At 36.8% G+C, this 144,179-nt stretch overlaps 8 protein-coding genes and 1 long non-coding RNA gene across 11 annotated transcripts; 6 read left to right on the top strand and 3 right to left on the bottom strand.

Annotated features, from left to right (window-relative positions):
• Positions 1-16,112: 16,112 nt before the first annotated feature.
• On the top strand, positions 16,113-16,715 carry LOC110721943 (diacylglycerol kinase theta-like). Its single transcript, XM_021901179.1, has one exon. The coding sequence runs from the start codon at positions 16,113-16,115 to the stop codon at positions 16,713-16,715; it is 603 nt and encodes a 200-aa protein (XP_021756871.1).
• Positions 16,716-25,938: 9,223 nt separating this feature from the next.
• Positions 25,939-26,864, top strand: LOC110721919 (diacylglycerol kinase theta-like). Its single transcript, XM_021901154.1, has one exon. The coding sequence runs from the start codon at positions 25,973-25,975 to the stop codon at positions 26,573-26,575; it is 603 nt and encodes a 200-aa protein (XP_021756846.1). The 5' UTR covers positions 25,939-25,972; the 3' UTR covers positions 26,576-26,864.
• A 37,592-nt stretch (positions 26,865-64,456) lies between these two features.
• Positions 64,457-69,298, bottom strand: LOC110721918. The gene is made up of 5 exons (XR_002511476.1): positions 68,852-69,298; positions 66,927-67,281; positions 65,921-66,187; positions 65,414-65,571; positions 64,457-64,905 (listed from the first exon to the last, which is right to left on the bottom strand). It is a non-coding gene; the product is annotated as an uncharacterized LOC110721918 (long non-coding RNA).
• A 7,599-nt stretch (positions 69,299-76,897) lies between these two features.
• Positions 76,898-77,875, top strand: LOC110721916. Its single transcript, XM_021901153.1, has one exon. It carries the CDS (start codon positions 77,159-77,161, stop codon positions 77,762-77,764), a length of 606 nt encoding a protein of 201 aa, XP_021756845.1. The 5' UTR covers positions 76,898-77,158; the 3' UTR covers positions 77,765-77,875.
• A 1,515-nt stretch (positions 77,876-79,390) lies between these two features.
• LOC110721915 (HD domain-containing protein 2-like) lies at positions 79,391-84,880 on the bottom strand. The gene is made up of 8 exons (XM_021901152.1): positions 84,601-84,880; positions 84,386-84,510; positions 84,252-84,289; positions 82,317-82,427; positions 82,032-82,111; positions 81,047-81,083; positions 80,754-80,795; positions 79,391-79,762 (listed from the first exon to the last, which is right to left on the bottom strand). The coding sequence occupies exons 1-8, from the start codon at positions 84,796-84,798 to the stop codon at positions 79,695-79,697; spliced, it is 699 nt and encodes a 232-aa protein (XP_021756844.1). The 5' UTR covers positions 84,799-84,880; the 3' UTR covers positions 79,391-79,694.
• A 1,562-nt stretch (positions 84,881-86,442) lies between these two features.
• Positions 86,443-99,139, top strand: LOC110721914 (5'-nucleotidase domain-containing protein DDB_G0275467-like). Its single transcript, XM_021901151.1, has 13 exons — positions 86,443-87,298; positions 87,408-87,575; positions 87,865-88,001; positions 88,100-88,249; positions 89,750-89,851; positions 90,469-90,633; positions 91,162-91,272; positions 93,247-93,344; positions 94,904-95,027; positions 95,223-95,312; positions 96,829-96,873; positions 97,573-97,893; positions 98,495-99,139. Exons 1-13 carry the CDS (start codon positions 87,205-87,207, stop codon positions 98,519-98,521), a joined length of 1,632 nt encoding a protein of 543 aa, XP_021756843.1. The 5' UTR covers positions 86,443-87,204; the 3' UTR covers positions 98,522-99,139.
• A 1,755-nt stretch (positions 99,140-100,894) lies between these two features.
• On the top strand, positions 100,895-109,802 carry LOC110721913 (SWR1 complex subunit 2-like). 2 transcript variants are annotated; one of them, XM_021901150.1, is made up of 12 exons: positions 100,895-101,193; positions 101,394-101,466; positions 101,581-101,650; positions 101,999-102,070; positions 102,293-102,336; positions 102,416-102,716; positions 103,696-103,771; positions 103,871-103,990; positions 104,236-104,304; positions 104,893-104,935; positions 105,275-105,340; positions 109,026-109,802. In XM_021901150.1, exons 2-12 carry the CDS (start codon positions 101,399-101,401, stop codon positions 109,213-109,215), a joined length of 1,119 nt encoding a protein of 372 aa, XP_021756842.1. In that variant the 5' UTR covers positions 100,895-101,193; positions 101,394-101,398; the 3' UTR covers positions 109,216-109,802. The 2 variants fall into 2 exon arrangements, with proteins under 2 accessions (XP_021756842.1, XP_021756841.1); XM_021901149.1 differs by having other exon boundaries at positions 100,898-101,193; positions 101,311-101,466.
• A 1,018-nt stretch (positions 109,803-110,820) lies between these two features.
• On the top strand, positions 110,821-119,054 carry LOC110721912 (tetratricopeptide repeat protein 1-like). Its single transcript, XM_021901148.1, has 5 exons — positions 110,821-111,268; positions 112,035-112,214; positions 117,083-117,209; positions 117,352-117,465; positions 118,549-119,054. The coding sequence occupies exons 1-5, from the start codon at positions 110,960-110,962 to the stop codon at positions 118,662-118,664; spliced, it is 846 nt and encodes a 281-aa protein (XP_021756840.1). The 5' UTR covers positions 110,821-110,959; the 3' UTR covers positions 118,665-119,054.
• Positions 119,055-131,845: 12,791 nt separating this feature from the next.
• On the bottom strand, positions 131,846-137,681 carry LOC110721911 (AFG1-like ATPase). Of its 2 annotated transcripts, XM_021901145.1 has the most exons (15): positions 137,354-137,681; positions 136,565-136,883; positions 136,324-136,403; positions 135,784-135,884; positions 135,559-135,681; positions 135,347-135,416; positions 134,776-134,862; positions 134,605-134,670; positions 134,395-134,487; positions 134,092-134,148; positions 133,845-133,973; positions 133,678-133,768; positions 133,175-133,263; positions 132,773-132,966; positions 131,846-132,307 (listed from the first exon to the last, which is right to left on the bottom strand). In XM_021901145.1, the coding sequence occupies exons 2-15, from the start codon at positions 136,782-136,784 to the stop codon at positions 132,202-132,204; spliced, it is 1,506 nt and encodes a 501-aa protein (XP_021756837.1). In that variant the 5' UTR covers positions 136,785-136,883; positions 137,354-137,681; the 3' UTR covers positions 131,846-132,201. The 2 variants fall into 2 exon arrangements, with proteins under 2 accessions (XP_021756837.1, XP_021756839.1); XM_021901147.1 differs by lacking the exons at positions 136,565-136,883; positions 137,354-137,681 and having other exon boundaries at positions 135,784-135,880; positions 136,324-136,405.
• Positions 137,682-144,179: the final 6,498 nt, after the last annotated feature.

The following is a 144,179-nucleotide window of genomic DNA, read 5'->3' as shown; positions in this document are numbered from 1 at the left end:
GGCTTTCCGGCATTCAGGTTGTGCGAGTTCAGGTCAGGTGTGTTCTCGATGTTTGCTTGGGCGAAATTCAGGGGGTTTCGAGGCGCAATTTCCCTGCGTGTTTCAGGTGGTGTTTCAAGTGGTTTTCCGGCGTGTTTCAGGCAACATTCGGGCATCCTGTGGCAGTGATATTTTCAGGCCTGTAAGTCTTTTTTTTTGGTGGTTTTGCAATACATTCAGCGTTGATCATTTTTCAGTGATCAACTGTCGGTGTCCACCATTTCTGTTGGTGATCATATTTGGTGATCACTATTTCTGTCGGTGGTTACTATTTCTATCGGTGTTCATTTTTTGATGAGATTTTTTTCGGTGTTCATTTTCCAAAGTTTTTTATTTCGGTGTTCAACTGTGCTGCATTTTTGGTGAGCAATTTTGAGTTATGTTTTAGTGCATTTGTGGGTTTGTGGTGTAGTTTTGTGGGTTTGTGGTGTAGCGTCTATTTGTACCTTCTATTTCTAGTGCCATTCTTGGTGGTTTTGTATAGGTTTTTTGTTGGTGTTTCAAGGTGCTTTTGGCTGTGGTTTTTGGTTGTGGTGGTGGTGAAGCTATGTCCGTGAGGTTTCATTGTCCCTTTGTGGGTCTTAGTGGTTGTCAAGATGAGGGTGGGAATGGCCTTACTAGAAGTTCTTTGATCAAGCATCTTTGTGATCGTCATTGTTGCATTGGTGTGCGGGATATGACTCGACATTCTCTTACTTCTAATTTGGCTGTTTATACTGAGGCTGAAGTTACTTTTTCGCGTATGGGAATTTGGCTGTGTGGGGTTCGCTACAAAACTCATACGCTTCATACCAAGTGTCGTCATAGTCCGAGTGAGATTGTGTCACCCCCGGATGAAGAAGATGTTATTGTTCGTCTTATGCTTCATGGTTTCTCCAAGCCGCAAGCTCCCTCTTTCCCGGCTCAGCTTGGGCACATAGGTGGTTTGGTGCAAGATCAACATTGTGTTTTTGATGTGGCTCTTCTTGATTGTTTGTTCTCTAAGGGGTTTTGTACTGTGAAGTCTATACCTCCCAAGTGTCGTCTGGGGTTTTCTCGAGCTCTCAAAGGTGCCCTTGATAAGGTGATCTCTAGGCCTGATGACATTTATAGTTGGGTCTCTTTGTTGGTGTTACCTCTTTACACCCTTTAAACCTTTCGCTTGCGGAGCAGCTCTTCGGTAAAACGTCGGCATCAAGAAGAGTGTTTTTCGCATGCTATTTGTTCTTGGAGTGCACTAGGTGGTAATTTGCAGCCTGTGAGGGATACTTTGGCAGAGGATTCTCTTACTTTTTCAGTGGTTGGTGATGAGGATCTTGATTTGGAGGATCTTAATGTTAGGCAGTGTCGTAGGAAGATTTGTGACGGCCATTACACTGTTGCAGTCCGGGTTCTTTCTTCTTCAAGCGTTGCACCTTATAATGACGCCACTCTCGCGGGTTTACAGTCTAAACACCCTGCTTCTCCAGCTCCATCCTTGCCTGATATACCTATTGATGGTCTTCATCTCGTTACTACTTCTGATGTTGTTTTGGATCGGATTAGGAGTTTTCCTCGTGGCACATCTTGTGTTAGGGACGGTTTACGTGCTCAGCACCTTATGGATTGCTTGAGTGGTGCTGTTGTGGCTGTATCAGATGAGTTAGTAGGCTCTATTTCCGGGGTGGTTAATCTCTTTCTAGATGGAAAGTGTCCTTTGGAACTAGGAGAGTATGTTGCTAGTGCTCCTCTTACCCCACTTGTCAAGCCCGGTGGTGGTATTCGTCCTATACCTGTGGGTACTATTTGGTGGTGTCTAGTTTCGAAGGTGGGTGCTGGTATGGTTGGCCAGTCTTTAGGAAGTTACTTTAATGGTCTTCAATTTTGCGTTGGGGTTTCTTCAGGTGGTGAGGCAGTTCTTCATGCTGTGAATCGGTTGATTGAGGACCGTGGCTCCGATGTGGGTCTTTCTATGTTGTTGGTGGATTTTCAAAACGCCTTCAATCTTGTTGATCGTACAGTCATGTTGCGTGAAGTTCGTCGTCATTGTCCAGGCATTTCGCGTTGGGTTAAATTATGCTATTCTAATCCAGCCAGATTGTATTATGGGGACCAATCCTTATGGTCGTGTCAAGGAGTGCAGCAGAGTGATCCCCTTGGTCCTCTACTTTTTGCTTTAGTTTTACAGCCCCTGGTTTGTAAAATCAGAGATGCTTTTGACTTATGTTTTCAGGCGTGGTATTTGGATGACGGCACTGTTATTGGTGACACTTTGGTGGTGGGGAAGGTTCTGTAGTTGATTATGGAGGAAGGACCTCGTTTAGGGTTACACCTTAATGTGGAAAAAACTAAAGTTTTCTGGCCTACAGAAGACCCTCGAAGCAAGCTTGTGGGTGTTTTTCCGCCTAATATTGCTCGACCTTTGCGTGGTGTTAAGTTTCTTGGTGGTCCTGCTAGTTCCGATTTCGGTTTTAGTGGTGAGCTTGTGATGTAGAGGGTGACCAAGACCATTGTGCTTATGGATAAGGTTGTTATGCTTGATGATCCTCAGTGTGAGCTATTGTTACCTAGGGCATGTACCGGAGTTTCTAAACTCTACTTTGCATTATGTACTTGTCCTCCTAGTACTTTTGAGACGGCTCAGCGCACATTCGACGGGGCTCTTCGATCTTCTTTGGAGCGTATTGTTACTGCTTCGGGGCCTGGGTTTGGTGATTGGCAATGGCGCCTTGCCACCTTACCATTTGCGTTTGGAGGGCTTCGAATATATTCCGCAGGTGATGTTCGTCATTTTGCTTTTCTTGCTTCTCGGTTACAGTCAACTGGGTTGCAGACACAGCTTTTACGACATGCTGGCATTGTTGGTCTGGGACGAGCCTTTACAGATGCTTTGAGTCTGTTTAATGGAATAGTGGAGTATGACATTATGAGTAATCCTAGTGAGATCGTTGCCCCTAAACTCATGAAGAAATTGGCCGATATATATTTCACAAAGGTTACCGCTTCTGCAGAATCCGCCTTTTCTTTGTCTCCTTGGCAATCAGCATTGTGGAAATCGCAGCAGGGAGATCACACCTCTGCCTGGCTTCGGGCAGTTCCTATTTTTGGGTTGGGTCATACGATGAACGCAAAGACCTACCGATGTGTGTTGTTCTACAGGATGTGTGTTCCATTGTTCTCTATCCCGATGTCGTGCTCTGCTTGTTCTCGGGTTTTTACTGGGGATATTTTCGGTGATCACGCGGTATCGTGTGCTGGTATTGTGGGTATTAAACATCGCCATAATGTTGTCCGGGATACCGTTGTTGATATTTGCTACAGATCTGGGATTTCAGCAAGAAAGGAAGTTGACATAGGGTTGTCTGGAGGGAATGACGGGACACTCAGACCTGTTGATGTGTTACTTTATTCCTTGGACCGTGGTCACGATGTTTGTGTGGAATTAACAGGGTCTTCTCCTTTGACACAGACAGGGCTATCTGACTTTGTTCCTGGACGGGTTGTGGTTGATGCGGCTCATCGAAAGTGGGTGAAGTATGAAGCTAGTTGTCAGCTGATTGGATATGGTTTCATTCCCTTCTCCTTTTCTTCGCTTGGGGAATTAGAGAAGGAGGTTGTTGCATTGCTGAAGCAAGTTCAGAGGTTCTCAACGACGCAAGACATTGTGCTCGTGCTGCAGCCCATATCTTCACTAGGGTAGGTTTCGCTATAGCTAGAGGAGTGGGGGCCCAGATTGTATCTCGGCTTCCCACTAATTTAATGTAGGTTGTATGACTTTTTCTGTTTTTGAGATAATAATAATAATAATAATAATAATAATAATAATAATAATAATAATAATAAAAATAAAAATAAATAATAATAATAATAATGATGATGATGATGATGATGATGATGATGATGATGATGATGATGATGATGATGATGATGATGATGAGAGAAGAAAGGTAGAAAACTGAAAGGTGGAGGAAGGGAGGAAGAAGAGGTACGGCAAGGGGGCAACAGCTTGTCGGCACGTGGCTGCTGCCAGCAGAGGGTGGTGGCTGGCGTCAGTGCTGGTGGCAGTCGATTACTGTGGTGCTTTGTGGTGATGGTTGTGCAAGAAATACGTGAGAAAGAGAGGGGATAAATAAAGAGAAATTAGAGAGAAAAAAGAGAGTTTTGGTGTGAGTTTTTAGCTTTGATGCATGGGTATTTATAGGCTAGAGCATGCAAGAATTAAGGTAAGAAATTGTAGGAATATGGCAAATTTAGTTTAAGGAATTACTTGGAAATGAGAGTTTAAGAATTTAGGAAAGATTATTTTATGGTGATTAAGTAATTAATAAACAAGGTAAGTGTTTGATCATGAAATATTAAATGGTAAGTAGACTTTGCTTGGGGAATAATCAAGAAAGATTTAAGGCAAGTAATTGGCATGATCAAATCTTAATGAGATGGAAAATAAGAATTTGTTCTTCAAGTTCATCAATAATTGAGTTTATGAAATGTTTCTGGAGCCAAAATTCAAATATCATTTTGGCTCCAAAATTCAAATAATAGAATAAATTACTAAAATAACCTTTTGAAAATACTAATTGATTAATTAGAAAATATGTTTAAAAAATACGAGGTATTACAAAAGCGGTCGATACGTGAAATTGGTTGGAAAATATATTACAAATTCAGTTCAATATGACCAAATTAATATACAAAGAATATCCAAAATAATGATTTATTATGGGATCAGATCTAAAGAAAAACTAATGAGTAGCTCAGGTATTACACCACATTACTACTTTTGTAGTAGTTCTTTTTTTTTTTTTTTAATTTTTGTTTACGGGAATACTTTTGTAGTTGTGAAACTACTAATTTCGTAAAGTCATTTAATAGTTTGTTTGTGTAGTGTTTCAATACGTTTGTAATATAGTATTAATTTGTATGCAAGATTAGAGTATAATTAACAATACGTTGGTTAATGATATTTCTTTCAAGAGGTTTAGTGTTTGAACCTCTCATCCATATTTTTTTAATCTAGTTGATTGAGTTAGTGACGTAGCATAATGAGGAGTTGAATGTGTGATATGGAGTGATGAAGGGCCTACGTGTCACATAGTCATTTTTTTTTATGTTAGTAGGAGAAGAGCCCTATCGGGCTGGAACCTCACACTGGTCATCCCGCCCTGGGTTAGCGAGATAGGCACTTTGAGAGTGGGGGAAAAGGGTTATAACTTATAAGGGTATCCTCACACTAAAGTGTCTCTAGAGCTTGTGGAATGCAAACTTTCCCACTAAATCAAGCTTTTTTTGGTAGCCCATATACATTCTTACGAATATTTTTTTTTTTTAATATATATTAGTATAGTTTATAGATTAGATTACTTTATTTTGGTAGGAAAACAATACCATTAATCATTAGAAACACGATTTGAATCCTACAATCCAATTTTAGACAACGGATCTAGATCGGATGCAGAATTGCAGAGCAACCAAGAACAATGTGGGATCGGTCAGGATCCTTCCTAATCGTACAAGATCGGGTAGGATCCTACTTAAATTATTAAATTGAGACAAAGCAATCAACCTTTTATTTACGCCTAGAAAATTACTACTAACCATAAATTTAAGCAATTTTATAGCTTCAAAAATGTGTGTAGTAGTCATTATTTGAGAAATAATAATGGATCGGAGAACAACTATGCTTGCCTTTATTCACGCACTTGGCCAAAAATATATAGAGTATTACAAAGGATAATTATGTAAAGATTATTAGCTAAGATCACAACTTAACAAAACTTTATATTTTTCCAACTAACAATCCTAATCATATCAAACCAAATCTTCATCATATCGTAACAACCCCTCCCCCACCCCCCCCCCCCCCCCCCCTCAAGTTGGAGCATGATGAGGATTAAGAATGCCCAACTTGGAAAATAGAAAATCAAACTGTCGTTTGCCAAGTGCCTTGGTAAAAATGTCAGCTAACTGTGAATCTGTAATATAATATGAGCAATAATACCTTCCGTAATAGCATCAAAATGACAATTGATTTCGATGTGCTTAGCCTTTTCATGAAATACAGGATTTTTAACAATATGTAGAGCTGACTGACTATCACAAAAAAATGGAATATCCTTTGGATGATGCACACCCAAACTCAATAGCGAACCTTTCAACCATTTTAGCTCACAAGTTATGGCTGCCATAGAACGGTATTCTACCTCTGTCGACGACTTCGACACTGTATTTTGCCTCTTTATCTTCCAGGAGATTGGAGATGGGAGATTGGCCTAAAAAAAGCTAACCAACCTATCAACGATCTACGAGTAATTGGACAAACCGCCCAATCCGAGTCACACCATCCTTGAAGCGTCAAATCACTGCTGCCCGTAGAAAAATCCCTTGCCCGGGTGTACCCTTCAAGTATCAAACCACATGTAAGGCAGCATCCCAATGCTCCGTTTGTGGTGTCTGCATGAACTGCGATAATATAAGCACCGAATAAGCTAGGTCCGGTCGTGTCACAGCAAGATAGACCAATCGACCAATAAGACGGGATATGCCTCTAGATCATTCGCGTGACCCAATATGTGATTCTGCTCTATCGAAAAGTCACTAGGCTTTGCACCTGTCAAGCCAACCTCAAAAATAATGTCTAGCGTGTATTTGCACTCACACAAAATTAATCCCGTCACACTTCATGGAACCTTAATGCCATGAAAATATTTCGTGGGCCCTAGATCTTTCATTTTAAAACAGTCACCCAAATAAACCTTAAAAGCTAATAACGCAACGGAATCATTGCCAGAAATAATCAAATCGTCAATGTAAACAAAGAATAATCAGAGTAGGATTATAGAAACCCATACCCTTTTAGAGCAGTAACAAGCTTAGCAATCCAACAACGCGGAGCTTGCTTCAAACCATATAATGACTTCCACAACCGACATACCAATTTCGGATTCAGGCTTTTGAACCCCAGGGAAAATTTCATGTACACCTCTTCTTTAAGATCACCATGTAAAAAAGCATTATGCACATCCATCAGATGAAGTTCCCAGTTCTTCGAGTCGGCTATTGCTAAGAAAGCTCGGATATTTGTCATCTTTGTTACCGGAGCAAATGTCTCATTGTAGTTAATGCCCTCCAATTGATGGTTGCCAAAGATCACTAATCTTGACATTAATCATTCTACATCTCTATTAGACAAATATTTGGTCTTATAGACCCATTGACTTCCAAGAGCACGTTTTTGAGGAGGCAACTCCTCTAATGTCCAAGTCCCATTATCTTCAAAGGCGCGGATTTCTTCTTGCATTGATTTTCATCACCCCTCATGTCTCATAGCCTCCTTGAAAGATTTCGAATCATGAACCAAAATTATAGCTGCGAAGAATTTACGGTAATTGACAGAAAAATTATCACAATTAATGTAATGTGCTATAAAATACGGGGTACCTGATTTTTGATGTGGAAGCGGTGTAGGCAAAGATGGACTTTTTGCAATATTTGTATGATTCACATAATCTCGTATAAGAACAAAGGAGTTTTTAATTGAAAACCCCCACCCAAATTATGCTGATTAGATGAGCTAAAAGACTCAGTTTGCTGTGGCACAAGTTGACACTACGAACTGCTGTGTGGTTCGGTGCTGTACGACTCACTGTTGTGCGACATATGCTGCGGAGCATGCTCGAGCTGCTAATGTAGCCCCTGCTGTTGCAGCGAGGCATGCTACTACTGGTGCGATCCAACGTGCGTTGGTCGGCCAGTGGGAGTGGCGTTGCTCTACTGATCGGCCAGGAACCCATCGCCCAATGGATTCCCTCGAACGTCCATTTCCTTGGATGCACTCCCTGGACTGCCATCATCATAGAAATCATCATTGATCACAACATCATCATACATAGGAACTACCCTTTCCGGCTCAATAATGTTTACCATGTTCTTATCAATAAAAGGGGATACGTCATCAAAGAATTTTACATCCCTCGACACAAAAAATTCTTGCTTGTCAAGATCATACAAGTTCCACCCTTTTTTACCAAACGGATACCCCAACAAAACACACTTTCTACTTCGACTTTCAAATTTATCTCCCTTTAACTTTTGATTGTGAGCAAAGCATAAGCAACCAAAGGTTCGGATGACATTTTAAGATGGAGGAGGCCAGATAATATTTCAAAGGGTGTTTTACTGTGTAGCAAAGGAGATGGGGTACAGTTTATTTAATGAGCGATTGTAAGGACACGCTCTCCCCCAAAATAAATTGGCAAGTGAGCTTTAAATCTTAAGGCACGGGTTACATTTAAATTGTGTTTGTGTTTTCGTTCAACTCTACCATTTTGTTGTGATGTCCCAACACATGATGTGTAAAATAATATGCCGGTAGCAGAAAAATAATTATGCAAACAATTAGACTCTGTACCATTATCACTTTGAACAATTTTTATCAATTGTGGGAATTGACGATTAATCATAGCAATAAAACTCATAAAAGTACGAAAAATTTCCGTTTTATCATCCAACAAATAAACTTACACTGCACGGGAAAAATCATTAACATTAGTTAAAAAAACGAGCTCCACAAGACAAAGCATGCCTATAGGAACCCCACAAATCACAATGTATTTTTTCAAAAATACGACTTGCTCTACTATCACTAGACGAAAATTTGTCCCCGGGATGTTTAGTCTGAAAACAAACTTCACAATTTTTATTTAGACTACCCTTAAAATCAACTACAGGAGGAAGTAACTTTACTACATTCTCTAAAGGGTGCCGCATCCTTTTATGCCATAACTCCAAAGATGAAATCGCTCCATTCACTGAAACATGTTGCACCGACTCAGCTTCTCCGAAGTAGTAAAGTCTATCTTGTCTAACTCAATTTATCAATTTTATAGGATTTTACTATCCTACGATCCGATGTTAACGATTCAATCCTACTCGCTTCACCGATCTAAAGTGGAATTGAATCCCGATACCCGACAACCTTATCATTATCCACCAGCGAGAGTGGATAGGGGTGTACAAAAATTGGCCCGGACCTGAACCGACCTGAACCGGACCGGACCTGACCCGGACCTGTTGATTCAGGTCCGGTCCCGGTTCTTAAAAATCCAGGTTCCCGGTCCAAACCCAGGGTTTTCAGGTCCGGACCTGAAACCCGGGAAAATCGTAATTAAAAAAAAAAAAAAAGAAAAAAAGAAAACCAAACTCTGAAAAATTGAAACTGACGTTAAAACTTCTCTTTCATATTTTTAAGTTCTAACCCTAACTCCCTAAGCCCAAACTGATTCTCTCAGCCTCCCTCAATCTCAACTTCTCAACGCGGCTGTCCCAACTCGCTCCGGCCACCGCCCACTGCCGACACCTCCCTCATTCTCTCAGGCGATGCACACCGATAATATCTGGTAAGTATTTGCTTATAATTTTGGTATTTTTAATTCGAAATAATAAATTTAAGTGTGAGAATTTATATGTTTATTCTTGTTTCAAATTTTCAATTGCTTTTAATGATTGTTTATTTGTTTGATGTTTGCATGTTGAATTTCTTATTTTTAGTTCATCTCTTTCGAATTTCTATTTTTTTTTTTGGTTTTTTTGAGTTTAGGGTTCATAAGAATTAAGAAGTTTAGGGTTTAGGGTTCAAGTGCGAAATTTAGTTCGAAATTTTGTGTTTATTATGATTATTAAGATTAATTTAGTGCGAAAATTTGTGTTTATTCCTAAAGTATAAGTTATTCAAGGTAATATATGTCTCCACTTGAATTTGTCTTGATGATGAGAAATACAAAAAAAAATCCATCATTATCTCAATCAATATTTCTGTATAATACAGAAAACTGCTAAGTATGTACTCTATTGTATATTTGTATGCATTATTAGTCTCTGTGTTTGAATGTTATATGTGGCAATTCAATTTCACATTGTATTATGAATAGTTGAATATATACCATAATACCAACCTGCAAATTGATCCAACATAATGCGGCACAACTTAGTAACTTACTACTTCGTAATAAATTTTGATCGTTGAGAAATTTTTTGGATGAGTAGTGAACTAGTGATTCATTATATTAATCATTGTTTGGTTTTCTAATGAATAATGAATGGACTTGCACTTATTAAACTAACTCATACTCCGTATCATATTCTTGCAGGGAGTGAAGGAAGTCAAGGAACCACGGATTCTTATTCTTGCAATGTAAGTTGCTCTTAAATTTTTTTATAAAATGGTATGTGTATATAATTGTTACTTTAAAATTACTTATATTGTATATAATTATATTGTAGATGGAGAGCTCTCAATCCAAACAGTCTGCTTCTTTTTCTGAACAAACGTCACAGCCACTTTCTGAAAAGGATATGGAAGAATTGCAATCTACTTTGCCTCCTGATAAGAAGCTAAAAGCGGGGCGGGAATATATATGGAACAGAAAAAGTAAGAGGAAAGCTGAGTATTGGAAATATTACTTAGAGTACGTCGAGAATGGAAAACTACGAGCTGAATGTAAGTTCTGTCCTAAAACTTTTGCTGCTGATGGTAATCTTAATGGTTCAAAAAATGTTAAAAACCATGCAGAATCATGTCTCGGTAATCCTATTAATATAGAAAAAGAAAAGGGCAAAGAAAAGCAAACTAAATTGTATTTTGATCAAGAACATGAGAGTAGTGAATTAAAGTGTGGGAGTAGGATTATTAACTTGAATGATGTTAGAGAGGCATTGATTCACATGATTATTGTTGATGAGTTACCATTTAAGCATGTGGAAAAACCCGGTTTTAGGCACTTTGTGCAAGTTGCATGTCCACAATTTCACATTCCATCTCGTGTTACCATTGCTCGTGATTGTTTAAAGTTGTATTATAGTGAAAAAGAGAAATTGAGAGAAATGTTTAAGACATGTCAAAGAATTTCTGTGACCACTGATACTTGGACTTCAATACAAAGAATTAATTATATGTGTCTTACAGCTCATTTCATTGATAATGACTGGAAATTGAATAAAAAGATCATAAATTTTTGTCCAATTTCTAGTCATAAAGGAGAGGCTATTGGAAAAGCAGTTGAGGCATGTTTAGAGTATTGGGGTATTGATGATAAACTTTTTACTGTCACTGTTGATAATGCTTCTTCAAATGATGTTGCTTGTGCACACTTGAGTAGAATGGTTAGAAGAACATGATGTATAAATGATGGAAAAAATCTTCATGTTAGATGCATTGCTCATATCATTAATTTAATTGTGTGAGATGGTATTAGAGAACATGGTGTGTGCATTGATAGAGTTAGAAATACTGTGAAATATGTTAAGAATTCCCCTGCAAGAATACTTAGATTCAAAGATCTTGTGCAAAAAGCAAACATAGATTCAAAATCTTCTTTATCCTTTGATGTCCCCACTCGTTGGAACTCCACATACATAATGTTGGAAACGGCTTTGAAGTTTCGACGTGTTTTTAGTGGGTTATCTCTTCCTGATGGAGAGGATTTGAATGACAATGAAAGGCCTCCCGAACCCGAAGATTGGGAAAAAGTGGAGAGGTTGGTTTTGTTTCTAGAGGGGTTTTATCTGTTAACTAAACGAATTTCTGGTTCCCATTATGTGACAGCTAATAAAGGTTTAGGAGAAATTGCTTCTATGTATGATATGTTGAATAATTGGGAACAAAGTGAGGACTTGAATTTTCAAGCTATGGCCATTGCAATGAAAAAAAAGTTTGATAAGTATTGGGGGGATGTGGATAAGATGAATAAGTTCATTTATGTTGCTCTTCTTCTCGACCCTCACTCTAAGATGGTCATTGTTGAATTGACACTAACGGATATGCATGGACCGGAAAAGGGTACAAAACTTGCTAATGATGTGAAGGAGTTCGCTTACTCTTTATTTGAGGAATATAGAAAAATGTATGCTACTTCTAATATTCCAGATTGTGGAGATAATATGTCAATGGATATTGATAATAGTAAAGGAGTGGGTTCCGATTATGTGAGGAAACTAAAAGAAAGACCAAAACGATTGAAGGGGACAAGTGGGTATGCGATAAGTGAGTTGGATAGGTACTTAAATGCTCAATTAGGGCCGGAGGAGGAAGAACAAGATGCATTGACATGGTGGGGTAAGAATGGTCAGCGTTATGTGATTCTTAATCGCATGGCACGTGACATACTAGCCATCCCATTGTCGACCGTTGCATCGGAATCTGCTTTTAGTACGGGAGGTCGTACTCTAGATCCATTTCGGAGTTCTTTAACTCCTAAGGTAATGCATCGTTATCTTTTTATTTTATAAAATCAAGTTTGTTTATATCTTAATATGACTTTGTTTATACATATTTGTGTAATATTTTTGTATTGAAGATGGTTCAAGCGTTACTTTGCACACAAGATTGGCTTAGAGCTAAGGAAGTGCAAATTGTTGATGTGGAAGAAAATTTGAAAGAGTTAGAGGAAATAGAGAAAGGTAGTAATAATTTTATGTATTTGAAATTTTGTTACACCAAATTTATTATTTCATTGTTATCAATCATTAATATATTCTATATTGTATTTTATTTAGAGGTGCAACGTGGTGAATCTAACGATGTAGACGATGAAGTTGTTTTCGTGGACTCATTAGTGTGAATCACGCGATCAAAGGGAAAACAACTCGTTGGAGAATTTATGTATTTCTAGTACTTGAGAGTTGAGACTTAAGAGAATTTATGTAATTTTATGAGTTTTCGTGGACTTATTTGTATTTTCGGTGGACTCATTTGTATTTTTGGTGTTTGAGAATCGGGACTTTATAGACTTTATGTAGTTTTGTAATTGATAATTTTGGTTTGTATGTAATTATTAAATTATGCAACAGGTCTAAAAATCACAAAACAGGTCCATATGCAGGTCCAACAGGTTTTGTATTAAAAAAAAAACGAAAAAGACACAAAACAGGTCCATTCAGGTCCAAACCCGGACCGGACCTGATTTTTCAGGTCTGGCCCGGAACCGGACGTGTTAATTCAGGTCCGGTCCCCGGTCCTCATAATTACCCAATTCAGGTCCCCGGTCCAAACAGGTCCGGTCCAAGTCCGGTCCGATTTTGGACCGGTGTACACCCCTAAGAGTGGATAGAGGTGTCAAAAACTATTCCGATTACGGAGGAATAATTTAGTATGACTAAAATTTAAAATAAATCAGATCCGACCCTACTTAACTAAACCCGGCACAATGACTTGAATTGACTCCGGTAGATGTGGGCCTAATTGTACAAAAATCACTAAGCTTAATCGCCCAACCATCCCACAGGTCCTTTGTACGAGCACACTTTTTTCCTTCACTTTGCGTCTTTTCAATTCGTACTCTAGGAGGCTAGGAGTACTCACGAGTCGCGAAGCATGCGTGTAAATTAGATTAAAAAGTACTACGCGTGTAATTTAGTTTGCACAACTACATTTTTCATAGGCTGTTTTTTTGGTGTGCAGCATTATTTTCCTTGTAAAAATTATAGGATGCTTGATGTAATTAACAATAAGGCATTAGCCATTTAATATGAGTCTTTTATTTTGTGTTAAAAAAAACTACATTTTTTTTAATTACAATTGTCTTACTTCATATTACGAGATGTATTATATATTTATATAAGAGTATCAAATATTAGTTGATTTAATTTTTTATACTAGTGTGTGTTTTGAATGATGTAACGGATTTTACTTTGAATATCAATAAATATTATTTAAGTTATAAAATATAAAATATGTAATTTTTAATAGTGAACAAATAACAATGAAATTAAATAGGTGCTTTAAAATTGATGTTTTTTACAAAATATTTATCATATTATAATTGAATATTAAACATAATTAAAAAGTAACAAAAATACTAATAATATTAATTCATTTCTTATTAGTCTTGTGTTCAAACATAGTTAAATATACAATTTTTTTTTTTAAAAAAAAAAATAAATAAAAAAATTGGTTCCACACAGAAATTGTATCCTTGTTGCTTTATTTAGTTATTGGCTTATCAGTGCAAGTTCACAACGTACCAATGAATTAATGACACAATAGTCTAATTCAAAATTAAAGAAGAAAGTTAGTTGACTACAAGTCTACAACTGTCAATAAAAAAATTAAAAAAAAATGATTAACTGACTACAGTTCAACATATACGTAGTAATATACAACGGAGTACGTATTGATGTTTTTTTTTTTTTTTTTTTTTTTAAATCACAATGTGAGGAATGGATGATTTTTAAGAGGTGAAAGATTCAAGAAATAGTTAAAAAATAAAATGGACTTAATAAAAAGGGAAATTGTTCCATGTACCTTTAAGGTTTTAAAAAATGCACCGTATATTTTTAAAAACTTTTAAATGCACCATGTATTCTCGAGGTTTGTAAAAACTCACACCAATTCCCCTTAGACTCACAATATATGTTGATTTTTGTAAAATTGAGACCCTCTAAGCATCAAATTAAATTCTATTAAACTATTATAGTTTAATGCTACTATAATGCTAAACCATTAATTATAAAGTGAACTTAATTAATAAAGCAAATTCTAACACCCAGATGTTTAGGATTTAGAATGATCGTCGGAGTTCAAATTTTGATATAATTTATGCTTTTAGGTGGTTTTACTGCATAAATATAAAGTACTAAAAGTGAGTCAGTGTGTGGGCATGATATTAATTTGATAAGTCAATGATATGTGCATTTGTTAGAGGATTAGGGTATTTGGTGCATTTATTTACAAATCTCAGGGGTACATGATGCAGTTGAAAGTTTTTAAGGATACACAATGCATTTTTTAAATCTAGATTGGGGGTACACTAAACAACTTTCCTAAAATAAAAGGTGAGAAATTAGAGGAAATCATTGGTTAAAATAATTTTGAAATTATTGTACAACATTCTAATTAAAAGAAATGAAAAATTGGACAAAAATATTATTTAAGTGGTCGACTTTGTGAGAAAATATTTTTTAAATCAAAATTTGTGAAAAATGATATTCTGTAAGCAGTTTTGTGTTGTGAGTCGGAATTTTTTGCCAAAATCCCGAAGAGTGGATGCCATAGTCCTTTAAAAAAACAACCCGTTTTTCAAATTTCTTGATTCTTGATTTACAAATTGAAATAATTGCTTTGTTAAAGTTTTAGGGGTCATTTATTTTGATTTTCAAGAATCAAATTTGAGTCAAAATAAATGTAAAATTAATAGAAATGTTTCGTTTTTCCATGCCGAGAATTGTCTCGATTCATGTGCTCTTAATTTATGTCGTGAAAAATTATTTGATTAAGGTTTTGGGGGTAATTTTGGTCCTTAAGAATTCAATTTAAGATCAAAATTAACAATTTTTTGAGAAATGACTTGGTTTGTGTGCCATGAATGACTCAGTACAAGACTAAGATGTTCGTGATATTTTTTTTTTTTTTTTACCAATTGTAACCTTAAATTTGACTTTTTTGTGTCATAATGAGTAAATAATGACCCATAAAACCTTAATTGATTAATTTTGTCGGCTAAAAATATCAACATGTAAACTGATGAGACAACGTTTAGCACACAAAACGAGAAATTTAAGTAATTTTCTTTGCTAATTTTGACCTCAAATTGGAGCCTTAAGAGCTAATATGAGCCCGGCCAAAACCCTAACTAATGAAGAAATTTTCTCAACATAAATATAAAGCATGCAAACCGATATATTTCTTCTTAAGAAAAATGAGATACTTTTAGTAATTTTTTTACAATTTTGACCTTAAATTGGATCCTTTAAAGCTAAAATAACCCTTAAACTTTATCCGAATAATTTTCTCAGCTTTAAAATAAAGGCATGGAAAAGGAGACAATTTTTTGTGCAAATGGGACTGGTTTCTAAGGTCACATTATGGTCAATGCAGACTCTAGCGTTGACTCCCTAGAGTTTTGAAAAGGTCCTAATTTACAAGTCAAAACCACTTAAAGGTCATTTTTCACAAAATTTGACTTATAAAGTCCTTTATTACAAAGTCGACCACTTAAAACCCTTTTTTAACAAATTTTCAAAAAGAATTACGAAAGTACATTGCAAGTGGAACATGAAGCAATGACATATTATATATATGTTTTAGATGACCAATAGATGTTGGGTATACCACATAAGCAACTATGGATAATCCAAAACAAGTTGCAAATTCTTGCTACCAGAGTAAACACACAAAACATCCATTGAAGGAAGTCTTCAAAAACTCAAAATTTGAGTGCGAATGCTGCAAAATTGAGGGTCAAGGCATGAGATATCGATGCCATGAATGTAATGTCGATATCCATTTGTCGTGTGAGACTTGCCCGAGTTCGCTCCCTTCGTTTACACACCCAAATCACACACTACAATTTATGGACAAACCAAAGTTACCTATCCATAAATGTAACCTTTGTCTACAACGTATCAAAGGTAAGGTTTATAGGTGTAAGGAATGCAGGTTTTTTGTGCATCCTATGTGTAGTCAATTTCCTGAATATTTGGTTGAGCATGACATACACCCTCCTCATACTTTGAAGCTTCAACTAATGGCTTCTAGTAAGTGTGATGTTTGTGACAAATCATGTAAACATTGGAGGTATTTTTGTGAAATTTGTGATGTTCATATTCATGTTGGGTGCTTGCCTGGCAAAGGTACTAGTGATGATGATGATGATGATGAAGGTGGATTTGGAGGAATCATTTTTGACATTTTAAGTACTCTTATTATTAATGCTCCTTCAGGTTAATCTTCATGAGTTATATAGCTACTCACTTCTTGTGATCTATCCCGGTAGTCCTTTTTTCATTCCCGTGTTTGCTGCTACCTTTAGAAGTTTGCTTAAGTCGTCTATTAACCATGAGGTTGGGTGGCGTCAATCCAAAAGTTAAGCATGGTTAATAGAATTAGTGTTTGCGGTCTATAATCCTATTTGGAATTGGATGTATGCTTAATAAATATGTTTATTTTTCATTATTAAAATTCTGAGTTTTTATTGCTTAGAAATTTACAAAAGTAATTAAGTTTGTGTTTGTGTATTCTTGATCTTATTTAGGTTTTAAGCCCGTATAACTTAGTGTTTTTGACCGAGCCTCAGGATTCCAAACCTTGTTTTCAACCGAGATTAAAGATTATATTTCATTAAAATTCACATCAGTTTCAACATATATATCAAAAACACACTTGTAGAACCCCAAAGAACAAAAATGACCCCCCAAAATATCTAAAGAGCATGTTTTTGGCTTGTAACATTTTCAGATCGATAGGTTCCATTCTAATGATCGGGAATGCCACTTGATATCTATACTCTCTCTATTTCATATTAGTTATAAGTCTGAACAATTTGTTGATGTGTCAATGTATAACTTTGATCATTAATATTTGCAATATATTAGCAACAAGTATAAAATTTGTGCAATGAAAAGCATATGTAAAGACTAATTATTTTTGTAAAACCATTGACATTTTAAAAATGTTGTCAAAGTAAATTTATAAATAAATAGAACAAAAGTTCTAATGCTGTAATAAATATGAAACAGTGATAATACGTACTTGTATAATTTCATAGTGACGGTAAACAAAAGACAAGGATTAGGCGCTTCCATTTTTATTTTTTTTTACCTTTTGTTTCTTTACGGTATAAATAGTGTTCCATTTATATTTTGAACTACTATTATTGCTTCAATAAAATGATTGCGGAATCCAACTATATTAAAAGTGAATTTAGGTTTTGCAGAGCAAGTGGTGCTAAAAGTTAGAGAAAATCGGGCCCATTAACTGGCTATTTTTGTTTTAACTTTGTAACTTAGAAATTCAAATAGATTTAATATTTTAATTTTTAACACACTATTTAACCATTAATTATTGCCTACATTAATTAATAATAAAAAAATTATATATTTTGAATTGAGAAATTTTTGTTGACAGGACCTAAGGATGGATTGAATTAAAATAAATAAATATATATATATATATATATATATAAAATACATAAAAACTCAAATTTAAAAGTTTTTACATATCACATTATATTGAGAAATTTACAAGTTTATCTCCTTGATGAACAAATGGAAAAAATGTTAATAAATCAATAACTTTTCGTTAAATATGGGATCCACGGTTGTTGATTTACTAACAAAAAATGTCATGTTGATTGAATATAGTTATTGATTTTTTTACTATTTTGTCATTTGATGAGTTAATTTTGTTTATCAGGAGATAAAGTGGGGCTTTCATTATATTTATACTAGTCCTATATGCAAGCGATCTGCTAAAAAAAATGTTAAAGATAAAATGTTATATGATTTTAATACGAACATCTTAGTCTTGTACTGAGTCATTCATGGCACACAAACCAAGTCATTTCTCAAAAAAATGTTAATTTTGATCTTAAATTGAATTCTTAAGGACCACAATTACCCCCAAAACCTTAATCAAACAATTTTTCACGACATAAATTAAGAGCACATGAATCGAGACAATTCTCGGCATGGAAAAACGAAACATTTCTATTAATTTTACATTTATTTTGACTCAAATTTGATTCTTGAAAATCAAAATAAATGACCCCCAAAACTTTAACAAAGCAATTATTTCAATTTGTAAATCAAGAATCAAGAAATTTTAAAAATGGGTTGTTTTTTTAAAGGACTATGGCATCCACTCTTCGGGATTTTGGCAAAAAATTCCGACTCATAACACAAAACTGCTTACAGAAAATCATTTTTCACAAATTTTGATTTAAAAAATATTTTCTCACAAAGTCGACCACTTAAATAATATTTTTGTCCAATTTTTCATTTCTTTTAATTAGAATGTTGTACAATAATTTCAAAATTATTTTAACCAATGATTTCCTCTACTTTCTCACCTTTTATTTTAGGAAAGTTGTTTAGTGTACCCCCAATCTAGATTTAAAAAATGCATTGTGTATCCTTACAAACTTTCAAATGCACCATGTACCCCTGAGATTTGTAAATAAATGCACCAAATACCCTAATCCTCTAACAAATGCACATATCATTGACTTATCAAATTAATATCATGCCCACACACTGACTCACTTTTAGTACTTTATATTTATGCAGTAAAACCACCTAAAAGCATAAATTATATCAAAATTTGAACTCCGACGATCATTCTAAATCCTAAACATCTGGGTGTTAGAATTTGCTTTATTAATTAAGTTCACTTTATAATTAATGGTTTAGCATTATAGTAGCATTAAACTATAATAGTTTAATAGAATTTAATTTGATGCTTAAAGGGTCTCAATTTTACAAAAATCAACATTTATTGTGAGTCTAAGGGGATTTGGTGTGAGTTTTTACAAACCTCGAGAGTACATGGTGCATTCAAAAGTTTTTTAAGATACACGGTGCATTTTTTAAAACCTTGAAGGTACATGGAACAATTTCCCTTTTTATTAAGTCCATTTTATTTTTTAACTATTTCTTGAATCTTTCACCTCTTAAAAATCATCCATTCCTCACATTGCGATTTAAAAAAAAAAATAAAACATCAATACGTACTCCGTTGTATATTACTACGTATATGTTGAACTGTAGTCAGCTAATCATTCTTTTTTAATTTTTTTTTGACAGTTGTAGACTTGTAGTCAACTAACTTTCTTCTTTAATTTTGAATTAGACTATTGTGTCATTAATTCATTGGTACGTTGTCAACTTGCACTGATAAGCCAATAACTGAATAAAGCAACAAGGAAACAATTTCTGTGTGGAACCAAAAAAAAAAAAAATTGTATCTTTAACTATGTTTGAACACAAGACTAATAAGAAATGAATTAATATTATTAGTATTTTTGTTACTTTTTAATTATGTTTAATATTCAATTATAATATGATAAATATTTTGTAAAAAACATCAATTTTAAAGCACCTATTTAATTTCATTGTTATTTTTTCACTTTTAAAAATTACATATTTATATTTTATAGCTTAAATAATATTTATTGATATTCAAAGTAAAATCCGTTACATCATTCGAAACACACACTAGTATAAAAAATTAAATCAACTAATATTTGATACTCGTATATAAATATATAGTACATCACGTAATATGAAGTAAGACAATTGTAATAAAGAAAAATGTAGTTTTTTTTAACACAAAATAAAAGACTCGTATTAAATGGCTAATGCCTTATTGTTAATTACATCAACCATCCTATAACTTTTACAAGGAAAATAATAATGCACACCAAAAAAACAGCCTATGAAAAATGCAGTTGTGCAAACTAAATTACACGCATAGTACTTTTTAATCTACTTTACACGCTTGCTTCGCGACTCGTGAGTACTCCTAGCCTCCTAGAGTACGAATTGAAAAGACGCAAAGTGAAGGAAAAAACTGTACTCGTACAAAGGACCTGTGGGATGGTTGGGCGATTAAGCTTAGTGATTTTTGTACAATTAGGCCCACATCTACCGGGGTCAATTCAAGTCATTGTGCTGGGTTTAGTTAAGTAGGGTCGGATCCAATTTATTTTAAATTTTAGTTATACTAAATTATTATTCCGTAATCGAATAGTTTTTGACACCTCTATCCACTCTCGATGGTGGATAGTGATAAGGTTTTCGGGTATCGGGATTCAATTCCACTTTAGATCGGTGAAGCGAGTAGGATTGAATCATTAACATCGGATCGTAGGATCGTAAAATCCTGTAAAATTGATAAATTGAGTTAGACAAGATAGACTTTACTACTTCAGAGAAGTTGAGCCGGTGCAACATGTTTTAGTGAATGGAGCGATTTCATCTTTGGAGTTATGGCACAAAAGGATGCGGCACCCTTCAGAGAATGTAGTAAAGTTACTTCCTCCTGTAGTTGATTTTAAGGGTAGTCTTAATAAAAATTGTGAAGTTTGTTTCCGAACTAAACATCCTAGGGACAAATTTTTCGTCTAGTGATAGTAGAGCGAGTCGTATTTTTGAAAAAGTACATTGTGATTTGTGGGATTCCTATAGGCATGCTTCGTCTTGTGGAGCTCGTTCTTTTTAACTAATGTTGATGATTTTTCCCGTGCGGTGTGGGTGCATTTGTTGGATAATAAAACGGAAATTTTTCGTACTTTTATGAGTTTTATTGCTATGATTAATCGTCAATTCCCACAATCGATAAAAATTGTTCAAAGTGATAATGGTACAAAGTCTAATTGTTTGCGTTATTATTTTTCTACTACCGGCATATTATTTTACACGTCATGTGTTGGGAAATCACAAAAAAATGGTAGAGTTGAACGAAAACACAAACACGATTTAAATGTAACCCGTGCCTTAAGATTTCAAGCTCACTTACCAATTTATTTTTGGGGAGAGTGCGTCCTTACAGTCGCCCATTTAATATTATTTGGCTTCCCTCCATCTTAAAATGTCATCCGAACCTTTGGTTGCTTATGCTTTGCTCACAATCAAAAGATAAAGGGAGATAAATTTGAAAGTCGAAGTAGAAAGTGTGTTTTGTTGGGGTATCCGTTTGGTAAAAAAGGGTGAAACTTGTATGATCTTGACAAGCGAGAATTTTTTCTTGTCGAGGGATGTGAAATTCTTTGAGGACGTATTCCCTTTTATTGATACGAACATGGTAAACATTATTGAGCCGGAAAGGGTGGTTCCTATGTATGATGATGTTGTGATCGATGATGATTTCTATGATGATGGCAGTCCAGGGAGTGCATTCGAGGAAATGGACGCTCGAGGGAATCCATCGGGCGATGGGTTCCTGGCCGATCAGCAGCGCAACGCCACTGATCAGCCCACTGGCCGACCAGCGTACGTTGGATCGCACCGGTAGTAGCATGCCTCGTTGCAACAACAGGAGAAACACTAGCGGCTCGAGCATGCTCCGCAACATATGTCGCACAACAGTGAGTCGTTTAACACCGAACCACACAGCAGTTTGCAGTGTCAACTTGTGCCATAGCAAACCGCGTCTTCTAGCTCGTCTAATCAGCATAATTTGGGTGGGGGTTTTCAAGAAAAAACTCCTTTGTTCTTTTACGAGATTATGTGAATCATACAGTTATTGCAAAAAGTCCATCTTTGCCTACACCGCTTCCACATCAAAAATCAGGTACCCCGTATTTTATAGCACATTACATTAATTGTGATAATTTTTTTGTCAATTATCGTAAATTCTTGGCAGCTATAATTTTGGTTCATGATTCGAAATCTTTTAAAGAGGCTATGAGACATGAAAGGTGATTATAATCAATGCAAGAAGAAATTCGTGCCTTTGAAGATAATGGGACTTGGACATTAGAGGAGTTGCCTCCTAGAAAACGTGCTCTTGGAAGTCAATGGGTCTATAAGACCAAATATTTGTCTAATAGAGATGTAGAACGATTGAAGTCAAGATTGGTGATATTTGGAAACCATCAATCGGAGGGCATTAACTACAATGAGACATTTGCTCCGGTAGCAAAGATGACAAATATCCGAGCTTTCTTAGCAATAACCGACTCGAAGAACTGGGAACTCCATCAGATGGATGTGCATAATGCTTTTTTACATGGTGATCTTAAAGAAGAGATGTACATGAAATTTTCCCTGGGATTCAAAAGCTCGACTCCAAAATTGGTGTGCCAGTTGTGGAAGTCATTATATGGTTTGAAGCAAGCTTCGCGTTGTTGGATTGCTAAGCTTGTTACTGCTCTAAAAGGGTATGGGTTTCTATAATCCTACTCTGATTATTCTTTGTTTACATTCACTAAGGGGCATATTCAGATTAATGTGTTAGTCTATATTGACGATTTAATTATTTCTGGCAATGATTCCGCTGCGTTATTAGCTTTTAAAGCTTATTTGGGTGACTGTTTTAAAATCAAAGATTTAGGGCCCATGAAATATTTTCATGGCATTAAGGTTCCATGAAGTATGACGGGATTATTTTTGTGTGAGTGCAAATATACGCTAGACATTATTTCTAAGGTTGGCTTGACAGGTGCTAAGCATTATCCACCAGCGAGAGTGGATAGAGGTGTCAAAAACTATTCCGATTACGGAGGAATAATTTAGTATGACTAAAATTTAAAATAAATCAGATCCGACCCTACTTAACTAAACCCGGCACAATGACTTGAATTGACTCCGGTAGATGTGGGCCTAATTGTACAAAAATCACTAAGCTTAATCGCCCAACCATCCCACAGGTCCTTTGTACGAGCACACTTTTTTCCTTCACTTTGCGTCTTTTCAATTCGTACTCTAGGAGGCTAGGAGTACTCACGAGTCGCGAAGCATGCGTGTAAATTAGATTAAAAAGTACTACGCGTGTAATTTAGTTTGCACAACTACATTTTTCATAGGCTGTTTTTTTGGTGTGCAGCATTATTTTCCTTGTAAAAATTATAGGATGCTTGATGTAATTAACAATAAGGCATTAGCCATTTAATATGAGTCTTTTATTTTGTGTTAAAAAAAACTACATTTTTTTTAATTACAATTGTCTTACTTCATATTACGAGATGTATTATATATTTATATAAGAGTATCAAATATTAGTTGATTTAATTTTTTATACTAGTGTGTGTTTTGAATGATGTAACGGATTTTACTTTGAATATCAATAAATATTATTTAAGTTATAAAATATAAAATATGTAATTTTTAATAGTGAACAAATAACAATGAAATTAAATAGGTGCTTTAAAATTGATGTTTTTTACAAAATATTTATCATATTATAATTGAATATTAAACATAATTAAAAAGTAACAAAAATACTAATAATATTAATTCATTTCTTATTAGTCTTGTGTTCAAACATAGTTAAATATACAATTTTTTTTTTTAAAAAAAAAAATAAATAAAAAAATTGGTTCCACACAGAAATTGTATCCTTGTTGCTTTATTTAGTTATTGGCTTATCAGTGCAAGTTCACAACGTACCAATGAATTAATGACACAATAGTCTAATTCAAAATTAAAGAAGAAAGTTAGTTGACTACAAGTCTACAACTGTCAATAAAAAAATTAAAAAAAAATGATTAACTGACTACAGTTCAACATATACGTAGTAATATACAACGGAGTACGTATTGATGTTTTTTTTTTTTTTTTTTTTTTTAAATCACAATGTGAGGAATGGATGATTTTTAAGAGGTGAAAGATTCAAGAAATAGTTAAAAAATAAAATGGACTTAATAAAAAGGGAAATTGTTCCATGTACCTTTAAGGTTTTAAAAAATGCACCGTATATTTTTAAAAACTTTTAAATGCACCATGTATTCTCGAGGTTTGTAAAAACTCACACCAATTCCCCTTAGACTCACAATATATGTTGATTTTTGTAAAATTGAGACCCTCTAAGCATCAAATTAAATTCTATTAAACTATTATAGTTTAATGCTACTATAATGCTAAACCATTAATTATAAAGTGAACTTAATTAATAAAGCAAATTCTAACACCCAGATGTTTAGGATTTAGAATGATCGTCGGAGTTCAAATTTTGATATAATTTATGCTTTTAGGTGGTTTTACTGCATAAATATAAAGTACTAAAAGTGAGTCAGTGTGTGGGCATGATATTAATTTGATAAGTCAATGATATGTGCATTTGTTAGAGGATTAGGGTATTTGGTGCATTTATTTACAAATCTCAGGGGTACATGATGCAGTTGAAAGTTTTTAAGGATACACAATGCATTTTTTAAATCTAGATTGGGGGTACACTAAACAACTTTCCTAAAATAAAAGGTGAGAAATTAGAGGAAATCATTGGTTAAAATAATTTTGAAATTATTGTACAACATTCTAATTAAAAGAAATGAAAAATTGGACAAAAATATTATTTAAGTGGTCGACTTTGTGAGAAAATATTTTTTAAATCAAAATTTGTGAAAAATGATATTCTGTAAGCAGTTTTGTGTTGTGAGTCGGAATTTTTTGCCAAAATCCCGAAGAGTGGATGCCATAGTCCTTTAAAAAAACAACCCGTTTTTCAAATTTCTTGATTCTTGATTTACAAATTGAAATAATTGCTTTGTTAAAGTTTTAGGGGTCATTTATTTTGATTTTCAAGAATCAAATTTGAGTCAAAATAAATGTAAAATTAATAGAAATGTTTCGTTTTTCCATGCCGAGAATTGTCTCGATTCATGTGCTCTTAATTTATGTCGTGAAAAATTGTTTGATTAAGGTTTTGGGGGTAATTTTGGTCCTTAAGAATTCAATTTAAGATCAAAATTAACAATTTTTTGAGAAATGACTTGGTTTGTGTGCCATGAATGACTCAGTACAAGACTAAGATGTTCGTGATATTTTTTTTTTTTTTTACCAATTGTAACCTTAAATTTGACTTTTTTGTGTCATAATGAGTAAATAATGACCCATAAAACCTTAATTGATTAATTTTGTCGGCTAAAAATATCAACATGTAAACTGATGAGACAACGTTTAGCACACAAAACGAGAAATTTAAGTAATTTTCTTTGCTAATTTTGACCTCAAATTGGAGCCTTAAGAGCTAATATGAGCCCGGCCAAAACCCTAACTAATGAAGAAATTTTCTCAACATAAATATAAAGCATGCAAACCGATATATTTCTTCTTAAGAAAAATGAGATACTTTTAGTAATTTTTTTACAATTTTGACCTTAAATTGGATCCTTTAAAGCTAAAATAACCCTTAAACTTTATCCGAATAATTTTCTCAGCTTTAAAATAAAGGCATGGAAAAGGAGACAATTTTTTGTGCAAATGGGACTGGTTTCTAAGGTCACATTATGGTCAATGCAGACTCTAGCGTTGACTCCCTAGAGTTTTGAAAAGGTCCTAATTTACAAGTCAAAACCACTTAAAGGTCATTTTTCACAAAATTTGACTTATAAAGTCCTTTATTACAAAGTCGACCACTTAAAACCCTTTTTTAACAAATTTTCAAAAAGAATTACGAAAGTACATTGCAAGTGGAACATGAAGCAATGACATATTATATATATGTTTTAGATGACCAATAGATGTTGGGTATACCACATAAGCAACTATGGATAATCCAAAACAAGTTGCAAATTCTTGCTACCAGAGTAAACACACAAAACATCCATTGAAGGAAGTCTTCAAAAACTCAAAATTTGAGTGCGAATGCTGCAAAATTGAGGGTCAAGGCATGAGATATCGATGCCATGAATGTAATGTCGATATCCATTTGTCGTGTGAGACTTGCCCGAGTTCGCTCCCTTCGTTTACACACCCAAATCACACACTACAATTTATGGACAAACCAAAGTTACCTATCCATAAATGTAACCTTTGTCTACAACGTATCAAAGGTAAGGTTTATAGGTGTAAGGAATGCAGGTTTTTTGTGCATCCTATGTGTAGTCAATTTCCTGAATATTTGGTTGAGCATGACATACACCCTCCTCATACTTTGAAGCTTCAACTAATGGCTTCTAGTAAGTGTGATGTTTGTGACAAATCATGTAAACATTGGAGGTATTTTTGTGAAATTTGTGATGTTCATATTCATGTTGGGTGCTTGCCTGGCAAAGGTACTAGTGATGATGATGATGATGATGAAGGTGGATTTGGAGGAATCATTTTTGACATTTTAAGTACTCTTATTATTAATGCTCCTTCAGGTTAATCTTCATGAGTTATATAGCTACTCACTTCTTGTGATCTATCCCGGTAGTCCTTTTTTCATTCCCGTGTTTGCTGCTACTTTTAGAAGTTTGCTTAAGTCGTCTATTAACCATGAGGTTGAGTGGCGTCAATCCAAAAGTTAAGCATGGTTAATAGAATTAGTGTTTGCTGTCTATAATCCTATTTGGAATTGGATGTATGCTTAATAAATATGTTTATTTTTCATTATTAAAATTCTGAGTTTTTATTGCTTAGAAATTTACAAAAGTAATTAAGTTTGTGTTTGTGTATTCTTGATCTTATTTAGGTTTTAAGCCCGTATAACTTAGTGTTTTTGACCGAGCCTCAGGATTCCAAACCTTGTTTTCAACCGAGATTAAAGATTATATTTCATTAAAATTCACATCAGTTTCAACATATATATCAAAAACACACTTGTAGAACCCCAAAGAACAAAAATGACCCCCCTAAATATCTAAAGAGCATGTTTTTGGCTTGTAACATTTTCAGATCGATAGGTTCCATTCTAATGATCGGGAATGCCACTTGATATCTATACTCTCTCTATTTCATATTAGTTATAAGTCTGAACAATTTGTTGATGTGTCAATGTATAACTTTGATCATTAATATTTGCAATATATTAGCAACAAGTATAAAATTTGTGCAATGAAAAGCATATGTAAAGACTAATTATTTTTGTAAAACCATTGACATTTTAAAAATGTTGTCAAAGTAAATTTATAAATAAATAGAACAAAAGTTCTAATGCTGTAATAAATATGAAACAGTGATAATACGTACTTGTATAATTTCATAGTGACGGTAAACAAAAGACAAGGATTAGGCGCTTCCATTTTTATTTTTTTTTACCTTTTGTTTCTTTACGGTATAAATAGTGTTCCATTTATATTTTGAACTACTATTATTGCTTCAATAAAATGATTGCGGAATCCAACTATATTAAAAGTGAATTTAGGTTTTGCAGAGCAAGTGGTGCTAAAAGTTAGAGAAAATCGGGCCCATTAACTGGCTATTTTTGTTTTAACTTTGTAACTTAGAAATTCAAATAGATTTAATATTTTAATTTTTAACACACTATTTAACCATTAATTATTGCCTACATTAATTAATAATAAAAAAATTATATATTTTGAATTGAGAAATTTTTGTTGACAGGACCTAAGGATGGATTGAATTAAAATAAATAAATATATATATATATATATATATATATATAAAATACATAAAAACTCAAATTTAAAAGTTTTTACATATCACATTATATTGAGAAATTTACAAGTTTATCTCCTTGATGAACAAATGGAAAAAATGTTAATAAATCAATAACTTTTCGTTAAATATGGGATCCACGGTTGTTGATTTACTAACAAAAAATGTCATGTTGATTGAATATAGTTATTGATTTTTTTACTATTTTGTCATTTGATGAGTTAATTTTGTTTATCAGGAGATAAAGTGGGGCTTTCATTATATTTATACTAGTCCTATATGCAAGCGATCTGCTAAAAAAAATGTTAAAGATAAAATGTTATATGATTTTAATACGAACATCTTAGTCTTGTACTGAGTCATTCATGGCACACAAACCAAGTCATTTCTCAAAAAAATGTTAATTTTGATCTTAAATTGAATTCTTAAGGACCACAATTACCCCCAAAACCTTAATCAAACAATTTTTCACGACATAAATTAAGAGCACATGAATCGAGACAATTCTCGGCATGGAAAAACGAAACATTTCTATTAATTTTACATTTATTTTGACTCAAATTTGATTCTTGAAAATCAAAATAAATGACCCCCAAAACTTTAACAAAGCAATTATTTCAATTTGTAAATCAAGAATCAAGAAATTTTAAAAATGGGTTGTTTTTTTTAAAGGACTATGGCATCCACTCTTCGGGATTTTGGCAAAAAATTCCGACTCATAACACAAAACTGCTTACAGAAAATCATTTTTCACAAATTTTGATTTAAAAAATATTTTCTCACAAAGTCGACCACTTAAATAATATTTTTGTCCAATTTTTCATTTCTTTTAATTAGAATGTTGTACAATAATTTCAAAATTATTTTAACCAATGATTTCCTCTACTTTCTCACCTTTTATTTTAGGAAAGTTGTTTAGTGTACCCCCAATCTAGATTTAAAAAATGCATTGTGTATCCTTACAAACTTTCAAATGCACCATGTACCCCTGAGATTTGTAAATAAATGCACCAAATACCCTAATCCTCTAACAAATGCACATATCATTGACTTATCAAATTAATATCATGCCCACACACTGACTCACTTTTAGTACTTTATATTTATGCAGTAAAACCACCTAAAAGCATAAATTATATCAAAATTTGAACTCCGACGATCATTCTAAATCCTAAACATCTGGGTGTTAGAATTTGCTTTATTAATTAAGTTCACTTTATAATTAATGGTTTAGCATTATAGTAGCATTAAACTATAATAGTTTAATAGAATTTAATTTGATGCTTAAAGGGTCTCAATTTTACAAAAATCAACATTTATTGTGAGTCTAAGGGGATTTGGTGTGAGTTTTTACAAACCTCGAGAGTACATGGTGCATTCAAAAGTTTTTTAAGATACACGGTGCATTTTTTAAAACCTTGAAGGTACATGGAACAATTTCCCTTTTTATTAAGTCCATTTTATTTTTTAACTATTTCTTGAATCTTTCACCTCTTAAAAATCATCCATTCCTCACATTGCGATTTAAAAAAAAAAAATAAAACATCAATACGTACTCCGTTGTATATTACTACGTATATGTTGAACTGTAGTCAGCTAATCATTCTTTTTTAATTTTTTTTTGACAGTTGTAGACTTGTAGTCAACTAACTTTCTTCTTTAATTTTGAATTAGACTATTGTGTCATTAATTCATTGGTACGTTGTCAACTTGCACTGATAAGCCAATAACTGAATAAAGCAACAAGGAAACAATTTCTGTGTGGAACCAAAAAAAAAAAAAATTGTATCTTTAACTATGTTTGAACACAAGACTAATAAGAAATGAATTAATATTATTAGTATTTTTGTTACTTTTTAATTATGTTTAATATTCAATTATAATATGATAAATATTTTGTAAAAAACATCAATTTTAAAGCACCTATTTAATTTCATTGTTATTTTTTCACTTTTAAAAATTACATATTTATATTTTATAGCTTAAATAATATTTATTGATATTCAAAGTAAAATCCGTTACATCATTCGAAACACACACTAGTATAAAAAATTAAATCAACTAATATTTGATACTCGTATATAAATATATAGTACATCACGTAATATGAAGTAAGACAATTGTAATAAAGAAAAATGTAGTTTTTTTTAACACAAAATAAAAGACTCGTATTAAATGGCTAATGCCTTATTGTTAATTACATCAACCATCCTATAACTTTTACAAGGAAAATAATAATGCACACCAAAAAAACAGCCTATGAAAAATGCAGTTGTGCAAACTAAATTACACGCATAGTACTTTTTAATCTACTTTACACGCTTGCTTCGCGACTCGTGAGTACTCCTAGCCTCCTAGAGTACGAATTGAAAAGACGCAAAGTGAAGGAAAAAACTGTACTCGTACAAAGGACCTGTGGGATGGTTGGGCGATTAAGCTTAGTGATTTTTGTACAATTAGGCCCACATCTACCGGGGTCAATTCAAGTCATTGTGCTGGGTTTAGTTAAGTAGGGTCGGATCCAATTTATTTTAAATTTTAGTTATACTAAATTATTATTCCGTAATCGAATAGTTTTTGACACCTCTATCCACTCTCGATGGTGGATAGTGATAAGGTTTTCGGGTATCGGGATTCAATTCCACTTTAGATCGGTGAAGCGAGTAGGATTGAATCATTAACATCGGATCGTAGGATCGTAAAATCCTGTAAAATTGATAAATTGAGTTAGACAAGATAGACTTTACTACTTCAGAGAAGTTGAGCCGGTGCAACATGTTTTAGTGAATGGAGCGATTTCATCTTTGGAGTTATGGCACAAAAGGATGCGGCACCCTTCAGAGAATGTAGTAAAGTTACTTCCTCCTGTAGTTGATTTTAAGGGTAGTCTTAATAAAAATTGTGAAGTTTGTTTCCGAACTAAACATCCTAGGGACAAATTTTTCGTCTAGTGATAGTAGAGCGAGTCGTATTTTTGAAAAAGTACATTGTGATTTGTGGGATTCCTATAGGCATGCTTCGTCTTGTGGAGCTCGTTCTTTTTAACTAATGTTGATGATTTTTCCCGTGCGGTGTGGGTGCATTTGTTGGATAATAAAACGGAAATTTTTCGTACTTTTATGAGTTTTATTGCTATGATTAATCGTCAATTCCCACAATCGATAAAAATTGTTCAAAGTGATAATGGTACAAAGTCTAATTGTTTGCGTTATTATTTTTCTACTACCGGCATATTATTTTACACGTCATGTGTTGGGAAATCACAAAAAAATGGTAGAGTTGAACGAAAACACAAACACGATTTAAATGTAACCCGTGCCTTAAGATTTCAAGCTCACTTACCAATTTATTTTTGGGGAGAGTGCGTCCTTACAGTCGCCCATTTAATATTATTTGGCTTCCCTCCATCTTAAAATGTCATCCAAACCTTTGGTTGCTTATGCTTTGCTCACAATCAAAAGATAAAGGGAGATAAATTTGAAAGTCGAAGTAGAAAGTGTGTTTTGTTGGGGTATCCGTTTGGTAAAAAAGGGTGAAACTTGTATGATCTTGACAAGCGAGAATTTTTTCTTGTCGAGGGATGTGAAATTCTTTGAGGACGTATTCCCTTTTATTGATACGAACATGGTAAACATTATTGAGCCGGAAAGGGTGGTTCCTATGTATGATGATGTTGTGATCGATGATGATTTCTATGATGATGGCAGTCCAGGGAGTGCATTCGAGGAAATGGACGCTCGAGGGAATCCATCGGGCGATGGGTTCCTGGCCGATCAGCAGCGCAACGCCACTGATCAGCCCACTGGCCGACCAGCGTACGTTGGATCGCACCGGTAGTAGCATGCCTCGTTGCAACAACAGGAGAAACACTAGCGGCTCGAGCATGCTCCGCAACATATGTCGCACAACAGTGAGTCGTTTAACACCGAACCACACAGCAGTTTGCAGTGTCAACTTGTGCCATAGCAAACCGCGTCTTCTAGCTCGTCTAATCAGCATAATTTGGGTGGGGGTTTTCAAGAAAAAACTCCTTTGTTCTTTTACGAGATTATGTGAATCATACAGTTATTGCAAAAAGTCCATCTTTGCCTACACCGCTTCCACATCAAAAATCAGGTACCCCGTATTTTATAGCACATTACATTAATTGTGATAATTTTTTTGTCAATTATCGTAAATTCTTGGCAGCTATAATTTTGGTTCATGATTCGAAATCTTTTAAAGAGGCTATGAGACATGAAAGGTGATTATAATCAATGCAAGAAGAAATTCGTGCCTTTGAAGATAATGGGACTTGGACATTAGAGGAGTTGCCTCCTAGAAAACGTGCTCTTGGAAGTCAATGGGTCTATAAGACCAAATATTTGTCTAATAGAGATGTAGAACGATTGAAGTCAAGATTGGTGATATTTGGAAACCATCAATCGGAGGGCATTAACTACAATGAGACATTTGCTCCGGTAGCAAAGATGACAAATATCCGAGCTTTCTTAGCAATAACCGACTCGAAGAACTGGGAACTCCATCAGATGGATGTGCATAATGCTTTTTTACATGGTGATCTTAAAGAAGAGATGTACATGAAATTTTCCCTGGGATTCAAAAGCTCGACTCCAAAATTGGTGTGCCAGTTGTGGAAGTCATTATATGGTTTGAAGCAAGCTTCGCGTTGTTGGATTGCTAAGCTTGTTACTGCTCTAAAAGGGTATGGGTTTCTATAATCCTACTCTGATTATTCTTTGTTTACATTCACTAAGGGGCATATTCAGATTAATGTGTTAGTCTATATTGACGATTTAATTATTTCTGGCAATGATTCCGCTGCGTTATTAGCTTTTAAAGCTTATTTGGGTGACTGTTTTAAAATCAAAGATTTAGGGCCCATGAAATATTTTCATGGCATTAAGGTTCCATGAAGTATGACGGGATTATTTTTGTGTGAGTGCAAATATACGCTAGACATTATTTCTAAGGTTGGCTTGACAGGTGCTAAGCCTAGTGACTTTTCGATAGAGCAGAATCACATATTGGGTCATGCAAATGGTTATTTACTTGCAGATCCGGAGGCTTATCACCGTCTTATTGGTCGGTTGGTCTATCTTGCTGTGACATGACAAAACCTAGCTTATTCAGTGCTTATATTATCGCAATTCATGCAGACACCACGAACGAAGCATTGGGATGCTGCCTTACGTGTGGTTTGATACTTGAAGGGTACACCCGGGCAAGGGATTTTGCTACAGGCAAACTGTGATTTGACGCTTCAAGGATGGTGTGACTCAGATTGAGCGGTTTGTCCAATTACTCGTAGATCGTTGACAGGTTGGTTAGCTTTTTTTAGGCCAATCTCCCATCTCCAATCTCCTGGAAGATAAAGAGGCAAAATACGGTGTCGAATTCGTCGACAGAGGTAGAATACCGTTCTATGGCAGCCATAACTTGTGAGCTAAAATGGTTGAAAGGTTTGCTATTGAGTTTGGGTGTGCATCATCCAAAGGATATTCCATTGTTTTGTGATAGTCAGTCAGCTCTACATATTGCTAAAAATCCTGTATTTTCATGGAAGGACTAAGCACATCGAAATCGATTGTCATTTTGATGCTATTACGGAAGGTATTATTGCTCCATCTTATGTATCTACAGATTTACAGTTGGCTGACATTTTTACCAAAATTTTAGTGGCACTATATATGTGTGTGTGTGTGTATTAATTGTTTATTTATAATGATACGAAAAAACTTAAGTAGGTTCTTGAAAAAAAAATTAATAACTGAAGTAGGTCATAAGGAAAAAGGAAAAGTAAAAAAAATATAAAAAAATAACTGAAGCTATTGAATCTCAAACCCAAGGCTTGCCCAGAGTGGACTAGTGCAAAGTGTAGGTAATTCAACCACCAGGACACATGACTACATGAGTGAATGTATATAAAATTGCATGCATATTTTATACTTCCTATAAACTTATCATATTGACTTAATAGCTAATAGGTAAGAGGAATTGAGCCCTCTCTATTTGTGGGCCCTGAGTAGGTGCGGGCCTGATGGCCCCAGCTCAGCTATTATTTGAGTTAAGTATAAAAGTAAATATATAACATTATTTATTTTATGTCTATACAATCAATCAATATGTAATTCTAAATTTTCAATCAATCAATTATTTTACACAATTAAACTTATCTTACATAAATTATCAACTTAATTTATGATTATTAAAGAGTAGTAAACTGATGATATTGTTTATACTCCACATTAGTAATGATGTTCATATGTCAATGACAAAATACTATCAATCAAGCTTATACCATCTACATTGTTAGTCGGGTACCAAATACAACAGTATACCTTCATCCTTTCATATTAAAATCATATAACATTTTATCTTTAACATTTTTTAGCACATCGCATGCATATAGGACTAGTATAAATATAATGAAAGCCCCATTTTATCTCCTGATAAACAAAATTAACTCATCAAATGACAAAATAGTAAATAAATCAATAACTATATTCAATCAACATGACATTTTTGTTAGTAAATCAACAACCATGGATCCCATATTTAACGAAAAGTTATTGATTTATTAACATTTTTACCATTTTATTATCAAGTAGATAAACTTGTATTTCTCAATATAACGTGATATGTAAAAACTTTTAAATTTGAGTTTATATATATATATATATATATATATATATATATTTTTATATATATATATTTTAATTTAATCAATCCTTAGATCCTCTCAACAAAAATTTCTCAATTCAAAATATATAATTTTTTTTTATTAATTAATGTAGGCAATAATTAATGGTTAAATAGTGTGTTAAAAATTAAAATATTAAATCTATTTGAATTGCTAAGTTACAAAGTTTAAACAAAAATATATTGGGCCTTTGGGCCCATCATAGCTAGTTAATGGGCCCGATTTTCTCTAACTTTTAGCACCACTTGCTCTGCAAAACCTAAATTCACTTTTAATATAGTTGGATTCCGCAATCATTTTATTGAAGCAATATACGTAGTAGTAGTTCAGAATATAAATGGAACACTATTTATACTGTAAAGAAACAAAAGAAAAAAAAAATGGAAGCGCCTAATCCTTGTCTTTTGTTTACCGTCACTATGAAATTATACAAGTACGCATTATCACTGTTTCATATTTATTACAGCATTATTACTTTTGTTCTATTTATTTATAAATTCTTTCACAACATTTTTAAAATGTCATATCGTTTTAAAAAAATAATTAGTCTTTACATATGCTTTTCATTGCACAAATTTTATACTTGTTGCTAATATATTGCAAATATTAATGATCAAAGTTATACATTGACACATCAGCAAATTGTTACGGACTTATAACTAATATGAAATAAAGAGAGTATAGATATCAAGTGGCATTCCCAATCATTAGAATGGAGCCTATCGATCTGAAAATGTTAAAAAAAATACACAACACTCCATGTGAATTTTATTTTGACCATTCAAGGGGCAACATCATTTAAAATGCAAATGTGTTGTTTAACTAGTTGATGACAGTGAGGAAAATGGATGCTTTGTTTAACCTGTTGATGACTGTTTGGCAATCACTTTCAATGATAATGTCTTCCATGTTGTAGCTAGGGGTGAGAAAGATTCCGGGTACTCGAAATTGGAATCGGAATTGGTTAGGAACCGGCGGGTTAGGAATCAGAATTTGACCCGGTGGTTCCAATTTCGGGTAATAAATTAAGGAACCGGTTGCAATCGGTTTTAATTCCAATTCTCCATTTTTTGGACCCGGAATCGATTGGATACCCAGTTACCCAACATATGTTGCACTAAATAAGTTTTTTAAAATAAAATTATGTTAAATGCATCCAATTAGTAAAATTAATATATATATATATATATACATATATTATTAATACCTAACATAAATAAAATAGCTTAATGCATATATAAATACAAGTGTTAAACGCTAAAACCAAAAATAGACTAAAATAAGTATTATAATTTATATTATATTTTAACAATTATATACATAAGTGAGTATCCGGAACCGGAATCGATACCTGGTGGTTCCAATTTCAAGTCCTAAATTTTAGGACCCGGTTGAACTAATACCAATTCCGGTTTTGAATTTTAGGACCTGGTCCCAAACAACCTAGATTTTTGAGCTTTTGCTCCCAGCACTTCTAGGCACCCCATAAATTAGGAGGTCCGAATATTCCTATTAACTGGCTATTAATTTCGGATTTTCCTAGTGTGAAAAATCTTATTTTCTTAGTTAATTTATATAGTGAATAATTGGTATTCTATTAATTAATTAATTAATTAATTAATTATTTTATACAATGTATATTATTTACACAATTATTTTTAATCCTTAAATCTAGCAAATAACTCCCTAAAATTTACTAATGAGGTCCGAAAATTTGAGCTATGGGAAGCTCAAAATATTCGGCCTTCTTGGTTGTTTTTTGGGGGAATTATTTTGGTAATTTGTATTTTTAATTATCTTCCTCAAAATTATTATTTTCCTTATTTTTTATTTTCCATCTCCTAAATATTTGATCATCTTATTTCCCTACCTTATTTCATCCTTGATTATTCCCCAAGTAAACCTCTTTTGCTATATTATTTTTCATGCCAACACACTTTCCTTAAATTAATTATTCTCAATCACCTAAATATTAAAACTTTCCATAATTCCTTAATTCGATCTCTTCCCCAAGTAATTCATTAATTCTTTTTACCATAATTTTTCCTACATTCTTCTACCATAATTCTTGCATGAGCTAGCCTATATATACCCATTAATTCATGTCTTAACACTCACACCAAATTCTCTAAGTCTCTCTTAATCTCTCTTTAATTTTCTCTTCTCTTTTTTTTCTTCATTTTCTTGTTTTTGTCCCACCACCACCACCAATCACCACGACCACCACCTCCACCGTCAGCTACCACCTATCGTCGACCACAGCCCCGGCAGCCGCCAGCTGCCGCCACCTCTCTTCTTCTTTTCCTTGGTTTTCTACCTCTCTTTTTCTCTTCTCTTATTTAATTAATTAATTATTATTATTATTATTATTATTATTATAGGGGATTTATAAAAACTATTATGAGTAGTTTAATTAAATAAAATCAGATTTTTATTCATGTTTATGAAAAATAATTTATAAGGTTCATGTACATATAATCGGGGGTTTTTAATTTAATTGTGGTGATTATTTGTTAACCTTATATTAATTAAGATTATATTTATTTGTAGGGTGTGTTTGATCCAAGTTCTTGAAGTTACTTTGTGTGTGCTAAGCAAAGATCAAAGGTACGTTTAGGTGGCTAGATACCTTTGAAATTGATTGGATTGAATGAGCATGTTTTACATAGTTTTTATGATGATTGAATTAAATTGAATTGAATTATGACTTATGAAATAAAGCATGTTTAAATAAGTGGTTTTAATAAATAAATTGGAGGATTGATTTTATATCATGTGTTGAATAATAAAATTATTTATTATCATGTTTTAAAGGTTTGATTTTAAAAGCATGTTGAATTTAATTAAAAAGGAGTTTGAGTTATTAATTGGAATTATTGAGTTAAAGAGATTTATTGAATTATTTAAAAAGCTTTACAAGCGTATTATTATATTAATCCCACGACTATGCGGATTCATTAAAGACTATGGACTTTGTATGACCTAGTCTTTCTCAAAGAATAGCCTTGAAATATTAGGATACTAGCTTGGGGGGTGTGCACACTTAGAGAGGAGATTGAGTTTTCGAAAATAATTGATTTTATTAATCATTATTATTGAGTTATTGAGTTATTGGAATTGTCTTGAGAATATTGAGAATTGGTTTTGAATCATGAGTTTTGGAATTTATTGGATTAATTATTAGAATTGGTGTTAAGAGCATGTTTGCAAATAAATTGAATTTGCTTATCTTGCACTTATCGTACTTAGCATATTTTGCTAATCCGTATTCCTTATTTATTTTGGTTCGCCCTGTTTACCGTAATGGTGAGCAGTGTTGACTAATTTCAGGTGGAGTCAAGAATTGAGCATTTGGGAGTCCCGGGAATGTTCTTCACCTAGAATCACTACAAGAAAATAGCTTGATTCCGACGGATTTTTTCCGTCGAAAACATCGGAAATTCTGTCGGAAAATGGTCTTCCGACGGAATCCCTTTAGTATCAGTCTGTCGCAAAACCCTTTGTAGGAAATTCAACCTTTTTCGACGGAATTTTCGTCGGAAGGCTAGTTTCGGACGGATTTATTTCTGTTGGCGCTTTTTTTTACTTTAATTGAAATTCCGTCGCAATTTTCCGACGGAATTTCCATCGGACTTGGAGAGATTTCCGACGAAAATTTCCGTCAGACTTGGAGAGATTTTCGACGGAAATTTCCGCCGGAAGAGGTATATTCCAACGAAAAAGTCAATAAAAAATTAAAAAATTAAAAAAATAACAGCTCTACCCCTAACCCTTACCCCACCTAGATCCACCCCCGCCACCAGCCCACACCACCCACCACCACCACGTCCAACCCCTTTTCCCACACTACTCACCACCACCACGTCCAACCCCTTTTCCCACACCACCCACCACCCTAACCCGTATCCCCTCCCAACCACCCAAATACCACCACCCAAACCACCACCCACCTCGCCAGATCTACAAACCACCACCACCCACCTCGCCATTCCACACACCCTCCCAAACTACCACCGAAACCACCCAAAAAAAAACCACCCAAAAAAAACGAAGTAATTCGAAAAAATTTCAAAAAAAAAACGAAGTAATTCGAAAAAAAATTGAAGAAATTCGACCTAAATCCCAAAAATTTCAAAATACAAAACCTAGAAATTCGGCTACAAAACCCAGATTTTCAAAACAAAACCCATAAAAAATAAGAGAAAGAGAATAGACAACTTACCTTGAATTCAATCAAAACCCCTAAATAGGCTTGAATTTGGGTTTTAAAGGTCAAATTCGATCATGAAAACTGTTTGGGGGTTTTTTTATGTGTCCTACGGGAGAGTTACAGTTTCCTAGTATGCTCCTTCCTTAGCATGTACATGCACCAATAATGGAATACTCCGGCTGGGGCTGGGGTGTTCCGCCTCTGAAGATTAAGTTAGTCTCTTTCTTAATGAGGAAATAAGACAATAAATGCTTCTCGAATTGAGAGCGTTTGCAAGGGGATTTGTGTTTGGTTGGTTGGTGGAAAAATGATTCGATCCCCATTAATGAGGTCTGCCCTTACTATTTATAGTAGGGGAGAGCTGTACCTCAATTAGGGTACAATGACACGTGTCGCAAAGGGATTGGGCCTTTGCTGACCGTTGCAAGCTTGACACGTGGCAAACCTTTATAGGGCCACATGTCTTAGGGTAATTTTACCCTAAACATCTGCCCCTCACAGGTGTGATGTGGCATGTCCACGTGTCACCCGTGACAAGTGTCAGACGCATGGGAGGAGTCGGTTCGTCTTCTTCCCTCCTTTTTTCAAATTTCAAGTTTTTTTAGGGCAGAAGGCATCGTTTTGCCTTCTGCTCCTTCTCTATAAATGAGAGACACCATCTCTCTCTTCCACACTTTGCATAATTTTTCAAAAAAATTTCTGAGAGAGCGCTCTGATACCGGCTGCATAATTTCCTAAGTTTCCTTGCATCCGACATTTTCAAATCAAGCACATCCGGCAACCGGTTGGGTGTTCTTTCTCCAATCTCTAAGATACCGGCTGTCCTTTTCTTTTTACTTTCGTTTTTGAGGATTTTGAATGTTTCACCCTATCCGGGTTGCCCGCCGCATGGGGGGCTTTTAACCCATATCCCAGTGCTGAATTCTCTCCCTCAGCCGGCATAGCTCCGTCTGAGGGGTCTTCAACTTTTAAGAATTATGCATTCTGAACACCCCCATCCGGTTTAACACCGTCTGGGGTGTCTCTGATCCATTTCCAAATAGATTTACCTCTAAAGAAACAGGCATTAAAGTACCCATCTGGTCAAACTCCGCCTGGGATACTTCGGAGCTTTTACCACACAATGATTTCAAAAACCCCAACCGGTTTTAAAGCCGGTTGGGTCATCATCCCTATCTTTTTCATGACCTTTCCAATTTTTAAGGTGCATTTAATGCACCCCCATCCGGTGACACACCGTCTGGGTATTGCCTGAGCAGGCTCTCTTTTTTTTTTTTTAAAACATGGCTTTTTAAAGCATCCCCATCCGGAATTACTCCGCCTGGGTATTTGTTTTGTCAAGTAATGATTTCAAAAACCCCTACCGGTTAAAAAAGCTAGCTGGGTCATCATGCTTGTCCTTTCATGACCTTTCCAAATTTTAAGGTGCATTCAATGCACCCCCATCCGGTGACTCACCGTTTGGGTATCGTTTGAACATGCCTTTTTAATATACCCTCATCCGGATGGGGTACCTTTGACCCAACTTCTTTTTTTACCGGATGAGGTACCTTTGACCCAACTTCTTTGATACCGTCTGGGTTATCATGGAGTGAGCCTTACATTTTTCTATTTTAACCAAAGCTTATCACAACCCCCCCATCCGGTGTCATACCGTTTGGGGGTACTTCTAACCTAGCTCACTGAATACTGTCTGGGGTATTATTCAGTGAACTGTACAATTAATCTAGCTAAGTTTTACAATAATACAAGTCATAACCCCCCATCCGGTCTTTATACCGTCTGGGGTGCTTCTAACCCAGCTCACTGAATACCGTCTGGGGTATCATAGAGAGCTTTACAATATTCTAACTAGTTACTACAAATGTTTGTAAAGAACCCCCATCCGGCCTTATGCCGTCTGGGATACTTCTGACCCACCTCATTGAACACCGTCTGGGGGGTTTTTAGGTGAGTTAATGAATAACCGGCTAAGTACTACTTTGTCTTTTTCAGCTTTAAACATTTTCGCGGAGTTCCCCGTCTGAGGTGACTTCAAGCCAACTCTCAACTCTCATTTCAAAGGTACCGCCTGCATCCCATACTTGTCACTTTCTTTTATTTCCGGTTGCATAGTATTAGGATATGGACTCCACCAATGCACACACGGCACAGCCTATGACTGTGGTCAGCCGGTCACCAGGAACGGCTGAGTCAAGGACTGGGATTGTCGTCTGGGGGTGCTTGGAACAACCTTCACCTACATCGAATTCGACCGTCTCTGTTCATGTGCAGGACAGAATGGCTCGGATCAGAGTGACGGCAATCGACCCCGACTACCAGTCCGATGATGCAGCCGCTGATCCGGCTGACCCTATAAATCAAGAACAAGCCGAGGAACCGGCTGAGATGGGTCCTAATGAGGACGTTCCGCAAAATTCTCCGAGTTCACCTAGCACACCGGGTGATAGTATCTTAGATAGCTCTGGTTCCAACGCTGAGGAATATGGAGAGGAAACCGGAGAGGGATCAGCTGATAATGGGGAGTCCGGCCCTAGCCCTGATGAAGAGTCTTCTAAAGAGGCGGCTCCCATTGAAGAAGAGGCCTACAAATGGCCGGCTAAGGGTGACCCGACTGATATGACCATGTCCGCCAGGGATGTGGTCACTTTGAACGCCACACTCCCTGCTTTTTTACAGAAGAAGCCGGTTGGAGAGGGATGGGAAGTGGTCGTCCCGCCTGTAGAGGCAAGCATCGTTTGGACCGAAGATGTGGACCATGCCGACAACTTCTTCGGCTGCTACGAGGCGGCGTTTATAGCCGGCCTCCGGTTCCCCCTCCATCACTGCATAAAAGCCATACTAAAGGGGTATGACTTAGGTGTTTGGCAGTTGACCCCTAATTCATGGGTCAACATTCTTGGATATATAGCCGCCTGGAGCTGCAGGGTGTCAAGCCAAACTGGCAAGCATTTGCGCATATGCATTATTTAAGCAGAGTGTCGGGTGGATGGAATGCGTGGTACACTCTCACCACGTTTCCGGAGTATATGATGACTTTGGACAAGCCGTCCAAATGGATTAATTGGAAGAGCAAATTTTTTGTCGTCTCTTCCCCCTCCCCCCAACTTAACCGCCGGCTGCGTAGATACAATAAGCACCCGGCCTTGCTAGGAAGAAAATGCGCTCTCCCTAGAGTACCGGGAGAGGCATGGGACCAAATAATGCAGAAGGGTCTCTTTCTGAAGACAACCGCCCCACTAGATGACGGGGGTGAGAGCATAGTTCCACAATTTTGGGTGCCCCATCCAGACTGGTTTAAGGATGAGGGTTTTTTGTCCCTTTGTAACTTGAGCACTATGTTCAACAAGGGTAGGTTTGCTGATTGATCAAGTCTTTCCCGGATGGGTATGCTTTGTTTGATCTCTAACCATTTTTTCTTTTCTTGTTTTGCAGAAGAAGCGAAAAGAATGGTGCCACTAGAGAAGACAGCGGCTACCTCTGCCATCTTCCTGAGGAAGAAGCAGCTAGAAGAAAAGAAGGCGGCGATGGCCGCCAAAAATGCCAGGGTAGCCTTTCCTTAACCATCTTTCTGTAGTTTTTTTTTTTGCCGGATGTACCCTTTACCTTGTTACAAAGATTTTTACCGGATGCATCCTATTTTGACTTTTTTCAGGCCGGGAGCCAAGTCATACCTCGCTCTGTAGCAAGTATGCAAAAACGACCGGCTGGGAATATTCCCAAGCCAGCCGCCAAAGTGCCTAGGGTGGCGGCTCCTGCCCCGGCTGCTGGTCACAAACAGAAGACGCCTGACAAGGACAGGCCAACAACTGCAGGGAAGAGCCTGCAATTCACTCCCCACTTTGAAATGGTGGTGGAGTCTGCAAGACCGGATGCTCGTACTCACACGGGCTCCGGTTCTTTAGCGGCTGGGGGGGCTTTGACCCCACAGTCCGAGAAAGGTAAAACTTCTGCCTTTGATCCCCCTGGCCGCTTGGGCATATGAGAGTAAAAACCCAAGCAAGCCAATCCGGGGATTCTTCTGGACACCGCCTGGATATTGGCAAGGCATATGCCCAATACCTTAAAGATGATTCTATGCTTGCAGATACAACCTCCAGTCGTCCAAACTACCAGCAATATGCTAAGAGGATGGTCAAGACCATCACTCGATCTGAGAGAGAAGCTGTGCCGGCTGTGCACACGGTCAATCTTGACCGAATCACTTATCTCCTTGCTGAGGTACATAAACCGGATGGCCTATGTTTAAGCAATACCCTTTTTTACCGGATGCAAGTACTTTGTTTTGATCTTTCCTAACACTTTTCCCGGCTGATATTGCAGACGCTGCTGAGAGTTGATGGGCTTAGCGTCCCTCTTCGTAAGAAGCATGAGGAGGTAAGAGACGCTCAGAAGCGCGCATCTGAGCTTATTGACGTTTGCCAATTCAATGCCATTTCATATGACTTGGAAACTAAACAAAGGAAGTTGCAACAGGAGGAACTGCTGAAGAAGGCGGCTGAGGCTGGGGAGGCGGCCTTGAAGAGAGTTGATGAGCTTGAGATCCAGGTCAAAAATCTTCAAACTGACGTTAAAGTCCGGGAGATTGCTGACAAGGAAAATGTCAATCTCCGGAAGGACAACAGCCGGCTAATAGCTGAACTTGCAAACAATTAGGCGGCTCATAAGAAAGAGCTGGAACAAGAACAACTCCGCCTGATTGCAGAAAATGAGGCCGATTGCGAAGAGCGCATGAAGCTCGCTTGGAACCTGATCCACCCGGATTTCGAGTACGAATACTGGAATCTTTGATACCAGTATGCCTCTGAGGTTTATGAGGCTAAGGTACTCGGGACTGACCCTTCTCCTGCCTTTGACGAGTGGGTTGAGCGCAACAATGAGATTACACCGGATGGGGCTAATCAAGAAGCGCAAGTGGAGGATTAGCAGGTGGTGGAGCAGTCGGCTGAAGTTCTGCCAGTCCATAGGCTGGACAGGCGGTTGCTGCTGTCCCCCGAAAAGACCCGGCTATGCATAGGGAGATCCAAAAGGCGTGTATGGTGTTCCATGCAATGCCGGTTGGATCATATGAGGGTCGGATCGAGCGGGAACCTCGCTCGTCCGGCTGTCATTTTTTGTTCTCGAGTGCCTCCCTGATGTGGCATTGAAGCTGTCTCGAAAGGTCAATGTTGATGCCGACTCGGAACGCTGAGTCTTTTTATCCTGAATAAGCGTCCGGGCATCGGAATAGACTTTCTTGGTTCCATTCGGCTGTATGTGCCGGACAGGCTTTCTGACTCCATCTATGGGAGTGTGTATCTTTGAGAAATCAAAAGGCTTAGCCGACATATTTGACTTCGGATGTGGGGTAGATGCCCTACCCTTTACTGTTCTGGCCGTCTTTTTTCCAAGGCGCCTATCTTTCGCCTGACCCTTACGGGTGCCGGCAGTATTGTCCAGAAGGCCTTTGATCTCCCCTTTGAAACTCATCATCATGTTCATGAGTTCATCCCTGGAGACTGGGGTGGCCCCCTCTGAAGCAGGAGTTAACCCAAGCGGTCCCCTGGTAGGATGGTTTGGGCCTGCCTGCTGCTCTGCCCGTTCCCTTTTGTCTTTGGAACGAGTATGCTTGGTTCTGAAAGAACCATCGGCAACTGTGTAATTCTCAATCTCGTAATTGTCGGCTGTATCTTGGACCGAGTGGACTTCAGCCTCATCAGCAGGTTGACTACTTTTACCCGGCCGTACCGGTTCTGAAGTCATCTAGAAAGTACTCTCCCCACAGACGACGCCAGATGTTTGGGAGTTTTTTATGTGTCCTACGGGAGAGTTACAGTTTCCTAGTATGCTCCTTCCTTAGCCTGTACCTGCACCAATAACGGAATACTCCGGCTGGGGCTGGGGTGTTCCGCCTCCGAAGATTAAGTTAGTCTCTTTCTTAATGAGGAAATAAGACAATAAATGCTTCTCGATTTGAGAGCGTTTGCAAGGGGATTTGTGTTTGGTTGGTTGGTGGAAAAATGATTCGATCCCCATTAATGAGGTCTTCCCTTACTATTTATAATAGGGGAGAGCTGTACCTCAATTAGGGTACAATGACACGTGTCGCAAAGGGATTGGGCCTTTGCTAACCGTTGCAAGCTTGACACGTGGTAAGCCTTTATAGGGCCACATGTCTTAGGGTAATTTTACCCTAAACAAAAACTCTAGATCTAGGGTTTTCATGGTCGAATTTGACATGAAAAACCTTATTTTGTTCTTTGAAAAACCTTGAGAAGGCGGTGGTGGTGTGCTGGTTGCGCAGCGACGATGGTGTGTGGTGTTGGTTGTGTAGTGGCGGTGGAGAAGGAGAACATAAACGAAGGAAGGAGAAGGAGAAAAGAGAGAAAGATACGACGGAGGAGAGGGAAACGAAGGAAGGAGAAGGAGAAGAGAGAGAAAAAGAGGGCGAAGGAGAGAGAAACGGAGGAACGAGAAGGAGGAGAGAGAAACGAACGAAGGAGAAGGAGAAGAGAGAGAAAGAGAGGGTGGAGGAGAGAGAAATGAAAGAAGGAGAAGAGAAGGAAAAAGAGGGCGGATCTGAGAGAAAAAGGAAGGTCAGAGAAGGAGAAGAGAGAGAAAGAGGAGAGGATAGGAGAAAGAGAAAAAGAAAAGATCGGAGAGTTGAGGGTTGGTTTTTTTTTTATATAAGAATTTTCCGACGGAATAATAGTCCGTCGAAATATTTGGGATTTTCGAGGGAATATTCCGTTGGAAATTTCCGACGGATTTTAATTCCGTCGGAAATTTAACTTTCCGACAAAATATTCCGTCGAAAACATTCCGTCGGAAACAGGCCTATTTCTAGTAGTGAATTAGGATTGTTGGTCTTTGTTTAATTATGAGTACTCATGACGATGGTTTCTATTTATAGTTATTATCAATAAAGAAAGAGTTTGAATTTCCGCTGCAAAGTATTGGTTTTGGTCAGTAGTTTGAGCCTTGCGTAATCACGCGGCGGTAATACGCCTAAGTCTATCTTTACAGTATAATTGTACGTATTATACTAGTATTTCCGTAGAGGGAGATTAGGGGGTGTTACATCACCAATTCAGGGGGTTGAGATAAATCTACTAGTACCATCTCCAATCCAAGGGTCATCCCATAAGTTCACAGAGTTACCATTATCGATTCTCTAGAGCAACCCCTCTTTCAGCAATGACTTTGACGACCAAATGCTCCGCCAAGAAAAGCTACTAGAGAACCCTATCGTAGCTTCAAGGAAATTACTGTCAGGAAAGTATTTAGCACCCAAGACCTTGCTGAGAAAAGAATTTGGATTGCTAACAATTCTCCAAGCTTGGCGGCCAAGCAAAGCATCATTAAAGACACTTAAATCCTGGAACCCTAATCCACCTAGGCATTAAGGGGAGCAAAGATCACCCCAACTTTTCTAATGTACACTTATATTTGCCTCATTTTGACTCCAAAAGAAACGCGTCATCATAGAATGAATATCATACACAATTCCCAATGGAAGCTTATAGACCCCCATAAGGTAAGTAGGAATTGCTTGGATGACCACTTAAGTAGTATTTCCTTACCTGCTTGGGATAAAAGTTTCTCCTTTCATCTATTTAACTTCTTTCAAATCCTATCTTTGACAGAGGAGAAAATCATTTTCTTCAACCTTCCAATTACGATTGTGTAGACACATGATTGTGTCTCCCCAAAACCAAACCCAGTGATGAGTACCTTTCACATCTTTGATTAATGAGTTTGGTAAAGAGTTGAAGGGTAACGTAAAGTTTCCTTGGGCCTTGTCCATATTCCTAACCTTACCTAAATTTTTTTAATCCAGAAGCATTCATTTCGTGCCTTTAAACCTAAAATAATTCATTTCGTGTCCCTTAAAACCATTGATTTTGTGTCCAACTTAGAAAAACGTCCAAAACAGATTATTTTGGTGTATAATCCTAGTCCAATTATTGTTTATTTGGATGGGGCTTGAAAAGATCTTTCCAACGATATATTATAAGCCCAAATCTAGCTTAAAACGAATAAGTTATAGCCAAAATACTAAACCGAGCCTAGGTCCACCTTACCTACGACCCAATGATCATAAAAGGGTCTAAATATCTTATTCCTACTCTTAAACCAATTAGGATTCTTTAGGAGCTTCTAGAATCCTCGAGAAGGTTCTAATCTATCCTTTCCGAAAAGATAAAGATCAAAAGAGTTCGAAACCGAATAAAACTTCTCATATGATAGTCCTTATCCCATTCAAATTAGAAGACGTCCGGATATATTTCATTAATCTAATTCTATTAGAAATCAAAAGTCGTAGGGCTTTATCATCACCAAAAAGCAATAGAACCAACGCGCCACGTTAGCTCAATCGCGCCGCAATGGACATTGGCGGGCCGTGATAGGTCTGTCGCCCCGCGTTAATAGCTATTCTATTCCGATTCGAATTTTGATCTTTTCTGATCGTCCAGACTCTTTTTTTTCCTTATAAATAGAGGTCGTTTTCCCCGTTTTTATATCATCAATAATCCTTAACGATAACCAACAATTAGCATCAATAACTATCATAATTCCCAAAGTTCTTAAACTCCCATGTTCTTAGCCTTAACCTAAACACATCCTTGAGAGTCTCCCAAATCAGTCATAATACCTCATTCACGAGATTCAAATACTCCAATCCATCCTCTACGTTGCCTTCGACCTCGACGTAGAAGGTTGATAGTTATGAGGGTTTGGTCCCAAATCTGTATTTCAATTCATATTTGATTTATTCACTTCATTGATTTGATTTTCTTAAAGTTTACTAACATGTGTATTGTTTTAATAGAAAGAAAGTTGAGGTATCAAAGTGAGTAATTCAATCACCCTTATTATTATTCTTTGATTTTGGAGTAGAAATCATGTTTATAATGTTATTTTAATTCCTATTATCATTTTTAGGATGTTATTTTAATTCCTAGTATCATGTTTAGGATGCTTATTATGATTTCTGGTAGCATGTTTAGGATAATGTTTTGATTTGATTATTAGTGACATGGTAGGTTTGTTATTAATCTGTTTAGTATCATGCCTAGGATCTTACTAACGATGTTTTGATGACGCTCTTATGATGATTGTTGTATTAATCATATGTTGCTTAATTATTCATTGATTATTATTATTATTGCTTTATCACGCCCCTCTTTGCAGGTTTAAAGGGAATTTGTACTTGAAATCACACCTAATAAGATTATTAATAATTTGATTTAGGCTAATATGATTTTAATTTAGGTGATCACCAATAATAGATTTTATAGTGCATTAATAATTAACCAACGTAGATTAAACAGGTTTAGGTTTAATTTGATGTATGTATGCACATGAACATCATAAGAATTAAGTATAGGCCTATTTAGGGCGGGTTCAATCTCTTTTATGTTGGATTCGTACCATCATCCCCAAACATTCAATCATGGTTTCGGACCACTATGAAGTTAGCAATCTCCGTGATTGTGAATGGAGTGTAACCTTTACACTCGTGAACGATTTACAAGTTCCTAAAACTTGTTGGAGACTCTTTTATCTTTAGCTTATTTTCCTTGGAGCACTGCCATGCTAAAAAACATGAACCACAGTAGGGCTCAAAAAATTTGGAAAATTCCCTACAGGTTGGGATGCCCAATTATTTTTTGTGCCCTTCTACCCATCTCATATCAAGTATCCCCAATAGTTCCTCTTGAGTCGACAAACCCACACCTTTACTAAAAGAGACTTTCGATTAATCATAGTTAATTTTCTGTTCTGAAGCGGCTTCGTATGTGTTGAGAATTTCAACAATCTTAGTGCACTCCCTTTGGTTGGCTCTTGTAAGAAGTAAACTATCATCGGCAAAAAGGAGATGGAATATTTCGGGCCCTTCTAACTAGCTTTGGCCCCATGAATGAAATCCTCCTTTATAGCTCTTCTCAAAAAGACCTGAAAAAGCATCCGCAACAAGAATGAACAAGGCGATAGAGGGTCAACTTGTCGAAGACCCCTACTTGGCTTCACCGAACCACAAACACTGCCATTCACCACAAAAGAATATTTGACCGAAGAAACACAATCCATAACTTAAATCACCCAACTATCAGCAAACTCATTTTCAAAAGAAAATTCCACTCAACTCTGTCATAGGCTTTTCTCATGTCAAGTTTCATCGAAATGACCCCTTTTTCCCCCTTACATCTAGTCTTAATAATCTGGAATAATTCAAGGGCAATCAAAGCATTGTCAGTAATCAATTGACCAGGAATAAAGGCACTATGTTTTTCCGAGACTACTCCAAGCAAGATAGACTTGAGACGCATGACAATAGCCTTAGAAGCTATTTTATATAATACATTACAGAGAGCAATCGAGTTGTATTCCAACATTGAACTCGGGGAATTGACTTTCGGGATGAGAAAAATATTAGTATTATTAACAGGACCAAAAGATTCACTACCCTGTAAAATACTACTAGCATTCCGAGATATAACGTCACCAACAATATGCCAAAATGTTTGATAGAAAATAGTATAATAACATTTGTTTCGGGGTTTTCTGATGTCCTGCGGGAGAGTTACAATTCCGAGACTGGAACCGGACGCCTGTACCTGCAAAATAACGGAGACTCCTGTGAGCTCCGCCTCCAACGGTCAAGTTAGTACCTGATTAAGGAGTAATTAATGCGGAAATTAAAGTAATAAGGTCTCTCTAGGTGAGAGTGTTTAATGTAGGTAATCTGCTTTGTTAGCGAGATCAGCCGGTTATTAGTGTGTTCCGTAATGTTTTTTTTGCGTGTCCCGTTAATGAGGATTAAGGGAGGTATTTATAACCTTGGGAAACGTGTCCATCCTAGGTTTAGGTAAACCTAGGGCTGATTGGGCTTCCCTCGGAAGTTGGGCCTGGGTGGCCGGGTTCTCCATTAGGCATGGAGTATGCCACATGTCGTGACATAACAGGTCCAAGGTGGACGAATAAGCGCGTGCCACGTGGCAAGTCCTGACAGTTCCAACTAGGAGACACTTGGCAGGACCTGATTGGTCCACTTGGCGCATTCCGATTGGTGGGAGCAAAATCCCCTAATCATTTGCCCCTCACAGGTGGCACGTGACTGGTCACGTGTTACCTGTGACAGGTGTCGCACAGTAACGGGCGACGAAATGCTAATGGTGTTAGTCGGCGAAAGGACGAGAGATTTTCCCGCCCAAATTTTGAATTCTGGAAGTGACCCTTCGCCTTCTCACTTCGCCTATATAAGGGAGAGTTGCCTTGAGTCATTTTCACACTTTGAGAACTATTTGAGAACATTCGGACCCCTGAACTTGCTCTGACATTTTGGACTTTTTCTGCCTACCGCCTGTTCTGACAAGCCGACTACACAGGATTTTCAGAACTTCATCAACCGTCACTCGTTCAGGTAACTCAGTTCTCTTACTCTTAATTTTCTTTTTATTTTCTGAAATGGCACCACGAAAGCACACGACACGACCTAGGTTAGTGATCAGCCGGTCACCGGGGACGGCTGAATCTAGGACTAGGAGTGCCGCCTGCCCTTTTCCGGACCCATCTTTGCCCTTTATACAAAGTCCGACTGTATCTGTGTCTATGCAGAGCAGGATGGCCAGAACGAAAAAGACAGCTAGGATCTCAAATTCAGACGGCTCCTCCCACAGGGTGCCGATTAGTGAAACATCCGACCAGGCGCCAGATGTTGAAGTGAGACAAGGCGGCCTGGATGCCGGCAATTCTGTGGGGGGAGTCATAGTGACCCCTTCCAATTTAACAGTTAACAAATCTGCTCCTTTTCAAAGAGAGGAGGCGGGCCCCTCCGGGAGAGGGGAGGAGTCGTCCTCTTCAGACTCGTCCGAGGACGATTCCTCGTCAAGCTCTTCTGGCCATGCTTCTTTGGGTACAGAAGAGAAAAACAGCCGCCTGCAAGAGGCGAGACTTTCTCACACAGTTGAGAAGGGGGACAATTGGGCGGAACCATCCGCCTCTTACCGAGAGCTAAATACCCCCTACTACTGCACGGTACCTCGGGGCCGAATCACAGCCATGCAAGAGAAAGTGGAGAGCTTTATTGCCAACCACACCATGGGCCCCGATTTTCTAGTGTTTGTGCCGGATCCAGAAGACACAGTCGTCTGGCCGGCTGGTTCTAGTTACGAAAGCTCCTGCTTTGGCTGCTACGAGGCGGCCATCAAGGCAGGGCTTCGCTTCCCATTACATCCGGCTGTTCAGCGGATTTTGGATGGGTATGAGTTGGGGTTATGGCAGTTAGCCCCAAACTCCTGGGTCAACGTACTCGGCTATGTGGCCGGGTGCGAACTGCACGGGGTGGAGCCGAGCTTCGAGGCTTTTGCCCACATGAACTATCTCAGCCGGACCCCTAAGTCAGGCGGTACCGGCTGGTATCAATTGACAAGCCATAGGGGCTAACTCATGACGAGAGGTAAAGCAAACAAGTGGAAGGACTGGCGGAGCACCTTCCTCATCATTGAGAGTTCTGACATTGAGCAGAACAAGCGCTTCAATAGGTGGAACAGGAATCCGCCCCTTCTTGCAGGCGGCCGTAGCATGCCGCCTGTTCCCCCCAAGGCTAAGAAAGAGATCCTTGACAAAGGACTCTTTAAAGTAGAGTCGAGGGTCGACTCTACTTCAGGGGTACGAGAGCAAGTACCCCTGCACTGCGTCCCGAGCTTCAAGTGGCTCTATGACGAGTACTTTTTGGCCGCCTGTGGCCTCAGCAGTCGGTGCTCAAGAGGTAGTCGGCCTGTCGAATACTCTGTTGTTTCATACATTTGTTGTTTATCTTTTATTAACTTTGCCGTTTGTTTTTGCAGCTGACGCCATGAGCAAAATCACCGCCTCCAAGACTGCGGCGGCCATGTTGCGGGCCTCTATTATGCAACAAGCTTCAACCGACTCCCCCAAGAAGGGGGCACCCTTGGTGAGCTCCGAACCTTTCACCCTCTTTTTGGAGTGTTTATGCATATACTGACTTTCTTCTTTTTTAGACGGGTGCTCCAAGAGCTTCATCTTCCCAACAGCCGGACCCCAAGGCCCGGAAGACGACTGTTGGGAGCTCTCCTGGTTCTGCCAGGAAACAGGTGGCGGCTGAGAAACAGCCGGCCACTTCTTCTAAAGCTCCAACTGGGCCGCCTAGAGGTATGAAGTTGTCCTTGTAAATTTTAGACTTGCTCCTTTTTTACTAAGTCTAATCCGTTTGTTTATGCTTGATGCAGCCGGCCCCCAGGGGCCTGACTTGGTAGAGATGGCCAAGTCTATGATCAGGGCAGTTCCTCCGGCTAAAAGGGAGGCGGTCAGGGGTGTCGGCACCCTTGACCTTGACGGGATTGCAGGGGTCCTTGCTGAGGTATACTTAGCATATTTTTGAGTATTTGAATTTTCTGGACGCCTGTTTTCTTTTTTGTTTGGAAACTGACGCCTGTTTTTTTTTTTTTTTTTACTTAGGCCCTGCTCCGAGTTAACGGCCTTCGCAAGCCGCTTGATCGGAAAAACAAAGAGGTAAAGGCTGCAAAAGCTATGGCCGCCTCTGACTGTGATAAGGCAATGTTTCAAATTGCCCAAAATGAAGTACTGACCATTGATATTCTTTATTATCAGGCGCAGGCTACCGCCGCTGTTCGGGCTCAGTTAGAGGCGGCCCAGAAGAAGAATGACGAGCTGGAGGCGACCATCACAAATCTCCAGGCCGAGCTGAAACCTCTTCGCCTGAAAATGTACTCTTACGAAGCCATGGAGAAATCCTTGGCGAGCGTAAAGGAACGCCTGGTGACCCAGGAGAAGAGTCTTACCCAAGAGCTCTCGGAAAAGGCCGAGCAAGAGAAGAAAGAGTTGGTCCGGGAGATGATGGAAGACTCCGCTCAAATCCAGCGCATGACCTGGGGCCGCCTCTTCCCCAGTGCCGACTTTGCCTCTTGGGAAAGAACGTACCGCCAGTGCTCGGATGCATATAATCAAGAGATCCTGGCGGCTGCTGAAGAAGAGGCGTTGGGAGAAGCGTTGGAGGAGGAGGAGGAGCCGGTAGTGGCGCTTGTGCCGCTTGGGGGTAAGGCATCAAAAAAGGATGCAGCTGAAGCCGAGTCCAGCAAGAAGAGTGCTGACCAGGCGGCAGCTGCTAATACTGAACTGCCCCCTTCTTAAGCTTTATGTATTCTTTCCACGGCCTGCGTGCCGTTTTCTTTGTATTTACCCGGCCAGGGGGCCGGGGCTTTGAATATTTTGCTGGTCTTTAATGACCGGCTTATTTTTAATGAATTTTTGTTTTGCTTCAAATTTGTCTAAGTATTCCATATCTAATATCCAATTGTTTACTAGACCGACTGTTTTACATGGCCGAACGTTGCAGACAGGTACGGATAGTTAGTACGCCGCCTATGCCCCTGGACGACTGGTTGTCTGTTTCCAGGATAGACGATCAGTCGGCCATTTATCCAATTGGTATTCGAACTATTTTGTCTGGATCCTTTTTAGGCAGGCGGGCCTGTCATTTGTAAATTTAACCAAGTAGGAAAGTGGTCTGACCAAGTAAATAGAGTATTACCTAGTCGCCAAGGAATTGAGTAGTAGAGATAACAAGCGGCGGGTACCGGTTGTTTCCCTTTATTGCCAATGTTGTTGGCTTTTAACTCATAATTTGTTAACCTAGCAAGAGTAGTGGTTGAGAGCCCCTGTTTGTTAAAAACAGGCGGACGACTCATACCTTTTAGGCTCCATACTAAGTTTGAGGGACTATTAAGTTAACATAGGAGTTAGTCTTCGTCACAATCTAGATTGAGTAGTAGAGGTACCAGGCGGCGGAGGCCGGCTGATCCCCTTGATTTGCCAATGTTTGTTGGCTATTAACTCAATAGGTTACCTAGTAGGAATAGGGGTTTGAGTGCCCCTGTTTGTTAAAAACAGGCGGACGACTCAAACCTTTTAGGTTCCATACCAAATTTGAGGGAGTGACTATGAGTTAACGTTGGAGTTACTCAGTCGCCGTCACTTTTGTTTGAGAAGTAGAGGTACCAGGCGGCGTAGGCCGGCTAGACCCCTTGATTCGCCAATGTTTGTTGGCTATTAACTCAATAGGTACCCCCTGCATTTATCCCAAGTAATACAGGCGGTCATCTGACTCAGATGTCAACTGCTACCACTGGTTTGGTTAGTGATAGAGTTATCCTTGTCTCAAAAACGGCTACGTGGTTGCCCTTGGGGACAGTCGTATAGGTGTCGTGTAATTAGTTTATAGAACAATGTTCCACCCAAAAGGGAGCTGCTCTCTGCGACGAATTTCATCCGGAGGGATGCCGTCGGACGCCTGCTATGATGTTGGGACAGGTCGTATTAGTTTGGTAGATTTGATCAGTTGGCTTGGCGCCTGGTCTGATCATTCGGCATGTGGCCTTGGTAAGTTCTTGGTGAACGTAGGTGCTAAATAAAAGGAGGGTAGCCGCCTGTTAGGCACAGGGTCGGCCAGGCCCTAATCTTTTTAGCTAAGTATTAGGGGGGTGGCTATGTGTTTGGAACCAGTCAGCCATCTTCTTATGGAGAGTAGCCGACTATATGCCCAGGCGACATGCCCCTATTGTGAGTGAAATACTCAATGGAGAGTAGCCGACTGTAAAGGTACAGACGGCATGCCCCTCTGAAGATAGAGTGTAAAACTCAATGGAGAGTAGCCGACTGTAAAGGTACAGACGGCATGCCCCTCGTAGTACAAAATTGAATAGTAAGTGCAAACTTTTATTAAGTAGCTCTTTACTTTACATCATTCAAAAGAAATATTTCTTAAGATTATCTACATTCCAAGTTCGAGGCAACGGTTGTCCGTCTGGTGTTTCCAGACGGTAGGTACCGTCCCTGACTTCCTCATAGATTCGGTAGGGTCCTTCCCAGTTGGGAGTTAGTTTGCCAGACTCATTAGCCCTACCAATTGCTTCCATTTTTCTAAGTACAAAGTCCCCTACTTTGAGTGGACGCCTGTGTCCTTTTTTGTTGTATGATCTAGTCATTCTCAGGCGATAGATCTCATGGCGCAAGACAGCATTGCCCCTCTTTTCAGGAAGTGAGTCTAATGCCAGGCGCATGGCTTCCCAGTTTGCCTCTTCGTCATATAGCATCACTCGAAGAGTCGGCTCGTAGTGTTCTATTGGAAGAACAGCTTCCGCACCGTAAGTTAGGAGGAATGGAGTTTCTCCAGTCGCCCCTTTTTCAGTCGTCCTAATGGCCCAGAGAACATGTGGTAGTTCATCCGCCCATAGGCCGCCTGCTCGTTCAATATTTTTCTTGAGACCGTCTGAGATGATTTTATTAAAGGCTTCTACCTGGCCGTTTGCTTGTGGACGGCCGACAGATGCAAAGTAGTTTGCAATTCCTTGATCACCCAACCAGCTTTTGAGAAAAGGCGTCTCAAATTGGGGACCATTATCAAAAACCATAGACATGGGAACCCCGAACCGAGTGATGACGTTTTTCCAAATGAATGAAATTACATCTTTCGTCTTGATTCCCTTTACAGCCTCCGCCTCTACCCATTTAGTGAAGTAGTCGACGGCAACAAGTATGTACCTCCTTCCGCCTGTAGCAGGCGTATATGGACCCAGAATGTCCATACCCCACTTAGCAAACGGTAGTGGGCTGTGAATGGTAGTGAGGTCAGTAGCCGGACGGTGAATTAGTTTGCCAAACCTTTGGCACTTGTCACATTTTTTCACCATCTCCATTGCATCTGCTTCCAAAGTAGGCCAAAAGTAACCCTGCCGCCTTGCCCTTTGAGCAAGCATCCTACCACCTATATGAGAAGCACAGTAACCAGAATGAAGATCATCTAGTATCTCTCGTCCCTTTTCTGGAGTAACACACTTTAAGAAGGGTTGAAGGTACCCCCTCTTGTGAAGTTCTCCCTTAATCATTTCAAAACAGGTGGCTCGTTTTTTCAGTGTTGCCGCCTGTTGAGGATCATCCGGCAGTGTACCGTTTGTCAGATATGCCCTGATTGAATCCATCCAGGTTGAGCTTCTGTCTAGGATTCCAATAGGGTTTTCCTCGATGCTTCTCTTCTCCATTACTTCCCAAAAAACAATTCGAGGAGTATCAGAGGAGGCGGATGATGCTAATTTTGACAGTGCATCCGCCTGGTTGTTTTCTGATCTCGGCACTTGGATCAGATGGAAATCCTCAAGGGAGCCGACTGCTTGTCGGACCGCCTGTAAATACTTGATCATGGCCGGATGGGTTGCTTCGTATTTGCCATTGTACTGACTCACTATCAATTGTGAATCGGAACAGGCGTCTATTTTTCTTGCCCCTGCCGCCTTGCACATGCGGATCCCGGCTAGTAAAGCTTCATATTCTGCCTCATTGTTTGAAGCCTGAAAACTGAAGCGTAGAGCATACTCGAACCTGTCGCCCTCTGGCGACTGACATATGACGCCTGCTCCACAACCATTTGAAGTAGAGCTTCCGTCCACATATACCTTCCATACTTGGTCTGGAACTTGAGAGTCAGGAGGACGAGTCATCTCTACAATAAAGTCAGCAAAGGCTTGCCCCTTCACTGCTTTTCTAGGCTCGAAAGTAACTTCGAGGCTCTGTATTTCTATGGCCCATTTGATCATTCGGCCTGACGACTCCATGATGGTCAGCGGCCGCTTGATAGGTTGGTCTGTATACACGACGACTGTATGTGCCAAAAAGTAGGGCTTCAATTTTTTAACAGCCATGAAGAGTGCAAGACCAAATTTCTCCACTAGGGGATACCTCAACTCGGCATTTTTCAGTACGTGACTGACAAAGTAGACCGGGAGCTGACAGCCGTCCCTTTCAGCAAGGAGAACAGCGCTTAACGCATGATCAGAGACGGCCAGGTACATGTAGAGAACCTCTTTGGGCAAAGGGCTGACCAGCCTCGGCAAGGAATGCAAGTGAACTTTTAATTTCTGGAAGGCGGCCTCAGCATCCGGCCCCCATTCAAACCTTGCCTTTTTCTTAATTGCCTGGAAAAAGTATAGGCATTTGTCGCCAGACAACCTGTTAACTTCTGAACCTCTTGGATGGTACGAGGCGACTGCATGTCAATGACCGCCTGCACCTTCTCAGGGTTCGCTTCTATTCCTCTCTGATTGATAAGGAATCCGAGAAATTTCCCAGACTCAACTCCAAATACACATTTCTTGGGATTGAGCATGACATGGTGCCGCCTGAGTGTGGCGAAAGTTTCTCGGAGGTCCGACAGATGATCTTTCTGAAGTTTAGTCTTGACAATCATATCATCAATATATGCCTCGACGTTTCTCCCAATCTGATCAAAGAACACAGTGTTTATCATTCGTTGGAAGGTAGCCGGGGCATTCTTAAGACCAAACGGCATGACCGTGTAACAGTATAACCCCTGATCAGTGACGAAGGCCGTCTTCTCCTGATCTTTCTTCCATAAGGGAATTTGATGGAAACCAGAATAGGCGTCCATGAAACTCATCAAGGCATGGCCGGCTGTTGAGTCGACCAGGTTATCAATGTTAGGCAGAGGGTAACTGTCTTTGGGGCACGCCTTGTTTAAGTCTGTGTAGTCTACACACATTCGCCAGGTGCCATTCGGCTTTTTAACAAGCACCACATTTGCAACCCAGTCTGGGAAGTAACATTGCCGAATGAACCCTGCATCAAGTAATTTTTTAACTTCGGCGGCTGCCACCTGACTTCTTTCTTCGCCATGGTTCCGCTTCTTTTGCCGTACCGGCTTCTTTTTCGGATCCACGGCGAGTTTATGTACCGCTAGATCAGGACTAATGCCTGGCATTTCATGGACTTCAAATGCAAAGATGTCCTTGTATTCTTTCAATAGGTTGTGAAAGTCGTCACCAAGGTTTCTCAGAGCAGTCGTCCCAACTTTGACTGTTCGGTCAGGACGTGAGTCGTCTAAGATCAGGTCCGCATGCTCACCAGCCGGCTGAGGGCGGATCTCATCCGGCCGCTCCTCTGCCAATGATTGCTATTTTCTTGCTTTTCTTGCGGACTCTGTCTGGGACGCCTTTCTCTTTTTGCCGCCTGCTTCTTGAACAGGCGCACTCTCCTTGACATCCGAGAGATAGCACTCTCGGGCCATCCTCTGATCTCCCCTTAGGGAGCCGACTGTTCTATTATCCCTCTCAAACTTGAGCAACATAAGAGACGGGATTATAACAGCCTTGGAATTATTCAGGGTTGGTCGACCCAGAATCATGTTGTAGGCCGAGAGTTCCTCTACTACTAGGAACCGGACTACCATGTGTCGTCCTTCCCCTTTTTCGCCCAGGCGAATGGGTAAATCTACTCGTCCCAGTGGGTGGACGACTCCTCCTCCAAACCCTACTAAAGGGTGGGAGGCCGGATGTATGCAGTCAGTCTGATATTTCAGTTTCGACAGACATTTGTTGCTGATGAGATCTGAGGAGCTCCCGGTATCTATGAGGATTCGGCCAACTCTCTGGTTGGCCACTTTACATTCAATAACGAGAGGGTCGTCATGCGGCCCCCTTACCCCTCCTAGATCCTCTTCAGTGATGACAATCTCAGGAAATGTATATTTGGACGGCCGTTCTTGGTGAACGGAATTTACATCTAACCGCCTTATATTATCTTTGTTGCCCCTAATAGTGGGGCCGCCTCCTGAGAAGCCGCCTGAAATGGTGTAGACGACTGCATCATCTGTATCGGAGCTGTCGGCCTGTTCATTCTTTTTGGCCGACAGCTTTTTTGAGGAAGTGTTCCCCGTAGATTTCTTGACATAAGTGTCAAGATCACCTTGCTCAGCCAGGCGGTCTAGGTACCGCATAAGACTGATGCAGTCATTGGTGTGATGACCAACGTCATCATGATAAGCACAGATTTTATCTTGGTTCCGGTTGTTTGCAGAACCCTTCATGGGGACCGGCTTCTCAATTGAGATCCGTCCCTTGATTTCTTTTAGGATAAACTGGTTATCCTTGTTAAACGCATACTTTGGGGAGTATGGTTTGAATTCTTTTTTCTTTTTCTGGGCCGGCTGTTTAGAGGAATCAGCCGCCCAGACCTCTTTTCTTTTCTCATCTTTGTTTGACGACTGTTTCTGTCGTCCTTCTCTTTTGTCGAACCTTTTCCCGTCCGACTGTTTTATCGTACAAAGATCAGTCGCCTGTATATAGGCTTCTGCTTCAATCAAGGCCTCTTGAAGAGTCGCCACCCTTTTTCGAACCAAATCAAATTTGAAGGTAGACCCGTCTTTGAGACCTCTAAAAAATTCGGTATAAGCTACCTCATCCGGTAACCCTTGAATCTGTATTCTCATCAGGTTAAACCGCCTGATGTAAGAACGAAGCCCTTCCTTCTCGCCCTGCTGAATTGTTCCCAAATCAAGGGTCGTTTTCTTCGCAGGGATGTTCATGGCGAAGTTGGAGGCAAATAAGTAAGCAAGCGTCCTGAAGCTATTAACACAACCAGTCGGCAGGTTGCCGAACCATCGCTGTGCGATTCCTTTGAGAGTCGCTGGGAAACACTTGCACCAGGTGGGATCATCCAACCCTTGAAGGTACATCAGGTTGGTGAATGCCATCAGATGGTCTTCTGGGTTAGTAGTGCTGTCATAGGCGCCTACTAGTACATTTTTCAATTTGGCCGGCTGAGTGGCTTCAGTAATTTCCTTGGAGAAGGCCGACGGCTGTTCACCAAGTCTAAGCAACCGTAGCTGCCAGTCCATAGGTTGGACGTTTTTTGCTGTAGGTCCACCAAATGGAGGTGGCTGCATAAAATACTGTTGTTGCGGCACAAATGGTAAGTTTGGTACCGCCTGGGCACTATGAAAGCCGGACTGACGGGAGGTGCCGCCTGACTGACTCTCATGGTACGACTGAGTATGCCTCATCGAGGAATTTCGCAAACTGTCTTGAAAGTTTGAAGTAGAAGCCGACTCTGACAATCGGTCACTCTTCTTCTGCTCTAGTAGTAGCCGAGCATCTGTGAATGTTTGCTTCGACCCGTCCGCCTGAATATGACGAACCGGTTTCCTATTTCCTGTAGGATAACGGAATTTTGTGAAATCAAGGGCAGGTGGCTCCCGCTTCCTAGATTTAGGATGAGGAGTCGCCTCTCGCCCTTGAACTGGTTTCCTCTTCAGTGAAGTGGAGGGTTTCTTGGCCGACTGCTCCTTGACTGGAGCAGTCGACTTCTTGTTGATCAACTCTTGAATCTCTCCCTTGAAATCCCTCATGAAGGTCATGAGTTCGTTCCTTGTGATGGGAGCAGACCCATCAGTCGGCTGTTGCCGAACAGGCGGTGCGCCTGCTGGCTCGCTTCCTGTTTGAAGATGCTCCCGTTCCCTCCTTTCGGTATGACGGGTACGTCGGGCCCTTAGGGTCCCGTCTGAAGCTGTATGAGTTTCAACTTCAAATTCACTTTCGGTGTCATGGTCCGACTGAACTTGAGGGTCGTCTAGGGGACGCCTCTCTTCAGGAGTCGGTACAGACTTGGATGCCATCTCTGAAGTACTCTCCCCACAGACGGCGCCAAATGTTTCGGGGTTTTCTGATGTCCTGCGGGAGAGTTACAATTCCGAGACTGGAACCGGACGCCTGTACCTGCAAAATAACGGAGACTCCTGTGAGCTCCGCCTCCAACGGTCAAGTTAGTACATGATTAAGGAGTAATTAATGCGGAAATTAAAGTAATAAGGTCTCTCTAGGTGAGAGTGTTTAATGTAGGTAATCTGCTTTGTTAGCGAGATCAGCCGGCTATTAGTGTGTTCCGTAATGTTTTTTTTGCGTGTCCCGTTAATGAGGATTAAGGGAGGTATTTATAACCTTGGGAAACGTGTCCATTCTAGGTTTAGGTAAACCTAGGGCTGATTGGGCTTCCCTCGGAAGTTGGGCCTGGGTGGCCGGGTTCTCCATTAGGCATGGAGTATGCCACATGTCGTGACATAACAGGTCCAAGGTGGACGAATAAGCGCGTGCCACGTGGCAAGTCCTGACAGTTCCAACTAGGAGACACTTGGCAGGACCTGATTGGTCCACTTGGCGCATTCCGATTGGTGGGAGCAAAATCCCCTAATCAACATTAATGATGAATTTTAACTAGCTATTTAACTATAGTTAGGTTTTCTTATTCTTTACATTGATTTTAGAAATATTTTTTTTTAAAAATATAAAACTCACCTCTTCTCCCTACCAGCCAGCCACCTTTCCCCCGCCCCCACCCACGCCGGCTCCTAGCCCCTTCCCTCGCCGGTGCACCAGCCTCCCATACCACTGTTGCATCTTTCCCTCTTCCCCTAAATCACCACCCGACCCCCTTCCACTTAACCCAGCTCCCTCAGCCCCGAAACCCCTTCCCCTTAGCCTTGAAACTCCCAGCCACACATCCCCCATCGTCGAAAACCCTAGCCAGCCCTCCCCCCACCCTCGAAACCCTAATCTAGGTTTCCTATTTTGCCTGATAAAGTTCACATCAATTCTCTTCAATTTACATGGTTTGATGCTTTTAAGACCAAGAACAAGTAGTTATGGAAGATTAATCTGCACCTCTAGAAGGCGACTGTGTTGTTTAATTTGGGTGTTTTGTATAATCAGATTGAGTTGTTTGTCTATTGATCGGTCTGCTGTCTACAGTTGAGGAAAGGAAACAGGCAGTCCATAATTTCGTTACCGCAGCCAGAGTTTTCGCTTATTTGGGAGATAATGTTGCGATGAAAAATTAAAAATAAGAAGCTGGGTTTCGGGTGGGAGAGGACAGGAAGGGCTGGTCGCCGTTGGGTGTCGGCATCGAAGGAGGGGTTTGGGTGCCGGCAGGGAAAGGGGGTAGCGCAAGTGGAGGGGAAGGGGCTGGGAATTCAGACCGGTTGGGGGGGAGGGTGGTGGGTTTATTTTTTTATTTTTTATTATTTTTAAAATAATTTAATTATTAAAGAAATAAAAAAAAACTAACTATGTTGAGATTTTAATTAAAATAGTTATTATCTTTGGTAATCAATCATATTGTAGACACCTGGTTGTGTCTCCTCAAAAGCCAAACCCAGTGATGAGTATCTTTTACGTCTTTGATTATCGAATTGGGTGAAGTATTGAAGAGTCTCGTGAATTTCCCTTTAGCCTTGACCAATTTTAACCTTTCCTAAAATGTTTTTATTCAAAATCATTCATTTCGTGTCTTTGAAAATCGTTCATTTCATGTCATCTTCATAAAACGTCCAAACCAGTCTATTTTGGTCCATAATCTGGGTCCAATAATTGTGTAGTTGGATGGGGTTGAAAAGAGATTTCCAATGATATATTATAAGCCCAAATCCGAGTTATAACGAAGAAGTAATGGCCAGAATACTAAACTGAGCCCAAATCGAGCTTTATGTACCAGTACTACAAAAAAAAGACAATAGAAAACGTCTGAAATAGACAATATAAAACGCCTTAGAGGCGTTTTTCAAATGGGGTGCCTTATAAAGTATATAATACGCCTATTTGAGGCGTTCTATATTCAATACAATACATAGCGCCTCACCAAGATAGGCGCTTCCAATTCTATGAACAAAACAATAAAAATACAAGAGAAAGAGAATGCCTATCTTATGTTAGGAGTTCTATAATTATGTGAAAAGAGAACGCCTATGTCTGATAACAGTCCTGTATTTTGTCGCTTTTTTCAAAAAAAAAAATTAGAAAATATTTAAATGATTTTCCTAGCCGTATTAAAATTTTCAATTCCGTAAAAGTAGGCTACAAAATGATACGTATTCTAGATTTATAACTCATACTCCGTATTGTACTTTGTATAATACAACTCTAATCCTCTTCAAAAAAAATACAGTATTACTCCGTAAAAAAATAATTGAACTTCTCCGTATAATGAAGAAAAATAAGATCAAAAAATACAAAGGAAAAAAAAGTGCAAAGGAAATTAATTATCAGCTATTCTTGCTTCCATTGATAAATCTGCATCAAAAGGAAAACAAAATATAGAGAAAATTTAGGATCAAAAAAGTATAACTACTCGTAACATAATCAAAATTAAAAAGAACTCTGCTATGTATGAATAAACTAAAACAATATTTATTTTAACTTGGATTTTATAACATTTAGTTGCCCAACATCAAGAAATTAGAGATTGCAAAGAAAATCGGTTTTGGATCTTCATGAACATATTCATTAATTTGCAAGAATAAACAATAAATTAATAAAAATTGATTTAATTTTATTCGAAAAAGAAGTATGCAAAAACCTAATTATTTTCACCAAAAACTCAGAAATTGAACCAAGGCCAAAACCGAACTAATATCCAATTGCAATTTTCCTAAAATTAAATTGATTAAAACAAATGAAACATCTATTGATTAAATATAAAAAAAATGATCGAAAATAAGAAAAAAACAATTAACAGAAATTTTCCCTAATTTCAACAATATTAGCAAATCGATAATTTCAAGATAAAATTTCAGAATATTTATTATCATTTGGAGAAATTGTGGTTCAAGCTTAAAAAAGAATTGAAATAGGTGAAATTCGATTTATTGGAGAGACTACCAGTTGATCTATTTCGTTTGTAGGAGTTTGAGTTTGAGTTTCACTTTGTGGGAGGAGATTGAGATCGTGGGATCTCAAGGGATGGAAATGGAGGGGTGAGATTTGAGGTAATAACCCGTCAAACAAAAGCGTTCTATAGGCTTGACAGCTCTATATTATGTGTGACCGTGTGGAATATGAACCTCATTCCTAAACCAATTAAGATTTATTACAAGCTTCTACAATCTTCTAGAAAGTTGTTTTCGATCCGAAATCCCTTAAGATTTATTATTAGCTTCTAGAATCTTCTAAAAAGTTGTTTTCGATCCGAAATCCCTTAAGATTTATTATTAGCTTCTAAAATCTTCTAGAAGGTTCTAATTTATCCTGTATTCCTAAAGATAAAGACTTAAGGATTTTACATCGGATAAAACTCTTGTTTTTCAATGATTTTAATTCTGATAAAGTTAGAATACGTACGGAAATTCGATTAACCTAACTTGATTGGAAGACGGATTATGTATGGATTCAATCTGCCAAACCCATCTCTAAGCGACAGTACAATCGCGTCGCGATAAGCCTGTTGCGCTGCGATGGACTTTGTTTTATTCCGTTTCGAATTCTGACTTTTTTTCTGATATTCGACCCTCATTTTTCCTTATAAATAGAGGTTGTATCACCCTGTTTTGATTCACCAACAATCATCATCTCTTACCTTCTCTAAGCTAAAGCTTATTCTCTCTCTCTTTTGTTGATTTCTAGCCTAGCCTTAATCTAGCCTTAGCCTAAACACGTTCCTAAACATACATCCTTTGGTACTTTTCCAAAGCATACACCATACCTCCTTCACGAGCCTTGAATGCTCAGCTCCTAGCCAAACTCGTAGTTGCCTTTGACCTTGACGTGAAAGGTTGATAGTTCTAAGGGTTTGGTCCCAGATCCAAATTTCAATTCATATTTGATTTATTTGTTTGATTTAATCCTTCTTGAAGTTTACTACCGTGTGTATTGTTTTGATAAAAAGAGGTATGAGGCATCAAAGTAAGTAATTCGATTACTTAATTATTCTTTTTGATATAGAAATCATGTTTAGAATCTTTTTAATTCCTAGTATCATGTTAGGATGTTGTTATGATTTCTAGTATCATGTTAGGATGTTGATCGTAATTCCTACACTAGTAGAAAAACACTAATGTGCCCCGGTTTTGAACCGGTCTAAAATTGAGGGATGCGAAAAATGTACAACATTCGCACCGGTTTTGAACCGGTGGGAATACTTGTTATTGACATCGGTTAAGCGGTGCTAATAATAGGTACCCACTTTTAAAAAAATATATAATTCATTACTTTTGGCACCGGTTAATCGGTGCCAAAAATGCCCAAACAAAAAAAAATTGCTTTTTTCATCTGAATTTATCACCAGATTGTTATAGATATACATAATATACTTCTGATAATTTTCATTAATAACCTGTAATTTTACACTTGAAAGAAAAAAAGAAAAAAATATATATATAGCAGCAGCCCAGTAGCAGAACAATAGCATCACAGTAGCTAAACAGTAGCAGTACCGAAGCAGCAACACTAAAGAGAATGCAGCATCCATATTAGGGAATAGAGCAACCAGAATGCAGCCTGAATTTTGTTATTTCATGCACCAATTTGATTACAGATCCATATGTAACCTGTCAAATTTTACAAAAAATCACACATTACTAACCAATCTTTTCATAACAATAAATAAATCAACAACAAAAATAACACAAACCCAAATCAAAAGAATAAACCCAAATCACGAAATAAAAACAATTATCAAATAAAAATCGCAGATGAAATCATTCTATAGAGTCTACAACAACAACAACAACATAAACAAACAAACAGCAAAATACCCTCTCAATACACACACTCAAAACATATTAAGAAGTCATTGACAACATTAAGAGAACCCCTTTTTCTACACTCAGTCAATATTCCATAGCTAGGAATAATCAATTATTCAAGAGCAGCCGTGAAAGCCATATCAACTTGCATTCAGGAATTAACAACTAGCAGAAAGCCCAAAAGATAGCATGGGACCACATAAGGCCATGCATACATATTCAACACACATACATTTCAATGCAAATGTTAAAGGCAAATAAGGTATAGTCCTTGGATAGCATTAGTCAGGCAAGGGATTAGTATACATACAGAAAGCACAACTTCGATAGCCTGCCAAAGACTCCGGAATGGCGGAATTGGACCGTTGAAACTGTTCAAATAGAGATCCAATTGCAAACTGACCAAATTTGTTAGATTGCGCAGCTCACTAGGTATTGGCCCCCCTGATATTGTTACTGTACAGTTCCCTGAGAATAAAAATATACTCTAATAAGTTCATATAATTTCATAACCGGAAAAAAAAAAAAAAAAAAAAAAACAAAGGATCAAGTACATGATAAAAGTTACATTCCAATGAACCAGAAAAAAAATTAAATTTGTGCATGATCCATATTATTAGCTCAAAAGAAATAATTATTTGATTGATTTCCCATCAAACCAGGTTTAAGGATAACTCAATGTATGCAACTATATCCTTCAAAACGAGAGAGAGATACAGAGTACAAACAGCCAGCTATCAGTTTATCACTCCTCTAATGAAACTAGTGCACTGAACATTTTTTATTTATGGAAGTAAAATACAAAAGCAACACAGACCTTCATTCCCTTTTCAACAATAATGTAAGTTTCAGAGGTTGAGAACGACTCAATAGAGATGACACCATCAGCCCCAATCTTGTCAATGGCTTCAGCAAGAATACTCCCAAACAAAATCATCATTTCCAGAAGATATTAAACCCATAGTTGCAGGTAACAAGTATAAATTAATATAAAAACATAGGCTTAAAGCCACACCTGCCCCCAATCTCGGCAGAGAAAAAGCAGCAGCTATAGTAGAGCAAAAGTAACAGCAGCAGGGGTGCACTGCAAGAAAGCAAGGCAACAGGTTCAAGCTTCAAGTCATTTGATAAACGCAAAAACACAACTCAGAAAATCAATCCAAAACCCAATTTTAATTCCTGAGCTATACTTGTCAAGAAACTCAACAATTATGGTACAATAAGGCAATATAAGAAGACAAACTAGAAACAAAATATAATGAAATAATCTACCATTATCCACTACCAAATGAGATTTAATTTGCATATTCAATCAAAAGAGACCCAAAACTGATCAAAATATACCCATACCACCATCAAGAAATCAATCAAAATATACCCAAAAAAAATATATACCTAAAAAATCAAATTAAATGACAACCAATACAATATTCATAATACGTCCACAAATCAAACTACTGAAATTCAAGATTCAAGTATCAAATACTCTGTATACTCACAAATCATATACTCCGTGTACCCATGATTCAAATATTCCGTATATCCACAATTCCAAAAGCTCAAATCAACAAAATCCTAGATCAATCCAATTAACAATACCCTAGATCAATCGCAATAAAACTGAGTTGTGTAATCTGATTTTAAACCCCAAAACTACTATATCAACCAATTCAATCATCATCTATGCAATTTGACAAATTTCACGTTTAATCATATACTTCGGTTCAATTCTTCCAAATCCCCAAACTTAATAATTCAATAATTATTGAAATTATATCAAATTTGCATCAAAAATAACAGAAATTTCTTAAGAAAAAACGTACCAAACCAATGACGATCAGGTTGAATACAAGAATTAGGCAAATCACTAGACTGAAATTGCTGGCTCATAATCCAATATCCACCACAGTCAAATTTCAATATCCAAATCAGAAATTCTTCAGAACACAACACTTTCAAGTCTTCCATAACATCAACCCTAAGCATATTAAAATTTAAGTTAAAACCCCCCAAAAAAAACAACTATTTCATCCAATCAATAAATAATGAAAAAAAACAGCTAATCCAGAAATTAAACAATTAAATTGAGAGTAAAGAGAAAAGGGGATAGAAGGATGAGATCGAAAAGTCTCCTGGTCAACTTTGACAAAGTTAGCTCCATGGACATCCCAAATTCAACTGCATGTTGAATACGAGAATCAAAAATACAATAAAAAAAAGAATTAATATAGCTTTTTAATCCCAACTTTGCCCAATTTATTTTAAATAATCCCAACTTTCGATTATTCTGCAGTAATCCCAACTTTAGGGTGCCTTTTCTTTCTTCAATCCCAAACCGATCAACGAAAGTCAATAACCTCTTATTTTAGGTCACTTGACACGTGTCAAGTTGTAATTGGTTCAAAAAATTAAAAAAAATATTAAAAAAAATAAAGAAAAATTCAATAAAACAAAAAAAACAAACCCAACCAAGCCACCACCAGCCCACAACCGCTGGCAGTGGCCACTCACCCAAAACCACCATCTCCGTAGCCCCAGCCCCCAAAACCTCCCCAGGTTCGCCCTACCCCCGAGAAATCGACCCACTCTGCCTTCCCACATCCCCTGAACTAGCCATAGCCAAAACCATTGCCTTGAAACCGCCATCCATAAAACCTAAAACCACCATAACCAAAGCCCACGACCTTGAAACCGCCACCCGTAACCCCCGATACCACCTGTAACAACAACCCTGACCTTCGAAATCACTTCTCCAACCACCAAAACCACCAAAAATGCAGCCCCCTCACTTTCTTTCTCCTCCAATTGCCGGAAAACGCAAACGATGTTAAGTTGAGGGGTGGCTGATTGTGGGTCGTCATTGTTGGTGGGGGTTGAGGGGGAGGCTGGGTGGCCAATTGTGGGTTATTGGTGGTGGTTGGTTGAGGGGTGGCTTTGTTGTGTGGGTCGCAAATGATGGTCGGATTTAGGGGGTGGTGGTTTCGGGGTTTCAAGGGTGGTTAGAGTTTTGAGATTTCAGGGTTGCCGGTTTTAGGTGGATATGGGAGAAGGGAAGGGGAGGGTTGGTCGGAAAAGGGTGAAGGGGGTGGTCGGAAAGGTAAGGGGAAGGGCGATCAGGAAAGGGAGGGGTGCTGCGGTGGGGTGTTGGTGAGGGGAGGTAGGTTGATGGGGGGCAGCTAACTGAGGGGACGAAGGTGGGAGATTCTAGTTTTGGTGATGGTGGGCGGTGGCTAGATGGTTTTGGTGAGGATGGATGGTGGCTAGCTAGGGTAAAATGGTGGTGGTTGCCATGGCAGCTAATAGCCATGGATGAACAACAATGGGGAGGAGAGAGAAAATGGGTCTTTGGGTTTTTTTTCTTTATTTTATTTTATTTTAATTAATTTATTTTATTTTGGTGAACCAATTATCTTGCAACACGTGTCAAATAAATGGTTTAAAATTTTTTTAACCCTTTTTTCAAGTAACCGGTAATCCGGACCGAAGAAAGAAAAGGCACCCTAAAGTTGGGATTATTGCAGAATAATCGAAAGTAGGGATTATTTAAAATAAATTGGGCAAAGTTGGGATTTAAAAACTGTATTAATCCTAAAAAAAAATAACCACCAAAAATTGAAAAATTAATTGAAATCAAACCCTAAATAACTTGAATTAGGGAATTGAAAAACAATTCTCGAATATAATCAGCAATTTTAGAAGTAATTCGACAAAAATATAACGCAACGCTAAATAAATTAGAAACCCTAACCTCAAATTTCTGATTTTTTGTTCGAAATTGATTTGTATTTGTTGTTGTTGAAGAAGCACGAACATCCAACTGATTCGAAATAAAAGCACCCACAAACCCTAACCTCCATTATTGTTGATTTAAGAAATAGGCGGCGGCGACGACGATGGTTGTATTTGGTTTGAATTGACGCCGATTTTTGAAGGAGAAGGAGAACGAGAGCTGACAGAGAGAAGAAATGGAGAGATAAAGTGGGCTGGCGGTGAAAGGGGGGTGGTGGAAGCTAAGGAGTGGTGGTGGGGAAGCTAAGGAGTGGCGGTGGAGTGATAGAGGAGAGAAAGGAGAAAGAAAGTGGGAATGAGAGGAGAGAGAAAGGAGAATGACTGAGTGAGTGCGTGGTTACTAAATTGGGAAAGAATGTGTGTTTTAGAAATTAAAAATAAAGGGGCACCGGTTACTGGTGCTCTTTGTATCAGAAGTGTAGAAAATAAAATCCAAGGGGCATCGGTTAACCGATGCTATTTGTATTTTGGGCCACCGGTTTCCAAGAATCGTTACTCATTCTTCGGTGCACATTTATGTTTTTCTACTAGTGCTGGTATCATGTTAGGATGTTATTTTAATTTCTAGTATCATGTTTAGGATAATGCTTTGATTATGATTTATTAGTGACATGTTAGGATTTGCTATTAATCCGTTTAGTAACATGCCTAGGATCTTGCTAATTATGTCTTGATGGTATTATTATGAAGATGATTGTTGTGTCAATTATTATATATTGCTTGATTATTTATGATTTATTGTTATTGCTTGATCACGCCCTTTCTTGCAGGATGGGAATTTGTACTTGAAATCACGCTAATAAGATAATTAATAATTTAATTTAGGCTAATATGATTTTAATTCAAGTGATCACCAATAATAGATTTATTTGTGCATTGATAATCAACCAACGTAGATTAAATATGCTTAGGATTAATTTATTGAATGTATGTTGATCGAAAAGCGCACATGAATATCATAAGAATTAAGTAGCGACCGATTTAAGGCGAGTTCAATCTTTTTTAGGTTGGATTCGTACCATCATCTCTGAATATTCTGTCATGGTTCTGGACCACTATAGAGATCTCCGTGATCGTGAATTGGGTGTAACCTTCACACCCGTGAACGGTTTACAAGTTCCTAAAACTTGTTGGCGATTCTTTTATCTATAGTTTCATTCCTTTTGGACGCCACATGCTTAAAAACATGATCACAGTGGGGCTCAAAGATGAGTTTAAAAAATTCCCTACAAATACAATGTTACCAAAGAGAATAGTTTTTTTTTGCAATTCACCAAAAAAAATATAAAAAATTCGATGTTATCAGAGAGAATTTTTTCCAAAAAATTTCTCTCATTCAAATATGTTAATTGAGCCCAATATATTTTTCGCTCTAGGCCTCTAAAATCTCGAAAATGGCTCTGACATATAATTTTCATAAAATAACCCCATTTGGCCATTTAGGAAAGAGGGTGGAAGTAGAACTAAAGAGTAGAAAACAAAATCACTATAGCTGACTGAGCTAACGAAACGAAAAAACAAGGAAAGCGGCAGCTATAATAAATGTCATTAGTCCCCCATGCTGCCATGCATTTAGCTTCATTGGACTTAAACGTGGTCAAGCTACACACTAACACACACCACTTAGGCGTTTGGTTTGCTAGATGGTATGGTTTCAGTATGAGTTTCATAAGAGGGGAGAAAAAAAAATTAAATAAATAAAATAAAATGATATGGGGTTGTAACTTGATTTAAACGACTCATAAAAAATAGTATTTTTAAATTTTAACCACAAATAATATTTCATTTCACAAATTCTACAAAACCTATCTAAAATAGTTTAAACTATTACAATGTGTTTGGGCCTAGTCCATGTCCTAAGCTCAATATGGTTGAAATGATGAAAATAAACCTCCATAATCCAGCATATCATCCTTAATTATCCATTAATCACTATAAAGTACATATTTACCTCTAAGCTATCCAAGAAAGTATAGCTTTGACACCTGGGTACATCCATAAATAGCAGTCAATGATTAATGATAGGTAACTTTTTCTAATATCTTATCTCGTTCTCTCTTTATTTTCTCTCTCTAAAAAGTACATTCACTGACGTGGCGTCGGAGGGGCGTTCCCAGGTCAAACCCCGAGACAAATACCCTCTCTTTCGTGCAAGCGTAGCTCTTTTGCAAGGCGGTGGAGTTCAAGCACATTTGGACATTGGATATCTTGCATATCCGACATACTGTAGCACACCGAGGAGAATTTTGTTTCCAGAAACACAATGAATGATACAAAGATCTATATAAACTTTTCAAATAACTAATAATCTCAATTGTGTATTAATCAATAACATAATACTAAAACAGACATCAAGAATGACACATGTCACTTCTTGGTGCTGTTTATTTCCCACCTAAACTTTTTTTTTTAATTCACTTCCTTCCAAAAAATATTCACTTCTCTATATAATTGTGATTCACTTTCTTAAAAAAAATATTCACTAAATCATATAATTATGATTCACTTTCTAAAAAAATATTCACTTATTTTCCATATCTTTTATTGTATAAGATATTATTTAATAAGATTGATATTATATCAAGAAAAAATAATTTGAATGTAATGCAATCTTTCACTCCCAAATTCAATAAAACTATTACTTAGAGATAATTAACCATACATTATTATTATAAACAAAATCATAATTTAAAATTTAAAATTAAAATATATACATAAGACGTATGGGTACAACTTAAAATTTCTATTGAAATAATGTATAGAATATTAATACCTTTATTGTATACTTCCTCTATTTTTATTTTTTAAATGCATCAGTTTGACCGGCACATTTGTCAAGTCGTAACTTTGACTATTAATATCTTTAATTGTGTATTAGTAAAAATTGTAACAAAATTATACTGTGAAAGTAGACATTGTGACGAATCTAACGATCGATATATCATATAACAACATTTATTTATTTTATAATAGCAAAAAAATTAAATCAAACGTGACATGTGAATAGTGAAAAAGTTAAAATGATGCATTTAAAAAAATAGAGGGGTATTTTCTAAAGATAAAAAAATTTATTAAAAAAAAAATTTAAACTACATATTACTCCCTCCGTCCTTTTATTAAGGATCTGTATTCTTTTTTTGGAAAATCAAAATTAAAGACCTATTTATATTTTAAGGTTGTACAATTTGAGAATATTCTCCACTTTTTTATGAGTTGCCATCACTTTTTTGTTTTTCCAACCACTTTTTTACATTAATTTCCAACACTTTGTCTCCCCCTCTTTTCAATTAATTCCAACACTTTTTTTTTCTCTATCTCTCTCTAACCCCACATGCAATTATGTACTTCTACCAACTTTCTTAATTTCCGTGAAAAAACCCAAATAAATCTTTAATAAAGAGATGGAGGGAGTATTATAAATCTTTATTATATTTGGTAAAATTGTGTGTTGCACGGGATTTAAGCTAGTAAATTATACAATAAAGAGTATATATCTTGTGTATTATCATGTACTCCCTCTATCCCTTATTTTTTGTCCCATTTGACTTTTCACGGTCTCCAAGACACGTCTTCAAACGCATATATCTCCATTTCTATCCGTGTAAAAATTATAAAAATTTGATATTAATAAACTATACAATAAGACAATTCTAACCAGATCCCACATGAATATATTATCACTTATAGATCAACAAGAATTCATGGTCAAAGTTTTAAAAGTTTGATCCATATTTTTGCAATGGGGAAAAATATAAGGGACGGAGGGAGTACTATCATTTGGTCAAAAATAAAAGCGGGCTTATTCTTGAAGCAACTTCTTGGAGACTTAGGTGTACACCGTGAAAATATATAGGATGCGCCTTTATTGTGATTGTCTGTCTGCTTTATACTCCTTCTGTTTTTAAATACTTGCTCCATTTCTCTGTGTGCAGAGTTTTAGGATAGGGGGGATAATAAAAAATTATAAAAACCAAAAGTAGTTAAGAGAATTGGAGGAGAGAGAATATGAAATTAATAAAATATGATTTATGTTGGTCCACTGGGTGAGAGAAATTAATTAAAAATTGTAAAAGATTTCCAAATAAAGAAATGAAGCAAGTATTTAAAAACGGCTGGAAAAGAAAAGTGGAGCAAGTATTTAAAAACGGAGAGAGTATATTGTTTAAAATTCTTTGTTCCATGAACGAACAAATTTATTGAAGCAGATTGTCATTTTATGAGATATGTCATTATTGACGTCAGACGGTATTATTAAACCTTCGTATGTATCAACAACGGTGCAATTGGGTGACATATTAACTAAGTCTTGGGGAAAGCTAAGTTTGAGTTCCTTCTTCACAAGTTGGGCATTAGAGATTTATATGCTCCAACTTGAGGGAGGTATTGGGATATATTTCGGGAAATATAATAATCTAATATCATATCATATCATATCACTAATAAATAAAGTCGGTCTCGTAGTCAGGCCACGTGGCAGCAACACTTGGCATTCCAGTTTTTCGCCAAGTGTCACGCCACATAGGCGACAAATAGGTATTATTGTGACACATATGATTCTAAGTAAGAGAAGTTTGGATAGATTTTTAAAGATAAAAATGTTGTATAGAGTTTTATTATCGATATACTTCTAATATTTCATATATACAAAATTAATCATAACTTTTAATAAATCTCTTATAATTCGGTACTATTTCCATCATAAAATTCGTTTTAAAAAGTTTTTACAATAAGATCCATTTATAATATATTTAATTTATTTACAAATTAGTGAAAATAAGTTTTAATCATGAAAATAATTTTTGTTTTGGCAAAAATACTTTTAGTTCAGTAAATATAATTTCAGTTCAGTATGTCCAAATATCCTTCATTATCAAAAGGAATTATATGATCGTATTTAACATTCAATTCAAAAAGTTTATCCTAAACTTTTATCAACCGGTATCGCCCGGACACAAAACTAGTATATATATAAAGGGGAGTTTCTTCCCGATTTTTTAGAGAGCCACATAGGATTAAATTTCTTAACGCGCCATGTAAGATTATAAATTTTAGTGATAGTCAATCAAATAAGAGATTTGCAATTCTTTTAGAATTAAATAATTCAAATGCTACATAAGCAAAATTGACGAATGAGATTTTAAAGTTTAAATTAATTAAATATAATATATTATCTTTTGAAATTAGAAATTTTATATAAATGTATAACGAATGAATGGAAATTCACAGCACAATTTATAAATACAAAAAAAAAATTATTTTAAAAAAATACAAATAAATTGTGCATTACACGGATTTCATCTAGTATTATATATTGTGATATACACCGTATTATTTAGAAAGTTGAGTTATCTAGGAATATTAGATTTTATATTTCTATCCCTATATATATTGTAATGTGGTTGAATATTGTGAATGAGAAAATACAATGAATTATTGAGACCTTGAGATTAAATTTAACCAGATTACAACGAAGAAAAGTATGAGTTTGCAAGGACAGAAGAGAGAAAAGATAAGGCGGCTGTTGTAATCCATACAACTATCATTAATCGTCGTCTATAATCCTTCCACAGAAGTTGATTAATCAAATGAAACTATGAAGAAAACCACAATACACATCCATAGAAATTGGACAAATGGTACTTTTTTTCTTTTGTTTTCTGGCTAACAAATTCTTAATTGCAACCCACTTGTACTACTTGTACAAAAGGTCGGCAAACGCGAATTAGACGCAAATTGACAACATTAAATTGACTCCTTATACTTTTTGCCAACAAACAAACAAAAAAAAAAAAAAAATTGACTTATACTTTGTTAGTTGACTGATCTTCTACCACATATTCTTCTGCTTGAACGTCTTGATCCCATATATAAGGTTGGCTACTGAATCAACATGAGGATTTCTGAGGAGATCACATCCTGATACTACTTTCAATTATTGTGGCTCATGTCCGCGATGTGACAAAATTTTACACTAATTGTTACTGACCTATCACAACTCTTCTTTTTTTAATCCAGGTTTGGGACTGACATCAGATAACCCACATTTTAAAGAGATGAAAGACACAATAATAGATTAAAAAAAAAAAAAAAAAAAAAACTAACTACATTAATAAGGAGGAGAGGTGGAGAAAGTCATTGGTCAAATAATGTAATTTTGAAATTATTTTACAATTTGTAAAAGAAATACATTGCGATTACATGCATAGTCACGTATAATTGCAGTATACTCCCTCCGTTTTATTTTATTTTTTTTATTTTATAAGCTAGAGGTACTATTTTCGTCCTTTTTTTTTATAAGCTAGAATTCTATTTTGAAAATCTATTACAATCTAATATCATATCACATCACTAATAAATAAAGTCGATCTCGCAACCAAGCCACGAGACAACGACACTTGGCATTCTAGTTTTTCGCCAAGTGTCGTGCCACGTAGGAGATAAATATGTATTGTCGTGACACATATGATGCTAACTAAACGATTTTTGGATAGATTTTTTAAGATAAGATTGTTGTATAGAGTTTTATTATCGATAGAATTCTAATATTTAATATATACAAAATTAATTATAAATTTTAATAAATATCCTATAACTCAAAGCTATTTCAATCATTTAAAAAGTTATTTAAAATAAGATCCATTTATAATATATTTAATCACAAACTTTTATACGTAGCTAGCCAAACCATGTCACCAACCATTACAAAAGTTATTTCGTTAATGCTATCGGGGTTACTTAGTCAGTGTTATAGTGGTTACTCAATCAGTGATATAGACAGGGATTACCTAGTCATTGTTAGAGGTTACTCAGTTTTATAGGGGTTACTTTGTCCGGCCAGATGGTGTGGCTAGCCGAATACAAAATGCATTGTTATTTAATTTATTTTTAAAAAATATTAGAGAATCAGTAAAAATAAGTTTTAATCAGTAAAATTAATTTCAGTTTGGTGAAAATACTTTCATTTTAGTGAAAATAATTTAAGTTCAATAAAAATAATTTCAAGTCAATAATAACATGTACATCTATTTACAAACAAAACAACAAAAAATACACTATTATATAAATATAAGCCATATGATATCGTATGTCTAAATATCCTACATTATCAGAACGAATTATTTGACCGATTTAACATTCAAGTAAAAATATTATCTTAAAATTTTATCAACCATCTGGGCCGGGTACAAACAAGTACACTCTATACGATATCGTATATCTAAATATCCTACATTATCAGAACGAATTATTTAACTTTATTTAACATTCAAATAAAAATGTAATCTTAAAATTTTATCAAGCTTCTGGGCATCGCCCGGACACAAAACTAGCATATATATATATATATATATTGGGGAGTTCTTCCCCGAGTTTTTAGAGCGCCACGTAGGAATATAATTTTTAAAAAATTATTAGAGCACCACTAAGGATTAACATTTTTAAAACGCTGCAATAGGATTTTACCATGTAAGATTAGTTTTTTTAAAAGCGCTACGTAGGATTATAATAAAAAATCGCCACATAGGATTAATAATTTTAAAACGCTATAATAGGATTATGCCACGTAAGATTAATTTTAGAGCGTCACATAGGAAAATGTTATATTTTAGCCAATGAAAAAAAAAAAATGCAATTTATTTTAGATCAAAATTTTTATATTAATTATAAAAATAAAATCAGTGCGTTTTTTGCGTGGCTGGTCATATCATGTGGCCGACTGATACACACCCAAACACTGGCCGAGTAACCCCTGACCGTTCGAGTAACCCCTGATCGATTGAGTAACCATTGATCAACCAAGTAACACTTGACCAAGTAACCCCGACACACGGTGTGACCAGCCACATATGAAACTTTGTGAAATAAAATAGTATCTTTTTATATTACAAATTTTATCTAAATATGAGAAACAAAGTTAATAATTCATTTTATAATAAAAAATTCAAGTAGTAAGCAAGTGACTATCACAATGTTTATTTGATAAATATATATTAGTAAAATATTTTATTTGAAAAAATACAAACAAATCGTGCATTGCACGGGGTTCATCTAATATAATAAGATATCTTTACCCATTAATGTCCTCATCCTTTTTCACTCTATCATTTCTCACTCCTCCAATGACCCCTAATAACATCTTATTTTATTAAATCTCTTAAAACTCCGTACAATCTCATCGATCTCTAGCTTAAAAAAAAATTAAAAAAAAAAAATGGAGTATATACGTCCTATATGACCAATGATGATTGGTACTACCACATAAGCAACTATGCATCAACCAGAGCAAGCTGCAAAGTGGATCCAATACAGCAAACACACAAAACATCCATTAAAGGAAGTCTACAAAAACTCAAAATTCGAGTGCAAATGCTGCAAAACTGAGAGTCGAGGCATGAGATATCGATGCGATCAATGCAATTTCGATACTCATTTGACGTGCGGGACTTGCCTGATTTCGATCTCTTCGTTCACACATCCAAAACACACACTACAACTAATGGAGAAACCAAACTTACCTTTCCATAAATGTAACCTTTGTCAAAATTACATCAAAGGTATGGTTTATAGGTGTAAGAAATGCAGTTTTTTTGTGCATCCTGTTTGTAGTCAATTGCCTGAATATTTGGTCAAACATGACAAACATCCTCCTCATTCTTTGAAGCTTCAACTAATGCTTTCTAGTAAGTGTGATGTTTGTGAAAAATCATGTAAACATTGGAGGTATTTTTGTGAAATTTGTGATGTTCATATTCATGTTGGGTGTTTGTCTGGCAAAATTCCTAGTGATGATGATGATGAAGGTGGATTTGGATTACTTGGTGAGGTTTTGGGTGGAATTTTAGGTGGTATTGCTGAAGGTTTATTATCTTCATGAATCTTGTAATGGTTGAAAATAAACTCGAATCACCAGCCTTTTGGTCAATGATGTATAACCTTTTTTCTCACTTTTATTATGGAGTACTAGTTTTTTTAAACGCGTGTTATATTTTATACGTATATGAACGTAAAATCGATCTGTCCATGTATTGGATTTGATCTCTCTCCAAGTGATTGTTTAAAGACTTACGTTTTCTCATTACAACTTGATTCATTGATAGTAAATTATGTGGTATTGTGTATGTTACTTCTTTGTCTACAATCAATCGAATTGGATTAAGTTCTACTTCAATTCGACAGTTATCGATAGTCGATAGACCACTTGTAGAAGCTTATATCAAACATGCTAGAGTAAATTGTTTTTTATTCAATTTTATTTGTATTTTTATGCGAATGTCATGCCGTAAGACTTCAAATTAATAAATACTCCTATGAGTATAATTCTGTTCCCGAAAAAAAAAAAGGAAAAAAAGAAAAAAAAAAAAATCCAGTGTACTAAGTATTCAATTAGATGATTATGCCAAATAGGCAAATATTCAAAGCTCAACTTGTCTTCTACCAACGGTCTTGACGATGTCAAGCCGCTGATATTAGCATAATGTTGCATTTTTTGGTTAAGTACTAATAATATTCCCTATGTATTTTTTAAATTAGCATTCGGTGGTGGTTTCCCTATTTTTAATCATATCACTTATTATATTATGTCCCCAAATTAGATATCCTTAACAAACTCACCCTTTTTGTATTGATGTAATGTATTATCACTGTAACCCACGTGTACAACCTAATTCAATTCCACGTACCAACGTATGAACACGTGTCGACCTACGCTGGCTAAGTAAACCCACACATACGTACAACCGTACGTGTACAAAAACCACATTCATACTTAGCATTTAGCAACAACTAAAAAAACTAATCAAAATCATGACAACATCCAAAGTCTTACATATGAAGAAATTATTGTTACCATGCTCATCCAAAACATCAATAGATTCTGTCTATGCTAGTCCTAAAATTTTTATTAGGACTATAAGTTCAAATGAAAGAAGTAAGGAGCAACATCCTAGTAGAGAAGAGACCATCAAACCTGATCCAAGGCCAGGTTTAAGCCCTGGTGGTCCAGATTTGGTGAGTAGTCCGCACGACTCACCGCCTTCGGATCGTGATGATGGTACTCCTCATTTTGGTTGGGATCCGACACTTTCGCCTCCTAAAGGACCTCTGGATCGAACACAGCCCGATCGACCCCCGCCTTCGTATCACTCTTCCTCTTAGAGTCATTAGCTAGTGACCTTGCTTTGTACAACTATACTTGTACTCAGTCCTACTCACTAGAGATGGCGGTTGCTGTTAGTTGGTTACGTGACTAATTTTAGCTGTTTTGTAATTTATCTTGTACTAGTTTGTGTAACATTTTATTTTTGTCAACGAGTTTACTCACATGAATGTATGATATAACTACGCTTTTAATTTTGGCTTCTATGATTATTTTATACAAAGTACTGCTAATAGGAGTAGATTATCATTTAGAGAGATTTTGATTATTGGCAACGCTTCTGAAAATGAATTCTAAAGTGATCACAAAATCAGGAAACAGGAAGAACAAGATACTCCTATGACTAGAGTATGCACATAACTCGCTTCATTTCGATAACAAGATACTCTCTCAGTCACTAAAACGTTATCGATACAGAAAGACGAAAATCAACTGGAAGCCAACCGATGTTGATGGAGTTATCTATGAGTTAGTTCTAGCAAAAGCGGTAAGACTGGTTGACAAACCATATTTTACTTTATAGAAAAAAAACCATCCTGAGATTCCAACAGACTCATAAGATCTATACAATCTAAACAGACAGGGAGAGTCAGACCTTCAGGTGTTACAAAGCTTCAAGCAGGCTGTAAAAAGATGCTGCTGTAAGTTACTAGTGTTTTGTTCTTCTTGACGCTATCTCCAATGCCCATGCTTTGCCGACATCAGTTTGGAATTTCCCTGAAAACAGGTGTTCATTTCAACAATCAAACTGCAGATTACAGCCAAGGCTCGAACCAAAATTAACAAAATGCAAAATCAAGAGCCTGTGATCTCTTCCTGAGAATTAATGAGTGGGGTACAAATGTCAATGAGGAAATTCGAACTCCTTATTCTTCATACAATAGAGCGTCTAAGGAAAAAAAAAATGCATATTTCCTACTTTTTCACCATGCTTTTGATCTATGTTGGTCTGCCACCACCACATAAAAAACACTAAGGGTTGGAGGGAGGGAGGAGGGTGGGATAAAAAAATTTAAACACACCTGGATGCAAGATGCACCAAGGTTATTTTTTGTTTATTTGATGATTAAATGAGCAATAAGCCAATAACTATCTTTAATTTAATCATCAAAATAAGCCAAAAAATACCTTGGGTGCACCATGCACCCGGGTGTATATGACAACCTTTGGGGGTGGATGCAAGCCTTACATAATGGGTTTGGCATAATCTAAAGAAGGTTATCTCATTGAAGTAATCTTTACAGCCCATTAGGTACAAAGACATAAGTTCACTTAAGTGAGGAGTTTGTATATTTGTTTCTCTCAGTTAACATACTCTACCTCGTAATAAATAAGAACAATAAAAGATAAATAAAAAAGAATCATTCATTAGAGCAGATGTATTACTATGGGCATTCATGCATCGTTTTATAACCTTAACTGATACCCTATACTAAACACGCTGCTAACTTACTAATGCAAATATCGCTGTATATCCTAGTGCTTTGATGTTAAACAAAGCAAATTGTTTTTGCCCACAGTGAAGGTGGAAATTAATTCTCTTCTTATATACACAATACAGTACAGTATTCCAATGGGACAGATGTATACTGTAGGCCACATATCCCTCATATAAGTGTAGTGTGAAAGTCCATATTTCAAATAAACAAAAATATTGCTACATTGGTAAATATGAACAGGAAGGTTGAAATCAATTAGAAATTCCTACCAGCAGTGGACTCAAAAAACTCCTCCAAATCCTTCCCTTGTTCTGTGCAAGTACAAAAAAGAAGAAGTTGAACATTAATTTCCATCTCAACACAACAGTCTCCAACTAGCTAATAAGTCTTCAAGCAGTTCAACGCGTATTGCATCTCAAAGAAGAGTAAAGAATCAAATTAACTGTCAGAAATTCCAACATCCTTAAACGATAGGGGAAAAAACTATTTAGCACCATTTCACTTTAGCTAAACGACAGAGGACTTTTCCAATAGTTATCACCACTTATGTTGACAGCCTTACCTTTTTCATACTCCAATGCCTGAAGTATCATCTCAACCTGAAGGAAAAACAAAAAAAGTACATTAGATTGACAACAAGACACTAAGCGACAATCTTAGGCCTCGTTTGGTTGCACCAATTTTATGTAGGCACTCAAAACTCCTAGGAAATACACTAACATGTTGTTTGGTTAACCAAAAAATTGCAAAATGGAGGAAATAGAAATTCCTAGGAATTTCAATTTCCTACATAATGCGGGAATTCATTTACCCACCTCCCCCTAGGTAATTTAAATTTCCTAGGAATCGTAAATTTGTAATTTCCCTAATGCCAACCAAACAAACTAAAGCAATTTCCTAGGAATTTGAGGAGGGAAATAATTTCCCATGAATTGTAAATTACTATGGGAAGTCAATTCCCATTGCAACCAAACGAGTCCTTATATGAGAACTTGGTTTTACTAGATAACATTCAATTTATAGTACGGAGTATCCAGATCACTTTCACAATCTACCAATGTTCAAACTCAACAATTTGGTTGCACTGCTGTGATAAATTTGATAACCACATAACTTGAAAACAACACATTTTTGTGATGCATGATGTTCACATAATGCAATCCTTGAAGACAATATATTATGAAGCAATAATTCAACCATAACATTTACAAAGAAGGCAAAAGGAACATTCACATATTCCCATGATTGTCTAGGGGTGATGCGAGTAAGTTGAAGCAAAAAGTGATACTATAGCCTACTTACATCATATAAATAAGTCTGAAACTTGCCACTTTGCGCATCATATGATTATAGATTTGGCTAGAACTCACATTATATAAGTCTAGTATGTACAACCAGAAGCCATGGCATAATGCATCTACTACCAAAAAGTGAATATTCAAGAGTTCAATGCAATAGCTGAGAAAAGAAAACTGCAACATAAATTATGATCTTAAAGAACATAGAATAATGTAAATTACTAGAAAAAAGTGCAGAAGTTAACGTACTTTGTCGAAGTCCTTGACAATTTTTGCTTCAAGTGATGAGCTTTCTTCATACTCCATCCATAAATCATGTATCTCTTTGGCTGCAATTTATAAATATTACTCAGAGAACATAATACAATCAAGAAACACGGCAACTTAGAAATTCACCAGGGGGCTAAATGGAAGGAGTTGATAAGTCTTTTTCAATTTCCTTTTTTCCACTGAAAGCCTTCCTCCCTCCCCTCTCTTTCATAAGAAATAGAGTACACAATGAGCCAGCTAGAGAGTAAGGCACAGAAAAAAAACCTCTTGATCCTCCGCCAAGGAGATTGCACATATGGTCAAGTGCTTCCCTTTCTCTACGGCTCTTTTCTGTCTTGGAAATCCCATCACAAGGAGTAATATCACCTACAATTGCTGCAAGGGGAGAGTGAACAAAGAGAAATGTGTCAAACTTAAAGGGAAACAAAAAGAAGTCATATAGAGTTTAAAGGACAGCAATAAAAGTTTTGTAATTAATAATCATTTATCATGGTAAACATAAAGCAGTATAACCAAAACAAATAACACCTTTGTCTATCCTATACCATGAAACTTTTACTCCAAGAGGTGAAATTGTAGCTCTTTTAAGAGTTTAAGGTAATGAATAGAACTTATATTTGCAGCTGAAAGGCCACTTATCACAGAAACCCAGACAACACCTTGCATATCTCCTTCCATTTCAAAACAGATGCTATTCCCAATTTAGGGGCCAATTATGCTATAAGCTTTGTCATGTCATTAAGAAGCCACATGATCCTCTCGTCAAAAACATAAAGATAATAAAATAAATAAATAAATAAAGCATAATAAAAAGAAGATAAGGAAAGACATTTTCTTGAAATCATGATTGAAAAATGGGAGCCTCTAGTGCTATTAATTTAGAGCTATGATACGAAAGGAGTAAACTGAAGCATGTTTTATGTCTAGTTAATTAATAGGACATTGATGGGTTTTCTTTTTTTAAAAAAGGACACAGAATTCAGGAACCAAGGAAGAACACATTGTTTAAAAGAGGTGTACTAGAATATCAGAGTCAGTTATATATACTAGCAATTTTGAAGGTTTATGAAATATGCCCAAGTACTTATACTTGATGCAGTATAAGGTGGAAATCGGAGTTCAGGTAGGTCTGAGCATTTTATTCATCAAAGTCATCAAGATATCGCATGAAAATTCCAGTACTGGTACCATCAAAGCTTAGAGTTATTCTCTTGCTTTGGAAGGGACCTTTGTTGGGAAAATATGATGATTTAGGCAATAGTACATCCCTTAATAACGAAAAAAAAAATAAAAAAGTGATGAAACTTAACATTGCTCACTCAGAGGGCAGTCTTGACAGTACAAGTTCGATTGTAACCTTAAACCTTGAATTAAGAGCTCTAATTTAGAGCTGGTGTTGAGATGCACAAGTACACAGAGTATCTTCACCTCAGTGAGAAGCGTCTCAAAAAACAAAAATCGACAAGCTAACAAAACACTCATTGCCTATCAACCAACAACCCTAACACTATATTTAAGGTGCTTCAGAATTATATCCAAACTTCCAAGCTAAACGATATGAAACTAAAAACAATATACCCCCTCTTCTTTTCCCACTCTACTTTTCAGCAATGTTTTCATTGCACTAGTATCCCCACTGTCTAAAAGTAAGAATCTGTCTTTAAAAGGAATACATATTTTTATGGCCCCAAGTAGGTTTTACAATTCTCTTTTCTTTTTTCAATTATTTATGCCAATGCCAATGCCAATGCCAGTTGCATAACCTATGGCCAGATATCTCTTATTTCATATGTCCACAAGACCACAAAAGACCTTTTAAGTGATTGAGTTACTATTTTACTAACCAGCATAACGCTAACCAAACAATTTAGTAATGCCGGTGTTAATTCACCTCATTTCAATATGCCTTCGAAAGCTCGGACAATTATAAAATCTCAATTCACAATCTCATGAATTTAGTCCTACTTCTTTTGATTCTATTCCTACCTTATATTCCAATTCTAATCAACCTCCATCACAACTCTTGTGTTACATAATTGTACAAACATTCTCCAATTCTAAATTACAAAATAAGTATAAGAAGCTTATCTATTTAGCTCTCATACAAAAGTTGTCTTTTAAGTCAGCAATTCCAAAACTACAAAAATACTAATTCAGCAAACTCATTTGAATTGTAAAATCAAATCAAAATCCTCATACCTTCAGCCATATCATGGACAATAGCCATCTTCACACACCTTTTAAAAAACCCCACAAAATAATTTCAGAAATTTTATACCAACACTATTTTTTATAATACTAACAATCAAAAAACTAACCAAAATAAAGCATACTTATCACGATTAACACCAGGAATATCAGCAGAAATGAGAGCCATTAAACCCATACGATACATATGGTCAGAAATTGATTCTGGGTTTTGAACCTCTCTCTTCACCCACCCTGCCCTTTTCGTTGTCTGCCATAAAAACCACAAATTCACCCAAAATAAGAAAAAACCCCAAAAAAAATTACTAGAATTCAAAGTTAAAGCAAGATGAAATTGTACCTTGAGACGATGGCATAGTGTGAGAAAGTCGATAGCAGAAGAGGGAGAAACAGAAGCATTATCTGGGTTGTTATTGTTGTTGGAAGAGGAAGAAGCCATGCGAAGGAGCTTGGGAGTTGATGAAAAGGAGGTGAATTTGTTGAGAGAGGATATGAAGGAGGGAAATGTAGTCAATGAGCTTCTGCTTACACTCCACATTTTTCCCCTTCTTGGCTTGGTTTCTTTTGGGGGCCCTTTCCCCTTCTTTTCCGGGGGAGTGATACAAGTTTTAAGTGCATATTACGAGGTGTGAATCAGGTCATTTGAGTCTAATTATGTTTAGTTATAGGGTGGAATTAGGTCGTTTGAGTCTGATTATGTTAAATTACGGGGAAGAAATTAGGTTGTTCAGGTCGAATTATGTTCAACTACGAGGGTGGGAATGAATTAGGTCATTTGGGTCGAATTATGATCAATTATAGGATGAGAATTAGGTAGTTCAGGTCGAATTATGCTCAAGTAAAAAAACTTGTTCGGGTTGATTTTGTATTCGAAAACGGGTCACATTGAGTTTGTTTTCTATGTGCTTAATATGATAAAATTGTGCATTTGCATTTGATGTCGAAATGAATATTATGATAAATTTGGTCGGTAATTATTATGTTAGGCCAAGTGATTTTTGGAGGAATTTGAGTTTTAGTGGTGTTTTTTTGAGCTTAAATGAAGTTTATTGATTAGCACATCATTAATCTTATAGCATTAGGTCTTCCAAAAAAAAAACACAAAAAAAACTTAGAGCATTAGGTCAATTGGTTTTGCACTATAAAATTGTGTAATATTGACAATATGGTAGTTAAATGGTAATCAAAGTTGCCTTAAGTCAGGGATGTGAGTCAATAAACTCAATATCTTCATCGGTTATATCTTATGACTCATTATGAAAATAATCGATGGTTGGTTTTTGTTTAAAAAAAAATTGTACTTTGCACAAACTAAAACAATGTGACAAATCTTTCTTCTTCCAAAAACATCTTGTATCCCCTCATAAATTTTTACCTTCTAAAAACATAAGTGCATCCTTTACCTTGTGGCGGATTCAGGATTTCCGAGCATGTGGGTCACCCTGAACAAAGACTACCAAATAACTAACTAATAACCAAGACTACCAAAGTACCAATACTACCAAATAAAATTCAATTTAACACAACACAACAAATTAACGGCCAAATAACAAATCAATTATTTCAAAAATTTCAATAGCATCAAAAAAAAGTTCAATTTAATTAACAAAAAACTATATAAAGAACATAGGGTAACATCTAGTAACATGTACAAGTAGGAAGGCACAGTTTTTTCATGATATCGACATATATCCAAGAATATGGAACGCCCTTGCTGCGCTCCTTCCTATTCTCAAACCAATAATATCTCACATAGAGACTCTTCCAACTATCAGACACCCTTAACACAAAGGGTCCTAGTGTTCATTCATTGATTAAGGGTGCAAGAAAACAATTCACAGATTCACTAACTAGTTTTATCACATTAGCTTAGCTCAAACCAATCGCCTTTTTTTTTTTTTTTCAAATCGCAACTCCAAAGGGATTGACTAACAAATTAGATATCACAAATTCTACACAGTTGCACAATTCTTTGATTCTTCAATATCCCCTTATCTAAATATAACCCCAAGTAACCATATTTCTAAGAAATCAAGTGAAAATCCTAACACATGAATAAGCCCGTCATGGAAACATAACATCAACCAGAGAATTAAAAAGATGGCAAGAAACATGTCAAGAGATAACAAATTCAATCCAAAAAAAAAAAAAAAAAATCCCATAAGTACATAAACCCTAAAATCCAGAAATACGACCATCCAAATCGAATTAATTCGTGAAATAAAAGAAACTCAGCGCAATGAAACTTGTGATATGTCATTAAAGCTCTAAATTTCAAAATAATCAAACAAGAAAGAAGGAAATGATCGGCAGTGTGGCGCGATGTTGCAGAAGCGGACCAAACGGTGGCTTGGTAGCTAGTGCAGACGTGTGGTGGCTAGTGCGGCAGCGGTGTCGGCTGGCCAAGTCAGATGTGACGTTTGAACGGGTAAAATTGGTTTCACGCGTTTTTTTTTTAATTAAACTTTTTTTTTTACCGCTAAGTCACGTGCACCACGTACATGCATAGCTCCGTCCCTGCCTTTACTACCCTTAAAAAATTCGATTGGATTCGAGAATGTGATATAACCCGATAAGATTTATTCTAAATTCAAATTATACACCCGATTCACACTTCTATTCAAACGAAAACCGAAATTGATTGCTTGACATGAATCACATATCCACAAGTTGGAAACATGAAAATTAGAAATGGAGCACGAGATCAAACGCTCTAACACACTCTAGCTGGCACACAATTAAAACACCCGCCTACTTTCCATATTCCAACGCCGTCGAAAGTTTCATTTTCTGGAATTAACATCGAATTCAACTCTCCCAAACTTCATCACATTTTACCAGAATTCCTTCGACGAAGAACCCTAATTCTTCATTTCCCTCAAATTCAACCTCATCATTAATGCATTCTTGAACAATTTCAACAAATTCTCTCTCCTCCTCTGCCATGGCTGCATTTCGTAGGCTTCTTCCTTCCCGCTCATTTGGTGTCTTTACTCGGACTTGCAGTTCTTGGACTTCTTCTGCTTCTTCTACTGAAGGTACTTAATTGATTTAATTCATCATAAATTTGGACTTTTCTTGCGTTTGAATTTTGTTATAATTTGAGCATTTTGATTATTATTGATGCAATGATGTTCAATCTTGTAGGAATTGGAGGGAGTTTGCGGCATTTCAGTGACCAGAAAGTGTTGAGAATCAAAGACGAGGTAGTCGAGGATGAAGTTGAGAGAATTCGGAGTGAATTCGAGATTGCCAAGCAGTGTTTCCTTAAAATTCCACAGACTCTCAAGTCTATGCCTAAGATGAATCCTGAGGGTATAGTTCTACCTCCATTTCAGATTAATCATTCACTTGGCTAATCTTTTAATCTTGTATAGTTTGCAACTTTGTATCAATGGACTATTAGTTGTTAAATTTCGGTTTAGAATGTTAAAAGGCACCTGTATTTTAATGGAGGGTGTGATTCTTGTTTAATGGTTAAATGCACTTTGTTTTGGATTGAATAATTGATATTGTAAAGACACTTTACATTGATATTGTTTAAATGCACTTTGACTTGGGATTAAATTATTGAATCAACACTATGTTGGGATTACTCTTCCAGGGATATATGTGAACAAGAACTTGAGATTGGACAACGTTCAAGTTTATGGGTTTGACTATGATTACACATTAGCACATTACTCTGCTTATCTACAGGCTTTGATTTATGACCTTGCCAAGGAGCATTTAGTCAATGAGGTTTGTTCAATGTTTTTTCTTGAAATTTGAATAGTTGTTTAAGCCATTAGCATCTGTTTCTTTGTTATATCTTACATAGTCTACTCTGATTGTTGTAGCTTAGGTATCCAGAAAGCTGCTTGAAGTTCAAATATGACCATAGCTTCCCTATTAGAGGTTTGTACTATGACAAGTTAAAAGGGTGTCTCTTGAAGTTGGATTTTTTCGGATCAATTGAGCCTGATGGATGCTTCTTTGGTCGTCGTAAGGTGGGTTGTGACCTCTTATTAGCATTGCTTCTATGCATTGTCTCATTTATTTTATATAGTAGTGTTTTCCTTGAAATTAGAGTTTGGAGGTTTACATTGTACTTTGAAATGAATATGCTATAAGTTAGTTGTATTTTGGTGTAATCTTGCTACCGCTAAGTGAATGGGGTAGCAGAATCCTCTTTTTAGGATTAGAAAACGAATAACTCTGAACACTGTCATTTGGAATATTATTTCACAAATGGGATGGAATGTTAGTGTGATAGTAGATTCCTCTATCCTGTTGTACAGAATCAGCACTTCCAAGGATTGGTAATGACAAGATTCTCATGTACTGTGTTGGGAATCATGTAGGAGCTCTCACTTTTCTAATCATGAAGTTGGGGGTTCCTGTTCTTTGTTGGCCAATCTCATAGCCTCTGACTAGCCTTATTAATGTTTGTGCACATGAGATATGGGCCGTTATTATCCACTTGCCACAAGGATTCTTCTTGTGTAGATGAGCTTTTGGGTCATCATTGGCATATTCCGTGAGCATTGCCAACTTGCTGTTGTGTTGATGGAAAAGTTTATAAATGCTCATATCTGCCTTTGAGACCCCCACCCCCTTTCATTATATTTTTAACATTATTTTCATTTTATTTTGAATTTTTGGTTTGTTAAATTCTTCTATCTCTTGCTACCCCTCTTAAAGCTCACCCATCCGGAAGTGGAAAAGATAAAATATGAAGCAGTTTTGCAATATGATATAAAAAAATATTATTTGCAAGGATTTTGCAAAAAGGAGCTCCTTTTCTGTGATGTGCATACCTTCTGTCTTAGTTGTCCCTTGCACTTTTCTAAACCAAGCTTTTATATAAACTTTGTACGCTGATTCATAGAAAGTGATGTAATTCGTGGAATAGTTAATGTCATTGGAACACTATCAAAATGCTTTATGATTAAAGGTGTTACTATATTACTACCATCCAAGCTGAACTTAAGCACCATGTTGAACCATCAATGAGCAAATAATAAGGTGGAGAAAAAGGAAGTTTGGCTCTTAGATGACAATGGTAATGCGGTTTTATAGGATGCTTAAATGCTTCATTTTACCATTGTGGTAACTGTGAACCACATTTTGCAGCTACAAGAAATCTAAAGCAATGTATTAAATTGCCCAAGGTGCACTTTAGGCGATGAGGGGCCTGCTGCCAGCCTCATTGAAGTGTGGTGCTCTTAATAAATATCAGAAAATTTTAGAGTAAACTATCAAGTTTATGCGCCTCACTAGCTCAAAATGTTCTGTATCTGATCCAAAGCTTATTATACTGTTCATATTTGATAGGAAAACTGGACATTTGTGTCTGAGAATCACATGTCTTTTCTCAATCACCCTAGAATTGGACTTTATTGTGTCTCCTAGGAATGATTTCATTGTGTAGCATAATTGATGCAAATAAATTGGTCTATAATGAAGAATATCTGATTCCTGCTGATGTTTTCCATTTGTCTGTACAGCTAAGGCGGGAGGAGATTATAGAGATGTATGGAACAAGACATATTGGTCGCCATCAAGCACGGGGGCTTGTTAGTTTGATGGATTTTTTCTGCTTTAGTGAGGTAAGGCCCTTTTTCATCATATCTTTCTAATAATTGCATGCTGTTTTCCTGCCTTACTCTAGCAATCACATTATTAGTCTGTTTGTATTTATAGATTCACATTATTAGTCTGTTTGTATTTATAGATTCACATTATTAGTCTGTTTGTATTTATAGATTCACATTATGCCAGCATAGGTAATTTGTAGTGGGGTTGTACAATATTTTTATTTTATAATATGTTTTACCTTTGCAATGTTTGTATAGAGCGAAATCAAGCTGTGAGTCTAAAACCACCTTCTACCCTTTCCATCCTCGTAATTTTTTCAGAAAGAATAAAAATATAGAGGAATGGAAGAGAGACAAGACTGAATGAGTATAATTGATGGTTTTGTATATTGTTAAACTCACAATAAGTTTGTGGAAATAAGACATATGATTGTTGTTATTATGATTTTTTGTAACATATATATTGCTTCAATAACAGTCTTAATGGTGAAGCAGATAATTTTACTTCTGGCATCAACTGCACTCTTTTAACTTATATGCAGCCCCCCTCCCTCTCTTTTTCTCTCCCCCCCCACCCCCCACTAGTCCTGGTCTGCTTGTCTAACTCCCATATGATTGCTACATTGAAGGCATGCTTGATCGCTGACATTGTGCAACATTTTGTCGATGAAAAACTGGAGTTTGATGCTTCTTATGTCTATCATGATGTCAATCATGCAATTCAACATGTTCATAGAAGTGGAGCAGCTCATAAGGCAATCATTGCTGATCCTGAGAGATATCTTGTTAAAAATGTGGGTAATTATGCCGTTTCTTCACTATCACTAGTAATTTTGTGTTACTCCACTATCCATTCGTCCCAAAAAAAGGTTTTAAGTTTATAGTCGATACATCCTCAAAATACAGTTAAAACTGTAATGGAATTTTAAACAAAAAATATAAAATATTGTGTTGAATTTTAAAGTGACTAGAGAAATGATTCATCATGTCCTCAATTCTTTCTAAATTTCAAAGTGTATCCTATATTTTGGGACAGACGAAAATTATTGTCTCAGATTTTATTAAAGTGTCAATTTGGTTTGTGCATAAGAATTACAGATATAAGCAATTTGGTTAAATTACTTTTTATTCAATGATAGTGAAGTTAGAGCCTTTTCTGCCTTAGGAAATGGAGTAACTAAAACTCGTTGGTTATTATAAAACTGTCAAGATGATGGTTAAATAACATTTGAAAAAGTATTATCACCTACAACTTGATAGTATGATGCTTACTATATTTAAAAGCACTCAATAATATTTGCTTGCATTGTTTAATGCTACAGGATCAGTTGTATTGCTTTTTGAAGATGCTAAGAGACAAAGGAAAGAAAATGTTCTTGCTGACTAATTCACCCTATTATTTTGTTGATGGCGGTTTGCGCTTTCTTTTGGAGGTAATTTTCACACTATGTCAATTCTTCCCTTCATGCACATCTTGGTTCACTAATTTTACAAAAGTGTTAAAGACAGGCTTAAACTTTATGTAATGTGCTTTACAGAGTCTGTTTATCATATCTGAAGTCTTAGGATTGCTATCATCTTTAAAAATGAGCATAAGAGCCTGAATGTAATTGTTCAGGAAGTTATGTTTCATGTTGCATGTAGATGCACCGATGCTATTAGGAGTCAGTTGAGGATGTAACAGCAGGGTTGTCTGCTTGTGTCTTTTGAGGCTTTTTTGGTTTGGAGGCTGAGCTCTCTTGTAAGTAACTTTGTAACCTTTCTTGGTTATTAATTCTATCAATTGCCAAAATATAATAAAATTTACAAAGGTACTAAATTCAATAATACAAGCTGAGGGAAACACAAATAACGAATCAGATACATGCTTCTATTGTGAAAACAATTATGGCATCTCTAATTTACAGTAATAAATTTATGGTAATAGATAATGATATATGTTTAATTTTACCACAAGTCATCCTACAAGTATAAGCTTTAACATTTTCAATAAATTTCCTAGTCTCTTGGGTAATGCATCCCTGATTTCCCATTAGCTTCCATTCTTCTCTGTATTAAAAAGGACTGCCCAACATCAATTTGGAATTTATGTGCTCTTACGATTCTTGATCATCATTTGGCTTATCTATAATTAAAGATAGAAAATTAAAGAACATACAAACATGCAAAATTAATGTGTAGTTGGTATTCACCAGTTTAACACCTTTTGGCAGTATATACAATTTCCTCTAGACATTGTTTTTAATACTTAGATTAGTAAACTCATACTTATAAATCAATTCACCACCAAGTAATATATTTCTATTTTTTTAATTATTTCACGACTAAAAAAACTATTATTATCTGAGGAAAGAGGACCAACACCAACAGTGGGATGTTTAGTTCATAGTTGGCCGTTCGTTTTTTTATGCTGTGCCGTGCGCCTTTTTGAAGGCAATCTAGGCTTGGAGGCTATTTTCTGTGCATTGGAGAGACTTGGGTCTGCAATAGGCTTGTTTTGTTGGCTTTAGAGGTGCCAAGGAAAAGATGTGGCGGAATCCTTTTATGACTATTATGTGGTGTTTTTGTTAGAATGAAATGCAAGCATTTCTGTGGAGCTGCTATATTAACTGATTTGTTGTGGGTTTGATACTTTGATTAGATATCTAGCATAGGGCCTTAAGATTTACTCAGGCAGAGATTTTTAAAGCAATTGGACTTCTGTACTAAGGACGACTTTTCCTCTGACATTGTACTCTTACTATATATCTTGGAAAAATAGCGATAAGGAAAGGAGCTACTGACTATGCACTGGAATGCAAAGGAGATATGGCGACAAACACCTATAGCCACAGATGAACAGTTTTTAGGACCATAATGGTAGAAAAGAAGAAGATTCACAATGACAATAGCGCAATTTGCATGATTAGAAGACAAAATAAACTTATAAATTCAAGATTTCAAGGAAAATATTATAGTTTTTATATTCCTAATGCACGTATATCTGTTGCTGAAGGAAGAGAGAGGGGAAGGGGGTTGTGGTGAGTGGGTGCAAAGAGATTCTAAGGTTTTTCTGGGGTTTCACTTCCATGTAGGTTTTGGGTCTCTTTGTTATATTGTATGGATTTATAGTAATGCATGAGGATTGTGCACATCCTCATATTCCCAATCCTTATGAACTTTAGTAAGCCATGATTGCCAAGAATGTATTGGGATAAGAAACAACTGAGTTAAGAAGTATAACTATTTGTTAGGATTTACTTTTAAAATATTATTTATACTCTAATCTCCTGCTTTATTTTGGAGGATCCTTATAATTGATTTGCACATGATCTTCACATTTGTTTTGTCATTTCAATAAATTATATCTTATTTGTGAAGATTCATGAAGTTTAAAAATTGTAATGTTCTTTTGATGTGTTGATCAGGATTCCCTGGGCTGTGGTGACTCTTGGAGAGAACTATTTGATGTAGTCATTGCTAAAGCCAATAAGCCAGACTTTTATACGTCAGAGCGACCATTCCGGTTAAGATCTTATGCTCTTCTAATTGTTTATTAATATGTAGATCTTAACCAGTATCACATTATTTATCTATATGTGGTTTGTCCCAGCATGTCATGGATATGGGAAGTTAAGTTGCTATCTACTTCATAGTTTGTTTTACTATTTGACAAGTCCACAAATTTTTTTTTGGGCAAGGGGGGGAGGGGAGCTTGGAAAGTAATTAGCTAGTTTGTTGAATCCCTGTTAGAAGAAATAACCTCTTCCCCTTTAATTGTAAATGGTTTTCACACTTCATACGAGTATGGAAGGAGTCTGAAGAGTCTGAACACCCTATAAATAATGTGGATTACATAGGTTATAGCTTCCAATTCCCTTAAATATTGTGCTTTAAGGTATTGATTAATATGTTAACTGTTAAGGAAGTATGGTGTGTTGGAATTCGGAAAAAAAGGGGGAAATGAGAATCAAACCCTGTTGTATATGTAAATATGCGTGCATTGATGCCATCATGCCAATGTCTGAGTATATGGGTATACATGTATGTCTCACTTTGCATGTTTTTGTGTGTCTGTGCCTACTATATGCTTCTGATTTGTTTGTGACAAAAAATCGCACATGAGTAGTATAACTCGTAAAGTGGCACCCCCAATCCAAGTTAAATATTATTAAATATACTGTATTCGATTAAAAGATAGTTAAGATGGTAGGACTTGTTACTCTTTTTTATTGGTCTTAAGTTCAAACCCTATAATAAACATCTCTATTGTTATTTAAAATGTTTACGGTTGAGTGGATGATGTGACATGTTTCTAGTGCATGAGAAGGGTGCTGCTTGGCACATGTACTTTCTTAGATCTACTATTTAATATAGATTAATATATACGAAGTATATTTTGACATAATTATAAAATATAATTCTCCTGTTTCTGTAATGTAGACCCATTACTTATAGAAATTATGTGTTAAGAGAAAGAAAGCAAAAGCAAGTAGGTACAACAGTATTAGTGGAAATGTAAAGCAAGGAGAGGGAAGGCAAAATCTACTGGGTAAATCAACAGTATAAGGGTAAAAGTTACCCAAACAGAAAATGTGTCAACTAAAAGAAACTTCCCAAATATTAATATTTCCGTTGTTCTTTTTACTTGTGCTATATGGAGTTTTACGCTTATCACTACGTAATTTGTCGTGAATATCTTTAATTATCTTCTAGTTAAAGTTATAAAAAGTTTATGTATTGAGATTATATATCTAGACGAATCTAACAAGATCCTACATGACTATATCTTTCTTTATGCTCTCAACATATGGTCAAAGGAGTGTGTGAATAGTATAAAAGTGCAAATGGTGCAAGTATCAATGAATCGAAGTACATGTCAATTAATAAGAAGCAAATTTAGTAAGTATATACGAAGTATTTAAAAGTTAAAACTTTGGACTTGATTGGACTTATGGAGTCCAAGAGGTCAACTCCAAAACTATATACCATGGTTGAGAACATTTGTACTATTTACTTTCTTGAATTCATGTATTTTTATTTCATTGACTGCAAAGTACTGATTTTGATCTTTATGTGGCACAGATGCTATGACACGAGCAAGGATACGTTGGCATTCTCTAAGGTGGATGCTTTTCTTCCCAATAAAATATATTACCATGGATGTCTGAAATCCTTTCTCAAAATTACAAAGTGGCACGGGCCAGAGGTATGTCAAAATTTGCTTTATCTTCCTGAAAGGCTCCTTTATAGCATTAGGTTTCTTCTACTGATTCTGCTGGCTGGAACTTAATTGTATAGAAAATGTGCTACCATTACTTCACTGAAACTGCAAGCTTTTAGTATTATTCTAGCTGTCACGCGTCATCTTTTGGTCCTTTCTTTAAATATCTACATTTTGCAGGTCATATACTTTGGTGACCATTTGTTTAGCGATCTTAGAGGGCCTTCAAAGGCAGGGTGGCGTACTGCTGCTATCATTCATGAATTGGAAGTAAGTTTTGTGTTAATTTTTGTAACAATTCTTTTTGTCTTATCAATTAATTGTTTTGGAATGTATGCAATTTTCTTCATTTATTGCATTGCCTCTTCTTTTAATATACTAATCCTGAAAGCCTGAAACTGATATTACTATCATGCTCACTGGGTCATAATTTCTTTGTTAACTGGTTTGAATTTATTTCTTTGCCACACCTGTTTTGAATTTCGAGGTTTTGTGGGAAAGAAGCAGAACTATTTTATGAGCAACATGTCCGGCACAGCCATTTTAAATTACTAGATTAAGGGTGACATCGTTATATCTTTTATCTGATGAACAACATGAAAAACTTGTTAGAAAGAAGAGCATACTGCGTAAGTAGGTGAAATTTGAAGGTTCTATATGAGATAAGGTTGATATCTTTCTGTGCAATAATGATGGTTAAGACTTGGATTTCTGATGTTGACATTGCAAAGACTTTATGGGGGTCTAGTAGCCTACAGTCTAGTGTCTACTTTGATGTCATTTTGAGCAGAATAAGTAAAAACCTCTACTAAAACTCCTAATTTCTAAACATAATATCCTAATCAATAAGGAAACTACATGCTCTGTGCTGTCAATGACTTTGTCGCATTTACATGTTAGTTACTTAGTCACTTTGCCAAGCTCCCATCAAGGCTTTTAATCAATGTCAGAATACTACTTGACACACTCGTGTGGTTAACTTGGGTTGCAACCTAATATCACTAACTAAAATGTCTTGAGAATTTGGAATCCTAAAACCCAATAATGGAAAACATAAATTGATACCTCTACACCACTGGTTTGAAGTATTAATCTCAAAACAACTCCTTGCTTCTAAAATTGTTGAAAGTTGTATGAAGTATTTCTATTCAATCATGATACACATCTTATCATCTACATACCATTGCACATTATCATCATCATCAAAAAATTTAAGCAGTGCTCTACATGGCGAACTTCTCACTAGCTACTCTTAAACAATAATAATTTTGACCTGGCCAATGTTATCATTTTTTTTTTTTTTTTATCAATTCCTCATCTTGAATTTGCAATTTTTTGTAGATTGTGGTTTTTCTTTGTGTCAACATCTTTTCATAAAGGTGCACAGCTGGCCAACTCTCTTTGCATTTTGTTATTTTTTGGAATTAACAAATAATTACGGGGCTTACTTTTTGGATAAATGTGCTTTAAAGATTTGGCGTTGGTAATATCGTGTATAGATGATGAGATGTGCATCACAACTAAAAAAAAGATCTTAAATTTTTTCTACAAATTTTGAAGCAAGGGAGTGTAGCAAGGTGTGTCAGTATTAATGCTTCAAATCAGTGTCTTCTTAATGCATTAATGGGTCTAAGGATTCCAAATGGGTGGATGTATATAGCCACTTTCTTATCATGGGATTAGTGTTCCTATAATCATAATCCTGGAACAAATTTCATCCATTGATGCTTGTGTAGTTTTTTCAGTTCACAAGCTCCTTTATAACGGTTTGATTTGATTTTTGCAGAATGAAATACATATTCAGAATGAGGAATCTTATCGTTTTGAGCAGGTAACCTTTGTGATGTTCTTATTTGTCACCTCCACTGCCCCATTCATTTGTGGCCAATATTTTACAATCACTGATAGTAGTTGCAACTTGATGTAATCTCACATATTGCTGACTATATCTCAGTAAGGTTGAGGATGTAGAAATTGATTATCTTAACAAACAATGCTATCTGATTAACTGGGATATCCTATGACTGGAATTTCACAAGTTTACAGTTTTGTTAAATGTACAAATGATGATTAGATCACGTAATTTGCCAACCAATGATGAAGCAAATTGCTCAAGAAAATGAGATCAAAAGCAGATTTCACATAGACCAACTGATCCAAATTTATACTTTTTGTTGTAAAAAATTAATGAATCTGCTGCATACAATAGGATTTACTTTAGGATGTATGCTATTTCAAATTTTCATTTGAATTTGTGACACTATACTATTAAAACCATTAAATAAACTGATGGTTGCTCCCATTTGATTGGGGGACAAAATAAAGACTTGTTATAATACACATAGAATAAGAGTATCTTCTAGATGTGATTGTTTAACCACATATTTCAGTTGCACACTCATCTTTGCCAAAATTATTGGACTATATTAATGCTTGTGCTAGATTCTGTTTTCAAAATGTGTCAAGTCCCTTGATTTCTTTTATTCATATGCTGTGGGTCTTCTAAAGCTTTCTCTCTCTTTTGGCACAGGCGAAATTTCACATTATCCAAGAGCTCCTAGGTAGATTGCATGCAACTGTTGTAGATTCACAAAAAAGTGAAGCATACAGGTCACTCATGAAAGAGCTCAATGAGGAGAGGCAAACAGCACGCTGCACCATGAAAAACATGTTCAACAAGGCTTTTGGGGCCACTTTCCTCACTGATACTGGTCAAGAATCCTCATTTGCCTATCACATCCATCAATATGCAGATGTTTACACCAGTAAGCCAGAAAATTTCTTGTTCTATCCACCTGAAGCATGGCTGCATGTGCCCTTTGATGTCAAGATCATGCCACATCATGTGAAGGTATGTTGATGTTTTTCAGAGAAATTTGAGTTTATGTGAAGTCAACCTCTATGCTTTTCCATTGTTAACCTGACATATTTATTTGGGCGGAGGGGGTGGGAGGAGGAGGGAGAAGGAGGGTTTTTCGTCCAAGACATCCCTTTGACATGCTTTTATGACATTTGAAGTTGAAACAACTAGATATGTTGCTGGGTCTTCTTTTCTGTACCCATTTTCTTTCTCCCACTCCACTTCTGCATGGGCTGCCTTTTTGGCTTTCCATTGTTGTATGATGATAAGCTTGCACAGTAATGGACTGATAGCTGAGTTTGTACTAATGAACCTGGAAGTGATTAATTTAACTCTGGAAATTTCTGTTGGGAAGGACTTTGGAAGAAAATAGTGAGACCCATTATCAGAAGAAACGAAAAGGAAGGAGGGGGGGGGGGGGGGGGGGGGGGAGGGGGGGGGGAATTGAAAAATGGTCGAGCTTGGTTCTTAACGTGACTTATATCAATTTATCATTGTAGCTTGTTGTTAATTACTTGGTTCTTTAATAAACTCATATTAATCTTATTAATAATTGTGCAGTAACTTATATATTACGTTTAATGTTGTTCAGGTTCCTTCAAGCTTGTTCAAGACATAGGAGACATTCGTTTTGATCATTTAGGATTGTTATAGCTTTGGACTCAAATTTTGATCTTGCGAGTAAAGTCTGCTTGCTCACTCCAAACGATTTTTATTTTTTTTGCTTATACGAAATACAGTTTAGGCAAATGTTGTAAAGTTCGAAATACAGTTTTGGCATGTACCATAACATGTAGATGATGGAAAATCTTATACACAACCCAAGGTTGATAGATAAGAAAAAGAATATAGAAATAATAATCATTTGTAAACATCATTATTTTTACCAATGTATTGCCTTTAGTCATTTTCTTTCTGTGTAATACTCAAATGTTGGATTATGTTTGTATTTCTCAAATGTATTTTGTGACATTTACTTTGTATGTTAGAGAAAGTAGACAAGGGCTGCAGTTGGTCTGCACTTTGCTCAATCTAAACTTGATGAGAATAATTAGTGTTTGAAGTTTTGAGCGCATCTTGTTCAACCTTGGCTTGGTTTGAGCCTAATTCACACATGTTTGATCATCTGCAATTCGCACTTTTCCATAACTATGAATTTTTTGTGGAAAACCATTTGGGATAGATGAAGCATTACCAATTCCTCTATTTTCTCTCTCCTCACTCTTACTACAGTGGAGGTCGGAAAGAAGTCGGCATCGATGACGACAAAGACCACAGTTGCTACAAATTCCGGCGAAGGATTTCGAAAAGTGAAAAACTGAAGTGGAAGCAAAAGAGGATTTGGATTTGAGATCTTGAAGCAGACGATGAACTCCGGCGAAGGAAATCATTAAAGCGTTGAAAATATATCTGATAATAAAAGAGAAGTGGAGGCGACGGCGGCGGAAGTGTCGGAGGGGATCGGCGGAGGATGGACCATCACTGTAGAAAGGTCGGAGTCGGCGGTGGCGCCGGAGACGGTGGCGGAAGAATTAGGATTTTTGGGTCGATTCTTGCTCTTTTGGGGGGGTTTGGTCGATGTTCCATTTTGGATTTTTGGGTTGATTCTTACTACAATGGAGAAAGAGTAAGGAAAGAGAAAACGAGGTAAGGAAAGCAAAAGATGAAATGGGGGATGAGTTTGTGCTGCTTTTTATTTTTATTTTTTATATTCTTGTATAATATATCTGATTTTTTTTGTTGGATGGAATGATTAATTATGTGAATAAGTCCATAAAAGAAATATATCAACCAGTTAATGTCTGATTTTATTCAATATTAGGAACATGTAAGACATAAATATAAATGTATCAACGAACAAAAGGAACATATCAAACATAACTGATATGTTTCTTTAGTTGGTTTATATCTTTATTTTATTGGCTAATATATTTATTTTGTTGACTGATATGTTTATTTGGTTGGTTTATATGTTTCAATTTGTTGGCTGATATGTTTATTTTGTTGACTTATATGTTGGTTTTGTTTGTTGATTTTATCTTTTTGTTGGCTGATATTAAAAAAAACATATCAGCCAACAAAAATAATATATTAGGTAATACAAAAAAACATATCAGCCAACAAAAAGAATATATTAGCCAATACAAAAAACATATCAGCCAACAAATGAAACATATCTGCCAACAAGTGAAATTTATCAGTCAAGCCTGTCGCACGCATAATATATCAATAATTTTGGTGATGTTAAAATAAGTAAGTGTAAGTATTAATGGGTGAAAATGACAAATTGTAGTACTACAACTAATTGTATCTTGCTAGGTATAATCAAATACTACATATAAATGAAAGTTTTTTTTGTTTATATGTCAATAATTTTTTCATTCGTACAAAACAAGCAAAAATTTGGGTGATTTTCCACAATGTTGCTAAAAACAAAAATAAATTCCTCAATTGTGTTAGTCGTCAAACAAATTCCCAATCCTAATTCTCAATCTAGCATCCACGTAGGATTGGTTCATAGTACTTGTTTTGGATCTGCTTAAAACTGCTAGTAGTTTAAGAATCGCTATTGGCTTTATTGGTTTTAAAAAAACATTCAAAGAGACATAACTTTTATAACAACAATTTTCTTTCTCTCAGGTAAATGACCAGACACATTTGAAAATAAATAAATAAAAGTTGCAGACTGCTTGCAAAGGGTGGGGTCGCGGGGAAAATGTGGGAATTTGTAGATGTACAAGTAGATTCAAAGAGACCAGGTTCCTAGATTAATAGACCCGTATAACCGTTAATGATGTTAGCGGTTTCATACCAAAGCAATACAATTAACAAAACCCTAGATTAATAAAACTGTTAATGATGTTAGCGGTTTCATACCAAAGCAATACAATTAACAAAACCCTATTATCAATCCTACGCGAATGAGATAGGAGGTTAGATTAGTTGGCTAGTTATCCGACTTATAGGCTTGAGGTCACGGGTCAAGTCTCACCAAACACATTTTTAAAAGGATTTTTCAATATTACAAACCATGTACCTAATATCGGGTCAAGTTTTTTTTTTGTAAAACTGCTAACATCGTTACAGTTCATTCATGTGAATTGCTGTCTCAAGTGAGCAAGTAATTCACGATTTCTCTCAATCTCTCATGTTATTAGCATAACTGCGCAATCTTTCAAAAAAAAAAAAACTGCGCCAACGAAACAGACAAAGGGCATAAAACCCCTCGGACCACCGTCACCTGATTGCCGCCGACTAACCATTGTCACCGGATAACATACGCATTACACTGTACACGACTACACTACTCTGTCTTGTTTCTTCGTTTCTTAATTTCTTTTACTTCCATTCGTTGATACTGATTTTTTTTTTTTTTTCTCTCACAAACCCACTTTGTTAACATTTCAGTTAATTTCGAGCTATTTACCTACTTATTCAATACAATTCGGAGGATTATCATCAAAAGGCTTTTCAATTTTCAATCTTTTCAGAAATCATGGAACCCTCAAATGAAGAACAACCACCCATACTTGATCGTATTTCTCGAGCAACTCGAGGAAAAAGGTGGGATTCTTCCAGTAATTTTAGTAGCAGAAAACTTCAATTTGTGACTTAATTGTTTAATTTTCCTGTATTTTTTTGAATTTTGAGGTAATGGGTGTTTTCTATGTTTACCAGGATGACCAAATTGCTTGATGATGAACTTGAAGAGGATGAGGCTTTCTGGAATCAAGACGCGCTTTTGGAGGTAATCTTGTGTTATTTAGCTGAGAATGAACTTTCTTTAGGGGTGGTACCCAAGATCTCGGGTCGAATTCCGTCTACATTATTTGCCCTTTTTCAGAATTGCTGTATCAAGTTTGAATTGGGTTTTCAGGATAATTAATAATTACTTCTTTATTTTATCCCGCTCCTCTAATTTCATAATTAAATGCATGTATTTAGCTGGGGAAGAGCTTTCATGAAATGTCTTGCTAAGTAACTGAAGTAACTGTTATTTTGTTGATGCAATGGTGGTTTATAATCTTGCTTTTATCATGTTTCAATAGTGCATGACTTGATTTTTCTTTGTATTAATGCTTTTGTCATGTCTCAGGAAGAGAATGATGGAGAATATGAAGCGGAACCGGAGATTGCTGATGAGTTTGATAGTGACTTTGGTGAAGATGTGAGTGTCTAAACAGCTGCTATCATGTTCATTAAAAAAAATATTTGCACCTTTTAGTTTCTGGTTATTGTTTAAGTTTGTTCTTAAACATTTTATACACTGTTAAGTTTCTTGTTGTTATTTAAGTTCGCAATGCAGCATTGTGTGTTTTGATTGTTTTCTGAAATGAGGTTTCGTTCTCTTGAGTACCTGAGCTAAGATATATACACTTGTTTTTTTTAGGAGCCTGAGCCTGATGATGGAGTACAGAATGAGGCAGAAGCAAGGTTTATATTGATTGTAAAAACTTGTGTTGTTGTTTGATTCTGACAATGAAATTGTAACGGAGGGTCTGCTATTTTGCAGGGAGAAGAGGCCAAAGAAACGACTTATATATACAGGAAAGCCACAGACAAAGAAGAAAAAGAAGAAGGACCTTTCTAAATTGGAAGAATCTTTGAAGGATGAAATGAATAAGGATGTTTCAGAAATAGTGGAGGTTCCTGATGAAGAAAAACGTTCTGGACAACCTACCACCTCAGATCATCATGAGGAAGGTGATGAAGCTGAAGGAGAAAAATCTGTGAGGAAATCTACTAGAACTGCTGTTATCGTTAGGCAGGCTGAAAGAGAAGCAATTCGTGCTGCATTACAGGCTACAATGAAGGTCAGTCTTTCCCCCCATTCTTTGATGTTTATATTGATACTTCATTGTAGCCTCCACAGTAATTTTTTTTTTTTATTTATTTATTTATTTTTAATTTTTATTTCATTTAATTTTTTTTCCATTAGAAATTTCATAATTCTATAATTTATATAAGTTCATATATGCATATTTTGTTCATGGATTTCCACCTTTAACAAAAGCAGTAGTTTTTGGGTTTTGTTATTGGGAAGTGTGTGGGGGTGGATGGGTGGGTTGTGAGGTAGAGATTTCTGCTTCATACTATGATTACTGTCACTCTGTTGACAAGAGGATGAAGCTGTTTAATGCCTTGGGTAGGAAAGAGGCTCCGGATTATGCTCTTAGGCTCTAAATTGTCTCTTTGCCAGGCATCTCTCTTGCTGTTGTCAGTCACCTTTCATTCCAAAGCTTATACTTCCTCCATGTTTATTTACATGCAGCACACATTTTATCACACTTTAAGAAAAACACTATTCACTGGTCCAGTGGTCCCACATTACTTTAACTCTTTGAATAATCCTTCGAATTACCTAACCACTCTCATAAACTCATCCTTCATTTAAGAAAACCCACCATCAACTGCCATAACCATGTTCTCTTCTGCCATAAAAGCCACTGCCGCCACCACACCCGCCATTGTCGCCACCTGATCCACCATTCTCTTCCACCATTAGTGCCATGAAGGACCTTTCAGTGCTTGTGGTAGATAAGAATCGTCCACTTGTAAGGAGAGGCATAAGACATGCACAGATTTTTAATGAAACTGTTTCTATTGCTATCAACATGATATGTAATTGTTTATGTCAATATCATTCATCAAAATTTTATTACAAATTACTAAATATTAAAAACTATATGCTATATCTTGAATTACTCTGGTTCACATATCTTTGCTCCGAGATATAGAAAAGTAATTACTTCACTGATTTGAAGCATTTGTTTCATTTGAAATAATTATCAGCCCGTAAAAAGGAAAAAAGAAGGCGAGGAGAAACGAATGTCTCAGGAAGAAATGCTCTTGGAAGCTGCCCAGACAGGTTTCATATTTTGATTCTTTCTTAAATGAGGTGATGAATGGATTTAATAATAGTAAAGGAGCTTGTAATTTTCACTTCTTTATCATTAATATATTGCAGAGATTATGAATTTGAGGCACTTGGAGCGTGTATTAGCAAGGGAGGAGGAAGTTAAGAAAAGAGCTATTGCGCATAAAGCTGTCTATACTGGCCCACAAATGCGATATTCATCCAAAAATGGCAAGTTTTTCTTCTCTTTTAGCTATGCTTACTGGGCCCCGCATTTTATTATATGTGACAGACAATGCTTTAGCTAAGATGTATGACCTTAGGGTGCTCAGTCTGCTCACTCTCCACCAATTTACTGATATTTTATTATATTTTTTTGATGAGACTGATGCAGGATCCCTTCTCAAAGTGGCCGTAAAATTAGACAATCAAAATTTAGTGTTTTAACTCTCTGCTTATATACTTTTATCTTGCAGGTAACACATATATCGAATTCAGAAATGGACTATCATTTGACTCTCAGATCTCTACAAAACCAGTTCCTTGTAAGTTCCTGAGTATTTGAGACCATTCTGATGTAATATGTACGGAGTATCTTGTAGGTGTTTAATTTCCATGCACATAAATCTCTGAGTTTCGGTTAAGCATGAGTATATAAAGGACCACATGTTATACATTTTGGTTCCTGGTATATTAATTTGATTGTTCTGTGTAAAGAAATAATTGCTATATCATACTTGAACATCTTTATTCACGCTCTGTCTTGATTTTTGTAAGTCACTTTCAAGATTAATCGGGACTAATATTGGTTATTGAGCAATTTTTTTCATATCAATGTGGCAAAAGCTTACAAAAATCACAACAGAGTAAAGGGTTGTAGAAGTTGTTTCTACCCTTGATTGATTGATATGCTACTGGATGCAGCCCATTTGGTATTATTATGATGAAAATTGTTTATTTTTTTTCTCTTGCCATCCACAGGGGTTAAAGGCTTTGGCCAAGCCCCTTGTGAATAAAGAAGGAATATTAAACCACTGGGATACATTTTCTGATGTGTTTTTCTTCATTCCTTTCATTGTTCTTGCTTCTATGAATCAAGAAGAATTTAATATTCAAATTTCTTTTCCTTTCAGATCCTCAGAAAGCGCTATGCGTTGTCACTGGACTGCCTGCAAAGTAAGAACTGCAAAAGCTAGCATTATTTTTTTGAATGGGAATTTTTAATTTAGAAGCTGAGGTTTGACTATACGAGCATCATATTGGTAATCTTGAGTTTTTCAATTCTTAATTTTCCATTTCATACCAAATGCATATCTCCAGTAAGCCAATTCAATAGCTTCTTTTGCAATGTCTATTATAGACTAATTCATTTGACGATTCTTTAGAAGATAATATGCCTTTTGTTTTAAGATAGACTGAATAGGCTTAAGGAGATGGTACTCATGCCTTAGTCCTGTGTTTACCAGACTGTATATTCTAACATGTTTAAATGGCTATGAATTTTATATATTTTAGGTACCGAGATCCAAAGACAGGGCTACCTTATGCAACAAAAGAAGCATTTCAGATAATACGTGAACGGTATTGCTTCATAATCTTAATGCACCCTTTTTCTCGTATATTACTTCTGTTTTATTTTCAGTCACTTAGAAGTGACAGCTCACAAACACCATAGCATTTTACCTTTTTTTTTTCTTCTCTTGTGGGCATTTACTTATGAGTATGATATATGTGGATAAGTTTTCTGCTAGGTTAAAGTTTTGGATAATTTATTCACTGCTAAAGACAGAGAAGTACTACATTCAAGTAAATCATAGAAGAAATCTCTGTGAAATACATCTGCTATCTGAAACAATAGGTTGTCATGTAAGAGGCTGTGGTGTACAGCTTAAAGCATAAGCTTCTTGAAACCAGTTGATATATGCTGATGCCTTGTGAATCATATTCCTGTAATTTTTTTGGTAGACTGTCCAATTTTCCATTCTAGTTGCTCTGAAGGTATTTTCCTTCAGTGCAGATTCTTATGTCTTGTCATTACACCTGTTTATCTGTCACCTCCACCTTCAGCATCACTTAATTTGGCATACATACATCTCAAAATACTTCATTTAGTAACTTTGTGAAACATGGTGAGAAGTGACAGATGAAACATCTGAAACATCTTCTTGTTTGGAACTTTGGGCAGTAGTGACGGGTGGAACTAGTGTCAGAGAGAACCTATGCTACTTGGACTCTACTGGAAGTGTCCTACCCATGTACTGATTAATGTGTCTAATTGAAATTTCTTGTCTAAGGGTTTGTTCTCTTCACTTATTTTTCACTTATTTAGTTCAAGATAAGCTCTCATAGTATAAGTTAACAGTTAATAATATAAGTTCAAGTTTAATAAGTTTAGATAAGTTCAGGCCTCCATTCTTTATACCTTATTGTCACTTGTGACCTATGTTACTCGGACTCTTCATTTCATCTTACGTACCCGTGTCAGACCCTCGACACTCGGACATGGGTATGACACCCAGGCATTTCACTTTTAGTACAAAATCATGAAATTTTTTCACAAAATAGCCGAGTCAGACGCTTAGACACGTACCCATGTCGGACTCGGGTACCCGAGTCCAAGTAACATAGCTTGTGACATGTCTAATAAGTTTAGGTAAGATAACTTCAGGCCTTATCAACTCAAATAAGTTCATATAATATAATTAAATGGCATAAGATAATTGAAATTCAGGTGAAGAGAACACCGCCTTAGTGACTAAAAAATATTACCTGATTTTGGTCTAAAATGAAGTGTCATATCATATCCACATCTAATTGCCGAGTTTCCAACACGGGTAGTTGTAGTAAAATGAAGTGGTAGAGAAACATAGGAGAGAGCACTATGAGCAAAAAATTTGGACCTAGCCACCAAAACTATAGTCAGTTAGTCACCAGCCAACAGAAGGAACTATTAACCCAAGCGCTTGCGAAATAAGGAATGATTAGGTTTTAAGTGGATAAAGTCACCTTTCTTATGAAAAAGTTATGGCTTTTACTTGTGTACTTTACCGCCAAAAATCTCTTCCCAAGGATAAATAAACAAAATGCTTGAGCAAACCCTTTCATTCATTATTTTGCAACTATGAATATTATAGGAAATTTTGCAAAAAACCACTTTTTAAAAGAATTTTTTTGCAAGAAACCACCTTATAGATTTTTTTTTGCAATGACATACCTTAATCAATTTTTTTTTTCAATGACGCACCTTAATCAAATTTTTTTTTTGCAATGACACACCTTTGCCCGGGAAAGAGGGTTTGACCCTGTTTCCCGGCATTGACCCGACCACGTGACCTCTTAAAACCACTCTCCAACTACGCCACCCACCGGAATGCCACCAAAACCGCCTTACCCACCCCACCGAAACCGCCTTACTCACCCCACCACCGCCGAAACTACTCTCTCTCCTCTAAATTTACCCAAATTTTCGGTCGCCGCCCCCTTCTCTTTGACGCCGCCGTTGCCTTCTCCTTGCCACCACCTCCCCCTTCTCTCTAAGGTTGAAGGGGGTGGGTAATGCCGCCACTGTCTTCTCCTTGCCACCACCTCCGCCGCTGCCTTCTCCTTGCCACCACCTCCCCCTTCTCTCTAAGGTAACTAAGGTTGAAGACGGTGGTTTACGAGGTTGGGATAGTGTCGGTGTGGGTTTTTGGTGGTTATGGTGGGGTGGGTAAGAGGTGAATGTCAAGATCTGGTGGTGGTGGGGTGGGTAAGGTGGTTTCGGTGGCGTTCTGGTGGGTGGCGTAGTTGGAGAGTTTCACGTGCCTCGCACGTGGTTGGGTCAATGCCGGGAAACAGGGTCAAACCCTCTTTTCCGGACAAAGGTGTGTCATTGCAAAAAAAAATTTGATTAAGGTGTGTCATTGCAAAAAAAAAATAAAATTATAAGGTGGTTTCTTGCAAAAAATTACTTATAAAAGGTGGTTTTTTGCAAAATTTCCAATATTATCTGTCTTCCTTATATAGAATCTGTTGGATACAAGCTTAGAATACAAAATGCTTGACTAGACTATTCATTCATCAAATTTCCAATACTTTGATTATTACAACTTAAATGTCTATCTTATGTAGAGGCTACTGTTGGATACAGGCTTAGAATACAAACTATCATACTTCATACTTACACGAAGTTTATCTAAATATTAGACGTATCTAAGCATTGCTGAGAAATTTTGTCCAGAAATATTAAAATATAGATCATGAATTTATCAACTCTAGCAAAGTTGGTTAAATGAAACTGAGTTGGAACTTTGAAGGCCTGGAATAGTGGAATTGTCTACAAAAGAAATTGCTTCTGGTTTCTTGCTGTTGCTTGCTGATCATTTAGTGTTATGTCTAAAATATTGTTTTGAGATTTTTCAAACAACATAAATCATCTCGATGCAGTTTTTCAAGTATTGTGATTAAAGTCTTTCACACTTGCAAAAGCAAATCACAAGAAATTAAGACTTCTATGGGCAGTTTCGTTGGCTGTAGCACATATTATTTGGGTTTTTTTTTTTTCTCTTTCTTATTTACTTTTTTTTTTAATTTATTTATTTTTATTTTATTTTATTTATTTTATTTAATTTTATTTTTTATTATTATTTCTGTTATTCTATTGACATGGTTTACTGTTTTCATCTCTATGTGATTATTTGCCCATTTAAACATGATAAATATTTCACACAACATTTGCCATTGCCAAATTTATGCTTGCTGCGTGGTTTAACTCATTCAGTGTTGTGAGTTACTGTTTGCTGTTGAGACATTTGCAGTTTTGGAAATGTAATTAGAGGGTTATTATTCATACATTAGGGTTTTGGGACATTAGTTGACTATATTGATGGAATCGTGAGCATGATTAATTACTACAAATAAGACGTAATTCATAGCAATTATTTAGCCGGTAATATTAATTTGACTTATAATCAATGAGTCAAGAGATTCATGTGGGAGCTGAATAATAGAGCTCCCGCAGTCCTGCTTCCCACATGGTATTGAAGGGTTTGATTTTAATTGCTTCCAACCTCATTTGAGTAGGCTAGGTTTTTTCTGTCCAGCTAATATCATTCCATGTAAATGTGTAATGATATGCATAACATTATATTTCTGACTTTGTCTTATACGTGGATGTGAGTAAATGTGATTGAACTATGTGATCAAATGAAGCATGTGAAATTTTGACAATAATTCTTCCTGATGCCAATGATTTTTCTGTTTTGACTGACCTTTTCTTGTACTGCAGCTATTCTGCTGAAAATAACCGTGCTGAAAGTAAGTTGGCTAGTAGTGATTTGTATGATTCAATTATTGGGCAAGGATTTATGGGCAAGAGGAAGAGATCGTCCACCCCGCATCTAAATGAAATATCATATGCTCAAACCTCGAGGCGGTTTTGCAGAATTCCGTCTGCTGACGATTTGGATTCAGATTAGTTGCTAGTGCAGTAAGTTAATGAGTTGTGATGCCATCAATTAGGTGTTATATCGGAGTATGATAAGTCTCACCCTGATGGCACAGCTGGAGATTGGAATGCCAGATTGATTTGTCAAGTTTTGGTGAAGGAACCATTTCCTTTGCCTAGTCAGTTGAGCAAGCGGATATAGAAGCTACAGTGATTTAGAACAGAACTGCTGCTGCTGAACTGCCTGTGGTTTCTGGCAGCCATTCAAAGCTCAGATACTGAATATCCTAGGTGAAGTTCCTTTTCAGTGGCATTACAAAAATTCATATCCAAACTTCTCATTTTGGGATATATAGTCGACTCTTGGCTATATGGTGACTTTGCCACAACCCTCTGTGACTATAGTCAGCCTAAATTCATTATAAGCAAAAATGGAGAACAGTGATAAGCAGCTGTGGTGTATAGGATGTTTGTCCATGCTTATCCAAGACTGCGAGGAGATCAATGTGAACCAAGCGTTGTTGTTGACATGAGTTTTCTACTAGGTGATTTAGAATATCATGTGAATTTATGTTATTGTTTCGAATTTTTTTCTCCATCCTCAGTGCTTAAATTTTATCAGATTTAATGTGTGCATTAGGAAACACACCTATAGTTAAAGTTATGTATTTGTAATGTACCCTTCACTTAGAGAAACAAAGTAGTAAAAGTTACTTCCTCCGTTTTTAATTACTTGCTCCATTTCTTCATGCGCGGAATTTTAGGAGAAATATGAAGGTAGTGAGGTAGGTGGAAGAATAAAAATTGTAAAAAGCAAAAGTAGCTGAGAGAATAGGAGGAGAGATAGTATAAAATTAATAAAATATGATTTATGCTAGGTCCACTAGTTGAGAGAAATGAATTAAATATTGTAAAAACTTTTCAAATAAGGAAATGGAACAAGTATTTAAAAACGGCCGAAAATAGAAAGTGGAGCAAGAATTTAAAAATGGAGGGGGTATAATTTACCACCCTCTTTTCATGGAGCAAGTGTTTACCAAAGTAAATCGCGTAGAATGATAAAATATATGGTGAGCTTGATATTGCTTAGTTTTCATGTTAAGATAGAAAAATTTTGTTCGCACCTTTTTCTCATTTTGTAGGAAGTAGGAGTTTTTCTTTGTTGTTTTTACTCCATATAAAAGTGTAAAACCCAAAAGAGCGCAAATCAAGTGTTAGAAAATAAATATGATAGCATAAAGTTAAGAACAGATACTAATCCAATATAGTACTATGTAACATTTTATAACATATATTACATAATAAAATTACATCTATAATTTCTTTATATTAATAATAATGCTTAAAACAAAAAAAGAATATATATAGATAAAATGATAGAGGCATAGAAAAAGAGAAAATACGAGTTCATCATCGTTAATATCAGTAACAGTTCAAATAATGCACATTTTTTTTATAAACATATTAATGGTGTAAGCGGTTCTACCATGAACAGTGAACGGTGCACATTTTTTGTAAAATCAGTATAATATTAGCAGTTCTATCATTTTTTCTTAAGGGAGTTAGCGATTCTACTGTAAACCCGATACATTTTATTTACAAATTTGTCATTTGATAAACAACTATCAAGGGCGCCCTCATACACACATATTGTAAGAGAAGTTGAGAGGTTTCTCGAAGAAATTTACCCAAAACCTTGAACTTTGAACCTTCTTTCTTCTTCTTCAACCTCACTCAACATTCAAACCTTAATCTTTCCCAGAATACTCTCAAAAATGGTGGTCATCGAACCAGCAAACGAAGAAACACCACCACCACAACAGATCAACCACAAGAATCTCGATTCAGAACTTGAAACGAGTTCCGCCATTAACAACAACAAGGACGCTTCTGAGGGTTTCGAAACTGCTAGCGAAGGCGATCATTCTGATAGAGGCACCGACTTTGGAGATGACGATAACAATGGCGACGACGAACAACAACATAATCAACAAGGAGGTGAAGAGGAAGAACAATCTGCGCCATTAATGGCTGTTAAAGATGATTCTTATGAAGATGCTCTTGATGATGATCAATTGAAACAGGTAATTTCAATTTCTCCCTATTAATTCGAATATGGATTGAATTACTTGTGAGAAATTATAATTTATTGTTGAATTTTGAGAATTGAGGTTGAATTTAGACATATTTGCTTATTGAGTTTGATTTTTCTTTCAAAAATTTACCTCCCATTAAAAAAGGGCTTCTTTATGCTCTCTTGAACTTAGTATTGGTTATACTTTGTAGCTAGATATATAATTTTTGGATTATATTTGGTTCTTTATGAAGTATCATTGGTATGTATTGTAAGTTTGGTCTTTTGATACTATTAGATTGAAAAACTAATGCATTTGCAATCCTTCTTTTGAGGAAGGTTTGTAGAGATAGCTCTTAGCTTTTGCTCAAGCGCGATTTTCCTACTGCTATATTTATATGGTTTTGATAGGCGCAGTCCTATAGGCCAAGTATAAGCATTAGAGTAATGGTATTGTTTAAAAAGTTGTGATAAAATCATGCGTTTGTTGGTGATATTAATGTTTGGTTGATGCTTAGTGTTCACAATGTCGTCGATTTGTTTATATATGTGGTGACTGAATAACATAAATTTACTATTTTTAGATGTTTATGTAGTGATTGATAGTTGAAACTTGTTATTTTAAGTGGCAAGTCAGTTCCAAGAATGAAAGGGCTTGTCATACCTGAGTATTTGCTGTACTTATGGAAGTTGTGTGTTTTCTATGTACCTTAGTTGTCACGAGACTGCTGTTCATTTATGCAAAACTGTTAATGGCTTCCTTTTGTTATTAACAGCGAGCGCTGGCACAAGCTAATGATGCAAAAGTAGAAGGGAATACGTTGTTTAAAGATGGTCAATTTGAGGATGCATTGTTAAAGTATGAGTCTGCTCTACAAGTAGCTCCAGAAATGCCAGAATCAATGGAGTTACGTTCCATATGCCATTCAAACCGTGGAATATGCTACTTGAAACTGGTATGTTGCTGATCAAGGTCCTGTAGGCTGATGTGTGCTAGCTTTAGACGCTTAGGCAATCTGCAATCATCAATGGACAAGATACAATTAATTGACATTAAGGCTTGGATAATATGAGGCATTGAGTGTAGATTCTAACTGATGAACCTCATTTATTGCTGAATAGTTTAGTTGAAAAAGAAATCTAAAATGAACCAATGTAGGTGCAATCATTGGTCTTATCCCTAGGTTTCCTAGTGTTCTTTAGAACTTCCCCTTGTGTTGTGAAAATAGAATCATACTTTGTGTACATTGACTGAAATTTCAAATTTGATCCTTAGTTTATTGCTTACCCTTTAGTTTCCAATAGGATACTAGGCTCTTATAATGCTTTTGTTGAGAAGTAGAATCATAATTATATTGATTCTTGGATCATTTATTTTGTGTTATATGGCTTGTAATTTGTTCTTGCTTGGTAGAAAACTTCATACTGTCCCTATTTTCAACTTTCAGGGCTTCACAGTTTTTGTAATGAATGTTGTGGAGACTGGAGAGGGAGGAGGGGGAGGAGGGGGTATTCTCTAATTGAGCTACTACTATGACTGGAAGATTAGTGTTGATATTCTCTAATAGCACCGCAGTTGATTAGTCAAATTTTCCTTCTAGTGAGTTTAAGTCATTGCAGTTCTATAAATGTAGTGTTTGGGTTGTATTCCAGCACTTAGCAAAGAACCTCCCTTTTTATAATAGGAAGAGAGTAAATTTTTGTAGGACTGAATTTTTTTCTTCGTGAGATTAGTTTTTTTAGTAAGTATTGGCTGGGTCTCATTAATCATTATTGAACTTAGCTCAAAGTCCTATAGGGTTTTGGCATACTTAATAAATTGTTGCAATGGGTCTCAATAATTTCCCGTAATGGTGAATTTTTGGTAAAATCTATGTGCTTGAAGAAATTTTTGGATATAAGATTTCAAAAGTAACTAGTTTTACTTGTTTAATCTTGAGGTGGTAGTGTTAGTTTGGAGTATTTAATCATCTGTAAGTAAAGACGCTTAATCTCCAAGGTTGTCTTATACAAATTAATTTATTACTGCACTTTATTCCATGATTTTGTTTCCTTCTTGTTTCAAGGGTCATGCAAACCTTTTTTTTTTTTCCTTTTTTTTTCAATAACTTAGTTAGAAGATTCCGATAAAAGTTTCTTATTAATAGTATTATAAACTTTTCTTACAATATTGCTTAGTGTTGGTCAATTGGTGGATTGTGGTCTTATGGATGTTTTGTCTTGTTTGATAATGGTTGTTGCTCAATCAATCAATCAAAACCTTAATCCCATAAGTGGGGTCGGCTACATGAACCAGAAGTGATTATTCCGTGTAGTCATCGACTAAAATCTTCCTCCTCTATCCTTTACGATCAAATGCCTCATTCTCATGCAAATCCATATATATTTCATATCCTTCCTAACTCCTTCCAACCAAGTCATTTTCGGTCTCCCTCTGCCTCGTTTAACCCCTCCATGGTCCCACTCTTCCACTCTTTGTACCAATGCACCCCCCGAGTCTCCGTCTTACATGCCCAAACCAAGGCAAGCGATTTTCCCTTAGTTTGTCTGCAATGCTTGCCACACCCACTTTCTTGCGAAAAACCTCATTTCTAATTCTATCTCTTAAAGTGTTACCGTACATCCACCTTAACATGCGCATTTTAATAACCTCCATCTTTTAAATGTGCTCCTTGTTAGGAGCCCAACATTCTGCACCATAGAGTAACACTGGTCTTATGGCTGTAGAATTTCCCCTTCAACTGTAAGGGAATGCTTTGGTCACATAACACTCCTATGGCCGCTCTCCATTTAAGCCACCCCGACTTAATCCTTTGGGCCACGTCTTGATCATTTGTGGATGATCGATCCAAGATATTTAACACATTCACTTAATAGTCCAGTCTTTTCCATCCAAACTCACCACATCATCGCTTGCCCCTCCCTCTGAGTACCAAAGCGGCATACCAAATATTCAGTCTTACTCCGACTTAGCTTAAACCTTCTTAGATTCCAACATTTGCTTCCATTGCTCCAATTTGGCATTAACCCCATCTTTAGTTTCATCCACTAAGACGATATCATCTGCAAACAACATACACCGTGGAACCTCATCTTGAATTGGCTTAGTTACTTTATCTAGAGCCGTTACAAAAAGAAAAGGGCTTAATGAAGACCCTTGATGCTATCCAATTGTAATAGGAAAATATTTTGTCAACCGTCCACATGTCCTCACATTTGTTGACACATCCCGATACATATCCTTAACCAGGTCCACGTACCTTCGTGGGATACCTTTATGCATCATTGCCCACCAAAGTACCTCTCTTGGCACCTTGTCATGGTTGTTGTTCAATCCATGACAAAAAATTCTGACAGAATCTGTTTAGCATTCCAATTGCACACAATAAAATGTTTCCTATGGATGTGTTAAATATAGAAATTTGTGCACTGGTTGCTAAATTTTCTGGTCATAGATTGTGGCACTTGTGTTATTGGCATTTACATAAAGGGCTGAAACTATTAGTCCAGAAAATTGACTATTTTGCACCGGTCACCATTATGGTTAAAGGTCATATTGCTTATTAATTCAGTTTGTTCGGTTTTATTGACATGCTCATAGAGCTGAACTTGCATCTGTTATACATCGATACTGCTTATTAATTCTGTATCTTGCAAGCGCTTTCATAAGTATTGAATTGTTAGCTGGATGCTTAATTTGAACATAACATATGTAACTTATAGCTTATGGTATTGGTACCCTTTTAGTTTCGGGGTATTGGGATGTGAGTCATCTGGCTTTGCTGTGTATCTTGTATTTATAGCGTTTTGTTGTCACTCGAGGGCTTTTTTTTTTTTGGTTTTGTTTTTTTTGGAGGGAGGTTGCGGGGTAGATTGTGCCATGTCTTTTTGTGTGTTCCTTTTGTCCTTGGGAGGGGGTTGGGTGAAAGGATTAACGTATGTGCTAGCTTGTATGCGATTAACGACAATTAACAATAACTAAGACGGAAAACAAGTTAGACAAGGATAACAAGGAAGAAGTTACCTTGGGCCGAGAACCGGGAGAAAAACCACCAATCCACTATAGAGTAATCTTTGATGAACAATGATGTAGTTTACGAGCTTTCAAAGTACCATGATAGATCTCACTTCAAATACACCCCTTTCCACACTCAAATCCTAAGTGTTAGGGCTTTTACATTTGAGGCTCTCTCTCTCTCTCTCTCTCTCTCTCTCTCTCTCTCTGCATCTTTCCCTTCATCTCATCATCTTATTACTCTAATACAATGACTAAACATGAGTATATATAGTGCAAGGCATAATAAATCGATCCTAAGGTCGTAATTAATCCACGCCACTTAAATCGCAAAATTGTAGAAAACAGGGGTAAGAGGTTTGGGCGAACGGGTCAACTTAGCCCAAATTCGGGCGAAATTCTTGGGAGGGACCTTCAAATGTTGTTCTTCCTTGAGACTTGAGTTTGTGAGGTGAACCTTCTATTGGGTTTGAGAAGTGGGGAGAACGGTTCAAGAAGGCATAGAGATGCATAGCTTTGAAGTTAAGCTATGGATTGTTTGCTTGGTGATAAGCAACAATGAATGCTAAGGGCTGACTTCAAATGAGCATATCTCAAGATCTAGAAATGAAATTGAGATGATTCAAGTTGGAGATGATAGCTTGTCTCAAGAGCTTTCCAACGACTGTTCATAAGCTCGATTTGGGGAAATATCGAGGAAGTTATGGCTGTTTTACGAAGAGTTGTTTGCATTATGCGGGAGTTCGCCCAAAGCTGTGCATGGTTCACCTCAGCTCAAGAAGGATAGCATTTGAAGGCCACTGCCATGGAGTTCGCCCTATCCCCTTGCATGGAGTTCGCCCAAACCTCTTGCCTCTTTTTTCTATGGTTCGTGTCTTATATAAGACCGTAGGATTGTTTTATTGCCTTGCACTATATATACTCATGTTTAGTCATTGTACAGAGTTAGAGAGAATAAGATGAAGAGAAAGATGTATTGAGAGAGATAACCTCAAATGTAAAAACCCTAACACATCGGGTTTGAGTGTGGGAAGGGGTGTATTTGGAGTGGGAGTTTTCATGGTGATTTGAAATCTTGTAAACTACATTGTTCTTCATCAAAGTATTACTCTGTAGTGGATTGGTGGGTTTTTGTCCTGGTTCTCGGGTTTCCCACGGTAAACTCTTTCTTGTCTTCGTTGCTTACTTATTTTCGCTCTTTATTATTGCTAGCACAATACGTTAATCCTTTCACCTTCCTTGGCTTCAAGTGAACTCTCGCGAAGTGCAGACAATTCTTCGTAAAACGGCCATAACTTCCTCGTTTCTTGTCCAAAGTGAGCTTCTGACCAGTAGGAATGCTCTTAAGGCAAGCTATCATCTCCAACTTGAATCATCTCAATATCATTTCTAGGTTTTGATATATGGTCATTTGAAGTAGGCCCTTTGCCTTCCATCATTGCCTAGCATCAAGCAATCAACCCATAGTTCAACTCCAAAGCTATGCATCCGTATGCCTTGAACTGTTCTCCACACCTTCCGAACCTAACATGGGGGTTGGGTAGCTTTCTTTCTTATTCTGGGTGAATCCTTTCTCTTAGGTGCAGCCTTACAGGGAATAAGATATCATGAACCCCTCTTTCTTGAACATATAGCTCCCTCACCTCACCTCCCCTCACAATCGTATTATATTTATGTGTTTCTAGTTTCTACATGTTAGCTATCTTTAAGAAATTAAGAATTGTAGTCCTCTGTCAGGGAAGACAATATCCTCCTGTGAATGTGCATTTTAGTTCTCTAATTCCATTCTTTTGCATATTGCTCATTCAGGGGAAGTATGATGAGACAGTGAAGGAATGTTCAAAAGCTATAGAGCTAAATCCAACATATGTTAAAGCTCTTCTTAGGAGAGGAGAGGCTTATGAGAAGCTTGAACGATATGAAGAGGCTATCTCTGGTGAGCTGCCAAATTGTTATGCGTTTTCTGCTTTATTTATCTAGTTTATTATTTTAGTGATGATATTTTTGCAATTCACCAATATGAATCTTGCACTCTGTGATTTACTCATGCATGTGGTTTCTGTTTTGATATCTTGCAGATATGAAAAAAATATTGGAAGTGGAACCTTCAAATGACCAGGCTAGGCGAAATATAATTCGGTTGGAGCCATTAGCCCGAGAAAAGATGGAAAAAATGAAGGAAGAGATGATTGGTAACCTTCTTCCTTTTTTAGCTTTCTTTGTTTCACTCTTTTTGTTTGTAATTATATAGGTTTTGTACTTCATTCCTTTTTTGTAAGTGGTTTGCTTATTTATGTTGATTGTATACTTGGTCTTGTCGGTATTGATATTGAGGGTATGTAATCGGAGCCTAGCCATAATGTTGAAAATTTACTAGTGTGCAACCCATTTTAAAGTATATACTTGTAATAATCTGTGACATGTTCTTCTATACTACGTAAAGTGGAAGCAATATGGTTGAGTGAACTGGTATATACGCCTACAGGATTCTCTACTTTACTGAGAGTGTAAGGATCTGGAAATCACTTATGCTCTTTTAGTGCTTCAATATATGCTTTGTGAGTATTATGGTGCAGGGAAGAAGTAAAATCAGTTGGCTATGATAAACAAGAAATTCTCCATCTTTTATAACCTAACATACTTTTGAAATAAATTATTTGCTTCTGTATGCACTAAACAAGCCGCAAAATGGTTTGAACTATCTTTGTAAGGAAATCTATGTACAAGCTATATACTAAATCAAATACATTATGCATGTAGTGAGTTTAATCAAGCCGCACAATGATTTGAGTTATCTTTGTAAGGATTTCTATGTACAAGCTATATACTTTGTATTAAATATATTATGCATGTGGTGAGTTCTGATTCTTCGGAATGTTAGTTCAGACCTTTGAGCCTGAATGTACTGTTTCAGTTTCTTCAGTACTTGTGTAGAAATATAATTAAACCAGATGCTCTACAGCAGTAAAGTGTAAAGTGTTACTGATTTTAAATTCACATTATTAGCATTTGGCTAACTGCCAATTATTTTATATGCTATTTCGATGCTAAGTATTTTTTGGCCTTCTGATTCAGAAAAATTGCAACAAATTTGTTTCCGTATGTATGTCTTGTTTCTTTTTAGTTTTGTGGTCATGTGGTGACTCCGTGACTGTTTAAATTAGTAAACTGTCTATCAGCCTTTGATGGCGAAGAAAAATGTTACGTATTAGAAAGTCTGTCATAGTTGGCCATGTTATGAATGGAGTTCTAAACATATTTAAGTGCGTGTGCAGGAAAGCTCAAGGACGTGGGTAACAATATTCTTGGCCGCTTTGGAATGAGTGTTGACAACTTCAAAGCCGTGAAGGATCCTAACACTGGTTCTTACTCAATTTCATTTCAACGCTAGTCTACTTGATGGATATTTACAACTCATTAAAACTGAAGCAGCTTTGGAACTTAAGTGTTAGAAGACCATTTACACACAGCGGTGGAAGCTTTTCACGCAGCTGGTGATGTTACCTGACTACCAGCTAAGAAAAAGGAACTAATTTTGCAATCCAATTTCTTTGAGCTAGCCTGCATATTGGTAGTTGTATTTTTTTCAGAAACCAATTGCATTACCCAAAACAATGGCTACCGCAATATTATCTTTTGTGAATGCTTACTGCTGTTTCTAGTCTTGATTTATAGACTGCAAAATGGCTTTGATTGTAACCATTTTGCAAGAAATGTTGCACTATACTGGGTCTAAAACCTGTTTATACAACAATATATATATCTTCTGTTGCTTATACAACCGTATGTCTTCTCCCTACTCATCTGGTTTTCTCTGAAATAGCCGGTTAGCACCGCTTGAGGGGTTTGTGAGCAATCACCATTACTTCCAAAGGCACACACGGATTTACCGTTTGTGCACTAGTTAGTTCAGGTTTCAAAACACTTGCTTTTCTCATACGGTACATACGGTCAAACACCTGTGCCTCTTGCAAGCCATTCACTGAATTCTGCCTGCTTTCCCAGCCGGTTAACACTTTTTAGTCTTTCAGCTTAATTTTGAGGTACCGTCTCTACCCCCTTCAGCTCTTTCATGTATTTTGTTTATCTCTTTCTCTTTTTTCTTTCTTTGGTTTTAAAAGTAAATGGACTCACCAACTACACACCCGGCACACCACGATTTAGAGGTCCACCGATTCCCTGGTACGGCTGAGTCTAAGACTGGGGGAGCCGCCTCTGGGTACTGGGATTCCCCTTGTTCATCTCCCAATTCGACCGTCTCTGTCTCTGTGCAGGACACAATGACTCGTACTAGAAAAACGGCTGTAGATCCGGAGTATAAAGGAGAAAGCTCCGAAGAATTGCAGCCTGAAACAAACAGGGCTTCCCCAAGAGCTACCCCAAGCACCCCTAGTGATGAAATCCTGGGGTCCGATAATGGAGGCGGTGAAGATGCCGCCTCTATCTCTGGAGCTGAGGAGGAAAAATCCTCTGGTGATGAAAGCAGCGAGGAAACCGCCTCTACATCAAACTCTGATCAAAGCAGTTGCAGCAGCTATCTTACACCGGTTGTAGATAGCGAGGAGGAGGAGAGACCCACTTGGAATAATAAGGGTGATCCCCTCCTCATCCAAGTCTCAGCTAAAGACCGGGCTAGCATGGAGAGGAACTTAGGGAATTTTGTCCTCATGCGGCCTCTAGGAGAGGGGTACACTATTCGAGTACCGCCTGAGATGGGAAAAATTGTCTGGGAAGACAACCAGCACAATGCGAACGGGTACTTTGGCCGTTATGAGGCGGCCTTTCTAGCCGGCCTCCGCTTCCCCCTACACAACACCATAAAAGCCATTTTAAGAGGATACGGCCTGGGCGTGTGGCAGTTAACCCCCAATTCTTGGGTTAACATTATAGGCTACATCGCCGCCTGCGAGATGTAGGGTCTAAACCCCGGCTGGGAGGCCTTCGCCCATATGCACTATTTAAGCCGGAGCCCAGGCGGGTGGAGAGATCGGTATACTCTAACCACTTATCCCCAATATTTGATGACATTGGATAAACCGTCTAAGTGGTCAGACTGGAAGAACCGCTTTTACCTCGTTTCAGCCCCCACAAACGAAGAGAACCGTGAGCTCAGGACCTACAACCGGAAGCCTGAGCTGCTCGAGCAAAAATACAAGATGCCCCGAGTCCCAGATGAGGACTATGAGAAAATCATAGAGGCGGGGTTCTTTGAACTCACCATAACCACCCTCTCAACAGGTGAGCTAATAAGCGTGCTCAAGAATTGGGTACCCAAACACGAGTTTCTGCGAGATGAGACATTCTTATCCGCCTGTGGGTTAAGCACCCAGTTTAAAAAAACGTAGGTCGCATGAGCAACTGGCACTGTTATGCCGCTTTAGCTATTTTATACTTTTGAAATTTTTCTCGTCTTTGCCTAATCAGACGGTTTCTTTTCTGCAGTAAATGCCTTAACAATGTTGCCTCCACACAAGACTCCTGCAAAATCAGCCGCTGAAATCTGCAAGGAGAATGCGGAGAAGAAGAAAGCTACCAGGCGGCAAAAAATAAGGTATATGCGCCCATCCTTTAGTCCTTTGTATTTTTTGAAGTATATACCGACTGACCTTTATACTTGCTTTTTGACTCAGGAGGGGAGCAAGACGCCTCACTCTCTGACCAAGTTGATCCGACCTCGGCCAGGAGATGAGGGCGTCGTCTCTAACAAATCTCATAAAGCCTCTTCTCAGGCGATCCCCGGCCGTCTGACGGTGGGGGGAAAGAGTGTAAAAAACACTGGCCTGGGAATCAATCTCTCCTTCAGGCAACCGGATGTCCCAGAGGCATCCAAGGAGGTTGCGCCGCCTAGGGCTTCAGGCGCTTCTGTGTCGGTTGGGGGCAATTTGGGCTCTCAACCTATCTCTCATGGTACAATAGATCCCTTCAACCCCTCTTTGCTTGGCAAGCCCATGCGGGCCAAGTCACACTCCCAGCTCCAGCCAGAAGACTCTTCTGGCAGCCGGCATTTCGTAGGAGGGACGTATGTAGCTTTCTCACCCGTCTCTTTCTGGTGCAGATCTCTCCCCTCGCTGGCCGGATGTACAACAGTACGCCATGGCCATGCTGAAGGCCATTCCGAAGGAGGAGAAGGAGGCAATCCCGGGGATCAACACCTTCAATGCTGACCGGGTTATGGTCAGCCTGGCTGAGGTATGTTCCTGCAACTGAATATTTAAAAGGTATTAAACCGTTTGACCTTCTAACCCCGACTGTGCTTTTGCAGTCCATGCTGCGCGTGGAAGGGCTGAAGGGAGCCTATGCCAGGAAGCTGGAGGAGGTAAGACGAGCTAAACAAGAGGCGTCTGAGGCCCATAACGTTGCTCAATATTCCATGATTGTGCATGACTTAGAAACTAAAAGCCAAATCATGTTACAGGCGGACTCCATAAAAAAGGTTCAAAAGTCCCTCGATGGAGCCCGAACAAAAATTCATAACCTTCAAGCGGAGAAAGAAAACGCTGAAAAGGAGGTGAAGAAGGCGACGGAGTCCCTCAAGCTCTTGGAGGCGACCAAAAAGGAGAACTCCTCGCTGCAAACTGAGAACTGCCACCTGAAGAACGAGGCAACTTCCGCCAGTCAGAACTTCCAAGCCACTCTGTAAGCTGAACAAAGCAGGCTCATCGAGTAGAATGAGCAAGATTGCGAGAACCGCATGCAATTGGCTTTGTCCCTAGTGCATCCGGAGACGAAATATGCCGTCTATGAACTAGCCTATAAATACGCAGATCTTGTCATTCTGGCCAAAGAGGAAAATCAGTCGGTGCCTAAGTCACATGAAGACTGGGCCAGGAAGGAGATCGAGGCCATGCAGACGGAAATGGGCGCAAACGGGGATGAAGAAGCCCGAGCTGAGAATGAAGAGGTCTAGGCTGAAGAGACCCTAGCCCCTCCTGCTCCTGAAGCCGCCGTCAGAGATTCGGCTCAATCTTGAACTTTGTTAATTTAACTCTGCGGCCTGCGTGCCGTGTATTTGAATGTATCTCTTTTTTTTTCCCCGAACATGGGTCCGGCTAACAATTTCTTCTTGTCTATAAGCCAATTTATACATTTGCCGGTTGAGTCGGCTTTATTTCTATCTAATGTCTTTCAATTTCAATTTTCGCCGTTTTGCTTCATTCATTTTTTTTTTGTAAATTCAGTTTTTGCATTTTAGTGTGTATGCAATATTTCGGATGTATGAGCTTCCTTGCCCCTGGACGGTTGTGTGCTTGGTTGTTGTCCTACTCTAAGCATGTATCCGTCCAAACAAGCATCCGGAGAATAAACAGGTGGTTCCTTGACCACTTTGAAAGAGGCCGAATTGGCCCAAGTAGGAATAGCAGACGGTACTTGTTTATGCCCGTCGCTTATCCGAATGTATGTTACCCTTCGGGTAATCATTCTTCGGCGTTTGGTAGGAAACAAGCGGCCTTTGACCGGTTGTAGTACCTTTGAGTGAGGACCGGTTTTACCTGATCCAGACCATGAATACCGATTGTGCCACTTTGGAGCGACATGTGGTTGTGTCAAAATTTCAATTTTAATAGTTAACTTGGTTTGATAACCGGCTGAGTGCCTTTGAGCGGCCGCTTGTGCTACTTTGGAGCGTCATGCGGCTGTATCTCAACCTTTACATTCTTCTCAAGTGAAGTGGTTGGCGAGAGACCGGTTGTGATGCTTTTGCACAAAAGCCGTGTATCTCTGGTCGAGATTTCGAGAACCGTCTGTGTCGCTTGGGGACAACATGAGGTATCTCGATTTCAATTACATATTCAAACGACTGTTTTGACCTGGAACGGTTTTTGGCCGTTTGTATGTTTTGGTAGAACAATGTACCACCCAAATGCGAGATGTTCTCTTCGACGATTTCACCCAAAGGGGCGTCGCTGGATGCTTGCTCATGTTGGAGCAGGCAGTTGGTTTAAGATAAAATCTAGCCTCTGGGCTCAAAGTTTACCCGGTCGTGCATTGCACAAACAAGACTATAATATACAATTATTAAGAGAATCTGGCCTTTGGCCTCAAAATTTGCCCGGTTGTGTAGTACACAGTCGGGGCTTTGTACAGAACATAAATTAATAAAGCATTCTTTCATTAATACTCTATTTACAAAAGATTACAAGTTTTAGAAGTAGTACTTTTTCAAGTTATCTACATTCCAAGCTCTGGCTAGCTGCCTGCCGTCTGGACTTTCCAAGCGATAGTTGCCGCCTCTCAATTCATCAAAAATCTGGTAGGGGCCTTCCCAATTAGGAGTTAGCTTTCCTTGCTCATTGGCCCTGTCGGTGGTCTCTATCTTTCGTAGCACAAAATCCCCTACTTTCAAGGGCCGTCTGTGCACTCTTTTGTTGTAGGCTCTAGTCATTCTCAGGCGGTATATCTCATGACGCAAGGAGACATTGCCCCTGCGCTCTGGGAGTGAATTCAATGCTAGACGCATGGCCTTCCAATTTGCCTCTTCATCATAGAGCATGATGCGGAGTGTTAGCTCATGAAGTTCAATAGGCAGGATGGCTTCAGTGTCGTATGTCATGAGAAACAGGGTTTCACTGGTTGCCCCTTTTTCAATTGTTCTGATGGCCCATAGGATATGAGGCAACTCATCTGCTCATAGACCGCCAGCCCTTTCAGTTTTCTTTTTGATACGTCTGAGATCAGTTTGTTGAAAGCTTCAACTTGATCGTTTGCTTGGGTACGGCCAACTGATGCAAAACAATGTGAAATCCCTTGATCTCCCAACCAGTTCTTGAGGAGGGCCATTGTCAAAAACTATAGACATAGGAACCCCAAACCGGGTGATGATGTTTCTCCAAATGAAGGAGATGACGTCCTTTGTCTTAATGCCTTTGACCGCTTCTGCCTCTACCCATTTGGTGAAGTAATCTACAGCCATCAGAATGTATCTTCTTCCGACTGAGTCAGGCGTATAAGGACCTAAGATGTCCATGCCCCACTTTGCAAATGGAACCGGACTGTAGATCGTCGTCAAGTCAGTAGCCGGACAGTGTATGAGTCGGCCAAATCTCTAGCACTTGTCACACTTCTTCACCATTTCCATGGCATATGCCTCAAGAGTGGGCCAAAAGTAGCCTTGCCGCCTGACCCTTTTTGCTAGACTTCTGCCGCCTATATGTGATGCACAAAAGCCCGAGTGCAGATTCTCTAGAACCTCTTTTCCTTTTTCAGGGGTGACACACTTCAGCAACGGTTGGAGGTAACCCTTTCTGAAGAGTTCTCCCTTATAGATCTCGAAACTGAAAGCTCGTTTTTTCAACGATGCCGCTTCTGAAGAGGCATCCGGCAAAGTGTCGTCTACTAAATAATCCCATATGGCATCCATCCAGGTAGAGCTTCGGTATGGGATTATGTTCAATGCTTCTTTTTTCCATGACTTCTCAAAAGACTGACCTAGGCGCATCACAAGTGGCGAATGATGCTAGTTTGACAGCGCATCCGCCTGATTATTTTCTGACCTGGGCACCTAACTTAGATGAAATTCGTCAAGTGCCTCGACCTCATTTTTTACCACCTGCAGATACTTGATCATTGTCGGATAGGTGACCTCATAGTCACCATGGTATTGACTAACGATCAACTGAGAATCTGAGCAAGCGTCAACTTTCCTTGCCCCTTCCACCTTACACATACGTATACCGGCAAGCAGGGCCTCATACTCCGCCTCATTATTTAAGGCTTGAAACTTGAACAGTAGTGCGTATTCATATGTATCTCCTTCCAGAGACTTGCAAATCACGCCTGCACCACAGCCGTTCATAGTAGAGCTCCCGTCTACATACACCTTCCAAACCTGATCAATGTTTTCCGGCTGATCCAGCCTTGTCATTTCAACAATGAAGTCAGCAAACGTTTGGCCTTTCACTGCCTTTCTCGGTTCGAAGGTTATTTCTAGGCTCTGCATCTCAATAGCCCATTTTAGCATCCTACCAGATGACTCCAAGGTTATCATTGGCCGCTTGAGGGGTTGGTCTATGTAGACCACCACCGGATATGCCAAGAAGTATGGTTTCAACTTCTTTATGGCCGTGAAAAGGGCAAGGCCAAATTTTTAAACCAATGGGTACCGTAGTTTAGCATTTCTAAGCACATGGCTAATGAAGTACACTGGGAGCTGATTGCCGTCTCTTTCAGTTAGGAGAACGGCACTGAGGGCGTTATCTGAGACGGCCAAGTACATGTAGAGAACCTCCCCAACTAAAGGACTGACCAAACGGGGTAATGAGTGAAGGTGCTCTTTTAGCTTTTGGAATGTCGCCTCAGCATTCTCCCCCCATTCAAATCTTGTTTTCTTTTTCATTGCTTAGAAGAAGTAGAGGCACTTGTCACCTGACCGGCTGAGGAATCTCCCCAATGCCGCCAGACAACCGGTCAATTTTTGGACTTCCTTGACAATGCGGGGTGACTTCATGTCAATTACCGCCTGTACCTTTTCCGGGTTAGCCTCTATCCCCCTTTGATCAATAAAAATTCGAGAAATTTCCAAGACTCAACACCAAAGACTCACTTTTTTGGATTAAGCATGACCTTATGCCGCCTGAGGGTGGTGAACGTTTCTCGGAAGTCAGCAAGGTGATCCGTCTGCAGCTTGGATTTGACTATTATGCCATCGATGTACGCCTCTACATTCCTCCCAATTTGATTAATGAAGACGGCATTAATCATATGTTGGAAGGTAGCAGGCGCATTCTTCAACCCAAACGGTATCACCGTATAACAGAATATCCCTTGATATGTGACGAATGCCGTCTTTTCTTGATCTTTTTTCCACAAGGGTATCTGATGGAAGTTTGAGTAGGCATCCATGAAGCTCATCAAGGCATGATCGGATGTAGAGTCGACCACACTGTCGATCTTTGGAAGTGGATAACTATCCTTTGGACATGCCTTGTTCAAATCTATGTAATCAACACACATCAGCCAGCTACCATTCGGCTTCTTTATCAGAACAACGTTGGCTACCCAATCCGGGTACTAGCATTGCCGAATGAACCCGGCATCCATCAACTTCTTGACCTCGGCGGCAGCTGCCTGAGACCTTTACTCACCATGATTTCTTTTCTTTTGCCTAACCGACTTCTTCTTAGGTTTCACGGCTAGTTTGTGGACAGCAATATCCGGACTTACGCCTGGCATCTCTTCCACTTCAAAGGCAAAAATGTCTTTAAATTCTTTCAACGGTTGGTGCAAGTCTGCACTCAACTTTACAAAGGCAACCATCTCCACCTTCTCAGTTCGTTTTGGCCGGCTGCCGTCCAGAACGATATTTATGTTGTTACCAGCCGGCTGGGGAACGAGATCATCTGACCGTTCCCTGATCAGTGATTGTTATTGCTTCTCTTTCTTGACGGCCACTAAGTGGTCCACCTTTCTCTTTTTACCAGCTACCGTGGGAGCAGGCGCGGCTTCTTGACAGTCGTTTAGATTAATAGTCTTCCCACTTTGGCCGGCTGCAGCCACAGTAGGTTTGACGTTTGAGAGGTAACACTCTATCGCCGCCTTCTGATCCCCTCTCAGGGAACCTACTGACCCATCATCCCTCTCGAATTTCAGCAACATGAGAGACGGAATGATAACTGCCTTGGACTCGTTGAGGGTAGGACGGCCCAAGATCAGGTTATAGGCGGTCAATTCTTCGACCAACATGTGTCGTCCTTTCCCCTTCTCACCTAGCCGGATGAGTAGGTCAATCCTTCACACCGGATGCACCACTCCTCCCCCAAAACCGACCAAGGGGTGAAAGGCCTTAAGCATGATGCTAGGCTTATACTTGAGTTTTTCCAAGCACCTACAGCTGATAAGGTCAGACGAGCTCCCGGTATCAATGAGGATCCGGCCTACTCGCTGGTTGATGACTTTGCGCTCGATGACTATGGGGTCATCATGAGGCCGACTGACCTTGTCCCGGTCTTTCTCAGAGATGATGACCTAAGGGAAGGTGTCTTTAGACGCCTGGCCCTCATCCACTGAGTTGACCTCCAGCTTCCAGATGTTATCTTTTGTGCCCCGGATGGTTGGACCACCTCCGGCGAAGCCGCCTGCTATAGTCATGATTTTCTCCTCATCAGTGTCAGAGCTTATAGCAAGATTGTCTGGCTTCTTGGAAGGCTATCCATTGTTTGCCCGGGGGTTGCCCTTGGGCTTCACAAGGTTTGGACTTTAAAGCCCCCTCATCAGTCATGCGATCCAATAGCCGCCTGAGACTATAGCAACCATTGGTGTCATGGCCTATATCCTCGTGAAAATGGCAGAACTTAGACTTGTCCCAACTTTTGATGGGCCTCTTCATTGCAGCCGGTTTCTCTATAGACAACCGGTCTTTGACCTCCATGAGGATGGAAGAGCAATCCTTGTTGAACTCGTACTTGGGGACGTACGGTTTCAACTCTTTCTTCTTCTTCTTCTTCTGGGATAACTGACCAAAGTGGTCAGCCACCCAGACTTCTTTTCTCCTTTTGCTCTCTTCTTTTTTGACCGGCTGAGTTAGCCAGCTGTCCCTTTTGTCAGACTTTTTAGGATCTGACGGCTACTTGATGGCACAGAGCTCCGTCGCCTGTATGTAGGCTTTGGCTTCCATCAAATCTTCCTGGAGGGTTGCTACCCTCTTTCTGACTAGGTCGAACTTGAAGTTCAACCCGTCTTTCAGACCCTTGAAGAAATATGTGTAGGCAACTTCGTTAGAAAGTCCCAGTATCTGAATTCTCATTAGATTGAACCGCCTGACATAGGATCTCAGCCCTTCTCTATCTCCCTGCTGTATAGCCCCCAGGTCGAGACTTGTCTTCTTGGTCAGGATGTTCATAGTGAAGTTAGACACGAACAGGTATACTAGTGTCTTGAAGTTGTTGACTCAACCGGCTGACAGGTTGCCAAACCATCGTTGGGTTATGCCCTTCAATGTTGCTGGAAAGCATCTACACCAGGCGGCATCATTCAACCCCTGTAAATACATGAGGTTGGTGTACGCCATAAGGTGGTCTTCCGGGTTGGTAGTACCGTCATAGGCACCAACCAACACGCTCATAACCTTGGCCGGCTGTGCCGCCTCGGTTATCTCCCTAGAGAAAGCCGAAGGCTGTTCCCCAAGGTTCAGCAGTCGCAGCTGTCAGTCCATAGGCTGGACCTGCTATGCCGCATGACGCTCAAAGAGGGCCAGCTTCATGTAAGCAGATCCATACGGAAAATATGGCTATTGGGGCACATACGGAGCCGCCTGGATAATCTAAGGTGTAGTTCGTGCGGACATGCCGCCTGACTGACTCTCTCGGTTTGTCTCCGAATACCTCATTGAAGTATTATGGAGACTGTCTGAGTATGTCGACGTGGAGGCCGACTCATACATTTGTTGATTTCTCTTTTGCTGGAGAAACATCCGAGCATTGGAGAATGTCTTTTTAGACCCATCCGGCTGAACTTGCCGGATGACTTTCCTCTTCCCCGCTTCAGGGAAGCGGAATTTTAAAAGATCCACCATGGGCCAATCCGGTCCCTTTGGTTTAGGACGAGAAGTTGGAATTCGGTCTTTAACCGGCTTCTTCCCAGAGGGAGAAGGCTTCTTCCAAGACGGAGAAGGCTTTTTCCCAGAGGGAGATGGCTTTTTGGCCGACTGACCCTTGTGGGAGCCTGCCTTCTTGCTTATCAGGTCCTTGATTTCCCCTTTGAAACTACTCATGAATTTCATAAGTTCGTCTCTGGTAACAGGGGCAGCACCCTCAGTTGTCTGGGCTTGCTCATTCGGCTGGCTGGCTGGGTGACTGAGACCTTTGTCATTATCCTGTTCCCTTGTTTCCTTGGGACGAGGACGCTGGATCTGAACGACCCGTCTGGGGCCATATAGGCTTCGACCCCTTGGTCGTCGCCACTATCTTGGTCCGTATGGACCTTAGGCTCGACCAGAGGCCGTTTCTCGTTATTAAGTGGTAAAGACTCATGGGATGTCATTCTGGAAGTACTCTCCCCACAGACGGCGCCAAATGTTTTGGGGTTTTTTGATGTGTCCTACGGGAGAGTTACAACACTAGAACTGGTAGCCGACTGCCTGTACCTGCAAAAGCACGGAAACTCCAGTTGGTTGGAGTTCCGCCTCCGACGAAGTTAGAATACGTCTGAGTGAGTAAGAATGCGGAAAGTAAATAGTCTCTCAGATTCCGGGAGCTTCTGCAATTAATATTGCTCGGTATTTGTATCTGTATTTATGAATGTGCTTGAATATGCAATAAATGAGGACTTTCCTCTATTTATAGTAGAAGGAGATCAGTTCCCCTATTAGGGTTACGAGGTGCCACGTGTCAGCAGAGAGTGGATCCCATTGGGCCTCTCTGGGGGCTGACACGTGTCAGCATACCATTGGGTAACGTGACATAGGGTAATTTTACCCCAAATAAAGATAATAAATCAGAAATTTATCATGGACTAGTAGTCCAATTAGAAAATGGATTTTTGAAATCCACATTGTACAGTGTTTGCATTTTTGAATCTTTTATTTATGTACATGTTTGAGTTTTAAATTTATGAATTACTCATTGTATGTATAGGATGTAGTTTGATGCATTACTCATTACATATATATTTTGTTTAATATTTTATCATGAATTCTACATCTCATATTGCATGCATTAGTTTTATACAACAATTGTGTTATATGTGAATGTTAATGGTATGACGAGTTTATAATTATGATGAAGGCTTACAAGAAGATATTTATACTCCGATGGGCTTATAATTGTGACGAAAGTTTATATGATGACGATCCAATAGCATGTTATGAATCATGCATGAAAAGTTCCCGTAGAACTTATATACAATGTATTCAAATATCTAGCCTTTCAAATTCTATATTCTGAAAAATGACAATGTTGATATTTTTATCAAACTCATGAAGAGTATTGGTGACTAAGTTATTGAAATATCAACCTGAAGTTTAACCAAATGAGAGTAAATCGACTTTTATATTTATTGGAAAACTCCCGTATAAAATGCAAAATGTCTAAAGAATATTAGTAATGAGCTATATTGCCATAAGGATAATCTTCTTATGGTCCAAAAGAACCATGAGTAAAGTATATAATAATACTTATGTTATATTATTACTAATTCATATAAGCTTAGATAATGATATCAAGATATCACGGGTTGCCATAAATTATTATTAATGTTTGATTATCAATAGCTACGTTTTTGACCTCCAGAAGTAGGCGTAATTTTGATGGTAAGGCAACTTGAAACAAAAATGTCATATAAGATAGTGGTTAACGCAACATAGGTATTGTTCTCACAAGTATGGATAAATGAAGATGCTTTGCAGTGAAGATTCAAGTTTGATCAGGGAGGATCAACTATCAAGGAATGCTATTCAGCTACAAGTGTGAAGTTACTAAGGCATTGGATTCATTACATTGGAAGATCTCAAGTTATGCATTCACCAAGGGGAGAAAATACGCGCTGCACTCTTTTTCCCTTAACCATGGTTTTGTCCCACATTGGGTTTTCCTGGTAAGGTTTTTAACGAGGCAACATGTCAAGGCGTATTATGAAAGTGTTGTACTCTTTTTCCTTCATTAGGTTTTTATCCCATTGGGTTTTTTCTAGTAAGGTTTTAATGAGGCACACTATTCGATAATGGTCATCCAAGGGGGAGTGTTATATAATATATGTATTTAGTGGATGTCCATTATACCCTTATGATTATTCTATGATATACCAGCTATACTAGGCTTATTATTCTACAAAGAAATCCTAATTGTATCTCATATATATATATATACTCCCACATCATTCAGGAATTAGAATATCGATCTATTCTCTCCCCCACTTTTCCTCTTTCTCTTTAATTTCATAACATATACCAACTTTTGTCACATTATTGGATAAATCTAAAGTTTGCTCTTCTCGTTCCTATCCTAAGTAAACCATTTTGCCAGTAACTACACATGTTATTCATTCCATCGTCTGAATTAATACTCAATAATCTCATTGGCTAATCTCCTGATAATACTAAAATACCTTTTAATATGGTGGAATTATTCCATATTCTCAATTTTACTCGATCTTGGCGTGAGTTTAGTAGGATTATTTCATATTCTCGATTTTATTCAATCTTGGTAAGGGTATAACAGTAAAGACTATTACTATATATTATTCCGCCTTAATTTAAGATTTTTTTTTTTCAATCATATGAAATACATATGTGACTATTATTTCCAAATAGTGACAAAGAAACACATTTGATGCTAGGAGATCTTAATTCTCTTATTGCTTAACCAAGTGAACTCCATTCAAGAACATAGTTAAGCTTTTCGAAGAATCGGAGATTGATTCTAGTCATGCTCACGCACGCTTGCATAAGAAAGACGGGATATCTAGATATCTATCCTAGTTTACATACCTTGTTACAAGATATAACTATGGTGTTCTCTTAACTAACTTTTCCTTTGCATATAATCAGCCTCTCTTCATTAATGCAAGGTTTAGGGGATCAAACAACTTTACAAAAATGCATAGGCAAGTAAAGCACTTCATAAAACACAACAGGATGATTGATAATAATAATACATACCTCAACCTTGCAGAAATTCGAATAAGGTTGACAATTGCAACCAGTTTAATACTGTACTGTACTATGGTATATTGCCTTGTTTGTATCAAAAATTGTTTAATTCAATCAATTAAGAATGCTAGTGAGATTCTTGTTCTATATACAACTCAGATCTAATCTGATGAAAAAAAATATTTATGGAAGTTACAACAGCTACTACAACAGTAATGTTACAACAGGGTTAAGCCATGTTATTCCGCTTTTGCTGGTATTATTAGGGATCAATCAATCTCCACTTTGCATCAGACCCAACTCGCAATTTAGAGACTATGCTATCACACAAGATTTCTCCAATCCTCTTTCAAGATGACACGGCATTTTCAGCTGATGTCTCCTGTTCAGACTTCTTGCCTGCTAACATTGCAGCATGTTGTTCTAGGTACTCTTTGCTATTTATTTCTGTTAATCTGCAAGCATAAGTTCCACATTAAATAACCTTGAATTCAAAAGACAGACCTCCAAGAAAGGCAGGGACAAGAATATTGGTAATTGACTACTCTCTTGATCCTATAATGTCTCCCTTTTATTACTTAGTGTCAACACTTGACCATTCTTTATAAGAAAGAATACATTGATTCATCAACGGATAATGCTTTGTTATAATTGCATTGAAAAATGCTTTTACGTACTATAAAAAAAAGGGCAAAAGTTTGACAGAAAAAGAGAACATTGTTAAAGAACGAGTAACTTCAAAGCTGGTCAAGAGTATCTGAGGAAACTTTCAGACTGATATACCCTAGTGGTAACTTCTAATTTGTAAAGGATACAGCAAACACATCAGTTATGATTCACGCACTAATGGTGCCAGCATGTAACACCCCCCCCCCCTCTCTTTTTTTCGCCAAATAAAAAAGGAAAGGAGAAATACATACCTACTAATGGTGCGATCCTTGGCAAATCCAAGTTCATTGTCAACACAAAGATCAGCAAAATCTTTTTTTGCTGATCTTGAAGAAGTCCGTGGTGCCATGCTCTTGGCCTCAGATATTGTTACAACTCTTTCAAAGAGTTCAAATGGGCTACCCTCAGCAGTACACAGTAATCTTGCTTTGTTTTCATACATCACCTAGTAGAATACAAATAAATTTTTTAGCTTATTGCTCTTCCTGATTGGTATGACAATATGACTGTATGAGCATTCATATATCAATGACATTATCATACTCAAAACTGAATCTTGAGTCTCTTGACAGTATCATAATTCTCTTCCATCCACAAAAATGCAACAAAACCCAATAGGACAGGCATTTAAGAATTCAGGAAACAAGACATACATCAATTAAAGTGACAAACCGGTATGCTGCTGTCCTGTTATTAAGCCCAAATATTGGCACCCCATCTATGGCCAGAGTATGAAATTTCTCTGCAAAATAAAGCATATCATAAATCATGTATATACAGCATATAACATTGCAAACTCTACAGGCAGATGCACCACAGAATGAAAGCAAATAGTAAAAATAAAAATAAAGCCAAAGACAGTCAGCTGCAAGATCAATTCTGATAGCTACAAATTGGGAAGCTGGAGCTTAACAACACCAAAGTTCTCATGTGACAACAGCCTCAGATCAGAGTACATAATGGCTCAGTAGACACCATAATGAATTTGCTTCTATAAAAATGTTGGTATATTAAATTAAACATGTGCATCATTCATTCATTCATTCATTCATATAGTAGAACTTATGTAGTATGTACAAGCATCACTCATCCAAAACCAGCAAGGAAAAAAGATGAGTGAAATATGCAGATATTTTAATAACGTAACAGTGCTTACTGAATAATCCAAAATAGTCTGCAGCTCCAAGAGGTCTGTCACACAGCTCTTCGAAAGGAAAATAAGCACATCCATTTGCACCCAATGGAACCTTTAGATATAAGCAGAATGTTTAGCAAGTTGCTTTTGTCATGCTTAGGCTCTAGCGATATTTATTGTAAACATACCTGTAATTTTCTTCCCATAACCACTTCTACCTCTTGTGGCTGAGGTTGGTGTTCCCCTATTAGCTGCTGAAACTTAACCTTCAGAAGACCTGACATATCCAGTCCAATTAGATAAAAGCCCTGCTCACCCTGCGATTGCAAGTACAGGCAGTAGCTATTACTAATTAGTATATTAAGATGAAAAAACTATGTGATAAAAGACTATACTAAATTAGACAAGAATAGATGATTACTGAACCAAACTTACTGAGGTCATCTTCCGATAATCCACTGATGATCCAATTTCATGAACTGCACACCTTTCCTGCAAAAATAATGAAATTGAAAATTTTAGCAATTCTATAGGTGGTTTCAAAAAAAAAAAAAGTAAAAATTGTCAAATGACAGTTTATCTTGAAGGAATGACTTCGTATCTCTGGCACAACTGCAAGCCTTGTTTTTCTACTATTTCCTTTGGGTTAACCGTGAAAGCACTGTTGATTCATCTACTGATCAAACTTTACGAAGCAACTAAGGTCAAAGGTATACTAGGATGAGCCTTGAGACTCACCTTAACTGTGGCAATAAAAGGTAGAAAAAGATCTCTCTGTAGGCCACCTTCATAGAGATTATCAGGGGCGCGATTTGAAGTTGCAACAAGAATCTAAATTCAGCACAAAGAAACAGGGAAAAAAAAAAAAATCAATCTGTGGAAGACAGGAAAAAAGTGAAAATTATTTAATTCAGGCAACAGCAGCAGTTTGAAGTTAAAAATGCTTACAACACCATTGCTGAACAGATGTCCAAATAAACGATTCAATATTAATGCATCAGCCACGTCGGTTACCTGGGAAGCCAAAAAAAAAAAAGATAGCAATTTGTCAACATATATTAAACCAATTAAAGAAGCTGTTGAAATCATTGGTATGGTTCCATACGCCCAGTGCTGTACCATGAATTCATCAAGACATAACAAAATTGCATCATCTGATATCTCATCTGCAACAACCTCAAGTGGATCAGCCACACCCCTGTGTTTCTGCAAATAAACAAAATTATTAAAATCTTATATTCACACTGTAATAACTAAAAAAAACACGGTGCCATTATTCTACTATGCAGAAAATTTAAACAGATCAATTTATATTGAATCGTCACTATTCTGCCATGTAGTAAATGACTCTATACATCAGTTGTTTCTATTAATCTTCTGAATAAAAACTATGAAGTATTTATTTTTTGAGTAACCATACAAATTATCTAATAGTCAAAAGACTCGAATCATTCCCTCACATCCTCCCCCAACAAGGGCAACAACCCCCAGATGGCCCTGCCCCACAATGAATTTTTTCTTGGAGTTATATTCCTCGGGATACTCTAAAGATTCAAAATTGTTGCAAGTGGTCTAAAACAATCAGCTTCTAATTTTCATTCTATTTTCAGTGATATACGTTCACCTCTATGGTTCTTGATTTTCAAGACAACACTCTCATCAAAGGAATTTAAAGTAGAAACATCCGTACCTGCAAACGGCTATGAACATTGAGCATGAAGTCATGAAAATGTATCCTCCTTTTCCTCCAATTGCAAGGTCTAACAAGAGTTAATTTATCACTTTTAAAAGGTTATTCAAAGAAGGAAGTAAATAATGTAACAATTAGCATATAAATTTATGCTCCGTATCTAACAATATTCTACTATTTCCTTTAAAATCAAACAAAGAATATTGTCTTACAGTTGATGATAAAACAAGTCCATCAACATGGTTTTTCCTGTGCCAACTCCACCATAAAGATATAATCCTTTCACAGGGGAATAAGATGTCTGTGGAATAAAACGGGACCATAACCACCTACTCCTGCATCACAAACTAAACCTTCAACTTCAAAAGCCACAAAAAAGAAGCAGCGTAAATAAATAACACTAAGAAGCAACAATAACAAGAAAGAGGAGCACTTGCCTCCCAGATTTTTCTGAAGTTGCATAGCGATCCAACCGGCATTCATTTTCTTTCTTAACAAGTTCATCATAGAGCCTCTGAAGCTCTCTCAAAGTGTCTAGCTGCAGTAATTATAGTCAGCATTTCATCCAAATGACATACGGAATAATCACTTTTGGTCCATGTAGCCGACCACACTTATGGGATTAAGGCTTTGATTGATTGATTTCATCCAAATGACAATATATGATAAAAGACAATACTTATGCGCACTGCGAAACATTACATTGTACTACGTACATTCAGTTCTTACATAACATTTGGCACTTTAATGCAATTTTACTTACAAAGAAAACCTTTTCTAGACAATAGTTCGCAACATTACATCAATATTTTTGGCATTTAACAACATTGCACCAATGTAAAGGAATTCCAGAAATCAGAATACAAAGATGCTAATTGAATACAAGCAGTCATTAACCCTTTGCAAATTGATAGATTACAGTATAGAAATTTCTTTAAATATTGATACAAGCAGTATCGAGATTTAACACTGCATACCTGACATAGATCACCATCAAATAGTTCACCAGCTGCAACTCGCCTTTCATACTCCACAAGAGGGCCTCCTTTAATCCCATCTGTAGTACAACAATGAGAGCAAAGACTTAACCCAAAATTTCCATGAACATTATTCTTACACCTAAACATACATTTGAGAGTGTTTGTTTCACTATATCAAACTCCACTAACTCTTAATCACATTATTTGAGAGTATTTAAACTTAAGAACAGAAGGTGACCTCCATTTGAAATTTCCACTGCTTCGGATGACAAGGATCTCGATGGTATAAAAAATGGATGAGCATATCTATGTATTTGCATATTTCGAATAGCCTCATACGTATAATTCGATCTATGATTTACCAAATATCTCCTCCTTGCCAATCCAATTGCATAATTTTCTCCTTGGGACCTTAAAATTGATCGAAATTGGCGAATAGAGCGAGCTAAAATTCTCATTTTCTATCCTCTGCCCCAATAGAGATGGGACAAGACTCAACCACACCAATGAAGCTTAAACTTCAAGTGTAATTCAATGTATCACAGTGATGCAAAGTTCTGAAACAATCCAAAAACAAATACCAACATAAATTTCAATTAGACTGTTTATTGAGTAATGTACAAGTTGAGATTCTCCACAGTAAAAAACTACTTCGTAGTACAAATAACTTGTACTTAATAAATTACAAACAATCCCAATTATAAACTATCAATGTGCAGCCATAAGACCACAAAAAAACACAAAAACAGATGTAAAACGTCCAGTATGCTTATACAAGTTGCAATCCTAAACATGCAAGAATAAGTAGAAAGTCAGCTAGTTTAGTTGGTAAAGTCTTAGGAGGTACGGAGTAACCCAAGACCTCGGATCAAATCCCGTCTATATACCACGGTCCAAACATAACCTGTCTCACATAAACTCACCACAAATTCAAATAATTATTCAATTTAATAGACTTCAATACCAGAAAGATAAAAATTCTGAAAACCCAGAAAGCAAAAACTTAAACAATTAAACTAAAACGTACCTGATCCAATCAAACTCCAAGAATTTGATTACAACCCAGTTGAGGGTTCGAAATTTAATAAAAAGGGGTAATCTTTGATGAAGTCAAAGCCTAAAAGTTGAATTAAAAAATTCCAATTTTGATGGAAAGAAGACCCCTTTTGACCAAAGTTGAAAAACCAAATATATGAACAGAACCCTAAAAGAGGAAAGAAGATAATGAAATTCCAGAGGAGAGTAACTGAAATTTTTGGGGGTTTTATATTCAAGGTCCAATTGTTCTTGAAATGAAAGAAACTTTTTAAATAAATTAGAAAATATTTTTAAAAATTACAAAATAAATGGTGCTGTTTTGACGAGGAAACCAATACGAGTATGAATTAAGCATGTGGTCATTTCCAACAATTAATATTATTATTATTATTTATTTTTAGAAAATCTATACTAATATTATTAATATTATTATTATTATTTATTTTTAGAAAATCTATACTAATATATTAAAAAACGTTTATAACAATGTCGAACTCTCAACCTCTCATAATAAAGATGACTATTCAACCATCTACGCTAATTATTAACAATGTTATTAATATGTAAAAATAAATTATATAAGTTTAAACCATAAGGTTTAATTATAATAAAAAATACTCAAACAATAATTTAATTTTGTTTTGACAGTGACAATTACAGTTTAAAAAACCTTTAAAAAATTTATCGATTGCACGTCGACAATAATATCAATCCGAGGCAACACCCGAAGTACTCACTAGTTGATTATTTTAATAAAGTTTCCCCCCACTTAAATTGGAGGGTTGAAGGAAGAGCAAAATTTGATTATGATTTTAGGAAGGTGTGTTTTGTCTTTTCCTTAATAATGGAAATTTATAGTGAAAGGTCCCACCATCTCGGAAGCCCATCGACATAAGCAAGCCACTTTCATGTGGGGTTTGAAGGACGCTTATAATAAAGTGTGATACCTATCATTATAAGATAAATTTTGATAGTTTATGATAAGAAATACAAATTGTTCGTTAATTATAATTAAATTAAAATTTGTGATACCTACCATTTTAAATTGACACATCATACGACACAAACAAAATTTCGTATCAATAAAAAACCTCATCAAGCGAATTTTGTGTTAGTAATTTTGTGTTAATATTTTGTCATCAATGGCCGGGTAATTTTAAGCTTAATTTTTTAAAATCCTATGTTTAAATTAGTATTTCTAATTATTACTTACATTGTATTAATTTGGGATACTCAACGATTATATGTTGTATTAATTTGGGATACTCAACTATTATATGTTTATGTTTTATTTACTAAATGTTTTTTTTACATGCAGATCTAACACATCATACGACACAAATAAAATTTCGTATCAATACAAAACCCCATTAAGCGAATTTCGTGTTAGTAATTTTGTGTTAATTTTAGGTCATCAATGTCCGGGTAATTTTTAAAATCTTATGTTTAAATTTATATTTGTAATTATTAGTTACATTGTATTTATTTAGGATACTTAACGATTATTTGTTTATGTAATGGCATACGATTAGATGTTGTATACTTAATATATGGATGGCTTTGGTTATTTTTGGAGATGATGAAAAAATTCCAATGCATAAATTTGATTTTATATCGCAACAATTTTACATTTATTGGTAAATATATTGATTTATTTTATATAAATGTAAAGATTTAATTTATATCAATTCAGTTTGGCTAACATTTCACGGTTCAATTTATCCATTGATGTAGTAGGTTGGTTGTGGACGAGGTTGGTGATTCTATCAAAGATAGGGTAAAACAATGAATAATGATTTAGGATTTAAATTATTAAAAATTTATCATTTCACATTAAAGATTTTAAATAACGGAAAAAATATCATAATTACAATTTATTTATATTTAATAAATTCATTATAAATTATAGTAAAAAAAAATGTATTAAACTTTTGTAATTTTGTCTGAAATTATTAATTACAATAAATCAAATAATTAAAAATCTTAGATGAAAAAACCGTGCATCGCACGGGCTTCCATCTAGTTATAAACATGATATTTTTTCCGTTATATAAAATCTTTAATGTGAAATGATAAATTTTTAATAATTTAAATCCTAAATCATTATTCATTGTTTTACCATATTTTTTATTTCAATAGAATCACCAACCTCGTCCACAATATAAAATCAGATCTATGTATTGGAATCTTTTCATCATCTCCAAAAATAACCAAAGTCATCCATATATTAAGTATACAACATCTAATCGTATGTCATTACATAAACAAATAATCGTTAAGTATCCTAAATAAATACAATGTAACTAATAATTAAAAACTACCCGAACATTGATGACCAAAAATAAACACAAAATTCGCTTAATGGGTTTTTTTATTGATACGAAATTTATAATGGTAGGTATCACAAATCTTAATTTAATTATAATTAACGAAAAAATTGTATCTATTATCATAAATACTATCAAAATTTATCTTTATTCAACTAATAACACATCTAATTTTATTATATTCATCTAACAAATCTAATTGGTATCTCTTATCATAAATACTATCAAAATATTAAACTTTATTAGCGATGCACGGTTTTTCCATCTAAGATTTTTAATTATTTGATTTATTGTATTTAATAATTTCAGACAAAATTACAAAATTTAATATTTTTTTAATTATAATTTATAATGAATTTATTAAATATAAATAAATTGTAAATATGATATTTTTTCCGTTATATAAAATCTTTAATGTGAAATGATAAATTTTTAATAATTTAAATCCTAAATCATTATTCATTGTTTTACCATATCTTTTATTTCGATAGAATCACCAACTTCGTCCACAACTAACCTACTACATCAATGGATAAATTGGACCGTGAAATGTTAGCTAAACTGAAATTGATATAAATTAAATCTTAACATTTATATAAAATAAAATCAATATATTTACCAATAAATGAAAAAATGTTGCGATATAAAATCAAATCTATACATTGGAATTTTTTCATCATCTCCAAAAATAACCAAAGTCATCTATACATTAAGTATACAACATCTAATTGTATGCCATTACATAAACAAATAATTGTTAAGTATCCTAAATAAATACAATGTAACTAATAATTACAAATATAAATTTAAACATAAGATTTTAAAAATTACCTGGACATTGATGACCTAAAACTAACACAAAATAACTATCACAAAATTCACTTGATGGGGTTTTGTATTGATACGAAATTTTATTTGTGTCATATGATGTGTTAGATCTACATGTAAAAAAACATTTAGTAAATAAAACATAAACATATAATTGTTGAGTATCCCAAATTAATACAATGTAAGTAATAATTAGAAATACTAATTTAAACATAGGATTTTAAAAATTAAGCTAAAAATTACCCGGCCATTGATGACCAAAAATTAACACAAAATTACTAACACAAAATTCGCTTGATGGGGTTTTTTATTGATACGAAATTATGTTTGTGTCGTATGATGTGTCAATTTATAATGGTAAGTATCACAAATTTTAATTTAATTATAATTAACGAACAATTTGTATTTCTTATCATAAATACTATCAAAATTTATCTTATAATGATAGGTATCAAACTTTATTATGAGCGTTTATCATTTAAATATTTCTTAGTATATTTTTTATGGATTTCTTATACTCGTAGTATTGAATTAATAAATTCATCTTTTTCTATATTTTTACTTAATTTTTTTCATTAAAATAATTTAATTCGTGGACTATAATCTACGTGGCATTAAAATTTTAGATATATCAAATCCAATTCATCACTTTTATCTAGGTTGCGACATAATTTTTTAATTCAAAAATAAATACAAATCTTTCTTCTTATTGCTCGAAATAAGTATATTTCTTACGTGGCGCTCTGAATGCTCTTCAAAAATGCCTACTTTATTTATATATATTAGATTAGATTTAATGAGTAGGCCGGTGGCACAATATAACATGATATAACAAAATTTATAGGTCGTGTCGTGCATCAAATTTAAATTACAAGCACAATAGGGGTGTTCAAAAATTGGAAAAAATGGACCAGACCGGACCAAATTAATCGGTCCGGTCTCCAGGTCGAGAAATTTATTTTTCCGATCTTCGATCCGGTCCTGTCTAAGACCCTATAAAAACCGGTCTTGGACTAGACTGGTTTTTTGCTTAAAATTATACATAAAACCTTTGATAATGATTAAGATTATCCTTAACAAGTACGTTTGGAAAACTTTAGTTGTATGAGCCTATTTGTACTAAAGATACAAAAAAAGACATTAAAATTTTATTTTATTTTGTTTTTTTTTTCGAATTTTCCATAAATTATTTAAAATTTTGGAAATTTTTTTATAAAAATTCTAAAATCGGTCCAAACCGGTCCGGTTCGAGTTTTGGATCGATTTTTTCAATCTGGTCCGGGTTCGATCCTAACTTAATCGGTCCGGTCTTCGGTTCTTGAAATTCAATATTTTGATATTTGGTCCAGTCCGATCCGATCTTGCACCAATGAACAGCCCTAAGCACAAGCCTATGACAAAATAAATAATGGAATGTTGTACCTGTTGCTTAGGCTTAACATTTAGTTTATATTTCCTCCTTCCCTTTAAAGATAATTTGTAGATTTGTTTGACTTTTTACAAACTCCGAAACATTTCTTAAATAGTTAATATCTCTAATGTGAGTAAAAATGGTGGAAATAAGAACTTGTTCTCTTCAACTTGTTTCGGATACTTATTACTTATTCCTTAATAAATTCAAATCAAATCAGAAACATTCAGATTAGAACTTTTAATTATCATTTACTTATTGATAAATATCATTAATTGTATAATAAAAAAAATTATGAAAATTACATATTTAAAAAGTTCATGATGAGACGAATCTTATAAGATCCACTTTGATAATGTTTTTCGTTATAGATTAGTTTAAAATGCGGTCAAAGTTTAGTCAAATTATTAAATCAGATCAGACCAGATCAGATAATAAAAATTCAGATCAGACCAAATCAGACCTTAATAAATTCTAATAAGATTTACTTGTTTCAGGTGAAAAGAACAAGTTCTAAAAGGGGTCAATTCTTGATCATAATCCCTTTAATTATTTTTATTCTCACATGCACAAATATTCTCTACATTCCAAAAATTTATTCTCGTTCAGTTTTTATTGTGTGGTCTCCCATGAATCTCTATTTTAGTTCAATTAATTAATAAAAATAATTCTACAGTCAAAATCTGATTTTTACATTGAAATAAATCCAACAAAATACCATATGTTGATGTTTCTTCTTATGGTAATTACCAAATATGGTCAAAGTTTTCTAAACGTAACTATATGAATAATATTTCCTCCATTTCAAATTAGTTGACATGTTATTATTATTATTATTATTATTATTATTATTATTATTATTATTATTATTATTATTATTATTATTGCATTTACAATGCGTAAATTCAACCGTTAATAATATCTTTATGAAAATGTAATGCATGACTATATTTTTACTTATATACTTGTACAAACTACAAAACGTAGTTAAAGTATAGTAGTCAAAATATAGTTGTAAATACGAATTATTGTTAAAAGTTAAAATTTGTCAACTAAATTAAAATTGAGAAAATAGATTACTTCATAAAACAGAGAAAATGTGTTTAGTCACAACTCACAAATGGAATTAAAATTCTCATTCCATCCCCAATTCCCCCGTATCTAACAAATTTGGAAAGTAAAAAGTGGATTGTGACGGGTTTGTCTTGTCAAATTCAATAAGAAACAAGATGTTTCCATACTTTCATCATCAATCATACTCCAATCTCCATTCCCAAGTTCCCAAACTGCTACACGTAAAAGGTGAACATTTCTTCAAATCTATCTTGAGGCATATTCCAACAATTTATTCCATCTCTATCAATTAGCAAAAATATTTTAATTATCAAAGTATTGAAGGAGGACCCTAATTATACGTCAATTTTCACAGTTTTTTTATCCAATATTTGCGGATCAGCACTTAAAAGTAAGGGGAAAGATAAGGAATCTTCACCCCCAAGTAGGGCAGTTGAAAGGGTTTGATCTTGTGAGTTATGACCTCAAGGTGGCAACTTACAAGATGAATTTCTTACCAACTACACCAATTCTTGCTTTGATACTCCATATTTGATGTATAATGCATGGTCCATTGTTCCCTGCATTTATGCAATAGCATACTATTGCGTTGATCTAACGAGTGGAATAACTTTATAGAAAGGCAGGGAGGGGCAATTTTTCCAATTTTTCGGCGCGCCGATTAATCGGACTGTTACCCCCCTAGCCCCCTCAGGGGGGACCTTGCCCGTGCCGAAGACGAGCTCGTCTTCAGCTGCAGTTGGTTGAATCCTTCCGCACTCTTTATGATGGATCCAGCTGTTCCGGGACCTTGTAACAGGAGTGAAGAATGCCCCGACTCGGCCACAAGAAAACAGGCATAGTGGCAGGGCAATGGGCGAGGACCCGATCTACCAACTATCTGAAATGTTGGCGGGTCCAGATCATTCCATTGGGGAGAAAGCAGGAGTCATCCATATATAGATGAATAGTACCAGTGGCGTCTAGGAGGAAGACGGGGAGTGACTGGGGTGGGGAAGAAGAGTTGTTGGCTCCCAGCTCCATCTCGGCCGGCATCCTGCTCTCGAAGGGTTGGAGTCCTAGAGCGAACTACTCATTGCTGGGTTTGATGTTTGAGGCTTCGCTTCACTGTTAGCTAGGTTCAGGTCTTTCCCCCTCCTAGTAGTCAGTCTGTTCTTTCGAGGTAAACGAGAGTC

Source organism: Chenopodium quinoa, unplaced genomic scaffold, assembly GCF_001683475.1.
Source record: "Chenopodium quinoa cultivar QQ74 unplaced genomic scaffold, ASM168347v1, whole genome shotgun sequence".
NCBI lineage: Eukaryota > Viridiplantae > Streptophyta > Magnoliopsida > Caryophyllales > Amaranthaceae > Chenopodium > Chenopodium quinoa.
Note: the sequence above shows the minus strand (reverse complement) of the source record. Positions and strands in the feature narration are given on the sequence as shown.

Bases quoted from the DNA above. Each gene is read 5' to 3' on its own strand.
- LOC110721943 (XM_021901179.1), top strand. From the start codon at position 16,113: ATGGATAATCCAAAACAAGTTGCAAATTCTTGCTACCAGAGTAAACAC.
- LOC110721919 (XM_021901154.1), top strand. From the start codon at position 25,973: ATGGATAATCCAAAACAAGTTGCAAATTCTTGCTACCAGAGTAAACAC.
- LOC110721916 (XM_021901153.1), top strand. From the start codon at position 77,159: ATGCATCAACCAGAGCAAGCTGCAAAGTGGATCCAATACAGCAAACAC.
- LOC110721915 (XM_021901152.1), bottom strand. From the start codon at position 84,798: ATGTGGAGTGTAAGCAGAAGCTCATTGACTACATTTCCCTCCTTCATA. The intron at 84,511-84,600 runs GTACAATTTCAT...TTTTTATGGCAG, and splicing joins CACTATGCCATCGTCTCAAG to ACAACGAAAAGGGCAGGGTG. The intron at 79,763-80,753 runs GTAGGAATTTCT...ACCTGTTTTCAG, and splicing joins GTTTTTTGAGTCCACTGCTG to GGAAATTCCAAACTGATGTC.
- LOC110721914 (XM_021901151.1), top strand. From the start codon at position 87,205: ATGGCTGCATTTCGTAGGCTTCTTCCTTCCCGCTCATTTGGTGTCTTT. The intron at 95,028-95,222 runs GTATGTCAAAAT...TACATTTTGCAG, and splicing joins CAAAGTGGCACGGGCCAGAG to GTCATATACTTTGGTGACCA. The intron at 97,894-98,494 runs GTATGTTGATGT...AATGTTGTTCAG, and splicing joins TCATGCCACATCATGTGAAG to GTTCCTTCAAGCTTGTTCAA.
- LOC110721913 (XM_021901150.1), top strand. From the start codon at position 101,399: ATGGAACCCTCAAATGAAGAACAACCACCCATACTTGATCGTATTTCT. The intron at 101,651-101,998 runs GTAATCTTGTGT...GTCATGTCTCAG, and splicing joins ATCAAGACGCGCTTTTGGAG to GAAGAGAATGATGGAGAATA. The intron at 102,717-103,695 runs GTCAGTCTTTCC...AATAATTATCAG, and splicing joins CATTACAGGCTACAATGAAG to CCCGTAAAAAGGAAAAAAGA.
- LOC110721912 (XM_021901148.1), top strand. From the start codon at position 110,960: ATGGTGGTCATCGAACCAGCAAACGAAGAAACACCACCACCACAACAG. The intron at 111,269-112,034 runs GTAATTTCAATT...TGTTATTAACAG, and splicing joins ATGATGATCAATTGAAACAG to CGAGCGCTGGCACAAGCTAA. The intron at 117,210-117,351 runs GTGAGCTGCCAA...GATATCTTGCAG, and splicing joins ATATGAAGAGGCTATCTCTG to ATATGAAAAAAATATTGGAA.
- LOC110721911 (XM_021901145.1), bottom strand. From the start codon at position 136,784: ATGAGAATTTTAGCTCGCTCTATTCGCCAATTTCGATCAATTTTAAGG. The intron at 136,404-136,564 runs GTCACCTTCTGT...GTTGTACTACAG, and splicing joins AGTGGAAATTTCAAATGGAG to ATGGGATTAAAGGAGGCCCT. The intron at 132,967-133,174 runs GTATGTCTTGTT...GTATTCTACTAG, and splicing joins GGTTTGTCACTTTAATTGAT to GTGATGTATGAAAACAAAGC.